The following is a 138,061-nucleotide window of genomic DNA, read 5'->3' as shown; positions in this document are numbered from 1 at the left end:
TGAACAAATGAACTTTGGTATCAGTCAAACTTATCTAGATTGAGCTGCTCAGGAAGTTGCAAGTTATCTCCCATATTGTGCTCCAACCATTCTAAACCCACTTTCTCCAAACACACAGGCTGTTTTATAATTCTATGAGTAGATACAAACAAAGTCTTTTTAATATGAGAATTTCCTCAAGGTACAATCAGACTACACTGGAGATAGCGATTTCTCACCAAATACAACCTTTTGTCCCTGTTGCCTACTGTAATGCCTGACAGAGAGAGCTCAAACATCATCGATAACTCTGTGGATGGAAAGAAAAGAGGACTCCTAAGGCATTCTCCGACTCTGACGTTCTTGGAATTCCAATTTACTGAGCAGAGCCTTACTCAAGACCTGATGAATAAATTAATGAGTATTAGGAAGGGGCAAGGGATGAAATAGGGATCAGAGGAGATCATCTGAAAATAGCTAGTGTTTTTAATCTATCAGTTATTTATAGTTTGTGTTTGCAGACCTGTTTGGGTTCAGAGATTTGCAAAGAAGGTCCCTTATTTTTCTTTGTAGTTTTTACTAAGGAAGGGGATGGAGAAAAGGGACCGCCTCACCAGGATTGTGAGTGTCAAATGGCATGTCTGTCTATAAGTGTCAAACGGCATGTCTACATGTACCCTCTCCTCTCCTCCCCTATCCCCGGGGATCATTCATCTTGAATTCCCAGAATCTTTAGCACTCAGCATTCAGTGGCCCACCTCCAGTTTCTACCTACTGTCAATCCTGTTACCCTCTAGGTGGTCCTCTTTGAGAAGCTAAACCACACAAATAGCTATAAAGAACACAAAAAGCCCACACCTATCCTGGAGGAAGAAGCATTCTGCACCCTGACAAAGTTTGAAAATGCAGTTACTCCCTGTATTAGGCCATTCTCACATTGTTATAAAGAAATACCTGAGCCTGGGTTATTTATAAAGAACAGAAGTTTAGTATGGTGGCAGTGGCTCACACCTGTAGTCCCAGCACTTTGGGAGGCCAAGGGAGGCAGATAACCTGAGGTCGGGAGTTCGAGACCAGCCTAGCCAGCCTAGCCTGTCTCCACTAAAAATACAAAAAGTTAGCCAGGCATGGTGGTGCCTGCCTGTGGTCCCAGCTACCCGGGAGGCTGAGGCAGGAGAATCGCTTGAAACTGGGAGACGGAGGTTGCAGTGAGCTGAGATAACACCACTGTACTCCAGCCTGGGTGACAGAGCGAGACTCCATCTCAAAAACAAAACAAAACCCAGAAATTTAATTGGCTCATGGTTCTATGGACTGTGCAGGAAGCATAGTGACAGCTACTTCTGGGGAGGCTTCAGGAAGCTTGTAATCATGGAGGAAGGCGAAGAGGAAGCAGCCACATCATGTGGTGAAAGCAGGAGCAAGAGAGCAAGAGGGGAGGTGTCACACACTTTGCAACAACCAGATCTGGGGAGAATCACTATTGCGAGGACAGTATCAAGAGTATGGTACTAAATCATTCATGAGAAATCCACCCCCATGATCTGGTCACCTCCCACCAGACTTCCCCTCCAACACTGAGGAATACAATTCAATATGAGATTTGAGTGGAAATGCAGATCCCAAACCACATTACTTCCCCTAGTCACAGCCCCTGTATTTTGCTCCCACAGGCCATGTGACTGGCCTCTTGGCAAGCTCTCACAGTGGTCCAGCTGATGCCCCTCATATAAGCCTGAATTAAGGCATAGGCGCTTCCTACCCTCTCCCCACTCTGAGGAGAGATGGTGGTTTTCGGCACTTAACACATCAGTGATTCTCTAAAATCGATCCAAAAATTGATGAAATTGGCTGGGCACAGTGGCTCACACCTGTAATCTAGCACTTTGGGAGGCCGAGGAGGGTGGATCACCTGAGGTCAGGAGTTTGAGACCAACCTGGCCAACGTGGTGAAACCCTGTCTCTACTAAAAATACACAAAATTAGCCAGGCGTGGTGGTGGGCACCTGTAATCCCAGCTACTTGGGAGGCTGAGGCAGGATAATTGCTTGAACCAGGAGGCAGAGATTGCAGTGAGCCGAGAGTGCCACTGCACTCCAGCCCAGGTGACAGTGCAAGACTCCATCTTAAAATATACAAAAAAATTGATAAAATCTTTCTCAGATTTTTGTTTTCCCAGTGATTTTATACCATCTATCTACATGAGAATTTCAGGTGCCATCTAACCATTTTTTACCACCTACTTTGAAGTTTCTGCCTGATACTATCACTTCAGAATGTAGCATATTGTAAAGTAGAAAAACAATGCAAGAGATATATGTGATTTACAATTTTCTGGTAACCATATTTTAAAAGGTAGAAAATTATGAGTTGAGAAAATTTTAATATATCTAAAATAGTATTTTAGCATATAATCAATACATTATTAATTATATATATTTGACATTTGTTTTTGCCACTGTAACTCTTCAAATACGGTGTATATTGACAAGACTTTCAATTTGAACTAAGTACTTTTCAAGTGCTCAGGTGACTAGTAACTACCATATTGGACAGTCCACCTGTTATCTACGTCAGCTTAAATGAGCAACATTTAAACATGTTAACTAGTGTTATACAATTACGGAAGTGAAAGTGTTTGTTTTGTTTGTTTGTTTGTTTTGAGACGGAGTTTCGCTGTTGTCACCCAGGCTTGAATGCAATAGCGAGATGTCGGATCACTGCAACCTTCGCTTCCTGGGTTCAAGCGATTCTCCTGCCTCAGCCTCCTGAGTAACTGGGATTACAGGCGTGTGCCACCACACCCGGCTAATTTTTTTTTTTTTTTTTTTTTTTGTAGTTTTAGTAGAGACGGGGTTTCAGCATGTTGGCCAGACGGGTCACAAACTCCTGACCTCAGATAATCCGCCCACCTTGACCTTCCAAAGTAATGGCATTTTATAAACTTCCCAGTAATTGGTAAGTATGAAGTGGTGTCACCTTCACCAGACTGAACTGTTTCTTTACATGTTGTACTCTCATTTTGCCAGCAGAGGGCACCCGGAGATGGCAAGACAGTATTAACCTTGAAGCACTCCCAGACTGAGTCTACTGGATTGGCTAAATGTGAAAACCAAGGCACTAATTCAGTTAGAAGAAAAAAAAAAAAATCCTACCTTTACAAAAGCAATACTTTATCAATGAGTACGCATATCTCATTGTGTTTCAAAGATACTAGTAGTAGATGCTAACTGTAGAAAACCTGAGAATATTGACAAGTAGGCTTTAAGAGAAGAGTTTGAAGAAAACAGAAAAGAAAGTGCGTTATTGCAAAAAGTAGCCGCTCGTGGTGGTGCGTGCCTGCAGTCCCAGCTACTTGACTGGCTGAGGTGGGAGGATCGCTTGAGCCTGGGAGGTTGAGGCTGCAGTGAACTGTGGTCACATCACTGCACTCCAGCCTGGGTTACAGAGCCAGACTCTGCCTCAAAAAAAAAAGAAAAATAATCAAAGTACGTTATTGACAATAAAATTCCTGATAGAGGAGCCAGAGACATATAGTCATATACGTTTTATATATACATAAAACACAGACCTAAATATGTATCTATAAGAAATTGCCCTTACATATATGAGAAATTTGCCTAATATACACCTATATGTGCATATATAAGAAACTGGCCTTTTATAGGCATAGCTCATTGCGTTTCAAAGATACTGTTTTTTTTTTAAACTGAAGGTTTGTGGAAATCCTGCGTTGAGCAAGTCTCAGCACCATTTTCCTAACAGTATTTCAGACTTCTTCATTATTGTTGTATCTGTTATGGTGATTTGCAATCAGTGATCCTGAATGTCACCATTGTAATTGTTTTGGGGCATCATCAACTATGCCCAAATAAGATGGTTAATTTAATAGATAAATATTGTGTGTGTTCTGATGGCTGTACCAATAGCCATTCCCCTCTCTCTCTCCCTCTCCTCAGGCCTCAGTATTCCGTGAGATACAACAATATTGAAATTAGGCTATTTAATAACCCTACAATGGCCTGCAAGTGCCCAAGTGAAAGGTAGAGTTGTGCATCTCACACTTTCAATCTAATGCTAGAAATGATTGAAGTTCAGTGAGGAACGTATGTCAAAAGCTGAGACAGGCTGAAAGCTAGGCTTCTTGCACCAAACAGCCAAGCTGTGAATGTAAAAGGTTTTGAAGGAAATTAAAAGTGCTACTCCAGTGAATACATGAGGGATAAAGTGAAAGAGCCTTATTGCTTATAGGGAGAAGGGTTTAGTTCTCTGGATAGAAGATCAAACCAGCCACAATGTCTCCTTTAGCCAAGCCTAATCTAGAAGAAGGCCCTAATGCTCTTCAATTCTGTGAACTATGAGAGAGGTGAGAAAGCTGCACAAGGAAAGTTTGAAGCTAGCAGAGGTTGGTTCATGAAGTTTAACGAAGAAAGCCACCTCCATAACATGAAAGTGCAAGATGGAGCAGCAAGTCAGCTGCCTCAGAAGCAAATTGTCCAGAAGATCTAGCAAAGATAATTGATGAAAGTGGCTACACCAAACAACAGATTTTCAATGTGGATGAATTAGCCTTGTATTGGAAGAAGATGCCATTTAGGACTCTCAAAGCTGGAGTGAAGTTAATGCATGGCTTAAAGCTTCAAAGGACTGGCTGACTCTCTTGTTAGAAGCTAATGCAGCTGGTGACTTTCAATCGAAGTCAGTGCGCACTTACCCTTCCAAAAACCCGAGAATCCTTAAGACTTATGCTAATCTACTCTGCCTGTGCTCTATAAATGGAAAAATGAAACCTGGATGACAGCACATCTACTTACAGCATGGTTTGCTGAATATTTTAAGCCCACTGTTGAGACCAACTGTTCAGAAAAAAAATTCCTTTTAAAATATTATTGCTCATTGATGATGAACCTAGCCACCCTAGAGCTTTGATAGAGATGTACCAGGATATTAATGTTGTTTTCATGCCTGCTAACACAACATCCATTCTGCAGCCCGTAGACCAAGGAATGATTTGAGCTTTCAAGTCTGATTATTTAAAAAATACATATTGTGAGGCCATAACTGCCATAGATTGTCATTCCTCTGTTGGATCTGGGCAAAATAAATTGAAAAACTTCTGGAAGGGATTCAACATTTGCAATGCCATTAAGAACATTCATGATTCATGGGAAGAGGTTAAAATATCAACATTAACAGGAATTCAGAAGTTGATTCTAATGCTCATGGATGACTTGGAGGGGTTCCAGACTCCTGTGGAGAAAATAAATGCCAAGGTGATAGAAATAGCAAGATAACTATAATTGGAGATGGTGCCTGAATATGTGACTGAATTGCTGCAATCTGATGATCAAACTTGAGTGGATAAGAAGTTGCTTCTTCTGGATGAGCAAAGAAAGTGGTTTCTTGAGATGGAATCTATTCCTGGTGAAGATGCTGTGAACACTATTAAAATCAAAACAAAATATTGAAAACATTATATAAACTTAGTGGGTAAAGCAACAGCGTGGTTTGAGACCACTAACTCCAATTTTTAAAGTTATATTGTGGATAAAACTCAAATAGCATCATATGCTACAGAGAAATCTTTCATGAAAATAAGTCAGTTGATGCAGCAAATTTCATTGTCGTCTAATTTTAAGAAATTGCCACAACCACCCCAACCCTTTAGCAACCACCACTCTAATCTGTCAGCAGCCATCAACATCAAGGCAAGACCATCCACCTGCAAAAAGTTTGCAGTGTGCCGAAGGATCTTTAGCAGTTTTTAGCAATAAAATATTTTTAAATTAAGGTATGTATATTGTTTTTCTAGACATAATGCTATTGCACATTTAAATTATATTAAGGTGTAAACACAACTTTTATGTGCACTGGGAAACTGGAATATTTGTGATTTTTTTTTTATTGCAGTGGTCTGAAACTCCATGTGCAATCTCTCAGTGGTATGCCTGTGCAACATTAAATTAGAGTATACATAGGTCATATATAATATGAAGATGAGGGAAAAAAGAATGCAGATGCACATAGATGCGCTAGTAGAAAACAAATAGAATTTCTATTTTTGATTTCTTTGTTTTTTGCCTTCCGTGCGGTAGAAGGGGATTTCCTGTATTGAGAACGAGGAGGCAAGGTTGGAAGTTTGAGGAACGTGAAATACGACGACAAGTTATGTTCTACAATAGAACAGTGAGATTTAGAAGCTTGTGCAGAATGGTGACAGTTTAGAGGAAGGGCTGAGGCAAACAGTAAAAGGGACTGACTAGGAATTGCTGAGCACTGTCGATTGAGAAAACAGCTGTGATTGGATTGTGCTCATTTATTGTGGCATCAATCTTCACAGCTGCTTGGTTTCAGCAGCCACATGGGCAACCCTTATGTAGAAGCAGAAGATGTGAATGGTTGAGAGTGATACATTGTTGGGGTTTAGATGGGCATGTGTAACAGGGAGGTCTAGAGCCAGAGGAGAGAAAGAGGTTAAGGTAAAGCACTATGAGATCTTTGGATGAGGCCAGGGGGCAAGAAGTAACGTTCTTGGAGAGTAGGGAACAGTTTTCCATCAGATCACCACAAGATCAGAGTTCAGGGATCACGAAATAAGGGAGTTAGTGTAAAGGATAAATTGTTATAGTCAGAAAGAAAATATTTTAGATATGGTATAGGTCTTAGCCCATATAGTAAATAACTGAGGTGGAGTGCAAAGAGAGGCAACTATGGTTGAGGGGCCAAAGACACGTCATCCTACGTTGTTGGAAGTATCATTTTTATGGGCAGTGAGTCCCAGGACATGAAAAGAGGAATTATCACGGAGGCTTGTATTAATATCAAAGAAAACAGATCAGGGAAGGGCAACAGTTTCATGGTGCTGATCTCCAAGTTAATCCTTGGATAATCAGGAATTTGTGTAACTTTATAGGCATATGATTTGGCAACGAAACAAATACTGCTAGGACAAAATGAGAATCCTTTCAAGATAATAAATTTTAAATGTTTTCAGTCCATGCACCATGTGGTTTAAGAGCTTCAGACAGATTTGGGTTTAGAATTATGTCCTTGACTTGCCAGCTGTGTGGCTTTGGCAAATTATGTATGGGCTCTGAAAGTTAGCTTCTCTATCTTTCAAATGGGAATAATAATATAACATACTTCAATATTTTACAGTGCCCTTTTCAAGGAAAATAGTCAATACATGATAGCTGCAGAATCAAAGGTAAGAGAAAAAACCCAGATATGGTTATTGATAAAAGCCAGAGCATGCTCAAACTGCAAAGATGCTCTGAGTTTATTATATATAATAGCCTCACTTGTGGGCAAAGCAAGACTGAAAAAGTAGCTGGGAGATGTTCAAGATTATATGGTAGAATTATCAGATTTCCAGCTGTTAGCTGGAATCTATAGAACCATCTTTTTTCTTTTTGTTAGATTTTTCTGGTATAACTCCTCAGTGTGGATATTCCTTACTTCCCAGTGTAAGGAACTCAACACTGCTCAAGAAAATCACTCCATTTTGGCGGGGCTGGAGAGAGGGAAGCAACTGTAAGAGTTAGACTTTTTCTTTATGCTGCATAAGTCTATTTTACTTGGTTTCCAATCATTTTGACCTTCATGTGCCTCTGGCAGTTCTATTTTCTCTTCTACATGACAGCTCTTCAGCCATCTGAAAACAGTGACTGTTGCTCCTGAAATTTTACTACTCTGACATAGACATCCCTGGGGTCATCAGTATCTTTTAACGATACAGCCCAGGGCCTTTGCACTTCTGATTGTCTCCTCTTGCCTTTTTTAGTCTGTCTTTATCCCTGTTGAAATCTCACCTCCAGGCATGGTCTGAATGCCACAAAACTGAGTTCAAGCTATTGCTTCCTAAAGTTGAACACCGTTCATGCAGTCACAGCTCACATTGATCTTTTATTAAGCTTTCAGTCTGTTTTCTCATACACCATTTTTATGAACATCACCAGAAGTACAGGTGAGTTTTACAATAAGGGGCAAAGCTTGCTGTTTTTCCAGCGTTCATTTTGTTAGATTTGCTTGTTGTCTGTGTTTGATGATTTTTTTTTTTTTTTTTTGGATACTGACTTTGGCAAATCAAATTTATGTGCAGATTTGATGAACACTGGATAAGTCTTCGGTGACTGACAGCTGCTTCATTTAGAGTCCTGGAAAAATGTCATCTCAGTCAAAGCCCCTGAGCTTTGCCTCTTTCTGGCACATATGGGAAGATGGGAAGAAGGAGGGCTGCACACAGTCTCTGGCAATATGCCTCTTTCTTATTATAGATGAGATAAAAACACAGGGCTTTCAAACTCTAGTGCTTGTTACACTGGTCCATGACAGCATTTTCTCATCAGAATCAAAAGTATTATTTGTTTTGGGGAAGGATTATTTTTGGTTTTCAAATTATGCCCTTTATTCTACTTAGAATTTAAGTATTTTTTTTTTTTTAGTTTATAAAACAAAAGTGGCAGTAAGTGAGAATTTTAGAAACTTGTTTACTTGGGAAAACAACATTTTTTTAATCTGTTGATCCACCAAAAAAAAAAAAAAATCACGAAAACCTCAATTTTGGGAGATCGTTGGTCTCTAACTTATTGAGATGCATTAAATAAGTTGAGTAAACCATAAATGTTTTACTTCTTCTGAATACTAATTTCTACTTAATAAATAGTTGATACAAAAACAAACAATGGGGAAAGGATTCCGTATTCAATAAATGGTGCTGAGATAACTGGCTAGCCATATGCAGAAGATTGAAACTGGATCTCTTCTTTATGCCACATACAAAAACTAACTCAAGATGTATTAAAGACTTAAATATAAAACAGCAAACTATAAAAACCGTGGAAGACAGCCTAGGTAATACCATTCAGGGCATAGGAACAGGCAAAGATTTCATGACAAAGATGCCACAAGCAATTGCAACAAAAGCAAAAATTGACAAATAGAATTTAAGCACTTCTGCACAGCTAAGGAAACTATAAACTATAGAGTGAGCAGACATCCTACAGAATGGGAGAAAATGTTTGCAAACTATGCATCCAATAAAGGTCTAATATCCAGCATCTATAAGGAACTGACATTTACAAGGAAAAAATAACTACCGCATTAAAAAGCAGGCAAAGGACATGAACAGATACTTTTCAAAAGAAGACATACATACAGCTAACAATCATATAAAAAAAGCTCAAAATCACTGAACATTAGAGAAATGCAAATCAAAACCATAATGAGATGCCATCTCATACTAGCCAGAATGACGACTATGAAAAAGTCAAAAAGTAACAGATGCTGGTGAGGTTGTGGAGAAAAAGGAATGCTTATACACTACTGGTGGGAGTGTAAATTAGTTGAACCATTGTGGAAGACAGTGTGGCAATTCCTAAAAGACCTAAAAACAGAAATGCCATTTGACCCAAGAATCCCATAACTGGGTATATACTCAAAGGAATATACAATTTGTTCTATTCTAAAGACACATGCACACATATGTTTATTGCAGTACTATTTACAATAGCAAATGGAATCAGCTTAAATGGCCATCAGTGATAGACAGGATAAAGAAAATGTGGTACATACACACCATGGAATACTATGCAGTCATAAAAGAGAATGAGATCATATCATTTACAGGAATATGGATGGAACTGGAGGCCATATCCTTAGAAAACTAACGCAGGAACAGAAAACCAGATATTGCATGTGTGAGCTAAATGATGAGAACACATGGGCACATAGAGGGGAAAAACATACACTGAGCCTTTCAGAGGGTAGAGGGTGGGAGGAGGGACTGGATCAGGACAGATAACTAATGGGTACTAGATTTAATACCTGAGCAATGAAATAATCTGTTCAACAAACCCCCATGACACGAATTTGTCTACATAATAAACCTGCGCGTGTTCCCCTGAACTTAACATGAAAGTTAAAAAAAGAAAAAAAGAAAAAAAAGTAGTCGATAAATTAGAACTCACTGTGTTTGGACTGAATAGCATTACCAAGACAGTAGTTGCAATGCTCACAACTCCTCTGCGAGGTAGGGAAGGCTGCACGTTCTCACTGTACAGAGAAGGAAGCTATTGAGTGGCAGGGCCAATGTGGCACAGTGGGCTTGGTTTCACACCAGCACTGTGATTGCCTCTGGAGCGTTTAGATCAGGCTATTGAAATACAGCTAGCATAGTCATGAAATAGAAGCGTACATTAAATAGAAAGTGGGGTAGTAGGTAAAACTTCTGTGTAGCCTTGCATCAGTCAGATCAATTCTCTTGGCCTTAGTTTACTCAACTGTTAGACTCTGTTTAGTGAAGCCCACTTCCAGCTGTGAAAATCACGTTTTTTGCCACGTCGAAGGAATGCAATAGGAAGGAACAAAGGAATAACAAGTATGTAAAATTAAAAAAAGAAATGCGGTTAAGGGCTCTCTCTCTTTCTCTCTTGTAGGTGTGGGTGTGTGTTGGCGGGTGTCTCCTAATGGAAATATGAGGTAGCTGTAGGGACAAATTATAGGAAAGAGAAAATACGTGAGAGTAAGGGTCAATGTACGGACATTGAAATTGGTTGCTTTTTGTTTATGGTATTGGTGGGAAAATGACCAGCCCATTAATCAGGTAGGACCAGGTGGCATAAAGAAAGCCTGGGTTACCTTGGTAAATGCCCAGTCTTTCCTCTCTTCCTCTATCCTGTTCTATCTATTTTGATTGACATGTTCAGCACTTTTTGATCTATAGCAATTAAAAGGGAGCTTCTGCTGATGGAAGCTTGTCAGGGCTTTGAATATGACACCAGGACCAGAGGGAGAGCTGCATCTGCCATGGGAGTCTGGGCTGTCAGGAGATGACAGGGGCTTGCCCTTCCAAGGGGAGATCGCCTTTGGCAGGAGTAAGTGCTTTCACCCAGAGGCAGCCCTGCTAGTGAGATGAGAGCAGTGTGTACTGAGTTAGCAGACTCAAAGGAGCGAGCTGGCAAATAGAATCCCGTCACATCTGCCAGAGAAAGTGATCAAAAGCAGCAGGACCCAGGCAGCTGGCAAAAGGTGACCCCTGGATACTGGGCTGCTTCAAAAACACAGCTGATCCCAAAGATTGTGAGAAAGTGAATGAATGTGCTCACTGTGTCTCTGCCAAGTTAAATAATACATCCCTCTCCTTCCTTCTCTCTCTTTTTCTCTTTCTTTACTTTTAAAAAATCCATTCTATCTAGTTTACTACTGATACGGTTTGGCTGTGTCCCCACCCAAATCGCATTTTGCATTGTAACTCCCACAATTCCCACATGTTGCAGGAGGAACCTGGTGGGAGGTGATTGAATCGGGCGGGTCCCGTGCTGTTCTAGTGATAGTGAATAAGTCTCACGAGATCTGACGGTTTTAAAAATGGGAGCTGCCCTGCAGAAGCTTGCTTCTCTTGTCTGTCGCCATGTGAGACGTACTTTTCACTTTCCGCCATGATTGTGAGGCCTCCTTAGCCACGTGGAACTGTAAGTTCAATAAACCTGTTTCTTTTGTAAACTGCCCAGTCTCGGGTAGGTCTTTATCAGCAGTGTGAAAACAGACTAATACGACTACTTACAAATTATGAGGAAATAATGTTTTGTACAAGGTATATACTTAAAAAAATTTTTTTTTAATTTTTAAATTTGTTTATTTTTTATTTTTTAATTATACTTTAAGTTCTAGGGTACATGTGCACAACGTGCAGGTTTGTTATGTATGTATACATGTGCCATGTTGGTGTGCTGCACCCATTAACTCGTCATTTACATTAGTTATATCTCCTAATGCTATCCCTCCCCCGTCTCCCCACACCACGACAGGCCCTGGTGTGTGATGTTCCCCTTCCTGTGTCCAAGTGTTCTCATTGTTCAGTTCCCACCTATGAGTGAGAACATGTGGTGTTTTTTTTTTTTTTTTTTTTTTTGTCCTGGTGATAGTTTGCTGAGGATAATGGTTTCCAGCTTCCAAAGGACATGAACTTATCCTTTTTTATGGCTGCATAGTATTGCATGGTGTATATATGTCACATTTTCTTAATCCAGTCTATCATTGATAGAATTTGGGTTGGTTCCAAGTCTTTGCTATTGTGAATAGTGCCACAGTAAACATACATGTGCATGTGTCTTTATAGCAGCATGATTTATAATCCTTTGGGTATATACCCAGTAATGGGATGGCTGAGTCAAATGGTATTTCTAGTTCTAGATCCTTGAGGAATCGCCACACTGTTTTCCATAATGTGAACTAGTTTACAGTCCCACCAACAGTGTAAAAGTGTTCCTATTTCTCCACATCCTCTCCAGCACCTGTTGTTTCCTGACTTTTTAATGATTGCCATTCTAACTGGTGTGAGATGGTATCTCATTGTGGTTTTGATTTGCATTTCTCTGATGGCCAGTGATGATGAGCATTTTTCATGTGTCTGTTGGCTGCATAAATGTCTTCTTTTGAGAAGTGTCTGTTCATGTCCTTTGCCCACTTTTTGATGGGGTTGTTTGTTTGTTTCTTGTAAATTTGTTGGAGTTCTTTGTAGTTTCTGTATATTAGCCCTTTGTCAGATGAGTAGATTGCAAAAATTTTCTCCCATTCTGTAGGTTGCCTGTTCACTCTGATGGTAGTTTCTTTTGCTGTGCAGAAGCTCTTTAGTTTAATTAGATTCCATTTGTCAATTTTGGCTTTTGTTGCTATTGCTTTTGGTGTTTTAGACATGAAGTCCTTGCCCATGCCTATGTCCCAAATGGAATTACCTAGGTTTTCTTCTAGGGTTTTTATGGTTTTAGGCCTAACATTTAAGTCTTTAATCCATCTTGAATTAATTTTTGTATAAGGTGTAAGGAAGGGATCCGGTTTCAGCTTTCTAAATATGGCTAGCCAGTTTTCCCAGCACCATTTATTAAATAGGGAATCCTTTCCCCATTTCTTGTTTTTGTCAGGTTTGTCAAAGATCAATGGTTGTAGATGTGTGGTATTATTTCTGAGGGCTCTGTTCTGTTCTATTGCTCTATATCTCTGTTTTGGTACCAGTACCGTGCTGTTTTGATTACTGTAGCCTTGTAGTGTAGTTTGAAGTCAGGTAGTGTGATGCCTCCAGCTTTGTTCTTTTGGCTTAGGATTGTCTTGGCAATGTGGGCTCTTTTTTGGTTCCATATGAACTTTAAAGTAGTTTTTTCCAAATCTGTGAAGAAAGTCGTTGGTAGCTTGATGGGGATGGCATTGAATCTATAAATTACGTTGGGCAGTATGGCCATTTTCACGATATTGATTCTTCCTATCCATGAGCATAGAATGTTCTTCCATTTGTTTGTGTCCTCTTTTATTTGACTGAGCAGTAGTTTGTAGTTCTCCTTGAAGAGTTCCTTCACATCCCTTGTAAGTTGGATTCCTAGGTATTTTATTCTCTTTGAAGCAATTGTGGTTGGGAGTTCACTCATGATTTGGCTCTCTGTTTGTCTGTTATTGGTGTATAAGAATGCTTGTGATTTTTGCACATTGATTTTGTATTCTGAGACTTTGCTGAAGTTTCTTATCAGCTTAAGGAGATTTTGGGCTGAGATGATGGGGTTTTATAAATATACAATCATGTCATCAGCAAACAGGGACAATTTAACTTCTTCTTTTCCTAATTGAATACCCTTTATTTCTTTCTCCTGCCTGATTGCCCTGGCCAGGACTTCCAACTGGTACCATTCCTTCTGAAACTATTCCAATCGATAGAAAAAGAGGGAATCCTCCCTAACTCATTTTATGAGGCCAGCATCATCCTGATACCAAAGCCTGGTAGAGATGCAACAAGAAAAGAGAATTTTAGACCCATATCCCTGATGAACATCGATGTACAAGGTATATACTTTTGGATTTGGGTATTCTGATTAGACTCCATTGATTTCTTGAGAACACTCTGCCCCTATTAATCTGAATGCTTCTGCAATAGACTACACTTAATTGTCTTTTGCGTCCCATCAGTTGAGAGCCACATGTTTAAATGAAATGAAAAACTGCTTCATTTCAAATTCAAAAACAGTGTATTTAGCTAAAAGCCATGCCTAAGGAAGAAAAGTAGGGTATATATTTCTGGATATGAGAAGGAATATTTTAATCACCTGATTTATGGTTCTTTGGCTACAATCTTTGTTTGTTCTTTCATTTAGCCTTCAACTTTATGAAGAGAAGAGGTCATTTTCTCTTGAAGGTAATTTAGTTTTCCATTTTCTTTATAATCAGATGGTAATTATTTCAGATGCACTCTCAGCAGGAAAACATTGAATATTTTTAAATAAATACACTTACTGCAATTAAACCAGCCATAGCATGTCTGCTCATTAAGGTTTGAATTTTGTTAAATGTTTGCTAAAAACATCCTTATGTCCTAGAAAACCAATTCACTCTTCCATTACAGATATACACATCGAGGAAACTGAGGCCCAAAATGATCATAGGATCTGCCTCATGTCACCTAGTTTATTCATGGCAGAGATAGTTCTTGAATTACTTATCCTTGACTCCCACCCTTGTACTCTTTCCAGCCTGCTGTGCCACCTCCCTCTCCAAGTAAAAATGTGTTATCCAGTGAGACTCAATCAATGATTACTACATTCTTGTTATTCAGAGTGTGGTCTGGGAACTAGCATCATGGACAATCCCTGGCAGGATGTTAAAATAACAAATCTTAGACCCCACCCCAGACCCATGGAATCAAAATCTGCATTTTTAACTCAATTCCCGGAAGATGTACAGATTGAATTGTATGATGAACCTAAGAACCTACGTTCTCACATGAGACTTTTTAATTGAATGTATTTCGTTAGGTTTTATAGGATTGTAAAACACATTGTGCAGTTTTCATTTTAACTCATAAGGCTGTTAATTATTCTTTAATTTAGCTTGTTAAGTGACAGAAGTTTAGCACTATCCATTTATTTAAGTGCAAAACTAAGAATGATCTTTAACATTAGGCTGGCTATTGGATAAAGTAAGACCTTTTGGGACTGATATTCAAGGCCTTTCATAATTTGACGTACAATAGGGGGCTGTGATGGTATAACAGATTTTTAGATGTGAAATGGACAGTTGTTAAACTGGACTATCCTTTTTCACTGAGAAATACACAATGTGTTACAAACTCAATCTTAAAACACTCTTTGCAAACATAAGTTGAAGGCAGGAAATTTTCTTGTCGTCTTCCTTATAAGTGAATACCAGTGGTAGGAAAAGGTCTGCCATCACAAACTTAAACTATTTAATTCCTACTTTGGAATGGAGGAGCAGATGCTGCCTTTGCACACGTCATTTTGATCCATCTCTTATTTTCCCCTCCTCTCCATCTGTATAGTCGGTGCCTTGTCCTCTTGTGTCATACTGCTCCAGAAATGTATTAAACAGTCTTGTTCTTCCAAATCGTTTTCTGTAATGCCAACAGAAATGCCTTTAAAAAAAAACAAAACAAAACTTGATAATCTGAGCTTAAAACTTCCAATGTCTTCTATTCTTATAAGATTAAGTAGAAACTTCTTAATAGACCTACATCTCAATGTCCACCATGATTTGGCTCTGACCCGATTTACTAATGCAATGTGTTATCCTTGCTTGTGCTCTGGATAAGAAAAAGAACATTCCTGCTCTATAAAAGGCATTATGGAAAAAATGGGAGTAATTTGAATTTATTCTGTAACTTTGATCTGTGTATCACAAGAAGTATTGCATCAATGTTAAGTAATTTTACTAATTTTATTAATTGTAATGTTTATGTAAAAGAGCATCCTTCATTTTAGAAAATTACACTCAGGTGTTTAGAGTGTAATGCTGTTTGCAGCTTTCTCTTTAGAAAGTATTATACACACACACACACATATACGTACACATGTATACATACGTCTGTGGAGAGAAGGAGTCAGATGAGAGGGAAAGAGAGAAAGTATGCATGGGAATGCTGAACACATGCAGTAAAATGTTAACATTCAGGAATTTAAGACTTTTAGGATTTCTTTGTGCTATTGCCGCAACTATTCTGAGTCTAAAATTTCAAAATAAAAAGTGGAAAAGAAAATAAATTTTTATCAGCTTGTCATGTGGATCATCCTGCTGCCATTACATTTCTGTTATAAGATAGTAATCCACAAAATAGCTTCATGACTTATTTTTTAATGGAATGAATCTTATGAAGCAACAGGCTTACTATGATTCAAGTTATATATGTTATATACACCTATCTATTTTAGTATAGAAAATAGACTACAACAGTAAATATACAAATGTTAAGGATAGTGTCCTATGGCAGTGGGATCACGGATGATTTTAACTTATATTTTCTTTTGCTTATCTGTTTTTTCATAATTTATTCAAATGACTTTTTAAAAGTTAGAAAATATTATGCAAATTATTTGTTACACTTTATTACATTTTGTTTTGAAATTAAGATGAGAAGTAATGTATTTGCATCTTACTTTGCAAAGTATTAGTGTCTATTTTAACATTGCTTAATCAGCAAGTCAGTAATTTCCCTAGTATTTTGTTTTTCTTAGTTGCTGACAGAGAAAAACAATTGAAAAAAAATTGCTTTTTCCTCAACCATTAATCAATAGTTGTCATCTGCTTTAACACTGGAATTTTTACTGTAGCTGCTAGAAATGGACAGACTGAGTGGTTTGGATAAATATATATACCTTTGTCATGAAGCCACTGGAAAAAGTATTATTAACTGCGAAAGAGAACAGAAGTCAGGTATAGAGAAAACCTGAAGAGACAAACACCCTATATGTTCTTTCTATTTAAGGGACAAAAGTAGTTATACGTTTGTTCAATGACTAATTAATTGCCTCAATAATTGCATTTTGGCCACACCAGGACACTCATTGCTTATCAAAAGGTGATTTGCTAATTAGGAGTTTTCATCTAAAAACAGTGAAGAACCGAAAATTGAAAAAGGAAAGCTGAACTCTTTCTTAGGGTTTTACTTTTTCCTCTTCCGTCATCAGTCTTGGGAGAAAGACTCTGTACTTTTGAAATTTAACAATACTTTTTTTTCTTATTTCTTTCCCTACTGAAAAAAACCACGGCCGGGCGCGGTGGCTCAAGCCTGTAATCCCAGCACTTTGGGAGGCCGAGATGGGTGGATCATGAGGTCAGGAGATCGAGACCATCCTGGCTAACACGGTGAAACCCCATCTCTACTAAAAAATACAAAAAACTAGCCAGGCATAGTGGCGGGCGCCTGTAGTCCCAGCTACTCGGGAGGCTGAGGCAGGAGAATGGCGGGAACCCGGAAGGCGGAGCTGCAGTGAGCTGAGATCCGGCCACTGGACTCCAGCTTGGGCGACAGAGTGAGACTCCGTCTCAAAAAAAAAAAAAAAAACAAAAACAAACAAACAAAAAAAAAACCCACAAATACTGAATCTAAATTAGAAACTTTGTAATTCCAATGCAAAAAATAACTCATTTATGTTTTTCTCAAGCAACACACACAAACACACACACAGGCAGACGTACATGGACACTCACATATACATATTTATTTTACTAAAATAGGATTCATATTATTTTGAAACACATCTTTTAAAATTGATATATTGTAAATACCATTCCCTCTAAGCATTGTTCCACTACAATTTTACCATAAACAGCTGAAGTTAATTTACATTTGTTTGATACTTATGGCATTTCAAATTCTTTTTACTCCCCTAATAAAGACAGCACTTTGATAACTATCCCTCCAGCTAAATATTTGTTTACATTCTTAAATGTTTCCTTATGATAAACTCCTAGAAATATGATGAAAAGATTAAAGACTGTATTTAAAAATAATTGTGAAATGTATTTCTTTTTTCAGAGTGTGAATAATGTTGTATACTCAAACTCTGAGAAACACAGGTATGTTGCATAATCCATGTCAACTTGATAGCTTAAAAATCTTATCTTGTTTTAAGACACATTTTCTTGATTACTAGAAAGATTAATCTTTTAAATATACTTGTCGGCTATTTATATTTTTTCTTTTGTAATTTATCTTTTATTTTATAACTAATACTAAAATATGAAAATGTTAGAGATGAAAAATTTCTTGTTTTGTTTTTTTAAAGCCAGAGAACTTATTTTCAGATAAAGTCTTAGAAGAAAACCTTATTTGGAATAGATGATGTGTACCTGAACAGGTTGAAGGGAAAGCAAGACTCGGAGAAGATGTTTGAGCAGGGTAGTAGTTGTTTTCAGAATTAATGGAATAGAGAAAAAATGAGAGGAAAAACAAAAAAACAAAAACACAACAAAAAAGAAAAAACAAACAAAAAAAAAGAAACAAGCCCCAAACAGGTAGAAAACAAATATAATTATGTATTAAAGAAAAAATTATTCTAATGCTTATTAAAGACAGTAAGAAAGACTTTGTTAAAGCCTGGTGGGGGGTGACTATCAAGATAAATGTAAAGACCACTGAGATTGGGTCTTGCATTGGAAAGAGAGATTGAGCTTGACCCCAAATGTAAAAAGGAAATGTAGGAATTCATAGCCAAGGAGCACAGTGAGGGTCGCTCGGTGAAAAACTGCTAAGAGGAAACATCAAGGACCCGGGTGGTATTCCGGCTAAGTCTACTTAGTAGGATCCTTGCTGAAGGCAAGCCAGTGTGATAAGACATCCAGGATGGGAAATGAGGGATTTGATTAGATATCGAGGGTGCAGGACTTTCACTAAACTGACTTAGCCGGATTTGTGCTAAAATTGGACCATGCAGAGATGAACTCAGAAGTCCAAAAGTCAGGCCTTGTTGGAAAATTGCTCATAGGAACCTGAGTAGAGTTTGGCCAAGGAAAGAATCTTTGTCACATACAAGTGAAGAGAGAAAAAGACCTCCGTATTTATCACAGGCCAGGACAATTGCAAGAACACCTTTTTACTGCTTTTTTCCTCACCCTCTTTCAAATTCTTTAGGGAATTCTTAAAGCTTGGAGAATGTTTCCAATTTAATTCAGTCTGATACTTAGAAAAAAGGAAAACCAGAATTATGATAACTTAATCATTGGTTTCTCCTATAGTGCCAAAGCTGCAGGAATATAAGGGAACACTGCCTACTTCAGTGTTGAATGGACACGTAAATCACCTGTAGGTCTGGGAGGAGGGCCTGGGTTCTAAATTTCTATTAATCTCCCAAGTGATACCCTTGTCACTGCTCTAGCAAAGACAATAAGGGGCAAAAAAATCAGCTGAACCCTCTTATTTTATACACAAATTACTTCAGACATGTGGGGACATCTACATCTACCTGTATGGCAAAGTACATGACCATAAACCTTTACACGCACACACACACACACACACACACACACGCACACACCCGTACCTACCCGGGAATCTGGATGAAATGTAATAGAGCTTGAATTAAAGTGAGAGTAATCTCCAGGAACACCGAGGAAAGTGAAAACTAGAGTCTACCTAGCTGAACTGCCGTGAGACAACTGAAAACTATTGACCTGATTTTCCAAATGAGTCCTAGAGAGGGGAAGGTGACTTGCTCAAAATTATATCTTTGTAAGCCCAGTGTAAGCACTTGTACGATTATTCAATAGAACCTGAAGAAAATATTGATAAATAACAATGGGAGAATTCCTGCATTACCATATAGTAAAACTTACTCTAATGCTACTATGTTGAAAACAACAGTAACAAGTGGGGAGAGGGGGCAGTGGAGATCAGACATGGTAAGTTTGAGAGACCTGTTAGACCTCCAAGTGGAGGTTTGATGTGGGCAAATAGACTCATTCCTCTGAAGTTTAGGAAAGAGGTTCCATATGGAGACTTGGAAGCATCAGTGTAGATATGGCATTGAAACCCACAGACCTGGATCAGATCACTAGAGATTGACTGTCTCTTGAGAAAATAAGAGGTCTAAGGATGAATCCTGGGAAACTCTACAGTTCAGAGCTTGGGAATATGAAGTGGAACCAGAATCAAGACTGAGAATGAGTGACCACTGTAAAGGAAGAAAACCAGGAGAAGGCAGTGTCCTGGCAACCATAGGAACAGGAGAGAAGCCAGAGAATCTGAACATAGTAGTTGGTAGGAGGGTTGTTGTGAAAGTTCCCTCATGATTATCTAACTTATGGATGAAAGGAAAGTTATTAACTAAGAGCGATGGTGGAGAAAGATAAGGTGAAAAATGTCTACTGATGCATTGATTTAAAAAGACAAAGTGAAACAAATGAACCTGGAAAAACTTCAATATGTGTGTGTGTTTATGACATAATTTATGTTAAAAACATAATATCCTATATATTATTTATATTAGATATATAGAGATACATATTGTATCTATCTATCTATATTTTTATATATTAGATATATATATCATAGAAAAGAGTATAAAAAATTCATATAAGATTTCCCCAGAGAAAGTGGAGAAGGGAGAAACCTAGTTTTGCTTTATAAACAACTATGTTTCCTTTTGAATTGTTATAGCAAACATATTTTGCTTTTGAGTAAAGGTAAGAAAAAATAGTTGGTCTTGTGGACCTTTGTTAAGGAAGTAACAAATCTGATGCAAAGGTAGCAGTAACCTTTGTGAGACTGACTGCAGGATGGCTCAGTAGGTTCCAGGTCCTTGAAAGACATTTGGGGCTTAATGAAGGCCCTTTGTCCCGTGAGGGATGGTCTGTGTTATCTTAGTTAGCTCGTGCTGCTATAACCATGGACTGGGTAGCTTATAACAACAGAAATTGATTTTGCACAGTTCCGGAGGCTAGAAGGCCAAGATCAAGGTGCCAGCATTGTTGAGTTCTGGCCCTCCTGGAGGGCCCTCCTCCCGTTTGTAGACTGTTGACTTCTCATCGTAGGCTCCCATGGCAGAAAGAAGGTGAGAGGGTCCCTTTTGTAAGGGCACTAATCCTACTTAAGAGGGCTCCACCCTCATGGCCTGATTATTCTTAAAGGCCCCACCTGTAAATATATCACGTTGGAACTAGGATTTTAACACATGAATTTTGAGGGACACAAACATTCAGCCCTCTGTGTACGCCTTGCAGAGCCATTTCTTCTTTGGATGTCTCACTGTGGGGATAATAGGGTTTTGGGGAAACTGTATGACTTTGTTGTCCTTGTTTGTTTTTGTAGTAAAAACCTCTGACATCAGGTACCTGATACTGAGATAGATATTCAGACATATGGTGTTTCTTCACATTAAGTCAACATTTCCCAAGAAGCTGGCCAAGTTCACCTAGAAGCCTTCTGTTTCACTATTATTAATTTCTCAAGCCTAAGAGCTGGTAGATACAGGGCTTTTTTCCCTATCCTAGAGAAGTACTAGGACAAGTTTCTAGAGATCTCAGAATTGAGGGTCTCTGAATGTGGCCAGATTGCAATCTATAATTGCAGGTTTGGAGCTAATTCTTGATAGCATTAACCTCATCCAGAGTTGATCTGTGAATCCTTGTGCCAACCTTGAGATCTTCACAGTCATCTATAAACTCAATAGGAATATTGGCTAATGACTGCTGGCTTTTGTTCTAAGCTGAGGCCATGTGACAGCCCCTACTTACTCCAGAAAAGCTAAAGAAATCTTTGGGATCTCTATCTTGGATTCCAATGCTTCCAGTGGCAGTTAGGACTATGGTGTTCCTGGGATTTTTTTCCCAGGAGAAGATAAGGTAAAAGATTTCTGGGGGCAATCAGGGCACAACCAATCAGTTCCTGGAGGCAGCCTGGACACCATCACTGACCTGGAAGTAGCTCAGGTGCTGATTCTGCCTCCAGGGTGCACACATCCTTATGTGATGAAGGAGGAAACTCATGGGGTTTCTGGACAACCTGGCCTTCAAAGAAGGACCTAGGGTTAGACACTGGGTGTTCCTACACCTACTATGAGCTACAGAAACAATTCTGGGCTCCATCAGAATTCACAAATGATTGGGAATTTCTTAACTTTGGAGCCTTTCAGAGATGCCTGATGTGCTGCAAAATAGCTGAACAGATTCTGGGGACATTGGGGATACCATAGCTAATTCCATAGCCCTAAGTCTTTTCATTTTTTTAGGCAGAGTCTGGTTCTCTTACACTGGCTGGAGTGTAGTGGCGTGATCTCAGCTCACTGCAACCTCCACCTCCCGGTTCCCAGTACAAGTGATTCTCCTGCCTCAGCCTCCCAAGTAGCTGGGATTACAGACACCTGCCACCAGACTGGCTTTTTTTTTTTTTTTTTTTTTTTTTGTATTTTTAGTAGGGTTGGGGTTTCACCATGCTGGTCAAGCTGGTCTCGAACTCCTAGCCTCAGGTGATCTGCCGGCCTCGGCCTCCCAAAATGCTGGGATTACAGGTGTGAACTACTACTGCACCTGGCCTGGCCCCTAAATCCTCTTAATGCCAGGAATCACCTTAGGGTTTGGGGGCTTCAAGCGAAGGAAAGTGCTCACAATTAAAAACACTGGAGTTTTCTTAAAGAAAAGGAGGCTCCTTCTGACAGTCACTGGACATTTTGGGGGAACCATCAATTCTGGAGATCCTATCTCTGAGAAGAGTGTCTGTGTCCCTTCCTTCCACTGTGGTAGGAAGAAAGCGTTAAATCAAACCCTCTGAGGTCAGAAAAAACAGTTGGAATTGTGTGAATGAGGTTCTGGAAAACTAGATTTCTGAAGCTAGACACTAGTGAGATTAAATCTGTTCTAGAAGCCATTAGGAAGACCCAAGGTGAGGTTCTGAGGCCCTCTAGACTCTGTGGGAAGAGCATGAGAAAATCCCACTTCCAGGAATGAGATTAATCCTGGAATGCTATTGCAATTCCATTGCTGGCTGGCTTTTGCTTCTGGGCATGGCTGACTGTCTCTGGCAAATTTTCACAGGTTTTGGCCTATTTAAAAGAACAGCTCTACTACTTAGAAGATCCGTGGGTGTTTAGATAAATTATTTATGGCCTGAAATCTTGTGCATTCACTCTCCAAAGGAGTAATGCAAAATGGATGAGGCCTGAGTTCCACCTCAATGCATAAACCATGCTCAGTCTTCTTACAGAATGGTCCTCTCTGTGTGGAGTCTTTTGGCAACCTCTGTGGTTTTTAAACTTTTATGGCCCAGACTTTGCTCAAGGTGAAGCAGGTGTCCCTGTAATTTTATTTTAGCAGTAACATTCTCGTGGAATGGTTGTTTGAGTCTCTTCTCTCATTGGGGTACTTCTGGGCTGAGCTTTTAGCAGGGGAACACTGGCTGTTATGATTATTTAAAATTTTAAAATAATACAGAGAGGAAATATTATTTTCATTTTGCTGAAGAAGAAATTCACAGTATGATAAATTATTGTGCCCAATATTACACAGCAGATAGTTGAGTCCATTTACTAATGCAAATTTGACTTTGAGATATTTTTTCCATTAGCCCAGAGGTTCTGAATCTTTAGCATTCATCACAATTACCTAGAGGCATTTGTAAAATACCAATTTCTGGGTTCCTCCTCAAAATTAATGACTCAGTAGGTCTCTGAAATTTGCTTTACTAACAAGTTTCCAATTGATGCTGAACATTATAGATGAAATATTTGTGTTTTTCCAAAATCCATTGAAGTCCTAACCCCCATTGTGATGGTTTCTGGGAGATGACTAGATTATAAGGGTGAATCTCTCATGAATGTGGTTGTGACTTTATGATAAAGAGGTTCTAGAGAGTTCCCTGCCTCTTTCCTCCATGTGAAGTTATGCTGAGAAGCTGTCTGTGAACCAGGAAGCAGACCCTCACTAGACACCGAATTTTCCAGCTCCTTAATTTTGAACTTCTCATCCTGGAGAACTGAATGAAATAAATTTCTGTTGTTTACAGGCCACTTTGTTTAGGTATTTTGTTACAACAGCCTAAACAAACTGATGATGCTGGTACAGGAACCATATTTTGAAAACCACTGGCCTAAACTATGCTGAGATCTTGAAAATGCTTTTCTCCTGTAATTCTGCTTTAGTTTATATTGCTTTTTAGCTTATAGAATGTCATCAACATCTGTTATATATGGGTAATCTAATGATAGTATCAGGTCATGTCAAATCATAATTCTCATTCTTTGGACTTTCTACTTTGCGAGAAAGACTTTAGCTCCAAAGGAGTGTAGGTAACTTAGTAACTTGGTTTTATTTCCTTGTGAATATAGGACAAAAATCTTGCTTGGGTCTGGCTGAAATTATTTATCCTCTGACATCTGTAGTAAAACTTATTTTTCCCTTGAAATATTAGAACTTAAGCCCTGAGTATACCATTTTTGTTTGAGATATTGATGACCACATTTCCCAGCTTTCTGATGATTCTGACTGCTTAGTACTGACTCCCTGTTGAACATCTGTGTGATCGTGTCTGATGCTTCACCTCCGTGAGCATGTATGTATGCATGTATTTGCTTGTCAACTCAGAGTATTGCTTCTGTGTGGATCAAGTTAGGTAAGAGACGTGAAAAAGATTTGTACATTCTTCTAAAAATATGAAGTGATATTATTGTATTTGAAAACAAAAAACAGAATGAGCAGGGGCCAAACTGTTTTCCTGTGATAATCTGCCTCTAAATATATCAATATAATGAACCATTTGGTCTGTCTGCACACTTACAGATGAGTAGGAACGCTCAGCTGGTTTCTAACATCTGTAGGATATACATGTCTCCCTGTTTCCAAGATCCTGTTGGTCCTTGGCTACTTTTAATTGGTTATCTGTTACTTGTGTCCGCAGAACTCAGTGAGGTTTCAGTGTGACTGTGATTATTGGAATCTGGAGGACAACTGTGTTACAATTCACTTGTCAATGGCTTATGCTGGGAGTTGCCATAAAATTGTGGCCCAAGTATACCTTAATGGGTGGCCACGTAGAGATATTTATTTCCTTTATTCCAAAAGATATGTAAGTGCCATGATGGTTTCTGAAACTAAAATATTTAACTTTTAAAATAACATGGTCTTTATCCCCACGGGTACATTAAAATGATGGTGCTCAGTTTTCATTTAGTTACTCGCTTGAATGAGAATGTGAGTAGCTGAAAGCGACCGAAATGTGTGAGTTGCCTTTTTGAGAGGAATCAGAAATTGGTTTTTGCTAATGGAGAAAACTTCTGAACTCAGAAACTCATTATAGATTCTGTATTTTTTTGCAGAAAATGCCTAAATTACCTATGAAACTTTCATGAACAAGGCAATTTTTGAAGCTGAAAAGCATAAAATAATGTCAAAGCTCTCAAAGTGAAGAAGATAAAATTGTTCTTCACCTCCTTGCCAACCCCACCCCTGCGTTTCTGGCCTAGTTTTTTAGTGGAAAGTTCTCTTTTAAAATTGCTCTTCTTTCACTTCCTCTTTTCTGAGTGATTGATGTCTAGAGAATTTTGTTTTGCCTTGGATAACTTCAGAGAATACATTTTTCTTCACTGGATTCGGTACATATTTGTGTCTGCACTATTTTTTTTTTTTTGGTTCCAAAGGGTGGGACACCATCTTTGGTTTTTTCTGAATCTTCTCTTCATCCTTATTTTGTGGTTATTATAGAAGATGTCAAAGCATCAGACTAGCATTCATTTGGAAATAGTCTATAGTGTAAGTCAGGGTCCTAATGGGAAAATGGAAACCATATTAGTTATTTACAATAGAGTAGATTTGCTTTGGGATACCATTACACAGATATTGATGAGCTGGAAGAGCAGAAAGGGAATACTGCTGACCTAGAATCATAGGCACAGGAAGAGCCTGGGACAAAGAGGAAACGGTGAAGACAAAGGACCTATGTGGCTGGTTTAGTGAATGCAGAAAGAAGTTGCAGGTTTGACCAGGAGTCACTGCCAGCACAGCTGCAGGGGAAAGGAGTAAGGCGGGAAGGAGCTCCCATCTCCCACTATTGTTCTATTATGGGAGAGTGTAATTGTGACTTTATGATAAAGAGGTCCTAGAGAGCTCCCTCCCTCTTGCCTCCATGTGAAGTTATGCTGAGAAGCTGTCTACGAACCAGGAAGCAGACCCTCACTAGACACGGAATTTGCCAGACACTAGTGAGATTAGATCTGTTCTAGAAGCCATTAGGAAGACCCAAGGTGAGGTTCTGAGGCCCTCCAGACTCTGTGGGAAGAGCATGAGAAAATCCCATTTCCAGGAATGAGATTAATGCTGGAATCCTCCCATCTCCCACTATTACTCTATTATGCTGCCTACTGGCAGAAATTCGGTTCCCAAACTGGGAATTATTGTTTGCTGTATTTTGAGCCCCAACATTACAGAGTGTAGAATGAGTTTAGAAGTAAGGGAAACTGGATAATAAATCAGCACAATCTCCATAATTTTTGACACAAAGAATAAAATTTGTTAGTATACTTTCTATTTATATACTATCATCAGTGCAGGTTCCTGCAATTAAATATATAATAAAGTTTCATCAAGTGGCACTTTGAATTAGTAATTTTCAACTCAATGCATTTTTATTCTATAATTCATGAGTTTCTATTTGTTTCTCCGTATCTTTGGTAGCAAATATTTTAAATTAGCATTTGGTAATTCATAATGTGGGATTTTCACCTTCTGTGCTGATTGTAGAACTTAATCTCCATGTAAGTTGCAACTACAAACTGTCTAATAATCTAGCAAACATATTAAAACAATTTATAAAGAGCCAAAGTATGTAACAAATTATTTTCCTCTAAAGAGAAAATAATTTGAGAACATATATAGCGAATTTTTAGAGAAGAAATTTAGAGGTCATGTAATCAATGAACCTTGTTTCTAAAGTTACTTCCACATAATAGTCAATTCCTTCTTTATAGATTTTAGTGCTGGACTGAGATAGTAATAAAAAAATTAATTTAGAGATAAAATAAATTGACTCTTAACACACATGTTTTATTAACCCAGTTTTCTTGAATTCTATGAATTGGAAATATTTCAGGTGGATGAATAAGTAAAACACATGCAAAGAGAAACAAGAATAGGCTAGACTGGGATGTTAAGTCAGCTTGTTAAAAGGCTTATATTTAGAGTCTACAATAACAAAAAGGCAAGCATTATCCTTTTTTGCATAATATTATTTGAGGAATGCTCTTCCTATATACTTACAGGAAAATAATTTGATTTTTTTCTTTCTTTTTTTTTTTTTGAGACAGAGTCTTGCTCTGTCGCCCAGGCTGGAGTGCAGTGGCGCGATCTGGCTCAGGGTAACTTCTGCCTCCCGGGTTCACGCCATTCTCCTGCCTCAGTCTACGGAGTAGCTGGGACCACAGGTGCCCGCCACCTCGCCCGGGTAATTTTTTATATTTTTAGTAGAGACGGGGTTTCACCATGTTAGCCAGGATGGCCTCGATATTCTGACCTTGTGATCCGCCCACCTTGGCCTCCCGAAGTGCTGGGATTACTGGCGAGAGCGACCGCGCCCGGCCAATTTGATTTCTTTAGTAGAAGAAATTACCAAATAGTGCCAATTTGATTTCTTTAGTGGAAGAAATTACCAAATAGTTTATTTCAGTGAGGCAGGAAGTGTGCATAGATTAATTTAGCAAGCAGTTATGGAGGTCCTTCTGTAATGGAATAGAACTACGGCCTATCCTTTATATATAAGAACCAAGAGAAACTACGAAGCGGGAAGCCAGGAATGGGGTCGAAAATTGACTTGCTTTCTGATCAGTGCCCCTTGTTAAGCACTCCCACTCCCCTGAACCGTTCAACAGACGTTGAAACGTCTCCTTTCCAAAATATTCATTTTTCTTTTGTGCATTTGTTCCTGCCTTTCTGTTAGCATGAAATGCCCTCTTTCCCCCCTTCCTATTGAAATTCAGTCTGTCTTTCAAGACCCAGTTCAAATTCCATGAGTTTCATAACCCCCTCCTCCAGATTCTGTTAGTTTTAATCAGTTGCTTCTTCTTTACTCCTAAAAGAATTTGCTCTATTATTTTCTACATCTCCTGCACAAATAATTCCTTATTTCAGATAGTGTTCTCCTTTGATAATAGTACCATGGACTATTATGGATGAAAGCTTTGTATTCTTTGCCCCAGAAAACCATACATATTTTTTACATTCAAATGCATTTTCATAGGGTTTGCTAAGAGGTAGAGAGTTTGAAAGGTGGACTGTTTAAATATCTAATCCACAATTGTTCTTGGCAATGAAATGCCTGATGTTTCCCTTCCCCTCTCTTCTTTTTCTTTCCTTTCTTTCCTTTTCCTTCTACCATCTTTCCTCTTTATTCCCTTCCCTTCTCTTCCCTCCCCCCGTCCCCTGCCTTCCGGTTTCCTTCCTTCCTTCCTTCCTTCCTTCCTTCCTTCCTTCCTTCCTTCCTTCCTTCCTTCCTTCCTTCCTTCCTTCCTTCCTCCTTCCTTCCTTCCCTCCCTCCCTCCCTCCCTCCCTCCCTCCCTCCCTCTTTCCTTTTTTTTCCCTCCTTTGTTCCTTCATTCCTTCCTTTCATCTCTTTTCTTTCTTTTCAGTTTATTTATCCTTTATTTAATGCTGTTTTTTATTTTTATTTTTTAGTGACTCCAAAATTTGGAAACTTTTTTCTTAGAATAGAAATGTATTTTAATAAAGAAAATTCACTTAGAAGCCAAAATTGATATACTTTGAATAACTTTGTTGGCAAAAAAAAAAAAACAAAAAAAAAAAAAACAAAAAAAAAACTGCATTACTCCATTTCTAATATTATGTCCTCACCAACATCACAGAATTAAGTAGTGGAAAGAACACTGAACTTGGTGTCCAAAAATATGAGATCAACTTCAGGATCTACCAGATAATAATATTGTGAACTTCAAAATTAATGTAATATCCCTGAGCTTACTGCAACTCTGTGAAATAAAAAAATAAAAATACTATAGGATTGTGGAGATTGTGTGAAATCCATATGAAAGCACTTTGTGAACTGTGTACCACATTATTTAAGTTGTAGAAGTTGTTTTCATTATCATTATGAATAAGAATACGTAGATTATAAGATCATATTTAAACATGAACATCAAATATTTTCTAGAATATAAAACATTTCAGGGAAATGAGGAAGAGTACGTAGTGACCCAAATCAGTAAACTTTATCTAAAATGCCTCAATTATTGTTCATTATATAATACCTCATTTTAAAAAATCAAACATGAGATCTAAAGTTAATTTGCATTGTATGTATTGAATTAGCACCAATGAAAAGAACTATAATGCAGTAGGAGTGGAAATGATATTACTACAGACAATCCTGTCATTTAAAAAATCATTTCTTGACCCAGATTCTGTGTGTCAGATGTAGTATCTCTATATTACTAGGAGTAAAGAGCCCGAGAGGGTAGAATTGGAAAAAAGGTTTGTTTTTTCAGATATTACTTTTTGTGGTTTAGTTCTCCTCAGAGTGATTAAGTGCTGGTTGGCCTTATCTACCTTTGGGTTTGTACTTTATTAAGAGACCCTGATGGTTTAATGGCACATAAGTTGTATTCGTGGGATTCTGCTTGTTAGGAGCTTAATGCTGAAAGCAGATGACATGTAAACTGTCCCTGCAGCACCCATTACACTCAAATAAAATAGTCAATCATGAGTGGGTACTACGTAGAGTCACTACTCTTCATTTTGGTTTTAAAATGTGAGGCTTTAAAACCACAGAGAAAAAACCTAGAGGTCACAATATTTTAAATTAAATCTATCATTTACAATAAAGGAATGAACCATACTTAATTTTTAATGTTCCAACATCTTTTGACTTTTCCATTTACAAGCCGTACAATTTTATGCAAGCTGTTTTTTTTTCCCTCTGAGTCTCAATTTCCTTTCCTGTAATATATGAAGACGTTGAACTATGTTATTTTTAATAATCTTTGAAGTCTCAGAGATGCATTTGATTACTTAAAATAATGGTTTACTACAAAATCCCTGGAAAATAACCTAGGAAATATCATTCTGGATGTGGGACCCGGCAAAGACGTCATGACAGAGATGCCAAAAGCAATTGCAACAAAACCGAAAATTGACAAATGGGACCTAATTATAGTAAAGAGCTTCTGCCCAGCAAAAGAAACTATAAACAGAGTAAACAGACAATCTACAGAATGGGGGAAATTTTTTGCAAACTATGTAACTGACAAAGGTCTAATATCTAGAATCTATAAGGAACTTAAACACATTTACAAGGAAAAAAAAGACAACCGCATTAAAAAGTGGGCAAAGGACATGAGCAGACACTTTTCAAAAGAAGACATACCAGCAGCCAACAATCATATGAAAAAAAGGTCAATGTCACTGATAATTACAGAAATGCCAATCAAAACCGCAATGAGATACCATCTCACACCAGTCAGAATGGCTATTACTAAAAAGTTAAAACAATAACTGATGCTGGAGAGGCTGTGAAAGGAGGGAAGACTTAGGTGGTGCTGGTGGGAACATAAACTAGTTCAGCCATTGTAGAAAGCAGTTTAACAATTTCTCAAAGAACTTAAAACATTACCATTCAACTCTGCAATCCCATTACTGGATATATGCCCAAAGGAATATAAATTATTCTATCATAAAGACACGTGCGTGTGTATGTTCAGTGCAGCACTATTCACAATAGCAAAGACAAGGAATCAATCTACATGCCCATCCATGGTAAACAGGATAAAGAAAATGTAGTACATATACACCATGGAATACTATGCAGCCGTAAAAAAATGAGATCATGTCCTTTGCAGGAAAATGGATACAGCTGGAGGACATTATCCATAGCAAACTAATTCAGGAACAGAAAACCAAATATTGCACGTTCCCAATCATAAGTGGAAGCTACACATTGAGCACATATGGACACAAAGAAGGGAACAACAGACACTGGGGCCTACTTGAGTGTGGCGGGTGGGAAGAGGACGAGGATCAAAAAACTACCTATTGAGTACTATGCTTATTACCTGAGTGACAAAGTAATTTGTACACTGAACCCCTGTGACATGCAATTTACCTATAGAGCAAACCTGCCTGTGTACCCATGAACCTAAAATAAAAGTTTAAAAAAATAATATTTTAATGAACCATCTATATATTGTTTCTCTTTAAAAGAATAGTATTTAAAGAAATTATAATCTCAGAAATATCAGTGGAATACCTTTTTCTTAAATAAGACTTTTTTGGTCTAGCATATCTGGTTACATGTGCCTAATTATAATAACAGTCTTTCTCATTCATGGAAGTATTTTAAATAATTTAACTTGCCTGATGCTCCCTAAGGGAGTATTTTGTATTTCTGCAGAATGAGAAACATTGTGTGTTTGTGTGGGCACACATGTAAAATTATGGACAAGGATGTTAGTGTGTACAGTAAAAAGACCAACTTAGAAAGTCGTGATTTGCTTTCTGTTTCTACATCTCTCTATGCATCTATACAAAGTGAAACACTTAATTTTAAATTAGGTAATGTACATGCTTTATCACATTACTAACTGCAAAAGAATACTAGTAAGTAGTGCTTGAATTCATTCATTCAACATTGATAGAATACAAATATGTGCCAGACATTGCAAAAGACAGTGGGGGTGGGAAGAAGAAAATATGCTACACGACCTCATGGAACACTGAACTTAGCTGCCTAGGAAACACATATTTGACTACATAGAATAATAAAATGACCTTGTAACTGAGATTAGTTCAATGAGATTGTATGAGAATACACAAAAGGAGAATATTCTCAGTCCCTTAAGAGAGAACAGGCACCACTTCCTGGGTGATGTTCAAGCTGAGTCAAATGAGGAGGATGTGCAGAAGTGCAAATGTTTCAAGAGCATTTTTCCCAGAAATTCATTCAAAGCACTCATTTCAATATGACTGAAATGTCAGTATTCAGCATATGCATTTCAGTATGACTAAAATGTGGCCTACAAGGCAGATTTGGTAAGACGAGGCTGCAGAAATTGGCAATGACAGACTGTGGAGGGTCAAGTTGATATTTTATTTTGAAGACTGTGGGAATTCAATGACCTGTTTTAAGCATGGGAGGAAACGGGAAATAGCTTGATTGACTCTGCATTTTAGAAGGATCATCCTGTTAGTTTTGTGGTGAAAATATTGAAGGCAAACAATGTGGGGGAAGGGAGGAGAGCTAAGCTATTAATATAAGAGGCAAGTTTCGGGAGCATCAGGAGTTGCAGGTAAAGGGCATCTGGTAGAACCAAGAGACTTCTCGTGGCTAGCCTCATCAGGGCTCAGTGATTTGTGAAAAGCGAATGAGAAGAGTCAAGTGTAATTTCTGTGTTCTGGGTTAGGAAAGGCAATGGTTCCATTCATTGAAAAGGGAGGAGAGTTGGTGGTAAAGTATTGAGTGATTTTGTGACCCTGAAATAAGTAGACAAGAGAAGCATAAAGGGCATTTAGCCATCGAGGTTGGAAACATAGATTTGTGCTTTATCAGTACAGTTTATTTGAAATTGTAGGAGTGGATGGTGCCACCCAGGGGAAACAGAATACAATGAAATCAAAAGAAGAACAAAGATGAAACTCTGAGAAATGCCATCACTTAAGGTGTAACCGAAAGAAATTGAATCTGTGAAGGAGGTTGAAAAATTACCACAGACATTGAAGGAAAAACAGGCAAGAATTATTATGGAAGCCCTACAGGAGACAATTTCAAGAAAACTTGATCCAGACATCTACATATTTAATAGATTTCAAGTAAAATCAAGGCTGACATGTGTTCATTTTATTAGAAATAATGGAGTAACTGCTTAACCTTGTGAGAAAAATTTCCCTGAAAAGATAGGGATAGAAATTTTACAGCTGTAGGGTGAGAGCAGAAAGGGAAGGAGGAAGTGTAGATTGCCTATAATAAATTAGTTAAGGGGAAATCAGGACAATTAGATGAAGGCTGGGAGACCCTGAAATTAAAGTGTTTTTTTTTAATAATGAGAGAGAAATTTATGTTTATTTATATATGAAGGGAAAGAAAGCAGTAAGGGAGCCGTTGAAGGTACCAAAGGAAGAGGATGTTGTGAGGTCTCTAAGGAAGAAAAGAGTAAGATTTAAAGCACAGGTTAAAGGATTATGTTGAGACTCGATATAAGATAAACCTTCCTGTGAGACTGGAGAGAGATGATAATAATGAGTGGAAATATAGCTATATTTATTGATGGACAGAGATGGCTAAAAATCAGAGAACTGAGTGATGACTTAATCCTTTTGAAATGAGAGAAATTTTCTTTGCAAATTAATAAACTGATGAGATATCAGTATTTCTGTGGATTTTTAAACTCTAATTTATTTGCACATAATTCCTCAAGGTCTGTGTGGAATTAAAATGCTACCCTTAACATAGAAAATGATTTTCCCTATCAAAAGTTGTATAGCACGATATTCTGACACATTTTTTTCAATTTTTTTTTATTGCTGTGGGTGTCAATGTTTGGTACTTCACCATGGCACGTGTTTACATACAAACGTGACAAGAGAACTACAACAAATAGTTTCCACAAGGTGAAGATTATAGAGGTATCAAAACTCTATGTATTTAATGAAGTGAATGTATGATTAACACAGCTTATAAGAGACTGGAAGTTGGAGCCTAGGGTGTTTCATAATGTTGGGCTTCAAAAATATATTTTTGAAATTGTCTCCAAGATAGGTCACATGTACCATGATTGAATTTTCTAGAGCACAATAATTTGTTAAATGTACACCTATAACATGTATTGGTTTTGTAGCTGTATTTTGGCATTTTTTAAATTCTGCAACTGCAAGCCTGAAAAAATAGAAATGGCCTTGACCTGGCTTGTTCACTGAGATGCCTCATGCTTAGGCAGTGATAGTGATTCTTAGACGCATAATCTAGAAAGCTTCTATGTCAAGATCACATTTTTGAATTTTTTTTTCCCATTTAATAGTCTAGTAGAAACAGAAGAAAGGAGAGATGTTTGTTAACAGAGCTTGTTATTTTATTATATTTAATAACATGTCAGTTGTGTGGAAATTAAGACTTTTCCATTGTGAAACTGGTGAAGTAAATCTACATAATGGAGCTGTCATACTAAATCAATGATCAGCCGGTATTGCATGCTTCGGGATTAATTTATTGTTCATAGCAGCTGAAAAAGGAATATATTTTTTTCTTTCTTGATTTTATTTTTAATTTACAAATAATAATTGCATACAGTTATGGGGTTCAATGTGATGTTTTGATATATGTTTACAAGGTGAAATAATTAAGTTGGGCTAATTAACAAAATTATCACCTCAGATGCTTATCATTCTTTTGTAAAAAAATTTTATAAGCAGTAAAACTTTACTCATATACAACTCTACTCTTTAGACGTCTTACAGAAAGCCCTACATAGAACTAGAAGCAAAAAAAAAAAAAAATAAAATTCATTCTGAAAAATTTAAAATAGAAACATACAGCTCACTTTTAGCTAGGGTTGCCAGAGAATTTCAATTAAACATTATTGTACTTTATATTAGGTATGATATTGTATAGTTTTTAAACTCCGTTTTTTTCTCCCAAAAAATCTCATTTTATTTTGCTCTAAGATAAATGAGAAGCATAATAAGAATATGCAGTGTTCACTTCCTACTATCTGGAGCACTCAATTTGTTTTGTTTCTTAGTCTATACACTACCCACAAGTCTATACATTCTTTTCACACCAGCACTGAAACATTTTATATAATAATGGAACAGCAAGTTCTTTTTTGAAGAGGAATATTTTTATTCATCAAGAGATGCTGTTCTTTCCAGAGATATGAACATTATGTTCAAAGCACCAACTTCAATCTAAAGGAAATGTGGAGGGAGCTATTTTCAAAGTGGCACAGGAAGATTTGGATATTTCATCAAAATAAGGAGGTTACTCAAAATTAACCAAACCCCTAACACTCAGAGAATAGCATACTGAACTTTAAAAAGGCAACCTGTGTTCAGGTCTCCAGGACCTCTACTGTACATAAGTACATTACCCCAGAGAGGAATTTAGTTAGTGCGTTAAGAACAACCTGGTCCTGCTGCAAACCGAAGTTGTTTAAAAATGGCCTTTTATTTAATTTTACCTCAAGAAGATTAAAAAACTCAGTAAAAGAAAATACAGATGCCAAATTACAGTAGAGTTTTTTTTTTTTTTTTTAAAGGCTGCTAAATATTCCTTACCTTAAATAAGTTCCATACGATAAAAAACAAGATGAAACAAAATGGCTTAAAAGATTCGGGGGGATGGGTAAAATAAATTTGTCCCTACTGAGTAGGTAATACCCAGTGCTCATAATAAGAACTATTTTAGCCAAATACAGTGCATGAGAATTGATTGAATATTGGTTTAAACATATAAAAGACATTTTTGGACAACTGGAGACATTTGAATATGGACTGGATGTTGGATGACATTGTGCAAGTACTGCTCAGCTTTTGAGTGTGATAATGGTACCACAATGTTATAGGAGAACGCCTTTATTTTTAGGAGAGTATGCTGAAGTATTCAGGCTAACATGATCTTAAAAAAAGAAAACAAAACAGACAAAACCAACTAGACATTTAGCTATTTCATTGTTTCTAAGACGCCACTGATTGTCAGATACATCATTATTGTTTATACAAACAATTAAGAGAGAAAAATGCTGCCAATAAAAAGATAATGTTTTCACATAAATTTGCATTTTTTAATACATACTGGCAGAGCTTTATAAGTCATTTTTGACAGTTTGTAGAATTATATGTCCATTTTATGGATACCTTAAAAACGAACACCAACAAAATAATTGTCTACACTTTCTGGAAGCTCCTCCCCATTCAGAGTCTGACTCTTTGGGATCATGTTTGGACACACTGCCATCCATTTCCATGCCATTTCTCACAATATCATCCTTTGTGCCATTAGGAAAATGGATGTTACAGCATTATTTCAAATAATGCTGCACTCATTAGTCTGGGACTTTCTTCCAAGCTGCAAATACCTATTTTGCAAGTTTTGAGGATGATGTTTTTGATATTTGCATTTGGGCAGGCAATGACATTACAACTGCCACCAGGCCACAGCAATTTTAAGATCCCACCAGTTTTAGATACATCTCAGCTTTATTTTATTATACTCTTTAATTGATATATCATATTTTCAACAGGGCATATATGATATTTTGATATATGAATTTATAATATGTAATGATAAAATCAGAGTAATTTTGATATATATCTCCTCAAACATTTATCTTTTTCTCTTTGTGTTGGTAAAATTACAGTTCTTCTCTTGTAGCTGTTTTGAAATATACAATAAGTTATTGTTAACTATAATTTTCCTATTGTACTATCAAATACTAGAACTTATTATTATTTTTACCTAATGATATTTTTATACATACTAAGCAACTTCTCTTCATTTTACTCTTTTCTTCTCAGTCTCTGGTAGCCACCATTGTACTCTCTACCTCCAAGAATTACACTTTTTTAGCTCCTGCATATGAATGGGACCACGTGATATTTGTCTTTCTGTGCCTGGCTTATTTCCCTTTATATAATGAGCTAGAACTCCATCCACGTGGTAAACGACAGGATTTTATTTTTTTTATGATTGAATAGTATTTTATTGTGTATATGTACCAAAGTTTCTTTATCCACTCATCTGTTGATGGACACTTAAGTTGATCCCACAGCTTTGCTGTTACGAATAGTGCTGCAATAAACATGGGAGTGCAGACACCTCTTCAATATAGTCTTTCCTTTCTTTTGGATATATACGCAGCAATGGGATTGCTGGATCAAGGATATTTTTGATCTTTGAGGAACTTCTATATTGTTTTCTGTAATGACTATATTACTTTATATTCCTACCAACAGTGTACAAACATTTCCCTTTCTCCGTATCATCACCAGCATTTGTATTTTTTTGTCTTTTTGATGACAGCTATTCTAACTGGGGTGAAATAATATATCACTGTGACTTTGATTTTCATTCCCCGGATGATGAATGATGTTGTGCATTTTGCATATACTTATTGGCTGTTTGTATGTTTTCTTTTGAGAAATGCCTATTCAGGTCTTTGGTCCATTTTTAATCAGACGATTATTATTTTGCTATTGCATTAAATTTCTTATGTATTTTGCTTATTGATTCCCTATCAGATGGATAGTGTGCAAAAAATTTCTTCCATTCCATATTCTTTGTTTTGCAGAAGCTTTTTAGCTTAACGTAATATCATTTGTCTATTTTTGCTTTTCTTACCTGTGCTTTTGAGGTCTTACCCAAAAAATCTTTGCCCAGACCAATGTGCTATGTTGTTTCCCCCAATGTTTTCTTCTAGTAGTTGCAAGTTTCAAGGCTTAAATTTAGGACTTTAATCTATTTTGAGTTGATTTTTCTATATAGTGAAAGTTGGGAATCTAGTTTCATTATTTTGCATATGGATATGTAGTTTTCCCAGTAGCAAGAGACTGTCTTTTCTCAAATATATGTTCTTGTCAACTTTGCCAAAAAGAGTTGGCTGTAAGTGTGTGGATTTACTTCTGCGTTCTCTATTTTGTTCCATTGATCTATGTGTCTGTTTTTATGTCAATACCATAAATAGTACCATATTGTTTTGGTTAGTATAGCTTTGTGGTACAGTTTGAAATCTGGTAGTGTGATGCCTCCAGCTTTGTTCTTTTTGCTTAGGATTGCTTTAGCTATTCAGTGTCTTTTGTGGTTCCATATGAATTTTAGGATTTTTTTTTTATATCTGTGAAGAACATCATTGGTATTTTATTAGGGAATGCATTGAATCTGTAGATTGCTTTGGGCAGTATAGACATTTTTAACAATATTAATTCTTTTAATCTATGAGCATGTAATATTTTTCCATTTCTTGAGATTTTTTTAAATCATAAAGTGATGTTTGAATTTTATTGAATGCCTTTTCAGCATCTATTGAAATGATCTTTTTTTTTGTCCTTCATTCTGTTGATGCAATGTAACTCATTGATTGATTTGCATATGTTGAACCACTCTTACATTTCTGGGAAAAATCCCACTTGACTGTGGTGAATGATATTTTTAATGTGTTGTTAAATTTTCTTTACTAGTATTTTGTTGAGGATTTTTGTATCTATGCTAATCAGGGATACTGGTCTGTTGTTTTCTTTTTTGTTGTTGTGTCTTTGTCTGGTTTTGGTGTCAAGATGATGATGGCCTCATATAATGAGTTTAGAAGTATTCTGTCTTCTACAATGTTGGGAGATAGTTTGAATGGAATTGATATTAGTTCTTCTTCAAATGTTACCAAGATTCAGCAGTGAATTCATCAGGTCCTGTGCCTTTCTTTGATGGGGTCATTTTTATTACTTCTTTAATCTTATTAATTATTGGCCTGTCCAGGTTCTCTATTTCTTCCTGGTTCAATCTTGGTAGGTTGTATGTATTCGGGAATTTGTCAGTTTCTTCGAGGGTTTCCAATTTGTTGGTGTAAAGTTGTTCATAGTAGTCTGTAATGATCCTTTGTATTTCTGTGGTAACAGTTTTAATGTTTTCTTTTTCACTTCTGATTTCATTTATTTGTGTTTTCTAACTGTTTGCTGGTCTAACTAAAATTTTATCAATTTTGTTTATCATCTCAAAAAACAATGTTTTGTTTTGTTGATCTTTTGTATATTTTTTAGCCTCTTTTATTCACTTCTTTTCCGATTTGTTTTGTTTTGTTTTGTTTTGTTTTGGGGACGGAGTCTCACTTTGTTACCTAAGCTGGAGTGCAGTGGCATGTTCTCAGCTCACTGCTGCCTCCTAGGTTCAAGCAATTCTCCTACCTCAGCCTCCTGAGTAGCTGGAATTACAGACATGTGCCACCCCACCCAGCTAATTTTTGTATTTTTCGGTAGACAGGGGGTTTCACCATGTTGGCCAGGCTGGTCTTGAACTCCTGGCCTCAAGTGATCTGCCTGCTTTGGCCTCCCAAAGTGCTGAGATTACAGGCATGAGTCACTGTGGTCAACCCTGCTCTGATCTTTATTATTGCTTTTCTTCAATGAATTTTGGGTTCGGTTTGTTCTTGCTTTTATAGTTCCTTGAAGTTTACCAGTTGGTTGTTTATTTAAAATTTTTCCATTTTTTTGATATAAGCATCTATCGCTAAAAACTTCCCTGTTAGTACTACTTTTATTTTATACCACAGGTTTTAGTATGTTGTGTTTCCATTTTCACTTTTTTCAAAAACTGTTTTTTTAATCGAAAGTAAGTTTATTAATAAGGTAAAGGAATAAAGAATGACTATTCCATAGGCTGAGCAGCCCTGAGGACTGCTGGCTGGCCCCTTTTATGATCATTTCTTGATTATATGCTAAATAAGGGATGGATTATTCATGAGTTTTCCGGGAAACGAGTGGGCAATTCCTGGCAGTGAGGGTTCCTTCCCTTTTTAGACCATATAGGGTAACTTTCTGATGTTGCCATGGCATTTGTAAACTGTCATGCTGCTGGTGGGAGTGTCTTTTAACATGCTAATACATTAAAATTAGCATATGACAAGCAGTGAGGACCACCAGAGGTCACTCTTATCACCATCTTGGTTTTGGTGGATTTTGGCCACCTTCTTTACCACAACCTGTTTTATCAGCAAGGTCTTCGTGACCTGTACCTTATGCTGACCTCCCATGTCATCCTGTGACTTGGAATGCCTAACCTCCTGGGAATGCAGCCCAGTAGGTCTCAGCTTTATTTTACACGGCCTGTATTCAAGACGAAGTTGCTCTGGTTCCAACGCCTCTGACATTTCCCGCCTCCCTTTTACAAGGGAACCCTTAATCCTAAGAGTTGTAGAAGTGTAGCAGGACAAGCTTCAGACAAAACTCCTCAGACACCGAGTTAAAGAAGGAAGGCGTTTATTAGGCGGGGGCATCAGCAAGACTTCTGTCTCAAGAGCCGAGCCCCCCAAGTGGGCAATTCCTGTCCCTTTTAAGGGCTCACAACTCTAAGGGGGTGCACGTGAGAGGGTGGTGATTGATTGAGCAAGCAGGGAGTACGTGACTGGGGGCTGCATGCATCAGTAATTAGATCAGAACAAAACAAGATAGGGATTTTCACAGTGCATTTCTATACAATGTCTGTAATCTATAGATAACAGAACCAACTAGGTCAGGGGTCGATCTTTAACTACCAGGCCCAGGGTGTGGTGCCAGGCTGTCTGCTTGTGGATATCATTTCTGTCTTTTAGTTTTTACTTCTTCTTTCTTTGGAGGCAGAAATTGGGCATAAATTGATATGAGGGGTGGCCTCCTCCCTTAGAAGGACAAAGATCCCTCTTCTGTAACTTCTTTAGGGTGAACAGGGGTGATGTTCCTGCCTAACTACTGGGATCTCTTGTATTCAGGGTAGAGAGGAGCTCAGTCAGAAAGCATCAGTATGTCGAGGGCCACTCATACTTCTTGAGTTCTGACAAAAGATGGTATCTAGAAGATTAATAACTGTTTAAGAAAACATTGAGGCCAGGCACAGTGGCTCACACATGTAATCCCAGCACTTTAGGAGGCCAAGGTAGGTGGATCACGAGGTCAAGAGATTGAGACCATCCTGGCCAACATGGTGAAACCCCATTTCTACTAAATGTACAAATATTAGGTGGGCATGGTGGCATGTGCCTGTAGTCCCAGCTATTCAGGAGGCTGAGGCAGGAGAATCGCTTGAACCCGGGAGGTGGAGGTTGCAGTGAGCTGAGATCACGCCACTGCACTCCAGCCTGGCCACAGAGCAAGACTCCATCTCAAAAAAAAAAAAAAAAAAAAAAGAAAAGAAAAGAAACATTTAGTAAGCATTTCCTGCATTTGTACGCAAAGAGTACAACAGCGATATATTCCACAACATTAAAGCAAAATAATTAAAATTATCCCAGGTAAACTAAATAAGAAGGCTTTCTATGAACAGGGTAATTATTGGAACCAAGCTAATATAGAGTTGCTAGCCAATTCCAATATGTGCCCAGAATTATAATATTGATCCAGATTTTTCACATTACCCATCTCTCTTGTTTCTTCTGAGCTGCAATCAGAGATCACTGGTTGATTCACAAAAATAAGTAGTGCCAGTCTAATTTACGGAAAAAAACTCAAAAACAACTGATGAGACTAGAATTTAATAACAGGCATACCATAGTTTTTGAAACAATTTTTCTCTCTCAAATCTTCTATTTTTACTGAAGACAAATTATGGTAAGACCGATTCAATTCATTATGCTTGGTCTGATTATTTTTATAAAGTACAGAAAGAATAATTATTTTTCTAACAGGTTTTCTTTTTTTTTTTTTTGTCTCACTCTGTCACCCAGGCTACAGTGCAGTGGCATGATCACAGCTTACCGTAGCCTTAACCTCCCTGACTCAAGCTGTCTTCCCTCCTCAGCCTCCTGAGTACTATTATTTTTTTTCTCTTCTGGTTGTATATTTTCAATAGTCCATCTTGGAGCATGCTGATTCTTTCTTCTATTTGATCAATTCTGCTGTTGATATCTATTGCATTTTTCATTTCATTTATTATACTTTTAAGCACCAATATTTGTTCAACTTTTAAAATTACTATTTCAATTTCTATTAAATTCCTCTGATAGATTTCTTAATTGATCCTGTGTTTTCCTGAAGTTTGCTGAGCTTCCTGAAACAGCTATTTTGAATTATTTGCCTGAATAATCACATATCTCCATCACTTTAGGGTTATTCTCTGGTACCTTATTTTGTCCACTTTGTACTGTTATATTTTCCTTGAATGTTCCTGATGCTTGCTGATGTCTGACAGTGTCTTTACGTTGAAGGATTAGGTATTTATTTTAGTCTTCACAGTCTGGCTTTGTTTGTACCTGCGCTTCTTCAGAAGGCCTGCCAGTAATTCTAGGCTGACTAACTTTGTGTGCCTTCAGACTGTGATCACTACAGTCATCACGGCACTAGAGGACGGTCTAAGCCCAGGCTTGCTGTGAGTCTTGCAAAAAGGTCTAAGATTAATGTGGCTTTTTGGTCCAGATAGACTTGGGGAAGATCTAAGGAGGCTACTAAGGCTGTCTGGGAATGTTGGCCAGGAATTTGAGTTCAGAAGATTGTCCCCAGTGGCCCAGGTGAATGTTCTTCACAGCAGGCATATGTACAAGTGGATGAGTCCCTGACTGCAGTGAAAGTGTCTAGAGTTGAGCTTGGGGTCCTTCAGGATCTGCAGGTGAGCCTGTCTCATTGGCCTAGACAGGTGAGTGTCACTCAGCAGGTCCTTGCCCAAGTAGGGGTAGTTCCTTGACTGCAGCAGGAGGGACGGGAGATGAGACGGGGCCCCCTCAGGATCTGCTGTGGAATGAAGGGTAATATGCATGTTACATTGACTCAGATGGGCATGCATCTCCCAGCAGATCTCTGTACAGATGACATAGTTTCCTGAATGCAACAAGAGAGACTGAAGCTTACAGTGAGTCCCCTTGGTATTTGTTGTGGGACAGATGCTGAAGAGCCTAGTCTTGGCTCGGAGGAATGTGTGTCACTCAGCAAGTTCTTGAATAGATAAGATAGTTCGTTGACTTCTGCAAGAGGTGCTGGATCTGAGACTGGACCCGCTTGGGATCTGCTGTGGGAAGGATGCTTAAAATCGTGGTCTCACTGGCTCAGTCAGGTTTCTCCCAGCAGGTCTTAGCACAGATGGGATAATTCCCCAACTACAGTGAGAGATGCCAAAGCTGAGACTGGGTCCCCTTGGGACCTGCTGTGGGATAGAGGCTGGCATGCCCATCTGTGAGGCTTAGACTCCCAGGCTGGAGGATATGGGTGAGTCTCCCTCTGGGTCCTTGTGTGAGTATCTCTGAGCTGTAAGGTCAGCTGAGGAAGGATGGAGCAGCACCACAGGATAACTTTCAGGTTCACTGCTGAGACCAGTGTCAGTAGGCAGGTGAGAGCCTTTTTACCAAGGCACTAGTGTGCGAGATTCCTTCTGGACGTCTTGGCAGATCGTTTTGGTTCCAGGCTCAAGAACAAATGGAGCTTTAGCCAAACTCCTTGAGAGACTTGGCAATGAACCCAGAAACAAGCTTGGTGGGGCAGATCAGCCACCTGGGTGTTGGTCTGCATACTCAAAAACAACCCTAATAAGTCTTAGGCTTCAATAAGATTTCGCAAATTCCTACTTGGCTCCTGAGGCTCCTGAAGAGAGACTGTTGACTGTAAATAGGTACAGAATTCTTGTTGCTTGTATTTTTCAGTAGACACGGGGTTTCACCATGTTGGCCAGGCTGGTCTTGAACTTGCTGTGGAGGCATATGAGTGGGTTACCTTCTACTCTGCCATCTTGGTGACATCACCTCAACATGTCCCAATTTTAGGAATGTTAAAGCTGTGGAGAAATACATATCTTTGACTAGATGAAACTTCCTATTTTTGGTTCCATTCAGACCCCTGACAACATTTAAATCTCATTTATTGTATTTTATTTTTACTCCTAATTATACTGCTTAATATACTTACCTGGTTCTTAAAGCCATAACTCATCAAAAGGAAGAACTTTAGAAGTGCAAAGATTTAAAATTATTTGTGTATTGCTTTACAATTTGAAAACTGCTTTCGCATGTCCAAACTAATTCAACAACCATTTTTTATTTTACCATAAATAGTACCATTTTGGGTACTATTATTATCTCCATACCCACTTTACAGATAAGGAAACCGAGATTCTAAGTGAGGTTAAATGATAAGATGCTGAACATTAATACCTGCATAAATCTTAATTCGAATGTAGCCTTCGTGATGCCAAAATGTCTGCTCTTTCCACTCACTTTTCTATCAATAAGGAGGGAGTGAACGCAAGAGAAGGCATTGCCAGCGTTAGAGAATGAAGATCAAAGCTACACAACCTCATAGAAATGCAAATGAACAGACAATATGTATATAGAAGAGCTCAAAAGCCTACTTTATTAAAAATAAAGCAGCCTAAGGTCATTAAGTGTTGAAGTAAACAATGTTAGGCCCCTAGGTATCTATAGTAGATGTTCATGATGTTGATTTGAGTAACTGAGATGAAGTTAACCAGTACTTATTTTTCCTGCTATTTCTTTTTCAATAAGGAAGGAGTTCGGTTTAGAAAGTTCAACATCCCAAGTGGTTAATTTAATAATTATTATTTAGAAAATAATTTTCTTTGGATTTTTTTATATTCAAGATATGAATAAGTTATCACACATGTTACATTGCACTGCAGTAATTGTGATTTTGACAATCTAATGTCTTCATTATTATTTTTCTGATTATAAATGCTTTGTATTTATACGCTTTATAGATTATTTAAAGCATGGAGAAAGGTATAAATGAACAGAAAGTAAATGTTGAATTAAAAACTAAAACCAAAATAAAATCTAAACACCTAAAGCTCACCATTGTTAAAATTTGGCATATCCTTCCAGATTCTTTTTTCATGCATTCAGAAATATAACTGATATCATATTAAAAGTATTTAGTATCATGCATTTCTCTACAGACGTAATCATAACCTACATAGTATTCCACTGTAAATAATAATACCTGGTAGTATTTTTAATGGAATAAATTTTATAAAATAATTGTATAGATGATGTTTGACATCTAGAAAGCAGGAGTAAAGACTATTTTCCTATTGTCTTTCTTAAATGAAAATGGAAAAAGTTTAGAACACACTGGGAGCTGCCTGGGTGAACAGTCCCCTGGACGTTTGTTATTTCCTTGTGAAGGCACAGACTGGAGTATGTGAGTGCTGCCCAGGGATTGTGTCCTATGGCATGGTGTCATATACCTCCCTGGTGGACATTCTAATTAGGGAACGTGATCCTCCTTTGGTAGAAGGATGCTCTGCTTGTCATACGTTTAAAGCAGGAATAAAAGACTTCCTTTAGAACCAGCTTTATGCCAGCTCAGGGTTATAATTATTCAGCACTTTGGGCGAATCTCTTCAAAAGGTTGAATTTGAACAGGTATCACTTGCCTCATCATTTTTAGATGTTCATCTTACATTTTTGAAGTTTTGTTCTGTATATTTGAAATGATTTCAGTATAATTGGATTCAGTTGAGAGATGGATGTCTGTGAGTTTGATGTTTGAGGCCATGGTAGAACAATTTAGTATTTTACTATTACTTTTTTCTATAAAATTGACTTGAAAGGTTCTAAAATCATATTTACTGCATAATTATAACAGTTAATCTGCGCTACCCATGAAGTAGAGAGCTGAGGGAAGTGTGAGCCTATTGTGAGGGATTAGAATAACGGGGAGCTTGGAGTATGCCTTTTCTGCCTGATGTCTGCTTAAAATAGTCTTTCTCAAAAGCCATTATCTCCAACTCTCTCTGCTGCTGCTTCCATCAGAACACTCTTCACTATTTAAAAAAGTAATATTCCTAATAAAAACCTTCATACTCCTTTGTATTTCCTCTAATGCATCTGGTAAACATGTGTAAGCTTAGACAATGTCAGAAGCTTTTTAATGTCTTTTCTATGTTTGAAGATTTCCCTCAATTTTATTGTGTCCCTATTCTCAATGCAGAATCCAGAAATTTGTCCTCCCAGACTTTTTTGGAGCAGGGGTAGAGGCATGCGACCTGGATATTCCCAACCAGAAACATCCTTAGAAAACTTTGATTCACAAGAGAGAATTTGAGGAAGTAATCACCCTCGTGCAAACTAGATCAGGTAAGCCTGATGGCTGAGGAATATGGCTTTTGGGGAGAGTGATGTTAGAAATTTTGGCATCCAGCTCGCAGTGCAGCTTCAGTACATGTCTCCATTGGCAGAAACAGTGTGGTCTGCATGAGTAGTCCCTGAATCTTGCTGTTGGTTGGACATCTTCCAACCCTGACTCCCAGCTCAGATATGTTTTCAGCAAAGCTGATTTTTTTCTGTAAAAAAAAAAATGTGTGGTTTGCAATCCTAAATCCCGAGAAATACACCATATCCCCCTACCCACTATGCGATCCCCCTTTTCCTCTCCAGTGTAAGGCTCTGCTTTATTCTTGTTTATAACTTTCCTCATCTTTATCCAGCATAGTCTTGCATAATTTTTCAGGGCTTACAAGTATATCAACACTGCAATTCTTTTTAGTCAAATCAAATTAAATTATTAAGCACCTCAGGCACCTCTGTAAGGGTTGTTTACTTATTTTTTATGAACAAAAAGTTTTCTCTTGTACTCTTTATAAATAATACTTTTTGAAAATTATGTTTTTAAATTCGTGAGCAAAATCATCATCTCTGTATAATGTGAGCACAGATTTTTCTGGACGGGACTGGTAGAGGGAAAGTGGAACAGAAAGATTAATGTAAAAGGGGAAATCCATATGATTTCATAAACCTAAGTGAAAATAAAAAGTTACAATTTAGATTAAATGCTTCAGTTTAACAGTCACATTTTGTTTGTTCTTATCTAAGTCAATGTGGCATAATGGAAGCACACAAAAAAACGTGAGATGATTGTATTCAATTCCTTCTTTCCTTAGCTCTGTGATTTTTGATAAATTATGGTTTTTGAAACTTTGCTTTGTTCATTTTCGAAATGAAATTATAACACACTGTCCACCTGAGAAGCTTGTTATGGGGGCAAGAGGGTGAAGGTAGCATTACTATAGTGCTTTATAACTTGTAGGAAGGATTATAAGCATTGTTATTTCCAGTGCTTACTTTTTTTTCCTGTAGAATACTATTCATCTCTTGAAAACCTTCTAAGTGCTTCAGAGAATTTAGGATTAAAGTAGGGAACATACCATGCTACACATCTGCTTACTTAATATAAACTTGCAATTTTCATGGATATATATAATTGGGAGAGCATTATAGATAAGAAAATATACCAACATCTCATAATTAGTAATAACTCAAATCTAACCTAAATAGCCACCAAAAAGAGAACACTACTATTTTTTTTTTTTTTCTTAGAACTGGGAACCAGGGGATGAAATTTTAGGTATAACTAGATTCAGGGACTTAAACACTGTCTTTGACAGCCTTTCTCCTGGACTTTGATTTCTGTTGATTTTCATTTGGTCTCTTTGGGTGTGGGAGCAGAGTTGACTACTGGAAGCTCTAGACTTAACACTCATTCAGTTTAGTAAACCAAACAGAAAGTGAGGCTTTTCCTGATAGTGCCAGCAAAGTTCCACGCGTTTTCATTGTCCCAGCCTGAGTTGTGTGCCTATCTCTGATCCAAACAGATCAGGGGGGTAGAATATTCTCTTTGGTCACATCTGAATCACATGCCCAAATACAATAGCTGGTGGAGTCAGCAAGTAATTTTTGAAACTTGGTGACTGAGAATGGGTGGGAGGGGAGATTCACAAAGAGAGACTAGGCATAAAAATTATGCCCATGTAATACATTTTGGGAAGGATCTATGGCCAATGTATTAAGAAACTTATGTAAAAAGTACTTTAACTTGCCTGAATGAAGTCTTGTTCTCTATAGTTACCTCTGATTTAGTAATCAGTAACTTAGACACCATCCCTATTATCTCTAGGGCAATAGGCTATTTTTACAGAGTTACTGACCATATAAATCACATTATAGTGCTCATGGTACCATCAATGTGGACAGATGCATAGAGAGTATTTCTAAAGAAATGCTCATAGAAGAGAGAAAAACATTAAAGTGATTGCAAGAAGAAAACATTGCAGAATGTGGACATGTGTGGCCTACTTTTGTGAATTTTTAATAAAAGGTTTCTGGCATGTAGAACTGCCATGTCTTCATTAGGATAATGTAGAGGCTGCTACCAAGTAGGACACATATTCCATATGACCCAGGGCACCACTGGGAAGAAAGGACTCTGAGTGTATTAGTTTTAAGCATGATGCTCCCTTCCCATAATACACAGTAAAAGCCAAATGCAGGATTTCCTAACATGAAAAGCAGATATGCAGAACTGGGCAGAGACCTGATTTTGAATTGGAGCATGTGAATGTTTATCTCAATTTTGCCAAGAACTTGCCATGTATCCTGGGGCACATCCTCTTTCCTGACTTGACCTTTGTTTCTCAATTCAAAGATTCAATTCAAAGATTTGAACTTGGCCAAGCACGGTGGCCCATGCCTGTAATCCCAGGACTTTGGGAGGCTGTGATGGGTGGATCACCTGAGGTCAGGAGTTTGAGACCAGTTTAATAACATGGTTAAACCCTGTCTCTACTAAAAATGCAAAAAAATTAGCCAGGTGAGGTGGCAGGTGCCTGTAATCCCAGATACTTGGGAGGCCAAAGCAGGAGAATCGCTTGAATCTAGGAGGCGGAGTTTGCAGTGAGCTGAGATCGAGCCACTGCACTATAGCCTGGGCAACAGAGTGAGACTTGCTCATCCACCAAAAAAAGGTTTGAACTTGATAATACCAAGAGCTACTTCCTGCCCAATGATTTTATCTTAGTAAAAATTCTATGTTTTGATTCTTTTTGAAATATGAATTAATGCAAGTAATACATTTGTGTGGTTCAAAATGTATAACTATCAAAGAAGCACTGTGAATACCTCCGTTCCATTCCCATCTATATCTACCATGTTCTGTACTAATTTCTACTTTTGCTGATTTTTAAAATATCTTTCCAGAGTTTCCTTATGAAAATTCAAACAAATATAATTTATATCCCACCTCCCATTTCTCTCACAGGAGTTACATGTGCCTTGTATTTTTTTTTTTTTTCTTGAAATGGAGTTTTGCTCTTGTTGCCCAGGCTGGAGTGCAATGGTGCGATCTTGGCTCACCGCTACCTCCATCTCCCGTGTTCAAACGATTCTCCTGCCTCAGTCTCCCAATTAGCAGGGATTACAGGCATGCGCCATATGCCCGGCTAATTTTGTATTTTTAGTAGAGATGGGGTTTCTGCATGTTGGTCAGGCTGGTCTCGAACTCCCGACCTCAGGTGATGTGCCCACCTTGGCCTCCCAAAGTGCTGGGATTACAGGCGTGAGCCACCGCGCCTGGCCAGCATGTGCCTTTTTTTTTTTTTAACTGAATATATCATGGACGTTTTTACATATCACTATGTAAGCCACCCTTCATCCTCTATTTAGCCTCTTGCTAAATACAACAGATACAACAGATCCTCAAATAACATTTTTTTCAACATCATTTTGTTTAGCATTGGTGAGAAAAAAAAATGTTCCAAACAGTGGCCACTGTCTGTCTGGAGTTTGCATGCTGGCATGCTCTACTTATGTCTGCATGGATTTTCTCTGTACTCTACTTTCCTCCCACATCCCAAAGATGTTAGGTTAATTAGTGTGTCTAAATACTCGCAGTCTGGGTGAGTGTACCCTGTGATAGGATGACGTCCGGTCCAAGATTTGTTTCCACCTGGCACCCTGAGCTGCCACATAATAAGCTCAGGCCACTCACAACCCTGAATTGGAATAAATGGATAAAAAATTATCTTACTTGTTTTTATTAATCTCTTAAAAATACATGTAGAGCTCACATTTATTTCTATGTTTAATATTAGAAGTGTTTGGGTTTTTGTTTAGAACTTTGGTGATGTTTTTGTGACCAGCATGCCATAGGAATTTAACTCTTGCTTGTATGAGTTAGCCTATGAAAAAATTGTTTTTGTTATATCATTTCATTCAAAGTTGCAGTTTCCAAGAATCTATTGAGGACATTAAGTGAGTATTTTGTTCTTAGAAATAATGCTATGCAAGCAGACATACCTGTAAGACAAATACTAGAGGTGGAAAAGCCAGGTCAAAGACCAAATGCTCTTGTAGTTTACATTTTTCAGGACTGCCTTCTCTAGGGTTCATGCAAATTTATACTCAACCTGAAACATGCACTCCAAAAAATACAAGCAAATTGAATACAGTGACCTATAGAAAGAATTGTACACAGTGACCAAGTGGGATTTATCCCAGGATGGCAAGGTTGGTTTGAACATATGAAAATCAATTAATATAATTCATCATATCAATAGAATAAAAACAAAAATTAAATGATTATCTCAATAAACACAGATAAAGCATTTGACAAAACCCAACTTCCTTTCATGATAAAAATACTACCAACTGGAAAATAGAAGGGAGCTTCCTCAATCTGATAAAAGTCATCTATGAAAACTCATAGCCAAAATTATATTTAATGGCAAAATGAATGCTTTGTCCTAAAATCAGGACCACCTCAATGCTATCTGCTCTTAGCATGACCATACAGCATTACATTAGTGGTGCTAGCCTTAGCAACTAGACAAGACAAGAAAGGCAACTGGATTATAATGGAAGTGAAACTATCTGTATTAGCAGATAACATAATTTTGTATATAGGAAATCCTAAAAAAATCACTTGAAACCTGTTAGAACTACTAAATTAATTCATCCAGGTTTCAGGATACAAGATCATATATAAAAATCAATTTTACTTCTACACACTTGTAATGAACAATCCAAAACTGAAATTAAAACAATTCCTTTTAGAATCATATCAAATAGAATAAAATACCTAGAAATAAATTTTAACAAAGAGGTAAACCTTAGACTCTGAAAATTACAAGACATTATTGAGAGAAATTAAAGATCTAAACAAGTGGAAAGCATCTCATGTTTATAGATTGGAAGACTTAATTTACGTTGTTAAGATGGCACTACTCCCCAAACTGATCTACATATTCAATACAATCCCTGTCAGAATCTCAGCTTACTTTATGTAGAAATGGGCAAACTAGTTAGAAAATTCAAGTAGTATCGCATAGACCCAGTACAGCCAAGATGATCTTGAAAACTAAGAGCAAACAATGACAATTCACCTTTCCTTATTTCATGACTTAATACAAAGCAATGGTAATTAAGATAGTGTGGTACTGGCACAAGGACAGACATATCGCTCAATAAAACAGAAATGAGAGTCCAAAAATAAGCCCGTATATCTGTGGTCAACTGACTTTCAACAAGGGTTTCAAGACCATGCAATGGGATAAGAATAGACTTTTCAACAAGTGGTGCTTAGACAAGTAGATTTCTACATGCAGAAGAATAAATTTGGACCTCTACTTCATGCCATACACAAAAATTAACTCAAAATCTATCAAAGACCCAAATATAAGAGTTAAAGTTGTAATATTCTTACAGTAAATGATAGGGGTAATCTTTATGACCTGAGACTTGGCGAAAGATTCTTAGACATGATATCAAAAGCATAAGCAACAAGAGAAAAATGGATAAATTTGGTTTCATCAAAATGAAAAACATTTGTGCCTTAAAGGACACTATCATTAAACTGATAAGACAACTCACAGAATGGGAGCAATGATTTGCATATTGCATATCTGATGAAGGACCTGTCCCTAGACTATATAAAGAACTCTTACAACTCAGGAATAAAAAGACAATTAACTCAATTTTAAAATGAGCAAAAATCTGAATTACTATTTCTCCTAAAAAGATATAAAAATATATGCTTATTAGTATATGAAAAGATGTAAGAACCAGCGGGTAGGGCCAGGCATTGGGAGAGCTCCCCACGCAGGACAAGATGGCATCTTCTGCACAGCTGGACTTCAACCTTCAGGCTCTTCTGGAGCAACTCAGCCAGGATGAGTTGAGCAAGTTCAAGTCTCTGATCAGAACAATCTCCCTGGGAAAGGAGCTACAGACAGTCCCCCAGATGGAGGTAGACAAGGCTAATGGGAAGCAACTGGTAGAAATCTTCACCAGCCACTCCTACAGCTACTGGGCAGGGATGGCAGCCATCCAGGGCTTTGAAAAGATGAACGAAACCCATCTGTCTGAGAGAGCTGATGAATGTCGTGTGATGCCCCTACTTTCACCCCTCCGGTATAGTGAGTTGATGGCTGAGCTAGATGTTGCTTTAGCCTTGGTTCTGCCTCTGTTTTACATGCACATGTCACTTAACCTTGTTATATATGAAATATCTATATCACCAGTATATTGAGAGAAATAAAGGTGAACTAATTCACATCCCCCCACTCAAAGGACTTTGATCCAAAAGGGCAGAGAAGAGTGGTAGATAAACAATAAGAGCACATGTGATAAGTGTCTTGAATGAGATATGGAAATAAGGCTAGGGGATTCCAGGGGATGGAAACATTCAAGCCTTCAAGAACGTCAAGCAATTCTGTATCAGTAGTTGGCATTTCAATAGACTTTGAAGGATGGAGAATTTGCCACTCTCGACTAGGGGAAAGGATGCCCAAGCGGAGGAACAGCATGAGCAGAAGTAGGAATGTAAAGGGCAAGACAGTGAATAGTGACAAATTCAGTTTGATAAGGGTAGCAGTAGAGATTGTAGGGAAGGATTTTGTGCAGCTAAAGGAATGACAGGGGAGATATCTTCACAAAGAATAGTCAGTCTAGAAGTCCTTTTAGGTAGTCCCAAATTTATAACCATAAACAATGGAAGGAGGACAGTACAAAGAAGAGCTCTACATAAGAAAGCATGAAACTGCTTCAGAATTGCTGTGAGGCTTCTTTCCTCTGGAGATGAAATGTCACCGCATTTCTCAGACGACAATAGTATGATACTGCTCCAAAGGGAAAAGAAAAAGTACTGACTCTGACGACCATAATTGTATCTGGCCATTTTCCCTTTATATCATTGGCTGTACTGCAGGCTTTCAATATAGACTTAGAGGATGACTGGTCCAAAGACTCACCTATTAAAAGGTAAGATGTCCATAGAGTGAATAAATAAGAAATAGCCCAACCAATTCAAACATATTAGGGTATAGCCAAATTTCTTAATTTATTACTTGGTTAGCATAAAATGATAAATATTTCAGAAAAATAGAGGCAATAATCTTTCCCAATATATTATTGTTTTGAAATATATGAATAAATAAAACTAACATCTTAAATTGGTAGCTTTTTATTTTCAAAGTGGGTTCACATCTATATTCTCACAGCTTAAGAGATTATCAGAGCATGAAATTTTTGCCCTATTTTACAAATGGGGAGACTGAGAATAAGGTATTCATGATTTTCTGAGAAATAAAAGGCTTTTGAAGTGACCAAAGAGCTAGTGTTAACTTTCCTTTTACAGATGTTAGAACAGAGGCCTGTGGGAGTAGTTGACTTGTCCAAAGACTCAGAACTAGTGACTGATGAAGTTGGGACTCAAATCCTACATTCTACCTCTTAAACCAGGAAACTTCCCTCTACACCCCACTGTTTCTGAAGAGTAAGTAAGAGCTTTCCTTTTGATCATTGCCTCTATATGATTCAGCAAATACCCAATTTCTATTTCACAAGAATGTGGTCGAGTCTATTAAACGTCCCGTAGACGTGAGCATCCGCACAGTTTCTTCCCTCCTGCACTCTCTTAAATGATACATTCCTTACCTGCACAGGGGTGACATTTAAAATAAAGCCAAATAATTTTCTGTTTTTGAAAATGTCAAAGATGATCAGGGATCACATCCAGGCTTGGAGCTACGGTACCTTTTTTTTTTTTTTTAAATGACTGCGCAGTTTAAACACATATGGGTAGATATAATCTCTGGGTTTCTCCTGGTGAGCTGAGGTTTTGAAATTCACTTAATCCCTTGCTATCTTAGAATCAGTATCATGCACGATATAGGCCAACCAAAATTTAGTGTTTATGGTTATATAAAAAAAATCATGGCAGGCTGTAAGTCAACGAAGGACAAGAACAGTTTGCCACTTCATAAGCTTTAGATGATCCAGATAATTTAGAAAATTCTTTCCTCAAGGAAAAATAACATTCATTACAGACTGAAAAAAAACAGCTGATGACAGTATTTGTGATACACAAAATATCCTATTTTTAATAGTCATCACATATGGATTGTTATTTGGATACAGAAAAAATATTTTTGTAGTTCTACCTTCAAAGAGGATGGTAAAAGTTTTATGCGCAAGTGACTCATAGCTTTTCTTTCCATCCTCATTTTGTGTGATCTTAGGAAAAAAACCCTTCATCTCTATGGTGATTCAGTTGACCATTTTTGATCATGTATTTATAGTTTCTCTGTCAACAAATGCTTTTTTTTAGGGCTTCCTAGATGTTATGATATAAAAATTGTATGGCTACTGGCTAGTTAACAAACACTTCCCTTATAATTTTGGAAGAGAGCAAATTTTCTTTTGTATACTTTTTATTAACATGAATATAGTGGCTCCAAAGGGCTGGACTGGTGCATGGAGTTCCCCCAAGTGATGAAGCAGTGCATGGGTAAGTTGTCAGACAGCGCAGTCACCAGTCACCAGTCACCAGAAAATGACTGAAGGCAGCACTCTTTCTTCATATGGGGATTTCCATGTTTCTTCATCAAGCTTGTGTCATGTTTCTACTTAGCTGCATTACAAAATTTTCTTTTGTGGAGAGCATGGGATTTAGCTATGCATTTTGTGAAAGCATGTTTATAATTAATTGAGTAACTATACTGCTTAGGAATCACAAGAGGCCATCACTGGACCTGGTTTTGGGCTCTGGCAAATAGCATGGGTAATGAGGCAGAGGAGGTGACGGTAGAGAAGTCAGGGTAAGATAAGGGTTTAGCCTGGGCACAGTGGCTCAATGCCTGTAATCCCAGCACTTTGAGAGATAGTGGATCACCTGAGGTCAGGAGTTCAAGACCAGCCTGACCAATATGGTGAAACCCTGTCTCTACTAAAAATACAAAAATTAGCTGGATGTGGTGGTGGGTGCCTATGGTCCCAGCTACTCAGGAGGCTAAGGCAGGAGAATTGCTTGAACCCGGGAGGTAGAGGTTGCAGTGAGGAGAGATTGCGCCACTGCACTCCAGCCTGGGCGAGAGACTGAGATTCAGTCTCAAAAAAAAAAAAAAAAAAGAAAGAAAAAAGAAAGGTTTAGTTTCTGATCTTTAGGCATCATCATGGCAACAAGTGACTGATCTTTCTTGCTTTCTTGCCTGTCAGAGACACGGAGTGAGAGAAACTTCTGGGGATCCCTGCTGTGTGTTACAACAGGCTGTTGCTCCTTAACCTGTAGTTCAAGGGTATCACTAGAATAGGTGAATTCCATAAGAAAATGAAAAAGAAGTTTATTAAAGTCTATTAAAGCAAAGCCAAGGACTTAATCCCTAAAATGTTCTCATGAGATGGCAGGCAGAGCATAAAATCAAAAGTAAGTCTCCTATTCCACCTCCTCATTGCAGATTCACTGCCAGAAGTGACTTAGTTTACCTTTTCTGATTTGCGTTTTTCTGGTGGGCACCTACAGCTACTCACTCCATTGCCCATAAATTTGAGAAATAAACATAATTTTTTCAATTTCTTGATCCATCAGTGTTCAGCAGTAGTAGGTGATTCCAAAAACAAAAGATGTAGTGTTTGCTCTTGCATAATACAACCTTACTCCCATCTCTCCTTCTCTCCTGTCTCCTAGTTCATAAAGAGTTTTATCATTTTAAACATTTTAACATTTCCATGGTTTATAGATTTGAGACCTTTTTTTTGAAAGGTGGAGTCTCGCTCTGTTGCTTAGGCTGGAGTGCAATGGCGTGATCTAGGCTCACTGCCACCTCTGCCTCCTGGGTTCAGGCGATTCTCCTGTCTCAGCTTCCCAAGTAGCTGGGACTACAGGCATGTGCCACCATGCCCAGCTAATTTTTGTACTTTTTAGTAAAGACAGGGTTTCACTATGTGTTTGCCAGGCTAGACCCAAACTCCTGACCTCAGGTGATCCACCCGCCTCGGCCTCCTAAAGTGCTGGGATTACAGGCATGAGCCACTGTGCCCGGCCCAGATTTGATACTTTTGTGCTTTGCTTACAACTTGAAATAATAAAATTCAGCAGTGTTTACATTATTAGGATAAGGCAAATATTATTCACTGCAGAACCAAGTAGTGAAATTTGATCTGTAGAAAAAAGGAAATGTAATCTTAAAACCTTACGTTTGAGTCACATTAAAGAGAATTTTCTGCAAGTCAAGAACAAGTGAATTCTCTTTTATTACAGCCTGTTAATTGTTCATTGTAATGCCACATTTTATATCAATTCATATGTCAACCATGAGGGGGCAAGGCTTTCAGGTATTTGCCTGGGAAACTGAGGCGTTTGGAGAAAATGTCTAAGAGAAGAGATAAGGAATGAGTGAGGACTGTTTGATCAATGAGGTTTTAATTGTCACAGCAAAGAGGTCTTTCGTAAACTTGTTCCTGGCTCCGAGACAGGAAGCAAACAGGTAATAAATAAGACAATTATTTTCAGTGAAACTTCTGTAGGTTAGTTAAGGCATAGGGTATTATTGCTTTGATGATTTGATATACTGCTAACTGAATAAAATATAAAAAGGGTAAGAGAAATAATTACATAACTCTATCCAGTGAATTTTCCAGGACTTGAACAAAAACATTCAATGATACTGGCTTACAGGGCCTAGTGGAGATGGTGGAGTTAGTGAACATAGTGTACAAGGGTGGCTGGAACATGGCAGAATGTAGTAGAAACAGCTACTTTATGCAATGGACATGGGGCTCTCAAGAAGCAGATGTGGACCAAGCAAAAGTGGCAGTACCTAGAAAGAGCTATAGCTCTCACTGAAAGCAATTCACACCTGGAAGAAAGTATAGCACCCACTGTACGTTGTTGTGCCCAACAGATTTTACTGTCCCTAGAAAAAGAAAATTGGTTTAGAAGATGGGAAGAAGGGGTGGATGTCATATGAAAAATGAGATGGGAAGAAGGGGTGGATGTCATATGAAAGATGAGATGGGAAGAAGGGGTGAATGTTACATGAAAAAGATGAGCAGCTTTTTCATGAGATTTCCCTGAGGACATAATTAGGAGAGAGAGAGTAGAGGGAAAAAACACTAGTCAAAATTTTGTGTGTAAATATATATATATATATGTAGTATTTTGTATAGATCCTTGATAAATGTAAACACTTTAATTTGCAGTTGTATGAAGACATTTTTCTAGAGCAATATTACATTGTGGGAAAAAGTATGAGATTTTGGTCAGAGGAAGAACTATGTTTGAAAAGCTCTTGCACAAGTCTCTCTAAGATGATCTGAGCCTCATTTTTTCTAACCTGTAAATAGGGAATAAGAAACCCCCTCTTTCTTACCAGGTGTAAGAATGAACTGGAGAGATGTGAAAATCACATGTGAAACCCAATGGGTTATAGGACTATTGGCTTTTCTTCTACAGAATAATCTAATTTTAGAAATACTCTTCTTCGGATACCTGCTCCCCAAAATCTGGAGCTCAGATAAACCTTTTTATCCCTTGTTTACTAAGCAGCAGTGATAAATGTAATATTTACCCACCTCATTAATACAGTTATCTGGCTTGGTCTACTCTAGGGTCAAATGTATCGTCGGTGTTTTGACTTCTTTCAAGAACACTCAGAGAAGGGTATAGGTTATGGTCCTGAAAAATAATAACTTTATTGCCCAGACTGTCCTAGGCAGAATTTTCTCCTGAGATGACAGTTCAAATTCCCTATTCCTGACTACCAGATGAATCAACACAACTTATGAAAGCAAATAAGTAATAAATACATGACAGTTCAAATTCCCTTTTCCTGACTACCAGGTGAATCAACACAACTTATGGATTTATTAACAAACCTATTGGTATTGTTGAGGATTTTAAAAATAAATTAATTTTTGTTATTATAAGTCGTTATCTAGATTTTTTCAATACTTATTGATTGTACTTATGTGAGGGTAGTAATCAGTATGGTAGAAGAGGAAGAGCACTAGAATACAATTTCAAAAAATGGGGAACTTAAACTTGGTTTATTCTCTTCCTTCCTTTCTCTTATTTCCTTGTTTTTCTTTTTCTTTTTTTTTTCTTTTTGAGACAGAGTCTCTCTCTGTTGCCCGGGCTGGAGTGCGATGGTGCGATCTTGGCTCACTGCAACCTCAGCCTCCTGGGTTCAAGTGAATCTCCTGCCTCAGCCTCCTGAGAAGCTGGAATTTCAGGCGCCCACCACCACGCCTGGCTAATTTTTGTATTTTTAGTAGAGACGAGGTTTCGCCATGTTGGCCAGGCTGGGTGATTCACCTGCCTCGGCCTCCCAAAGTGCTGGGATTACAGGCATGAGCCACTGCCCCCAGCCCCTCTTATTTCTAATTAATAAATAATATTTGTATTTATTTACGGGGTATAAAAAAGGCCATCAGGAAAACATTCACTGGAAGTCTTACTTGTAGAACTTAAACTTGAAAAATGAGTAGAATGTGGACATGTGGAGATAGACCTAGATTGTGAGACTTAGAAACTACACATGCAAAGGTTCTGAGGTCAAAAATCATGGCCCGTATACAAGAAATGGTGAAAGAGTATCATTTGGCTTGAGTTTGAGCGTGAGAAACGGAATGTTAAGCTACCATTTCACACTAATGACTATGAGGCAGAATTAAAAAGTGTTTCCTAATATGCAATGTAGAAAAGCCAAATGTAAAATTACATCTCTATGCTGACTTCAGCTTCATAAATTATGTCTGCTCATGAGCAAAGGCTGAAAGGAAATGCTACCCACAACAAAATTTATAAACAGATGGTATTAGACTAGAAATTTCTCATTTTTAATTTTTTTATTGTTGTTATACATTAAATAGTTGGAAATGCATGAAAGTAGTTTGTGGATGGGTACATTTTATGAATGTGAGACTTTCAGACATTTATACATACCTTAAAAATATAACTAAATTGCACATGAAACTCAGTGGCCATTATTCACACTCTAATTTCTAGGAATCCAGCACGATGAAAATTCTAGAAATTCTCCTTTCCTTTCTCATTTGAAAGGCGGCATAAAGTACATATGCAAGGTGTTCCTGTTTATAGCAAAGACACATCTAATATGTAACCATCTGAGAGGAAGGGCTGATTTTTTAGCAGGGCATTATGATGACAAAGCTTGGCAATCTGTCAAAAAAGTAAAACATGGAGAATTATTTAAATTAAAGTGATAAAATTCAAAGATTACATAACATTTCATAGAGGCTGAGTTATGCTCAAGGGACTCACTTATTAGGCAGTCTTACGATAGAAGGTGAAATATATCCATCTATTCAAAAAGCAGTTTATTGCTCACCTGATTGTCATGCTAACCTCAGCATTCTCTCAAGGTAGCTCGAAGCAGAATTAGTTGCAACAGTGTTCATAGGTCTATCCACATCCATCTTATCGCCAAGATGAACTACATTTGTTTGCAGGAAAAAAGGGAGAAGATGTCATTGATTGCTATAACTTATTGTAAAGCTGCATACTTATTTGGTGCTTTTATTAAATTCGTTTTTTCTAATCATCAAAATATATACGTATGTATTGCTATCTTCTGCAATGCGTTTGACTTCTCAGAAGCTATAGTCAGACATTAAGCAGAATAACTTACTTGACTAAATCACTAAATTTTGTGCTGTTAAGACTGGAAAAAATTACACATCAAACCACCTCATTTTATACAGGGAAACTGAGGATCAGAGAAAGCAATATTTCCATGCAATTTCACAGTAAAATTCAGTGGTAGTGAAAGGCTAAAAAAAAAGTCTCTTCCTTCCCCATTTAGTACTCTCTTTCTAAGTAACATACCACGTTTTTATCGGAAATACAGAGTAGGTTAAAGGAAAACAATTATAAGCATGTCTTAGAACATTAAAGTAGGAAATTAAATTTGATTTATGGAAGAAAAAAAGAAATTAAATTTACCTCCCTTTTAGAAGAGTAGTAATTATCACATTGCTCAATGATGGAAATGGGCATTGTTAGAGAGTGACTTGGGGCTGATATGTGTCATCTTTATCTTTCTTATGTGTCCTTCACTATGATTACTCACTAATATAAACTAAAATGATGCTCTTTGAAAACGGCAATAGAAGGAAACAGTCAATAGTTAATACTGAAATATTTATTTACTTTCTAACTACAGTGAGCCCAGTAAAAGGCTCTAGAGGGCTACTACAGCATGATAGGTTCTTATTCTTGAGGAAATTAAAATCTAGTTAGAAAAGGAAGTATAAAATATACAATAAATCAACAAAAATACCAAAAGAATGCACTTATTTGCAAATTTATTGCATATAATCACTAAGAAGACATACAAGTGACCAACAGACATATGAAAAAGTGCTCAACATCACTAATCATCAGAGAAATGCAAGTTCAAACCTCAATGAAGTACCATCTCACACCAGTCAGAATGGCTATTATTAAAAAGTCAAAAAACAAAAAACAGCTGTTGGTGAGGATATGGAGAAAAGGAAATGCTTATATACTGTTGGTGGGAATGTAAATTGGTACAACCTCTATGGAAAACAGGATGGAGACTTCCCAAAGAACTAAAAATAGAACTATCATGGAATCATCAATCCCACTATTGGGTACCCACCCAAAGGAAAATAAATCATTATATAAAAAAGACACCTGCAGAAAGAGGAGGCAGAGCAAGATGTCCAAATAGAAGCCTTCACTAATCATCCTGACTGCAGGAATATTAAACTGAACAACTATTCTCTCTCTTTCACACACACACACACACAAACACACACATACACACAAACACACACACACACAATCACCTTCATAAGAACCATAAATCAGGTGAGTAATCACAGTACCTGGTTTTAATGTGATATCACTGAAGGAGACACTAAAGATAGGAGAGGCAATCTTGAGTTGCCAGTGTCACCCCTCTTCCATCCCCCAGCAGCAGCCACATGTCACAGAGAGAGAATCTGTGCACTTGGGGAAGGAAGAGCACAGTGATAAAGGGATTTTGCTCTAGAAATCAGTGCTGCCCTGTCACAGTGGAAAGCAACACCAGGCAGAACTCAGCTGGAGCCCGTGAAGGGATTATTTAGCCCTAACCAGAAGAGAAGTACCCATCCTCCCGTCAGAACCTGAATTCTGGCAAGCCTCACCACTGTTGCCCAAAGTGCTCTGGGATTCTAAATAAACTTTAAAAGCAGTCTAGGGCACAAGGACTGCAATTCCTGGGCATGTCCTGGTGCTGTCCTGGGCTCAGAGCCAGCAGACTTGGGGGACAAGTGACCTAGTGAGATACCAGCTTTGTCTGCCGAGTGATTGCTTGCACCACACCTCCCAAACTCCAGGCAGCACAACTTGCAGCTCCAGGAAAGACTCCTTCCCTCCTCATGAGTAGAGGAGGGGGAAGAGTAAAGAGGTCTTTGTTTTACAACTTGGATACCGGCTTAGCCAGAGTAGGACAGAACACCAGCAGAGTTGTGAGGGTCTGATTTCAGGACCCCACTCCTAGACGACATTTCTAGACATAGCCTAGGCCAGAAGGGAACCTGCTGCCTTGAAGGGAAGGACTGACTCCTGGCAGGAGTCATCATCTGCTGACTAAAGAGCCTTTGGGCCCTGAGTAATCAGCAGTGGTAGCCAGGCAGTGCTCACTGTGGGCCTTGGGTGAGCCTCGGTAGCCAGTTCGCCATGGGCCTTGGGTGAGACTCAGAGACGTGCTGGCTTCAGGTGTGACCTAGTGCATTCCCAGCTATGCTGGCTATGGGAAGAGACTCCCTCTGCTTGAGAAAATGTGATAGAAGAGTAAAAGGGACTTTATCTTGCAGCTTAGGTATCAGCTTGGCCACAGTGGGATAGAGCACCAAATGGGCTCTTGGGGTTCACAATTCTATACATTGCCTCTTGGATGGCATTTCTGAACCTGTGTTATGTCACAGGGGAGCCCACTGCCCTGTAGATAAAGCCCCAGGCATTTACAAGAAGTTAACTGAAGACCACTTGGGCCTTGAGTGAATGTTGGTGGTAGACTGGCTGATATGGTTCAACTCTGTGTCCTCACCAAAATCTCATCTTGAATTGTATTCCCGTAATTCTCACGTGTTATAGGAGGGACCCAGTGGGAGAGAACTTGAATCTTGGAGGTGGTTTCCTCCATCCTGTTCTCACAGGAGTGAGTAAGTCTCACGTGATCTGATGGGTTTGTCAGGGGTTTCCACTTTTGCATCTTTATTTTCTCTTGCCGCTGAGATGTAAGAAATGCCTTTTGCCTCCTGCCATGATTCTGAGGTCTCCCCAGCCATGTGGAACTGTAAGTCCAATTAAACCTCTTTCTCCCCAGTCTCAGGTTTGTCTTTATCAGCAGCTTGAAAACAGACTAATATAGTAAATTGGTACCAGTAGAGTGGGGCACTGCTGAAAAGATACCTGAATACATGGAAGCCACTTTGGAACTGGGTATTAGACAGAGGTTGAAGCAGTTTGGAGGGCTCAGAAGACAGAAGAATGTGGGAAAGTTTGGAACCTCCTAGAGACTTGTTGAATGGCTTTGACAAAAATTCTGAGAGTGATAAGAAAAATAAGGTCCAGGCTGAGGTGGTCTCAGATGGAGATGAGGAACTTGTTGGGAATCAGAGCAAAGGTGACTCTTGTTATGTTTCAGCAAAGAGACTGGTTGCATTTTGCCCCCACCCTAGAGATTTGTGGAACTTTGAACTTGAGAGAGATAATTTAGGGTATCTGGCAGAAGAAATTTCTAAGTGGCAAAGCATTCAAAAGGTGATTTGGGTGATGTTAAAAGCATTACGTTTTAAAAAGGAAACAGCATAAAAGTTTGGAAAATTTGTAGCCTGACAATATGATAGAAGAGAAAATCCCATTTTCTGAGGAGAAATTCAAGCCAGCTGCAGAAATTTGCATAAGTAACAAGGAGTCGAATGTTAATACCCAAAGCAATTGGAAAAATGTCTTCAGGGCATGCCATAGGTCTTCGTGACAGCCCCTCACATCACAGACCTGGAAGCTTAGGAGGAAAAAATGATTTTGTGGGCTCGACCCAGGGTCCCCATGCTGTGTGTAGCCTAGGGACTTTGTGCCCTGCATCCCAGTGCCCCAGCCATTGCTAAAAGGGGCCGAGGTACAGCTCCACCCATGGTTTCCGGGGGTGCAAGCTCCAAACCTTGGCAGCTTCCACATGGTGTTGAGCCTGAGGGTGCACAGAAGTCAAGAATTGAGGTTTGGGAGCTTCCACCTAGATTTCGGAGGATATATGGAAACAACTGGATGCCCAGGCAGAAGTTTGCTGCAGGGGTGGGGCTTTCATGGAGAACCTCTGCTAGGGCAGTTTGGGAGGGAAATGTGGGGTTAGAGCCCCCACACAGAGTCCCTACTGAGGCACTGCCTAGTGGAGCTGTAAGAAGAGGGCCACTGGCCTCCAGAGACCAGAATGGTATATCCACTGACAGCTTGCACTGTGTGCCTGGAAAAGCCACAGACACTCAATGCCAGCTTGTGAAAGCAGCCAAGAGGGAAGCTATACCCTGCAAAGCCACAGGGGTGGAGCTGCCCAAGATTATGGGAACCTACCTTTCTTGCATCAGTGTGATCTGGATATGAGACATGGAGTCAAAGGAGATCATGTTGTAGCTGTAGAATTTAACTACCCTGCTGGATTTCAGACTTGCATGGGCCCTGTAACCTCTGTTTCGGCCAATTTCTCCTATTTGGAATGACTATATTTATGCAATACCTGTAACCCCATTGTATCTAGGAAGTAACTAGCTTGCTTTTGATGTTACAGGCTTGTGGGTGGAAGGGACCTGCCTTGTCTCAGATGACACTTTGGACTTTTGGGTTAATGCTGAAATGAGTTAAGACTTTGGAGGATTGTTGGGAAGGCATGATTTGTTTTGAAATGTGGGGACATGAAATTTGGAGGGGCCAGGGGCGGAATGATATGGTTTGGCTCAGTGTTCCTACCCAAATCTCATCTTGAACTGTACTCCTATAATTCCCACATGTTGTGGGAGGGACCTGGTGGGAGACAATTTGAATCATGGGGGCAGTTTCCCCCATACTGTTCTTATGGTAGTGAATCAGTCTCACAAGATCTGATGGTTTTATCAGGGGTTTCTGCTTTTGCCGCTTCCTCATTTTCTCTTGCCCCTGCCATGTAAGAAGTGCCTTTCACCTCCCGCCATGATTATGAGGCCTCCCCAGCCATGTGGAACTGTAAGTCCAATGAAACCTCTTTCTCTTCCTGGTCTCGGATATGTCTTTGTCAGCAGTGTGAAAATGGACTGATACACTGGTGGTATTTGCTGTGGGCCTGAGGCAGTGTTGACCGTGGGGAGAGACTCCTCTGCTTGTGCAAAGGGGAAAGGAGAATAATAAGGACTTTGTTTTGTTGCTTATGTGCCAGATCAGCCAGAGTAGAAGAGAGCACCAGGTAGATTCCTAAAGTTTCTCACTCCAGCCTTGGATCCCAAGTGGACTCTCTGGACTTACCCAGGGCTGGAGAAAACTTTCTGTCTCGAAGGAAAGAACACAAATAGCAGAAGTAAGTCCTTAAGTATAAATAACAACATTTAATGTCAATAGACTAAACTATCTATTCAGAAGACATAGAGTGGCTGAATGGATTTAAAAAAATCACCAACACTCTGTAGCCTAAAAGAAACACACCTCACCTATCAAGACAGACTGAAAATAAAGGGAAGACACAAAGAGGTTATTATATAATAATGAAGGGTTCAATTCAGCAAGAAGGTATAAGAATTGTAAATACAAATGCACGTAACCCTGGAGCACCCTGATTTATAAAGCAACTATCATTAGAGCTAAAGGGAGAGCTTGATCCCAATACAAGAATAGCTGGAGAGTTCAACATCAAACTTTCAGGACTGAAAAGATAATTCAGACAAAATAAAGATACATTAGACTGAAAAGGCACTGTACACCAAATGTCCCTAATAGAACATTTCATTCAATGGCTGCAGAATACACATTTTACTCCTAAGCACATGAATCATTCTCAAGAATAGACCATATAGGCTACAAAATAAGTCTTCAAAAACTCAAAAAAAAATTGAAATTATATTAAATATCTTCTCTCTAGAATGGAATAAAATGAAAATTAATTACAAGAGGGATTTTGGAAACCATAAAAAAACAGAAATTGTACAGTATACTCCTCAATGACCAGTGGATAAATGAAGAAATTAAGAAGGAAATTAGGGCCGGGCGCGGTGGCTCACGCCTGTAATCCCAGCACTTTGGGAGGCCGAGGCGGGCGGATCACAAGGTCAGGAGATCGAGACCACAGTGAAACCTCGTCTCTACTAAAAATACAAAAAATTAGCCGGGCGCGGTTGTGGGCGCCTGTAGTCCCAGCTACTCGGGAGGCTGAGGCAGGAGAATGGCGTGAACCTGGGAGGCGGAGCTTGCAGTGAGCCGAGATCGCGCCACTGCACTCCAGCCTGGGCTGGGCGACAGAGCGAGACTCCATCTCAAAAAAAAAAAAAAAAAAAAAAAAAAAAAAAAGGAAATTAAATATTTCTTGAAACAAGTGATAACGAAAATACAACATACCAAAACCTATGGGATACCGTAGAAGCAGTACTGGGGGAAAGTTTATGGCTATAAGCACTTACATCAGTAAAGTAGAGAAAGTGCAGCAAATACACAACTAATAATACTTCTTAAAGAACTAAAAAAACAAGAAAAAAACAGAACCGAAATTGGTAGAAGAAAAGAAATAATAAAAACCCAAGGATATATAAACAAAATTGAAACAAAATTCAAAAAATCAGAAAAATGAAAAGTTGTTTTTTCCTGAAAAGACAAATAAAATTTTCAAACCTTTAGTCAGACTAAGAAAAAAAAAAGAGGTAAGACCCAAATAAATAATATCAGAGATGAGAAAGGAGACATTACAACTGATACCACAAACATTCAAAGAATTGTTAGAGGCTACTCTGAACAAGTCTATGCCAATAACTTGCAAAATCTAGAAGAAATGGATAAAGTTCTAGACACATATACCCTACCAAGATTGAATAATAAAGACATAGAAAAAATCAACAGAGAAATAACTAGTAACGAGAATTAAGCAGTAATAAAAAGTATTCCAGCAAAGAAAAGTCAAAGGCCTGATGGCTTCACAGCTGAATTTTACCAAACACTTAATGAAGATTTAATACCAATCCTACTGAAACTATTCAAAAAACTAGAGGAGAAATAAATGCCTCCAAACTCATTCTACCAGGCCATAATTACCCTGATACCAAACCATGCAAAGACACATTACAATAACAGTAATGACAACAAATAAACAAACAAAAAACTTAAGGCCAATATCCCAGTGAATATTTATGCAAAAATTCTCAGCAAAATATTAGCAAACTGAATGGAACATCACATTAAAAAGGTCATTTGTTATAACGAAGTGGGATTTATCCTAGGGAAGCAACACATACAAATCAATCAATGTGATACATCATGTCAACAGAATAAAGGACAAAAACATGGTTATTTGAATTGATGCTGAAAAAGCATTTAAAAAAATTCACAATCCCTTCATGATAAAAACACTCTAAAAACTGTGTATAAAAGGACCGTTACTCAACAAATAAAAGCCATATACAACGGACTCACAGATACTATCATACTGAATGCAGAAAAACTGCAAATCTTTCCTCTGAGATTTGGAACATGAGGTGGAACAGTGGTAAAAGGATGTCCACTTTTACCACTGTTATTCAACATATTATTGGAAGCCCTAGCTAGAGCAATCAGACAGGAGAAAGAAATAAAAGGCATCAAAATTGGAAAAGAAGAAGTCAAGTTATCCTTGCTTGCAGGTGCCATAATCTTTTATATTTGAAAGAAACCTAAAGACCCCACCAAAAAACCATTGGAACTGATAAACAGTAAAGTTTCAGGATACAAAATAACATAAGAAAATCAGTAGTATTTATATATGCCAGCAGCAAACAATCTAAAATAGAAATCAAGAAAATAACCCCATTTATAATACCTATCAAAAAAATAAAATACCTAGGAATTAACATAACCAAAGGAGTGAAAGATCTCTGCAATGAAAACTATAAAATGTTGATGAAAAACATTGAAGAGGAAACAAAAATGGAAGGATATTCAATGTTCATGGATTGGAAGAATCAATATTTTTAAATGTCCACACTTCTAAAGGAATCTACAGATTCAATGCAATCCTTATCAAAATAACAAAGACATTCTTCACAGAAATAGAAAAAACAATCCTAAAATATACATGGAACTAGAAAAGATGCTGAATAACCAAAGCTCTCCTGAACACAAAGAGCAAAACTGGAGGAATCACATTACCTCACTTCAAATTATACTACAGAACTATAGTAACCCAAACAGCATGGTACTGGCATAAAAACAGACACACATAGACCAATGGAACAGAACAGAGAAACCAAAAACAAATACAAACACCTACAGTGAACTCATTTTTGACAAAAGTATGAAGAATATAAACTGGGGAAAAGACAGTCTCTTCAATAAATGGTGTTAGGAAAACTGAATATCCATATGCTGAAGAATGAAACTAGACCCCTATCTCTCACCATATACAAAAATCAAATAAAAATGTTCATATACTTAAATCTAAGACTTCAAACTATGAAACTACTACAAGAAAACATTGGGGGAAACTCTCTAGGACATTGATCTGAGCAAAAATTTCTTGAGTCATATACCACAAGCACAGGCAACCAAAGCAAAAATGGACAAATAGGAAAACCTTAAGTTAAAAAGTTTCTGCACAGTAAAAGAAACAATAAACAAAACGAAGAGGGAACTCACAGAATGGGAGAAAATATCTGCAAACTATTCATCTTACAAGGAATTAATAAACAGAATATATATGAGGAGCTTAAACAGCTCTATGGGAAGAAATCTAATAATCTGATTTAAAAATGTACAAAAGATCTGAATAGACATTGTTCAAAAGAAGACATACAAATAACAAACTGGTATATTAAAAAGTGCTCACCATCGTTGATCATCAGAGACACGCATATTAAAACTACAATGAGATAGTGTCTCACCGCAGTTAAAACAGCTTTTATCTAAAAGACAGGCAATAACAAATGCTGGCAAAGATGTAGAGGAAAGGGAACCCTTGTACACTGCTGGTGGGAATGTAAACTAGTACAGCCACTGTGGAATACAGTTTGGAGGTTCGTCAGGAAAATGAAAATAGAACTACCATGTGATCCAGCAATTCCACTCCTAGGTATATACCGAAAAAAAAAAGAGAGAGAGAGAGAAGTCAGTGTATTGAAGAAATAGCTGCACTCTAATGTTTATTGTGGCACTATTCACGGTACTCAAGATTTGCAATCAACCTAAGTATCCATCAACAGACGGATGAATAAAGAAAATGTGCTAATATAGACAATAGAGTACTATTCAGCCATTAAAAAGCATGAGATCCTCTCATTTGCAAATGAGATGTTATCTATTTACAACATTGATAACTGGAGGTTATTATGTTAAGTGAAATAAGCAAGGCACTGAAAGAAAATCTTCACATGTTCTCACTTATTTGGGAGGTAAAAATTAAAAAAAATTGAACTCAGATTCAGAGTAGAACAACAGTTATCAGGGGCTGAGAACAGTAGTGAGGTGTTGGGTGATAATTAGAGATGGTTAATGCATACAAAAATGTAGTTAGGTATAATGAGTAAGATCTAGTATTTGATAGCACAGCATGGTGACTGCAATCAACAATAATTTATTGCATATTTTAAAATAAAAGAGTATAATTGGATTATTTGTAACACAAAGGAAGGATAAATGCTTGAGGTGATTGCTATGGCATTTATCCTGATGTGATTATTACACATTGAATGCTTGTATCAAAATACCTCATGTACCTCATAAATATATATGCCTACTATGTATTGACAAAAGTTAAAAGTAGAAATTAAAAAGATACCTGCAATCTTATATTTATTGCAGAACTATTCACAGTTGCAAAGTCATGGAATCAACCTGCGTCCATCAGTGGGTGGCTGGATAAAGAAAATGTGGTATACATACACCATGGAATACTGTGTAGCCATACAAAAGAATGAAATCATGTCATTTGCAACAACATGAATGGAGCTAGTAAGTGAAAGACTTGGAAACAGAAAACAAAATGCTGGACGGTCTCTCTTATAAGTGGGAGCTAAAGAATGGGTTCACATGGACATATAGAGCAAAGTAATACATTCTGAGGCCTCCAAAAGAGGAGAAGGTGGGAATGGGGGATGAGGGCTTAAATAGTGTACAATGTTCATTCTTTGGGCTATGGGCAAACTACAATGACAAACATCATCATTATGCAATATATCCATGTAAAAAATCTGCACATATACCCCCCGAATCTATAAAAATAGAAGAAGAAAGATAAGCGTCAGAAGACACTATACCAACTGAATTTATATGATACTTTCTGAATCTTGACAATAAAAAAAAATGCTTCCATTTGCCTTTTATTGTTGAATTTCTCTACTTGACCTTGTGAGGCCCAATATGGAAGGAAACATGTTCTAATAACATATTGTTAATATGTGCTTGCAAAGGTGTTTTTCTATCAAACTCTTCCATTCACTGAAATAAAGCAGCTTATTATGAATTTTTAAGAAAGCCTCCTTACATTTGTCTTTTATAAGTGCATATGTAAACCCATGTAATATGAACCAATAGAGAAAAAATATTGTAATGACATATTCTCCATGTTTACTAACAAAGGTGTTTTTCTATCAAATTCTTCCATTCACTGAAAGAAAACAGTTTATGATGCATCTTAGAGAAAGTATGCTTGGCCAGCCGCGGTGGCTCACGCCTGTAATCCCAGCACTTTGGGAGGTCAAGAAGAGCAGATTACCTAAGGTTGGAATTTCGAGACCAGCCTGGCCAATGTGGTGAAACCCCGTCACTACTAAAAATACAAAAATTAGCCGGGCGTGGTGGTGCACACCTGTAATCCTAGCTACTGGGGAAGCTGGGGAAAGAGAATTGCCCGAACCTGGGAGGTGGAGGTTGCAGTGTTGCAGTGAGCCAAGATCACACCATTGCACCCTAGCCTGGGCGACAAAAGCAAAACTCCATCTCAAAAAAAAAGAAAGAAAAAAGAATGTATTGTTACATTTTACTGCCTTTTCTCGCTAGATTTCTTTTGGCCTTATAGGGCCCAATGGAAAAATAAACATGTTTTAAAAACATATTCTCAATCTGCACTTACAAAAATGCATGTGTCTAACTTTCATTCATTCAAAGAAAATTTCTTATGATGAATCTTTGAGAAAACATACTTATATTTACCTCTTATAGCTGCATATGTAAACCCATGTGATATGAATAAATAGATTCTAATAAAAAAATTACAAAGCAGCAACAAATGATATTAAAAGAATACTCTTCATTGCAAGTTTATCTGGCATAATCTCTAAGAAAAGGAACCAGAGACAGGAATGCTAGTAATGGCTGAAGACTTAGTAATGATTTTAAAGGAAACAAGAGTATTGAACTGAGTCTTAGAAGACTAGGAGGCTCAGGGTAAGAGTAGGGTAGAGAAAATAAAGAATTTCTTGTCTTTTGTTACACTATTTTTTTCAGGGCTTCTGTCTCCCTTTAATGACAGTCCTTTCATCTTCATGGGCTCAAAACTTTTTTTTTTTCTTTTTAAATGTTACTCAGGATCTCGTTTCTTGAGGTCCAATAAATTATCTTATTTCTTTACTTTCAGTTGGGTAACTGTTATTTATAATAGAAGGAGTTCTACCTTATCCACTCATTTCGGATTCTTAATTTTTTTCTACTTTATACATGTTTCCTGGGAGATCTTCACCCTTATTTAGACACCATTAAAAAGGCTTTAGCAATTACTAAAAAACATGATTTCCAAACCTGTTTCTTGAGTTCATAACTTCTTTCTGTACTGTTGATTGGGTGATTCTAAACCTGGAGCAATTTTGCCTCCTAGGAAATGTTTGGCAATGTTGAAAATCACCTTTGATGGGCCCACTGGGGTTGGGGGTGGCTACTGGCTTCAAGCGGGTAGGGACCAGTGATAGGCTAAGAATCCTACAGGCACAGGCTACTCTCCACCTCCTAATCTCTCTCTCTCGCTCTCTCTCACACACACACACACATACACACACACACACGCACGCACATCTCAAAGAATCAAAGAGTGATCCCATCCCAAATGTCAAAAGTGCTGAGATTAGAAATCCTATTGCAACCCTCTATGTCAAACTGCTAATCGGTTTTTGTAATTTTAATATATCTGAAATGTCTCAAATTATACTTAATCAAAATGGAATATTTCATTTTTATCACCCAAGCTGTAAAGAATGTTCTGACAGGGCTTAATATGGTTTAGCCTTCATAATATTTTTTTAAACTATTAGCAGTTTCTTTAAGAAGTTAGATCATACAAGTAAGAATTGACTCAACATTTCATTTTTCGCAAAGCCACAGCAACAAGTTGACACAGAAGAACTTAAAGCAGCCGGCCAGTGGGAGTGAAAACTACTGTTACCAGGTTGAAGCTTCTTTGGGAATCTGTTCCCTTTATATTACTTTCCTTTGGATTCTTACCACCTCCCACCCTATTCATGCTCTTCTCCAGGTTGTGCCTATTATTTTTTTGATCCGGTTAACTAATCATCATATCCTTGTAAGATTACCATAAAAATCACTCTGCTGTTGCGAAATAGCTATGCCTATTTCTGATTTGGTAAGGACAAGTTCCTGTACTGTGGACTGACATTCTCTGTCAGACTTACATATAAATTTCACATACGTTCACATCTTTAGAAATATAGAATATTATTTCTAAGTTTTTCCCAAATGAGTACAATATACCATTTTTTCTAGAAATGCTAAGTATAAACTTAAAAATATCAACATTCCAATCTTTAGTATAAAGTTTATTTTTACATGACACTGGCAACTACTGTATATAATTGCACCTTGAGGGCTGGGACCAGTGGTGTGTTGGGAAAACAAATCTCTGAAGAAAAAAAAAGGGAGAAAAGAAGAAAGAAAGAAAGGAATAAAGAAAGAAAATCCATATATGAAGTATTTGCCTATTTCTGTGGAATAAATACTCCCACTGTTGCCAATTTCAAGTTGCCAGTGGTTTAATACCTGACTCATAGCCTTCCTGAATATTTAAAAATTGGCTCCCATGAGCCAGGATGAGTCTGCTCCAGCACACCACTGACTACTGTGTTTTGTTCTATAGGTAAAGCAGCAATGAAGTGGGAATCTCATGGTATGGAATTATTGTCCTGGTTAGCTAGTTCATGTTTCAGCCTCTCAGTTGCAAAATATAATGGTTGCACTGATGATCCCCAAGATCTATTTTGGTTGCAGCAGTCAGAAGTACAAAGTGTTCTGTCAGCAATTACAATGACTCTTACCATGAAAACATCAAATGTCACAAAATTTGGAAAGAAAATTGCTATAAATGGGGTTTCGTTTTCTTTTTTTGTTCATTTTGTTTATTATAGATTAAATTCTGAATAGGCATCCTACTTCTCTAAAATAACTGGATATGCATTGAAATAATGATTTGTATTATTGAAATATTTTTGTTAGTTTATATATTCCTTGATTAATGATGCTTTCTACACTAAGTAAAACATCCCTGTACCATTAACTTTGGTGTCATTATTTTTATCTAAAAGTAGCCAATTTTTAAAATTGGGTATCTTTTTATGGGATTTTGGCAATGCAACATGAGTTTGATGATGTCACATCTGAGAGATTTCATGAAGAGGCAATCAGTAGTAGGAAGCAGAGACTGTACTTTTTATGTGCTTTATCTAAATAGACATATGCTTCTATTCTTCTCTGCTATAAATAATTGCTGGCATCTGTGACATACAGATATTATTATGCTAAGAGTCTGTTTTTGTGAAATGTAACCAAGCCAAAGGAATAAGCCAAGTTTTTATTCCCTCTTTCTGGTCAAATGCAAATTTTCTATTTAAAAGGCAAAGTTTTCATTATCAAAAGATGAATGAGATGTCACTAAATTTCATTTGGTTCCTTTATTTTTTATGTAGACAATAATGTGTCATAGAAAAATATGCAATAGGCAATTTTCCTTGACTATGAATTTGACACTTATGAAAGTAAAAATGAACTAATTTAACTAAAACTTTCTGCTTCTTTGTTAATCTGCCAGTTAGCCCACGCTAAAACCATATTGATGGCATCATAGAAGGTCAGAACTGAATGACCCTGTTGAAGTAATAATTCAATTTATTTACTAAGTGTATGGGAAAACAACCCATAGCTAGCAAATAACTGCAGTTCAGTAAAGAAAAAACAGTTCTTTCAACAAATAATGGTGGAACAATTGGATATATACAAATGCAAAGAGAGAGACAGAACCTAGACTCGGAGCTGTGTATATCTTCTTTGGTGAGGTGTCTGTTCAGAGCTTCTGCTTATTTCTTTGCGTTGTTTGCTATCTCACTGTTGAGTTCTAAGAGTTCTTTGTATGTTCTGGATACGAGGCCTTTATCAGATACGTGTTTTGTAAATATTTCGTCCAAGTCTGTGGCATATATTTTCAGTATCAATAGATACTGCTAAATGCCAAGATGCTCTGGGATAGAGTAGAAAAAAGCAGAATGATCCTTTCTGTATTATTTAGGTCAAGTCATTTGCTATGCTCAATATCTTTCACAAAGCAGAGTTTTTAAATTGTAATAAAATTAAATTGATATGTTTTTCTTTTATGGATCACAATGTTTAGTTGGTATTGTACCTAAAATCTCATCATTAAACTCAAGGTCATCTACATTTTTCCTATTAAAAGATCTATTGTGTTACATTTTCTATTTTGGCCTGTGATCTATATTGAGTTAATTTTAGTGTGATGTATTAGCTCTGTGTCTATGTTGTCTCACTCTCTCTCTTTGCATATGTATATATCCAAGTGTTCCACTGCTATTTGTTGAAAGGACTATTTTTTCTTTATTGAATTTCATTTGTACCTTTTTCAAAATCAGTTGATTATATATGCGTGGGTCTATTTTTAGTTCCTCTATTCAGTTCCATCAAACTAAATGTCTATTCTTTTGCCAGCATACTATGTTGGCTTCACTACTGTAGCTTTGTGGGAAGTCTTTAAATCAATTGTTCACTCTCAGTTCTCTGATAAGTCCAAGCAAAGTAATTGTTTAGGTTTGTCCAGCTTTTTCTCATTGATGACTTCTAAGCTCTTAACATATCAAAGCTGATTCCAGAAGCTTTTCTTCAGGTATTTTTTGAACTTTTGGGCCCGGGTTGGTGGAGTTGCTGTTTGATGGTGGGTATGGACTTCAGGTTGTACTGATGATTCAGGTTACCGGCTTATTCATGTTTAAACTGTTATCAGAGGGAAAACAATTTCTCTGTGTCTCAATTTTCCCAAGTTAAAATGAAAGAATTCCAATATACTGTCTTTAAGGTCCATAAAGTCATGTAGTAATCTACCATTTCTCTCTGGTGTCTGGTTCCACCCCGAACTTTTGGGTCTGGGAATGTCCTATTCTGGTGCCTCACCATATTTCCATCAGGCTTTCTTCTGGCCTGAAATAGCCTCTAACTCACGTTGCATTTTATATCTTTCTATAGTTTTGGAGACAAACTATGGTATTATATCATGTCAAAGACAAGCAAGCATGAATAATCTGCCAGTCTGCATACCTGTGGAACAGATAGTTGCTTTATTCCAACCTATACTTCTTGTAGATGTTTTGTGACTTTACTGCTACCACAGTTACTAGCTATTATATCTTGAGCTCTATGTGCAAAACAGCATTATATACCTGATACACATTATCTCATTTATTCTATATATCATTATGTTAAGCTAGATATTTCTCCATTTTATTTATATGCCAATTGTCATTTTGAGTTTATAAATTATCTCATGTATTCTGTGTACCATTTTTTCTAAATTAGATATTTCTCCATTTTATTTATATGCCAATTGTCATTTTGAGAGAATAAGTGGTTTACCTGTGTACTGTTTAGATGTGAATGACCTGGAATTTGAACTCAGCTCTATAAGGCTTGAGCTCAGTTTCTGGTTGGCTTAAATGCGTATGTTCAATTATCAGCTACCTTTAATCAGAGAATGTCTTTTTATGTGATTTACACTTACATTTTATAGCTCTAAAGGTTTGTAGGGTAGAAATGCCATCCTTCATAACTAAGTAAATAGAATGTTCTTCTGCCAGGTATTGCTTCATGATCCTGAACTAAAATGTTAAAAGATATGAATGGTGATTACTGAACTACAATGTTAAAAAATATAAATTGCCCAGATCTCTAAATAGCTATGTGACCATAAGTAAGTCATATTTCTGTATTCTCACTTTCCAGATACTATTCTAAGAGCTTTATTCATATTAGCTCATTTCCCTCCCTCACAGCAACCTATAAGACATTATACTATCAGTAATGCAATTTTATAGTTGAGAAAACTGAGGTACAGAGCAGCTAAATAACTTGCCCAAGGCACACAATTTGTTGATGTCATTGTCAGAATGGGAACCTAGGGAGAATGGCTCCGGGGTCCATGTTTCCAGCCACAATGCAATGCTGCCTCTTAGGTGTACTAAGTAATTATTTGACAAACGTTTATTAAATACCTACTGGATTGATGTTGTCAGGTGCAGGGAACACAGTAAAAAATAACTGGCTTCGCCTCAGTGGGGCTTATGATTTTCTAGCTACTTGATACTAAAAATATGCTTCATGGAACGCCACCGTCAGTAGGACTTGGGGCTTCTTAGAAATGGACACTCTGTAGGGTCTCACCTGAGACCCACTGAATCTTATGCCCATTAAAAATGGAGAAGAGCCGATTCAGAATACTAGGACCCTAGACTGTAGACTGCAGCTCTTTGTTTCTTTCTCCGGATTTTAGTTTCTTCACCTGTAAAAAGCAGGGGGAGTACCTGGATAATATCTGCAGTTAAGTTCACCTCTGATACTCCTTAAGGGTATCCTCTAGGTCACATTGCAGAAAACGGCAAAGTGGAAGTGACTGAGAAGATGGATGTCCATAGACTTTTGCCCAGGTGTGTGGGCTCTTGTGTGCATGATAGAGTGAGTGCCTTTTGCAATAAAGATCAAACACATTGGTGCTGGGTTTCTTTGCTTTTCCTTGTTTCTGTAGGCGGCTGAAAAGATTAGATTGTGTCCCAGCAAGCTAGATATTGCCTCCAGACCATTTAGATGGCTTTTATATGTATTTAGAGAGCAGGAAGCCTAGCCCAGCTTCTGCTGTATGAGGCAGTGACAGGAGAATTTAAAAGGGCTGTTTCATTAATTTTGGAGGGAATGTATTGCTGACAAAACACTGCATTATTGACGGCTGGAAGGCAGCACTTGTCTTGTCTCTGAGGAGCTGCGTGGGAGTGCCGCCCCCGCTTGCCTGCAGCCTCCTTGGAACTGCTGCTGCTGCGGCCGAGGGAAACCCTTCCCAGGCGAGGAGGGAGTCATTCTGGCACAGCGCCCGCCTGCCTGCCCGCCCGGGGTGCCGGGCTGTGATGGCAGAGCCTCTTTCTGACTGTACCACTGCAATCTCTGAACAGGAAGGACACTTAGAGGTCACACAGCTCCATCTCGGCACTTCACAGATGGGCTCCTGGACATCCACAAAGGGCAAGAGATGTACTCACATGCGATGTCAGAAATCAGGTAGAAATCAGGTCCAGCAGCATAGCTTCCTCGCTCCTGTTTATTTATATATATATATATATATATATATATATATATATATATATATATTTTTTTTTTTTTTTTTTGGAATTAAAACTCTTTTCTAAATGATAGTGGCAGGATGTGCGTGGGCAGTTTTCTATGTGTTCTTTGCACAGCGCTGAACTTTGTTTCTCAAATAACGACAATAACATAGTTTTACAGACTTTAAATGATGTAAAAAGGAATTAATCTCTCACACATTCCTTGGAAATATGAGGCGTTAATGGTTTCCAGTCATTTGCAATGAGCCAGGTCTGGGACAGTCTTTGCACCTCATCATCTTCGATGCCAACACAAATTTTGTGAGGTGGGTGTTGTAATCCTCAACTACAGAGGCCCAATACAATTAAAAAGCTTGTTCAAGGTCCCAGAGAATGTAAGTAGCAGAGCTGAATTTTTTTTTAGCCATCCTATTAACTTTTGGAAGTTCAGTTCTAGGTTTACACAATATGCTTTTGTGAAAGGTTCCAAGCTGGGTTTTTGAAGGTGGGAGAAAGGACCTTTCTGTTAGGAAGGGAGGAGAGAGTGGTGACTACTATGAAACCAAGAGATGACAATAATGTCTATGAACTAGATTAGCTTTGGAAACACACAAGTTCAGTGACCTTGAAACTCAGGCTAGAATGAAGAGTGTGGGAGATGAAAGGAATAGGCTTAGCCATTGTGAGTATTAAGATAAGTAATTGCCTCAGTTCCCACTTTCCTGTGCCAGAACAGAAGCTGTCAATGCAGACTAGAAATGGGCTGAAAGTGGAATTATGGTACAATCTCTCCTATGGACAGATCACTTTCTAGCTTTAAAACGGTGCCTATTTGATCATTTAGAAAGCGCGCAACTTGACCTCTCTGTGACCTTACGATTCCCATGACACTTGGTCTGGAAGGAATCTCAGACCCCTCTAAACTATCAAATTCAAACCCAATTTGGAATATGAGGACTGAGCCTAAGGAAGGAAAGGAATGTTGCAAAAGCTAATGGCAGAATCAAGGTGTTGCTCAACAGCGGCTGTAAAGAGTTCTCTCTACCACACCATGTGGCTTTCTATTATTTATATGCATATGTGTGTTATAGGTTTACATACATTTATAATGTGTACACTATATATACAATGTATACCTATATATTATGTGTTTGTGTATATGTGTGTGTATGCATATATATATATATGTGTATATATATATATAAAATGCTTTTTCCCTACCTATTTTTTCTTCAAATTGTGGAGGCTAGTGACCTACCTTCAGTGTGGTGAAAACAAAATTACTGCAAATACTCTATAAATGCCTAACTGTAGAAACTTTAATTAGAAAAGTTAAAACCATTGTAGTAAATAGAGCTATGCTTAGAGTACAGCTGTGCCTGTTCTTTCTGCTTAAAGATTTTACTCAGGCAGATTTTGAAGTTGGAGATAATTAGATTTAGGAGGCTGGCGGTCACAGAATAGGACTGGAGAGGTATCAGCACTCAGAAATCCTCAGTGTTTTAGGAAAGTCAGCCTGAACAGAATTGCACATTAGTTCAAAACAACAATGAGTAAATTGCCGTAAGGTTATTTAGTTTTAAAACACCTAGATTGTCTGCTATATAGTGGAGGAACACACACACACACACACACACACACACACACACACACACACACACACACACTTTGCCAAGGGAGCTTCCGTGTTGCTGAACATGTCCGTGTGCCGGGAGAGTGGTGTACCCAGAGAAGGCGCAGAAGCTCTGTATGCTCCCTCTCCCCCACACACCTCTTCCATTTGACTGTTCCTGAATTGTTTCCTTTATAATAAAACAGTAATTTTAAGTATCATGATTTCCTGAGTTCTATAAGTCATTCTAGTAAATTATGCAGCCTGAAGGGGGATTGTGAAGAACCTCCAAATTTATAGTTGTTAGGCCGAAGTGCAGGTAGCCTGAAGACCTCATTGTGACTGGCATCTGAAGTGGGGGCAGGCTTGCAGGACTGAACCCTTAACCTGTGGGATCTGTGTTAATTCTGGGTAGTTGGTATCGGAATTGAATTGATGTTAATTCTGGGTAGTTGGTATCGGAATTGAATTCGAGCACCAATTAATGTTGGAGAACAAGAGAATTGGATGTTGTGGGAAATCCAAACACCCTTTTTCTAGTCTTCTCAATATGATAGAAAGTTTAGACAGAAGATATGGTAAGTGATATGCCTAATTCATGCTGCAAACTATATTAGAAGGTGATAAAACCAAAAAGAGATTTCAGGCCTCTGACTGTAAGTGCTGTGGTCTTTTCTTTACACCACACTGCCTTTATTCCACACATTTATTTATGTGTCAGCTTTTGATTCATGAATAGAACCCAGTCTTCTGCATGAGAGAAGAATTAGGGTGGTTGGAAAATTTATAAGGAGTAGGAATTATCTGTGATTTCTAAACCACCACCACCTACAGAAGGTTGGGAGGAGTAAAGGATCATTCTGCACTCCCAAATCGCCAGGACATTTCCTAAGATTTTCAGAGAGACATCTGGTGAGTTCTAATTTGAGGAAAAAAAAATCTTTCTTTCTAATATAAAGAGATAATATTTAAGAAGAGGAAACAGAACTGATAATAATGCTTTGCAATCAATGGGACTTTGCAACGTAATTTTACGAGGCCCTTTCTCATTCATTTCTAGTTTGCTATTAATAGGACTGTGAGCTTGACAGGTGAATAAACTGAGGTTAGGGGAATGTTGTGGTCAAATAATCCACCCCAGATGAAGAGCTATAAGTCGTGGACTAAGGTTGGTATCATAGGTTCTTGACTGATACATCAATGGTACTTTTCAGGATCACGGGAAAAGACCATTCTACTATGATCTATGCTACAAGCATTTTTTAAGGGTCAGCTCTGCATTGCACCCCGAACGATGGGGGCTAGGAAGATGAATAAAATACAGCCTCAATCTTCAAGTTGTTCATTGTCCAGCACAGGCGGCAGGCACATATAAATTAGAATATCCTTCAGTGTGATAATTCTATAGTATATGTTCACTCAGTACTAGAGGAGGAGGATGAAGGTAACATTGCTTCTGTTCTGACTCAAAGCCACCAGCAGCTCACACCTGAACTATTACACTTTCCGTCTTCTTTCTCTTCTTTGGTCTTGCTTTACACTGTCCATTTACCTCACAGAAGTAGTTTCTTTTAAAATGCAGATCAGAACATATCAATCCTCTGTGTAAAGTCTTCAAAAGTAATCCTTTCTATCACTGAACTTAGAATCAAATTCAGTCCCCCTTTCAGGACCAACTACACCTTTCAGCCGCTGACCTCTGCCAACTATTCCACCTTTCCATATTTAGCACTTTTCACTTTGTTCACTGTGCTCCAACTACCGTGGCTTTCTTTGTGGTTGGCAAATAACGCAAGCTTATTCCAATTAATTTCCACTTTAGGGCCTGTATTAGTCTGTTCTCATGCTGCTAATAAAGGCATACCTGAGACTGGATAGTTTATAAAGGAAAAAGGTTTAATTGGCTCACAGTTCCACATGGCGGGGAGGCCTCGCAATCATGGTGGAAAACAAAGGAAGAGGAAAGAGAGTTCTCATATGGTGGTGAGCAAGAGAGAGTGCTTGTGCAGGGAAACTCTCATCTCTAAAACCATCAGATCTTTTGAGACTTATTCAATACCACGAGAACAGCACGGGAAAGCACCACCCCCATGATTCAGTTAGCTCCCACTGGGTCCCTCCCATGACGTGTGGGAATTATGGGAGCTGCAATTCATGATGAGATTTGGGTGGGGTCACAGCCAAACCATATTAGGGCCTCTGTACCTTAGTACACTTGGACCAGAAATATTCTAGCATTATGGACCATTCACTTAGAATGCTCTGGGTTCAAGGTTTCTCTCTTCTCTTCCTCTCTTTTCCCCTTATCTCTCTCCCTCTTATTTGACTAGTTTTGCCTTTAGATCATAATTCAAATATCTCTTTTTCAGAGAACCCTTCCCTGATGACCTTAATTACAGCACCCCATCCACAGCTGGCAGTTCTTCTCTATCACATCACTTTATACTCTTTAGGTCGTTTCACATTCTCCAAAACATCGGGCTTATTTATGTTTATCTATGTATTCCTTTCCTCTCCTCATTTTACTCACTGGCCACTGCTCCCGTTACTAAAATACATGTTCGATGAGGTCACAGACTGTGCATCTTTCATCGACAGTTGTATCCACAGTGTTTAAAATATTGCCTGGTATATAGTAAGCTCTTGATGTTTATTTTATAAATAAATACATTTTTCCTAGGAGGATTGGGTGAAGGTGTTAAGTAGGAGATTACATTCTGAAGACTGAAGCTCCAGCTACAGAAATTTTCAAGAACAGAGAAAGTCCAGGTTTATATATTAACCTAGAATTACACATAAATAATTATTCACCCAATCCCCAAATCTGGCACAGAAACCCTTTGTTTTTCTGGTGAATATGCTACATATGTATAAAATATGTTCTGCATTAAATGTCTCATTATTTTACTTTCTCCTGATTGAAATGTAAACTATAACATCTACTCAAATAGGACTAAATTTTGAAGGAGTTTTGCCCATTTTACAAATACGACTCTTTTGCAGAGGAGTGAGCCTGTGGTGTTCCATTTCACCACTGAGTTGCTCTGTCTTATATTTCTGACTTCTCCATCCTTTCATCCCAGTCTTCGTATTTTTTTTTTTTTCCTATCTATGCTCAGGCTGGCCAGTGACACCTATAGGCCATCACTGTCGGCAGCTCCCAAGGACTATGCCTTTGTTGCTGTTATTCAAGGAGGCCACACACTGCAATTGTACCTGCCAGGCACCTAAGTTAAAGCTAAACAGAGGATAGAAGCAATTCTAGGTAATTCAAGTGAAATAAAGCATTTTAATATTGGGCAATTTTGCTTCTTTCACTGCTTTGTTCTGGCTGTGGGGACAGTTTGAACTGAGCTTCTGAGAGAGCCAAAGGTACCTTTGTGAAACTCCCAGCTGTTCTTCCATTTTCTCTTTTATGCCATCTGTGACTTGGAAAAAAACAAAGTTCCCTTGGTGTATGGTGGAGTGGGAATGATGATTATGTGAAAGTACTTTTCGCATCAAGCTCGCCTCTACTTCTGACCTTACATTAAATGAAGTCAGGCAGTTTTATGATTATAGAAAAGTACTGTAGTACTCACTCCTAAGTATACTGGTATGCAAACATTGGGACATCTTTTCAATCTCTTACAAAGGGTGCTTTATGTTACTTTATTTCAAGTAACACTTACAAGGTACTTGTTGTTATTAAAACCCCATACTATGAATGAAAGATGAGTAATTGAATCTAGAAGGGATATGCAGGGCAAGTCTGTGTGTGTGTGTGTGTGTGTGTGTGAGAGAGAGAGAGAGAGAGAGAGAGACAGAGAGAGAGAGATACATACTATAATAAGAATATTTTAAGTGACATCTTAGAAGGAACTTAAAGGTGGTCAAAATCTCAATATGGTGATATTGCAAAACAAGAACAGGCTTTAGGACTGCAGATTCATTGGTGGTCGGTCTTCAATGATCAGCTGAAGTAAAATAGGATAACCCTGTATTAGGAAAGTCATCGTCTTAAGGTAATAGTCTAGAGCTAAGAAAATTCAGCATATGTTTGGAAAATAAAATAGGTCAGTTTGGCTGCCATGTGTGGTATAAATGTGGGATTATGTGAAATGAAACTAGAAAAATAGAAATGAGAAATACTGTACAGCTCTTTAAATGACAAGCAAATGACTATCTTATAGGTAATGGGGGGATCCAGAAGCTTAGGCGTAGGTAGTAGACATGTTTGGAGGCACATTCTAAACAGATTAACTTAGTAAACTAGGCAGCATATCCTGGAAATGCAGCATCCAGAAAAGACAGAGTGACACCAGATGGAATGTTTTCTTGGGTTAACACCATGGAGCTGAATGAGGCATGTGAAGGAGAGTGGCTCAGGTGGAGCAATGGCCATTCGGAGGCCATGAATCCAGCTTCCTCATTTTTTCATATTTAGAATGGAAGGGGAATGATGGTGATATCCACAGAAATAGAGAATTTATAAGATGGTGCTAATTTGAGGGTAAAATAATAGGTCCACAAAAATAAAGTCCCCTGGTAACTTCCTGGTGTCCCATTCTGTCCTGAAACACTCTGCTTAGTGAATAATTGAGAATAGACTTTGATCAGTCTTTATGATATGTCTTCATGCCCCAGATTACAGGGCTAGTTGATAACTTAACTCAAATGGTAAATAGAATGAGAAAATTCCTTGGCTGGCAGTAGAATTCATTGCCTTTTATCCCTTTTCGGGAGGTCTTGCTATTAAGGAAGCTGGGTATAATGAAAAGTGCACAGGCTTTAACCACAGCCTTGAGTTTGATTCCTGAGTGTTCCTCAGTTAGGGTGTGATCATGAGAAGATTTATAGAAATAATGATATAAACCAAGGCTCTTAGGAGGGTTCACAACATATTGTGTCTCCTTCATCACTATAGGCCTGACAGTTTACAGTTTTAAGTACCATTGCTTTTCAGTAAGGATTTTTTTTTTTTTTTTTAGATAGACTCTATTTCATGTGGCGTGGTTTTTTTTTTTCCTCCTGAATTTTATCTCAAAAGGACACTTTCTTGAAATGTCAAGATGGTATTGCCATAAGACTATCTTCCCATGAGCAGTCTTTTAGCTGATAATTAGTTTTCCACCAAAAGTTGACCATGTCAGAAAGCATTGCCTAATCCTTAAAAGAAATAGAGCTAATAAAAGTCAGACTGATGGTTTGATAAGACATTTAGCAAAATGCCAAACCATTTCATCTTAGTTCCTATTCTTGGAATTTGGGGAGAATAAATGTGTGGGAGGGTCTGGGATATAGTGCAAAGTTATGAAAGTATAGACTGCTTCTACCATATATGAACACTAGATTCCTAATTTAAGGAAGAAATTTAATTTAAGAAAGAAACGGACACATAGAGGCAGTCAGTTTAGAAGGGTGTGCAATAATATGAATATTATTCAAGTACCTAGGATTGACTTGTCAACAAAAGAATAGTTTTGGCTGGGTGTAGTGGCTCATGCCTGTAATCCCAGCACTTTGTGAGGCCAAGGTGGGTGGATCACGAGGTCAGGAGATCGAGACCATCCTGGCCAACATGGTGAAACCCTTTCTCTACTAAAAATACAAAAGTTAGCTGGGTATGGTGGCATGCACCTGTAGTCCCAGCTACTCAGGGGGCTGAGGCAGGAGAATCGCTTGAACCCAGGAGGCTGAGGTTACAGTGAGCCAACATCTCGCCACTGCACTCCAGTCTGGAGGCAGAGCAAGACTCCATCTGAAAAAGCAAACAAACAAACAAACAAACAAAGTTTTATGAGGGACCCGAGAGCTGTCTTAAATGCTTAAAGATCTAGCATATAGACCTTCAGGTCAGGTTCGCGTTGGCCCACATTGCGTCAAGGTGGCTGAGTACAACCATTTACTGGTTTGGCTGTAGAGGGAAGTTCCACATTTATTGGAAGGACTAAAAGAGCTCTAAGCTTTAGAGCTTAGAAAAGCTTATGAAACAGTAAAGCTGCTATAAATTGCTTAAGGAAATTGGGATATTTGTAATTTTAATTGTAGGAAAGAGCCAGTCCTTGAATCATCTTAATCTGTTAATGCTTCCATTTACCTTTAACTTCAACTAGAAAAGGGGTTTAGTGATGATGGTTTAACTTCAGAAGGTGATCATACTATTACCTACTGGTAGATTAATAAACACCAATATATCTATTTTAAGTTAATCAATTCACATTAACTTTACCTTCTCCTGTCTCATTAAATATAAATTAAATGCATAGTTCGGAAGCTTAACTGAAAATATTTTCCAGAATTTACACAGAGCATGAATACAAAGAATTTCCTTGTGCTATGCCTACCATTATTCTCCTTTCTTCCTTCACTGTGTTTTTTTCAGGATTCTCAAAGGAGGAGGATCAAATTGATAGCAGTGGGTCCCTCCTGCTTTCCTCATAGACATGCACATTACCTACAGATAGAAAAGGAACACTTTCTGAAAAATGTTGAGACTTCTTGATTTAAAGAATTGAAAAAAATACACAGGATTAGATTCACTGTTGACCTCCATGTTGAACACATTATTCAGTAGGTTTTAGAAACATGTGCTGATGGAACAGGTGCTATAGACTAAATGTGGGTCCCCCATGCCAGTTAATGGCAGCTGGAGGCAGAGGAACTCCAATACTATAATGTTTAACAAAAAGCATGTTACTACACTGGTGAGCAAAGCCCAGAATGAAAGACAATCAGACATACTTATTAAATGCATATTTTATCATTCCATGAAAAAAAAATCAAAGGCATCATGGCACTGTCATGGCAACGATGCAATATTTCCATCTATAATCACTGCATGCAGATTTAGTAACATTGATTTCATTTCAACTATTTCTGGGGCTACAGTTCAGTGTATTTCTGCCTGGTTAGTTTGAAAATTGTTAATATAGTATAAATGGAAGTAAATTGAAGATGCAATATAGAGAATTGAACTGTAGCTTAAAACATGTTGCGCCTAAAAATAATAGGAGGGATGATGTTCAGAAAAGTGATGAACAGTCAACACATTTATTCAAATTATTTCTAAAGCTTGAAGTTTAAATGAGAGGTTCTGTTTTGGATATGGCATTTAGTGATCATAAATAAGTATAATCTGTTAGAAATTATTAGGATTCTAATTTTATACTAAGGACCCAGTGTCAGCCTAATAGTCAAATATTAACTTCTCTAAGATATACAAATATTTTCTTATAGGAAGAAATAATTCGGGGAAGCAGTCTCACATTGATTTCTCTGTACATCTTACACAGAATTTCCTTGTGCTGTCCCTACCATTATTCTCCTTTCTTCTTTCACTGTTTTTTTTTTTTTTCAGGATTCCTAAAGGAAGAGGATCAAATTGATAGCAGTGGGTGCCTCCTTCTTTCCTCATAGACATGCACATTATCTACAGACAGAAAAGGAACCCTTTCTCAAAAATGTTGGACTTCTTGATTTAAAGAATTGAAAAAAAATACACAGGACCTCCCATGTTGAACACATTATTCAGTAGGTTTTAGAAACATGTGCTGATGGAACAGGTGCTATAGACGGAATGTTTGTCCCCATAAAATTCCTATGTTGAAACCTAACCCCCAGTGTGATGGAATTTGGAGGTGGGCTCCTTGGGAGGTGATTAGGTCATGAGGGTGGCGCCCTCAAGGATGGAATCAATGCCCTTATGAAAGAGGCCTCAGAGAGTTCTCTGCATTTCCCCATGTAAGAACATACAGAGAAGATGGGCATGCATGAAGCAGAGAATGATTGGCCCTCACCAGATGCTGAATCTGCCAGTGCCCTGACCTGGGACTTTCCAGTTTCCAGAACTGTGAGTAATTAATTTCTATTGTTGATAAGCACCCAACTTATGGTACTTAGTTATTGCAGCCTGAATGAACTAAGAAAACAGTTGACAACAGCATAATTTTTACATTGAGGGAATATAGTTTTATTTTGCGTTGTTACAATATTGAGAATATTATAGTCATGCATAGGCTACAGAGTCATCAGGAGGTAATTGAATCTCAGGGATTAAAAATAGATGTCCCAATCTATTTTCCTTAGCATATAAATATTACAAGCATTCTGCATTTTAGATCAACTAGAATTGTCAGGTGATAATGACCACACTAGTGTTTCAATGATTAAATGACATGCCCTTGGTCTATGGCGTGAAAGGATTGTTCCACATTTATTTTCTAAATTAAAGTTAATACCTGAATATCAAAAGAATAACCAAACAAGGAAACAGGAAAGAATAGTAATATAATTCAGAAACAGGACTTATCTTCTGAAGGTGCAGTCATGTTTTTATAATTTTATTTTTCTATAGATAGAATTGCTGTGGATGTTGGTATTAACTTTTTGAATAATTGAAGAGGTAATAGATAAGAAATGGCTGTATTCTGCAACATTAAAATGATATTTTCCTCCACTTTTTTCTTATCTAGCTATTCCACTTTAGAAGTTATTTGAAAGTACAGAGGAAGATGAACCAACATTAGTAAGTGACCACAATGAAGGTTAAGATAGGCAACTTGAAAAAAGAGTGTTTTGTCAGTAAGTTAGGAATTTGATTTTATCTAAGGTAGAACATTTTTACAAGAGGAAAGACAGAAAAGATTATCTTTTAGCATCAACCTCTCTAACAGTAAGAATGAGGAAATACAGAACAAAACCAGTCACAGGGATGATACAAGAACCATCTCCAAAACTCCTATGTAGAAATCCAAACATCTGAGTTTTTGTTCCAAGTCCGTTCAAGTTGAGTTGTGTGACCTTGGATAAATCCTTTTCTGTTGTGATTCTTGGGGTCCATATGTGTCAAATAACTTGGTTGGAAATAAGGAACTTAAATTCCTTGAATCTCTGGATTCGATAGCCTGGCTTTTCAGTCTGGAAACACAAGTGATGATGCAGTTTTTGATATGTTTTTGTTTTCTTTCCTTTTGTTTTGTGGGAATTCATTATTTCACTGTAGATCCTTTGAGAAGCACTATTTTAGGAGATGGTACCAATGGACGAAAGTCATTTTGAGTTTATGTAAATTTGTAATTTTTGTAATTTGGTCTTTGATGTACCCATTAACCTCTCTTACTGGATTTAAGGGTAAGATAATCTTTGAACACCCCCACCGCCTTTTATCAACGTGTATTTCATCGTCAAAGATAACAAACTTGGTACAATTGTCTTTTGTGATGGATTATTAGACATTCCCCTTACCTAGAAAAGGGGGAAATGATGGAGTAGAAATATGTCGTGCTAGACTATTAGGCAAAGACGATGAGTCTTCTAAATTCCCTTGTGGAGAGAGAGCAACACACTTTCATATCCACTTAACAGATGCTCAATTGCTCTCCTTTGCACTCTGATTTTGATGAGAGCTGTATAACATCTCAATTTAGACTTCCAATGCGTCAGTTATTTAACTTTCAAGGCAGAGGTATGATGCCCATCACAGATGTGTTTTGAGGATCAGCTCTTAGAGTGCAAGGCTCTAAAATATTTTGCATGAAGATACTATTTTTAAGATTTTACTGCTTATTGTTTACTCAGCAGGTCGGCACTTTTCTTTCTATCTTTCTGATAAGAGGAGAAGAGATAAATAAGAGGGAACTGAAAGGGACAATAGCGCAGATGAAGGTGAGAAGGCTCAGAGAAAGCAACTAATGTGCCTGAAGTCACACACAGTTAGTAAAAGGACTGACACTGAGGATGAGGTGCCCTCATCCCAGTTGCTGCCCTGTTAACCTTTGGGTAGCTCAAATCAGTTTGAAGCCTCTACTTGGAATCCTGTGTCTAGTACTCACATTGTTCTTTCCTTAGAAATACGTAGATCGACATTGACAATTGAAAACATAATTTCATCTATTAGCAAAACTGGAGAGGTTTGTTTTGATCCAGGGTCTGAGGTGCACCATAGAGCTGACATTACTGCCACACGCTGTAAACAAACAGCATTGTTATTGAAAATGTGCTTTAAAAATAATTATTTCCATTTATAAAGCGCTCACTTTATGCCAGCATTATTTTAATTGCTTTACTTATTTTAACTTATTGAATCCTCATGTCAACCTTGTGTAAGGTAGTTTCTTATTGTCATCATCTCTGCTTTGTGAATGAAAAACCTGCTGCCCACTGAGGATAAATCACTTGCCTAAGGTCACACGGCTAGTAAGTGCTTACACAGAAAAATTAGAACTGGGTGGTCTGGCTCTGCTGTCTGCACTCCTCCCCACTACATGCTATAGTCCATCAAAATAATAATTGTCTCATCTCTTTTTTTGTTCTAGAGAACTTTAAAATACAAAAAAAAAAAAAAAAAGTACAAAGAGGAAAATAAAGTTTATCTGTGTTCCTACCACGTAGAGATAATCACTGTTGACAATACAGAGTTGTGTTGTTAGTTGCAGATCAAATTACACAAAAAATATCCATGCATTTTAGCAGCCATGTAATTCAGTGAAGTTTCTTTCATTGGATGTCATCAGATGTTACAACATGTCCAGGGTGGAGATTTCTCAGAATATTTTGGGCCTTGTAAAATAAAAGGCCACTGTTTGAAAGCTTACTCCCTATGTTTTTTTTTTTTTTTTAAGAAAGAAGGGTTTTATTGAAAATGAAAGTACACGCCACAGTGGTGTGGGAGCAGGCCTGAGCATAGGGGCTCAAAGGCCCTGTTACCGAATTTTTGGGAGTTTTCCCCCAGAGGATTCCATCGGTTACTTGGGGTACACCCTGTGTAAATGGAGAGGATGTTCACACATCCCTCTCCAAAGGGCCAGTGTGTTGCTGGCCCTTTGGACATGCTGACAAAATATCGATTAATATGGGCTTTCTTAAATGAAGTGATCACCTGTGTACTGACTGAAGTTTCCTGTGTATCTGGCCCACTTCCAACCATTATGGAGGATAGAGGGAGGAGAGTTGCTGCCTCGAGAACTTATGACATTTCCAGACGAATGTGTCTTATGTTTATAATCATACAGTTATTTAGAATTCTGGATAAAAGTAGCTTTCTGTATGTAAGCAATAATTCTGTGGTTACCAATAACATGAAGATAGAGTACATCCAAAGGCAAACATTTAAAAAAAGGACAGCCTTCTAGATACACACAAAACAAGCAGCTTAAACACCTTGGGCTCACTCTTCTGACTTTAGTTCAATAAAGAAACTGTTCATAGGAATTTGCTACTTAAGACATTTTCTTGGGTTGTCCATGATTAATTCCTTCAAAGGAGGCCAGTTACGTATGCAGGGAATGGATGTCTTTTGGGATTTGACTTGAGTGTCTGAGTGCTAAGCAGGGGCTTCATTATATATTTAGCAGCATGATTTCACTAGGGAAATAGCTGTAGGGCACACAAATGAGGGGAATTCGTATATTCTTTAATTTCCTTTTCTTTAACTTAAAAACAATTTAATGCAACCATGCATAATCTCATAAGCAGGTGAAAAGAGAGAAGTGGTGACTTTAAATGCCAAAATCCTTTGGTGTCCTGGAAAACACACGTGGCCTAAACATTACACATCAATTTTATTTGCTGTTCTTGTAATATTTCAGGTTAACTCATTGCCTTTCACTGGTTTATTATACAACCTGTTTTCAAGGAGACATTATTTAATTGTAAGGAATAAATTGCTTGTGTGTGTGTGTGTGTGACTGTGTGTGTAGAGTCCTAATATAATTATTTTCACTTTAGATTCTAGTGAATTTCTAAATAATCTTGGGAATGCAATCTTTTGTTTATGAATTATTTGCAAGCAGACAAAATTTCTGACATTTATTCTATAATTAAATCGTGATTCTTATAGCCAAGTAATGATGCAATCATTGTGAATTACATAAAAAAAGAAAATGCATATAAAATACAAATTTAATAAAAGCTTTCTAAATGGCCATTCTGGCAAGATAAAATGCAAAAAATGTAATTTATTAATTGTTTTTAGCGAGGAGAGACCAAAACTTGTGTGGAAAGCTGGGAGGAGACAGGCTTCTGTGAGCTGTGGATTCACCCTCATGGAATTTAGATTCCAGTTAGGCAATGAAAAGTAAGCAAAGAGTGAGAATTAAACCCATAAAATGTGATTCACATAAAATGGCAGAATTTTATATGTATAAATTATAGTTTGTTGCTATACAACTTTTATTTTTGTTATTGCCTTAAGGTATGGAAGCATCTCAAAGAATTTTATAATATGAAACTAGCCTTTCCATTTTGGGGACTGGGAAAACTCATGCACTAATAAATTGAATACTTGCCCTACCTTCATAAAAAGAAGAAAATTTCTTGAGATTTAGGCCTCAAGTTCTCGTTCACTCTTCCTATCTAATACCACTCCAAATAACGTGCTTTATTTGTCACAGAATCACAAGGTTGCCATCCATCCTTCTTGACATCCTTGGTGTCACTTGACATTTCTTGGTAGAGGGAAGCACTAATGCATGACTCCAAATTGGGGCAATAGGAGCATTTTCATACTTGAAAACAAAGAAACATATGACCTAGAGATGCCTTCAATACTTTTCCTCTGGAGAGATATAACAATAGATTAGGTAGTCATTTAGTTCAGACACAGAAAGAATTCCTGGAAGACGAGGAAAAGGAACTTGCTGGAAGACATTCAAACTACCTTTCTACCTTGAATGTCTATGATTCTTGAAGTCTCCCCTATTTTTATAAGTCTGTGGGTCTAAGAGAAAATACAGTACATGGATGAGTGTAGAATCTTTTTTCCTTGTTAATAATTCAGAAAACAATACAATTTCTGACAACATGCTTTGTCAATGGACATGACACATAATTCTTGGACAAAGATAACATCTGAATTCTGGATATGGTACAATTAGAATTAGAAATTCAGCTGACACTGTTTAGTATTTCTGCCTGAAGAGAAATGATCACCAGTAAAGTTCTGCATAAGGGAAGGGGGAGAAAAATAAAAGCTGGATGTCCTAGCTACCTTTGTAAAGCCTTACCATCCACTAACTTTGGCACAGACGCGGTGTCCTTGACCTATTCTGCACTTTTGCCTGACTGTGACTTATGCCATCTTCATTCCTCACCCTCATAATATTTCTTCTAATGAAAATATTACTATCTTCTTATCAAAATCTTATCTGTCATCAAGACTCTTCTCAAATGTCATCCTCTCTATGGAGTCTCTTATGGTAAGACTGTTGTCTGTCCTTTATTCGAATCTTCAAAGCACTGAGTGCTTTCTTCACAGCCCTTAATCTCTCTGACTTGTAATAAGGTTATTTGTGTTCAATCTTATATTTTCTTCTAAACTCGGAACTATGTATGCAGAAATTGCCTTCTACTTCTGTCTGTGCCTTCGGAATTGCGGAGCAAAATAGCTGTCTTCTGACAGGTGCTCAAAATTATTTTTTGTATTAAATTGAATGACATTCTAATGAGATCTAGACCCATTTCAATGTAAATGATAGTACACTTAATAGGCTAATAAGTATAAGTAACTACATCCTAACTACTATAAAATACTATAAAATATAGTGTTGTAGGCTTTAGACTCAGGCAAAATAAGAATTTTTTCTCTATCACTTAAATTACTTGAATAAATTATTCAGCCTCTCTTGTTTTTGATTATCTCATCTCTTAAATTGGGATAATATTTGTGTCTTTCTTAAAAGGTGATCGTTAGATAACCCTATTTACAATACCATCTTAAATAAGATAATACATGTAAGCAGCTCAGGATCATGCCACAAAACTAGTATTTTTTTTATTATATCAGGTATAGGGAGATATATATATATATGCTATATATATATATATAGCAACTACTGTCTTAGCAACTACTATCTTCAGGAACCTTTCAGTCTACTTGAGACGTCAGAGAAAAAACCAGATAATTAGAATTCATTGTGATAGAGGTGTGCTTAAGTGGTTTCTCTATAACAAGCATTTTCCTTTTAGTCACCAGTTTCGTGTATTCTTGCCAATATCAACTGATCATTAGTATCAGAAAACGTCTGCTTTTATGCCCGCCAGTTTAATAGCAGCTTAAACTTTCAAGCTGGGGAGCTATGTAGAGGTTCTGAATTTATATTAGCATCAAATGAGTGTGACATATAATCCCATGGTCAGAGAAAGCCATTTCTCCCAGCAATTTAATATACTTTATGGGCATGAAAAATCATAAAAGTGTTTCAGTCAGCAGTTCAAGAGTCAGACTTCTGTTACATATACATATATATATATATATATATATATATAAAACTGAAGGAAAGTGATAGAAATACATTCATTAAGAATTTTAAAGCTTAGGCATAATTTGATCCATATCTAGTTTTACAGATGATGAAGCTGTAGCCCTTACAAGGAAAGTGGCTTACCCAGAGTCCTACAGCTTTTAGGTGGGAAAGCTGAGGCTCTGAGGATCCATTATATAGCTTTATAAAATGTCTTACTATAACACTTACATATTTAGACCATTCACCTTAAGAATTTAAGTAGCCTTGTCACACTTAGTACACAAAAAGAAATTGCTTCAGACATCCCTAGTAGATAATACTCTATTCTATGATTTGCCATGTATAGTAAGGGGAACTCATTACTATTCTAGATTTGTTTCACTATTAGACAGCTTTCAATGTTAAAAAGTTATCTTTCACTTATTTAACGCCTTCCCACCTCTGGCTACTTATGAGCAATACAAATCAAATGTGATGCTTCTGTTCAAACTAACACTGTGAGCCAAGAAAGGAAGGGAAATTTTCAAGTGTCGAAGATGAATGCATAGCTCCATAGTGAGTAGGAGTAGTCATCTTATTTCAGATACAACAGAAGAACAAAGCCATCATGGCTCCTAGCATGTTGAAGTCCACGAAGAGGTCAGGATCATTACTGGCTTTCTAAGTAGGCTTCCTTCATAAACTAGGAATCTGCAAGATCATCACCACCATCACCATCATCATCCTAGAAGAACTTAGCCAAATGGCTAAGGATATAGTTACCGGCCCCGTCTTTGGGTATAAAAATAATTATTTGGGGCGAGGAGCATGTTCAAAACCTTCCGTTTTTGCTGAATGAAGATATAGAGTATAAATTTCACTCACTATTCAATGTTGATAACAAAGAAACATAAACATTGAAAACTTAAAATTGCTATGCAACCAGTGAGCCCCATAGTCATGAGTAAATATCACTAGAAAACTATGTTTCAGGGTGGAAGAGAATGACTACTAAAAATATTATTAAAGGCACAAATTCCACCATGTACACAGTTGTGAGAAACAGCCAGTGGATATAACACATAGGTAAACTTCTCTCTAGGTAGCAGAGAATATGGACTTACCTGATAGAAACTTTAAGTATGTTTAAATTTTGACAAAGAAGAGAATTTTAAAAAAAGATAATCTAGAAATTAAGATTAAGATTTCAAAGAGAATAGACTTAAGAAATACATCTGCGGATGGGCCAAATAGAAATCTTAGGAGTGATACATAGAATTGTCAAAATGAAAACTGTATGGAGCAAAATAAACACTGTATTTGGTGACAGCTTTGGAAACAAAGTTACCAAAAAGTATACATGGACAAACAATAAAACACCTTCCTAAATAATTTCTGGATTGTGTAAAAATCATGGTATCTTTGGGTCAAAAGGTACAGTAAGTTCATATATTGTAAGCCCCCTTGGTTCCAAATATTTAGCAACCAATTTTTATATACCAGATGGATAGATCAAGATAAAGAAAATAAGGCAATAAGACAGAGCCAGAGTAATAAAAACAACATGAATATCTCAGTGGGTGAGACACAGAGAGGCATACAAAGTGGTTAGCAGCAAAAGAGCTATAATGAATTCTGTGGTCTGGGTTGACAAGCAAATAGTAACTGAAGGCTTGGCTCTTGCAGGGTTACAAGTAATAAGAGAGTTCCATGTAAGTTGGGTGCTTGGAGCTAGTCTTGTTACTTGGTATCAGGAATAGATTGTGACATTCTTTTTTATCTGAGGAGGCTGAATGTAACGATTACATATTGCAGCCAGGGCCACAGTTTCTATGGAGTCTTGAACTCGAGAGGTGAAATAATAATAAGAGAGAGTCTTGAGAATGAGAACTGAATCAAATCACTTGCTGGCTGAATGACTGGATCTGCAGGGTTCCTATATTGTTGCATGGTTAGACTTGGGGAGTCTTATTATAAATGTGGTTCTAGATTGACGGGTTAGAAGATGGCAGTGGGCACTCCTAGACAGTGAGAGGTGAGGACAAATGGAAAGTAGAAAATTCTCCCTTAAAAGGAACCTGACATTCCTAATTCTCATGGCATGAAGGTATTTAATGGTAAGAAATACAGCCAAGAAAATCAACAATTAGATCATTAATTCACTCTACAAGGTATTCGTTTTGTTTAGCAGTTTTAAAAAGGCTTTCTTTTTCTTTTTTGAGACAGGGTCTCACTCTGTCACCCAGACGGGTGCAATAATGGCTCACTACAGCCCCGACCTCCTGTGCTCATGGCATCCTGCCACCTCAACCTCCCGAGTAGCTGAGACTATAGGCATGTGCCACCACACCCAGCTAATTTTTTATTTTTTGTAGAGATGAATTTTCACCATGTTGCCCAGGTTGGTCTTGAACTGCTGGGCTAAAGAGATCCTGTAGCCTTGGCCGCCCAAAGTGCTGGGATTACAGGCATGAGCCACCACACTTGGCCAATTTTACAAAGACTTTAAACTAAGCATATTATTTAGTTCTAATTATTTATTATGACACTAATAAGTTCATTCAAAATAAAGCGTGAACCTGGGAGGCAGAGCTTGCAGTGAGCAGAGATCGCGCCACTGCACTCCAGCCTGGGCGACAAAGCGAGACTCTGCCTCAAAAAGAATAAATAAATAAATAAATAAATAAATAAATAAAACTAAATACAAATAAATAAAAAGACGTTAAAAAAGTGACAGATGACAGATTGAGAGGATTCAGTTTATGTCTAATAAAAGTTCTAGAAGAAGAAAATAGAAGGAATGCCAATGAAGCAATATTTGAAGAGAGAGTGTGATATTGGCGGATCATTATTTAGAATTGAAGAAAGGCACGAGTCACAAAGTTTCAATATATATCAACAGCCAAAAAACATAAGTAAAAATACAAATAAGATAAATAAAACTGCAAATACAAACCGGGTTCCCTGCTCAGCGTTTTCACAAAGTTGCAGTTAAAATGCTGGCCAGAGCTGGGGTTTTATCTGAGGATCAAAGTTCTCTTTCAAGGTCAACAGTCATTGTCAGAATTCAGTGCCTAGCTATTCCAGGGCTCTCCTCTCTTTTGTGCTGGTTGTCAGCTGCAGGTTGTTCTCAGCTCTTGTAGGGCACACTTTACCTTGCCACACTGCCTGCTCTGCAACAGGAACAGTGTGCTCCTTCCAAGTCGGCGGTAGAGTCTGGCATCCTTACAACCACTTTTTACGGAAGGGTCCTCTTCCTTTTAAGGGTTTACCTGATTAGGTCAAGCTTAGGCAGGATAATGTCCCCTTTAGCTAATTCAGAGTTAACTGATTTAGGACCGTACTGACATGTGTAGAATCTCTTGACCTTTGTCATATAACAGAATCCAATGCTAGGAGTTAAGTCATCATATTCATAGTCCCACTAATACTCAGGTCATGCTGGTAGTGCTGGAGTTACAGAGGGCATCTACTCCAGCGGGTGAGAATCTCTGGGGCCGTCCTAGAATTCTGCCTACCACAGCTGGGAGGACTCCCACATCTGTGCGCTGGAAGAGCTGGACCTCCTCAAGCATCAGTCTTTAGGTCGTCTCTTCGTGGTGACCTCAAACTTACTGTTTCTTTTTGAACAGCAGCTCAAAAGTTTCTGAGTGAGGGTCCCAAGAGAAATATGCAGAAACTACATGGGCTGTTTTTACCTTATCTGTAAAATTACTTCTAGAGAAAATAATTTAAACATTGACTCAAGAAAAGTTGAAAAAGGGAATAAGTCAAGAAAATATTAAAAGCTCCATTGGTAATCAAAATTATACTATTATAACATCCCAGAAAAAAAGATACTAAGTTTAGATAATTTTATAATTGACTTTCTTTTAAATTTCAAGAAATAGATCTTATAGACATAGTTTCAGAGAGCAAAGAGGGAAAACTGGTGATTTATTTTCTTGAGATAATATAAAATAAAAACAGAAGAAAACTTTTTTTAACTTGATAAAATATATCTGTGAAATCCTTACAAAAATTACATTGAAGGATAAGTATTAGAAGGATTATTATTAAAGTCAGGAAAAAGACAAGGTATCTATGATAGCTACTTAAACTCAACATTATAATGGAAGTACCAGGTCATACAATATTAAAGATAATAATCTGATTGAGAATTGGAAGGGACTAAATACAATGTTTATTACTTTTTTAAGAACATATTTATGCAGTTTTCAAACTATAAAAACTTATCAAGGAGACCAATAAGGTGGTTGGTACAAAGGCATCATCATTGTTCATAAGAAATTACCGAGCACTGGCTAGGCACTGGATGCTACTGAAGTTGATCTCCATAAATTAATCCATTTTATCCTCTGAGGAACTGAGAGCTGTTTCTAGCCAACAATTGACAGGAAAATGAGAACTTCAATCCTATAATTCCAAGGAAATGAATTCTGTAAACAACCTAAATAGTGTCCAGAAAACTTGTAGGTGATTTGACTTAAGGAATTAGAGCTAGAATGGCCTTCGAAAACTTAACACAATCTGCTTATTTAACAGAGGACAAAACCACCAGAGACATGTAAAGCCACTGACATGTAAAGCTGGGGGAACGGAGAGCCAGGCAACACATGCCACATTGTGGGGCTCTCATTGTTTTGTACTTTGGCATTATTGTGGCATAGAATCCGATTTTCATAGTTATAAAACAAAAGGAAAGAGATATACAATCTCTCAGCGTACCTCTAGTTTAACATTTGAGGATTTTAAAAAAATACAAGCTGTATTTTATTTTTCTCAACCCACTAAAGCAGTTTCCTTTTATATATTTGGAGCATTTATGTATCAGTATCCTTTTATGTGTCTACTGAGCAGTATGTAGGCTAGGTAGAGGACAAGTAGTGATGTTTTGAAGTAAACAAATAAGATTTGCCCTTGTGTAAACAATTCCAGATGGATCTCAGAAGAACAGCTTGAAAGGGTAGCCTTATAGAATCACACCACTGCAGCAAGAACAAGCGCTCGGTAGTGGGGCAGGGTTTATTTGCCTGCACACTTTGCATTTGCTTTCGGTTGGATGCAAAGGCGAAGCTTCTGTCAGACCAGCAGAAAGAGACTGTTTCTGTTTATGTCTTAGTCCCCTAGGTAGTAGGTTAACTTTGGGGATGACAGATGAAATGCTTTGGTTTGTCATTTATACCACTGTGCACAGATGGTTCTTAGGCATCTTTATGATCTTTTCCAGTATTATTTACTGCACTTCCATCCTGTCCCAGGAGACCAGGTGTGAAATCCAGCACTAAGCAGTTTTTGCTAGCTGTGAATTGCATTGAGCCAAAGGGGCCATGTGGCTGGACTTTGGAATTTGAAATAACGTCATTACTTATACCATGAAATTCAACTGCCTGTTAACTGAAGTTCTAAAATATGCCCCCAAAGAGAAATTTTCTCATTTTAAAAGATACTATTTATTTGGGTTATCACTTAAGAAATATGACAATTTATTTTTCCTGGTATAAACATGGGCATTTTTAAAATGTACTTTATTTGCTAATATAATTTATTATTTTTCTGAGACAGGGTCTTGTTCTGTCCCCCAGGCTGGAGTGCAGTGGTGCAACATGGCTCACTGCAGCCTTGCTAAATAGAAGCTATGAAATAGAATCAGTGGGGCAGGCATCATGGCTCACAGCTGTAATCCCAGCACTTTGGGAGGCCAAGGCGGGTGGATCACCTGAGGTCAGGACTTTGAGACAAGCCTGGCCAACATGGCAAAACCCCGTCTCTACCAAAAATACAAAAATTAGATGGGCATGGTGGTGGAAGATTGTAATCCCAGCTACTTGGGAGGCTGAGGCAGGAGAATCGCTTGAACCTGGGAGGCGAAGGTTGCAGTGAGCCAAGATTGTGCCACTACACTCCAGCCTGGGCGACAAGTGTGAAACTCCATCAAAAAAAAAAAAAAAAAAAAAAAAAAAAAAAAGAACCAGTGGAAATTCTAGGACTAAATAGGGTAAATGTGTACTTCATCTTGTGATGGGGATGGGCCCACATTGTAGTGGGACCTCCTGGGCTCAAGTAATCCTCCAGAAAGCTTCAGCCTCCTGAGTAGCTAGGACAACAGGTGCACACCACCATGCCTGACTAATTTTTAAATTTTTGCTAGAGACAGAGTCTCACTTTGTTGTCCAGGCTAGTCTTGAACTCCTAAACTCAAACGATTCTCCTGCCTCAGCCTCCCAGTGCTCATGTAATTTTTGAGTACTGTGTTTTAGTTCAATTCAACAGATATTTATTGACATTATGTATAGGTATAGCTACAGATGCAATGATAGATAAATTGCAGTGACTATTGTCAAGTAGTCCACAGTCCAGAGTAAAGAATATGGCATGAATTGAAAATCTACATAAGAAACGTAAGATGTGCCTCTTTGGAAGGTTAGAGGAAGAAGAGATCATTAGTTGGATGAGATCATACATGATTTTAGGGTGGGTTGGTGTTATGTTTGCTTAGCCATAAAGAAAGGCAAGAATTTCAACAGAAATGTAAGATGGTCTTTTCACACATGAAAATCATCTTAATGTGGGAAGTTATAAACTGCATATTATACAGAGCAAGAAGTGACAGGTAGGTCTGTACGGCTAAAGCTGAGTTCTATGCCTTCACATTGGAACAGTGTTTTCAGTTTTTTAACATTCATTGCATGCGAACCATTAATCTTTCAAATAGAATTATGTCCCATATTTTATGGAGAATGCAACCAAGACACAGATAATGATACTAGCTAACAGTTACTGGGGCATCAGGTGCCAGGCACTATCTTAAGATGCCTTCAAGTGTTCTCTTAGTTAATCTGTAAAACAACCCCATGAAGTTGCATTATATTAAACCCACTTTACTGGTAGGGAACTGAGCTACCGAGGTTAAAATACGTATCCATACTTACACAATTACCAAGCATAAAGCTTAGACTCGAACCAGCTTAGATGACTTCGCTGCTTCCTTATAGAAATTACTTCTCTGAGCTCACATATATTATAGAATGTGGAATTATGCACTGATTTTCTCAGTCCATGTTGTGTATATTTTTTAAAACTTACCAGTTATAAAGTGAAAAGTGAAAAAAGGATCAGATACAGAAGCTTAGAATTAATTAGGTAAATAATAGCCAATTAAAATGTTTGAACAGAGAGATGCTCAAAACTAATGTTCAGCCTAGATTGAAAGGAGAGATAAGCTGTAAGGGAGAATTTAGAAAGCAACTGCAAAGTCCAGGCTTGTGTGTATGAGGTCTGTATTTGTATTGTTCTAGAACTCTTGGCATTGTCAGGCTACAGGTAGGTGCCTCCTGAAAGGTCATAAGGTTTACTTGAAGGAGTTTGCTCTTCATTCATAAAGAAATTTCTCAGGCCCAAGTTGAGCATAAATTGAGGGATCTTCATGTGATTGGTTCAGTTTGGACTCTTTTGGGGTATTCAAATTTATTTCCTTTGTCTATATAGAGATTTATAAAGAGATTTATAAGTCAAGATTCTGCCTCTTCTAATGGCCAAATGAGCTCATACCAGACTTCCTTTCCCATAGATAACAACTATAAACTCTGGGCAAAATATGAAAAGTAACTATGTAAGAGATCCGGAGAGTGAACATGAGGGGAACTGAAAGTTGGAGAAAGGGCGTTCACAGAGTGAGTGTTCTAGTATTTCAGCCTGAAGGCAGTGCCACACGTAAAGACTACAACCCCAATAACTTCAGACTTTCTGACCTGAACAATCAGAGGATAGAGTTTAGCGTATTTACAAATCTGGAGAGTGAGGGTAGAATCCCAGAAAATAGAAAGACAGAGAGGAGGACCTCTAACTCAGTGTAGAAACTTTGCTCACATTTCTGGTTAACTTCTGAATCACACATGTGTGGGCAGACTATAAGCCCTGTTGAGACAAAACAAAACAAAACAAAAAACAAAAACTGGGTTAAGTTGAGCTACTGTTTAGGAGACAAAATTTGCAGTTTATGACCAACCAAGTAATCACCTACCATAGAAGAATATTATCATTCTTTTGAAGAATAAATCTGACCTATTCTTAAGAGAATAAACAAACAATGGAGGCTAAACCTGAGATGGCCCAAATATTAGACGAAGCAGATAAATACTTCGAGGCAGTTAATACACTATGCTTAATGAGATATAGGAAAATGCGCTCATAATAAATGAAAGATAGGACATAATAGTGGAGAAATAAAAGCTATAATATAGAACCAATGGAAATTCTAGGACTCAATAGGGTAAACATGTACTTCATCTTGTGGTGGGAATGGGTCCTCAATGTGATGGAACCCACAGCAGAATAGACCCGAGAATTGTAGTTTGAGAAATGCCTGGAAGACGTCATGACGAGGAAAACTTTCCCAACCCACTCCAAAATGCCAGAAAAGTAACTGGGACAAAGTTGTAACCGCATTTCAGTGGTTGAAGAAAGTCCTTAAAAGTATTTCTCTGTGAAGTAAACTTGATGGAAATTTCATGATTAGAAAATAACCCTTTTAAAAGCTGTTGTCGGCCAGGCGTGGTGGCTCAAGCCTGTAATCCCAGCACTTTGGGAGGCCGAGGCGGGCGGATCACGAGGTCAGGAGACCGAGACCATCCTGGCTAACACGGTGAAACCCCGTCTCTACTAAAAAATACAAAAATCTAGCCGGGCGAGGTGGCGGCGCCTGTAGTCCCAGCTACTCGGGAGGCTGAGGCAGGAGAATGGCGGGAACCCGGGGGGCGGAGCTTGCAGTGAGCTGAGATCACGCCACTGCACTCCAGCCTGGGCGACAGAGCGAGACTCCGTCTCAAAAAAAAAAAAAAAAAACCTGTTGTCCTTTGCACTATATTCTGAAAGCCAAGACTTGTCACCAGGATAAAATGAGAGTGAGAGATCTAACACCAGCGAGATGAAGACTTCAGAGTGAAAATACTGATCCCCTCTCCATTTTTGCCTGCTTCCTCCCTCATCCCTCACCTAGAACGAAATCCAAGCGTGTGATCTTTAGGATATGTTCATTTGCTTATCTCATCTCATTAGGTACATTTCTCATACTTTCAGGAATAATTTGAGAATACTTAAAATAGGGCATATAAATAACATAAATAGATAGCAATACAGATTTAGAAATCATACAGAGAAAAACACACAACAATAATTACTCAAAAATCCTGGGATACAATGGTTATAAAATTGAATATTCTATTTCACTTTGACAAAAAAAAAATTCATGTGCAACAAGTGACTCAATAATTATTTCTTAGTAATTAAAATGTTAATTATGAAGAATATGTATTGACATGAAAAATGCTTCTGCTATTATTGACAAAATCCAAGTAATAAAATTATGGTAGGTTTTTCCTCATGTAATTATTATGTTTATGTGATAAATAGACTTTAAAATGGCTTTGCCCTCTGGGAACTAAGAATGAAAGGAAAACAGGATTGGGTTTTACTTTGATCATTAAATGAATAGTAATCTCTGTTTAAAAGAAAACTGTTAAAAACATAAGAGTTTTTGAATTCCTTCAGGCTTGGAGAAGCTCTAAGATTCTTGGTGTGGATCTGAGGCTACCCAGGTGCCCTAATAAAGAATGCAGGTTTGGGAGCTCTATCTATCCCTATTCCATCAACCCACAGCAAACCAGATTATAGTCTGAAGATGGGCGAAGCCACATTAACTGTCTTGTGATTTGATCATGCTAATGAGACATGGACATTATGGCCGTTTTCCAAGACATTCTTTAAAAAAAAATTTCAACTCACAAGCTACCTTAGAACAGAGGCAATTTAAATTACAGTTCAATCAATAATGCAAATATAGTGTTCCTTCAAGCCCTGGAGTAGGAAAATAACTCGTTATAAATGATTTCCTGAGTTTCAGATAACATTTGCAGATTTTTGCAGTTCTTGGAGAAAATGAGGGGATAGCAAGTCCTCCATTAAGTTTGTAACTTCTCTGTAAATAAGTCCCAAAGGCAGTGCCATATTCATAATTCAGTTGGTAACTTGCCTGGCTCAAGGGAGAGGCCAAAGGGATTGAACAAAATCCCTTAAGACACAAGGATTGAATTATGCCTTTAGGCTAGTTTGATTCTCCTCTGTGATGGTTCATTTTGCTAACTGGACTGGTCAATGGGGTTCCCAAATATTTGGTTAAATATTACTTCTGGGTGTGTCTCTGAGGGTGTTTCAGATGAGATCAGCATCTGAATCAGAAGACTATGTACAGCAGCTCCCCCTCACCAACATGGGTGGTGTCATCAATCCTTTGAAGGCCTAGATAGAACAGAAAGATGGAGGAAGGAATGATTTCCTCTCTCAGTCTAACTACTGAACTGGGATATCTCCTCTTGCCCTCAGTCTGAGACTTACACCGTCAGCAGTCATGGTCCTCAGGCCTCTGGACTCAGCCTGGCTTTCCTGGGTATCCAACTTGCAGATGGCAGATGGTGGAACTTTTCAGCCACTATGATCACATAAATCAGTTCCTTCTAAGAAATCAATTAATCTCTCTCTCTCTCTGTCTCTCTGTGTGTGTGTGTGTGTGTGTGTGTATGTGTGTATAGACAGACAAGCAGATAGACAGACAGACAGATAGATAGATAGATGATAGATAGATAATCTCCTATTTGTTCTGTTTCTCTAGAGAATCATGACTAATACAGTTGACCCTTGAACAATATGAGTTTTGTATTACTCAGGGTTCTCTAGAGGAACAGGACTAATAGGTCAGATGTATATATAAAAGGGAGTTTTTTAAGGAGTATTGACTCACACCATCCCAGAGTGAAGCCCCACAATAGGCCATCTGCAAGCTGAGGGGCAAGGAAGCCAGTCTGAGTCCCAGAACCTCAAAAGTAGGGAAGTCAACAGTGCAGCCTTGTCTGTGGCCAAAGGCCTGAAAGCCCCTATCAAACCACTGGTGTAAGTCCAAGAGTCCAAAAGTTGAAGAACTAGGAGTCTGATGTTTGAGGGCAGGAAGCATCGAGCACAGGAGAAAGATGGAGGCTTATCCAGTCTAGTCCTTCCGCGTTCTTCGCCTGCTTTTATCCTAGCTGCACTGGCAGCTGATTAGATGGTGCCCACCCAGATTGAGGGTGGGTTTGCATCTCCCAGTTCACCGACTCAAATATTAATCTCCTTTGGTGACACCCTCACAGACACACCCCGGAATGATACTTTGCATCCTTCAATTCAATCAAGTTGACACTCAATATTAACCATCACAAGTTTGAACTGCATGGTTCCACTTATTGGCAGAAGTTTTTCCAATCAAATGTGGATCCAAAATACTATATTCTAGGGATGCAAAATCCATGCCCGTAGAAGGCCAACTTTTCATTCACACAGGATCCGGAGGGCCGACTGTGGGGCTTTGAGTGTGTGCAGATTTGAGTCTATGTAGGTGGTCCTGGAACCAATTCCCTGAGTATACTGAGGGACTTTACAATTTTCTTATATACTACCTGAATTTTAAAGCTTTTTCTATGTCTCTATCTCAGAGAATTCTCTCTCTCTCTCTTTTCCCAATCCAACAGTTCTTAATTTACTGTCTTCTCATGGCACCTGTCATCTTCTGACTTCCATTATTGTTATTTGAGGCAATATAAAATAATAATCGTTGACTTTGATATTAGATTGATTTGGTATGAAATTCCAATTCTCTGACCAATATTTACATAACAGATTAGTTTTCTTAAATTCTTAAAGCCTCATATTTTTCATTAATAAAATAGAGACAATCATACCAAACTCATGTTCTTATGAGGCTTATGTGAGATAATATATGTAAAGTGTTTAGCACAAATCTGAAAAAGAATAAATGCTCAGTAAATTGTAGCAGCGTAAACTTTCATCATCTCTTTTATTAAATTTCAGCCTCTGGAGAGTGAACTTCTCTGTATTAATCTATTTCTGCACTATAAAGCCGGAGAAGTTAAGAAATAATACCAACATGGTTTCCGTAGAGGGTAGATTCCTGAATTGTAAGCACATGTTATATAGATAGAGCACTTGTTAATTACCCTCTACCAAGGCCAGTCTCTGTCTGAGTGAATATCGATTATGGAGAAGTTCTCGACCTTTCCTGTTGGTTCATTGGTTTGTTTGCTTCTTGTGTTTTGCTCTGGCACAACTGATAGATGAGGTTGTGCAACACCTAAGGAGTTGCTCTAACTTTGTCTCCCTTATAAGATAGTAAACGGAAAGGCAAGAAAGTGTGACTGAAGTTATTAAAAGGGAAGCTTTTATCTGTTCCAATTTATAAAGGAAAAACACAGCATTAAAAAAAAAAGACTTCTCACACTTTAGCTATTACTGTACCCCAATTATTTGTAATATACTCCACAACTGATGCAAATCATGAACATGTGCCATGACTCAGTAGTTGAAAGAGGTTTTAATAATTTCTATTTTTCAGAGATCAACTTTATTTGACCTAAGCGAGGAGGATTTTCAGTTCCTTAATTTCTTTCTATTATCTTTTTAGTGTTTCGATTATCCAATAACATTTCTTTCCTTTTACAATTTTTATTCTTATAATCATATCTGAGGTTGTTTTCTGTATAGTTAACACACTTCAGATAATTCCAAATTTTTACAATACCTATTTTCATTTTTATGTATTTTCTACATGTCATTATAATTGCTTAAATCAATAAACTCTTGTTCATATTCATTTTCCCAGAAGAAAAACCTATTTAGCTTATACATTTGTCTCTCACGGTCTCTTACACAATACCCTTTATATTTACAGTATTTAAGTCAACAGATGGAAGAGTGTCATGGAAGTTAAATCAGACAGTGCGAGAATTCACCAGAGACTCACATCCAGGCGTATGTATTGTTCCCTCTATAAAACTGAGCTGTAGTATTTCTATTTAGTTCAGAGCAATAATAAAGAAACTTCAGAAAGATTCAGAATTTTAGCAAAATTTGTTAACTTCTTTAGCCTTGATGATGTCTATTTACTTAGTCACAGTGGAAACTCTGCCTCGTTCTACTTTCAAGGACACATCTGGTAACTCTAATTGCGAGGTGCTTGGAAAGATAGAACAATACAAGAACTGAGCCAGAAAATGATATTTCTTACTGTTTTTGGTGCATGCTTCTTTGGGGACAACTAAACAATGTACATCTCCAGAGAAGGTGACTTTGAAATTCAGCTCTGAAAAAAATGGCTCCAATTTCTTGGATGCGGTGAGTGCATCTGGAGACCGCAGTAGCTGCAGCATTAGGAACTAGGGCCTTCATTCTCTAGTGTAATAATCCTGGCCCGCAGATACGCTCTGATGATCACGGAGAAGAATTTAATGATCTACTCATTGTACCCATCTATATTGTTTCTGAGGAACAGGCTCTCTGCTGAGAGGAAGATCTGCCAAGTTCAGATTATGGATAAAACCATGGGAGATACAATTAGCCTCACAAATTGTCAGGGGCTTTTAAGAGTTACTCACTCTTAAAGTACTTTAATGCTTAGGTATCTCAAAACTCAGCCATTATAGAAGCAAAAATAAATGTCAGTTTGAATCTCCCAGTCCGTGATTTCTCAAAATGAATCTGGCAAACTGTCTAACATCTATCTTCCAGCGTGCCTGTGAGGCAGAAACTGGAGCAAAAAAGATGGAAACCCCAGCAAGGTAGATGAGTAATGATTATTGCATCTTTCCAATTTATCTTCTCTCTCACAAAATAAATGCTGGAGTTCGAGATTACGGTGGGGCTGTTTGTTAGTGATGACAACTGTATGGGCTTGGTTTGGAAAATGTGTTTTCTCCTGAGATGTTGAGTCATGTGAGGCCACTTGTGGTTCTTTTTCTTCCCCTAAAAATGACAAAGAGTGATAATTTAATTTCTGAAGTCTAATGGCCACAAAGCTATTTTTTGCCTAGATTCCTTTCTTTTTCAAATAAAATAAGCAATTCTCTCTAGATACCCTTTGTTTCAGATACAAATCTCGAGACATGATTTCAAAGAATATAATGTGTTGAGAGGCAAAATGTTAAACATAGAACAAGAATTAGAAATTTCTAGAAAATAGTTTATTCAAAATACTTATTAAACATATTTTATGTGAAGTTTCATGCTAAAAACGTGGAGGTGGAGGTGACAAATATACAACATATTTCTGAATTCAAGGAATTTTTCATTCTGTAAGGGAAGCAGACATGTAAAAAATAATGAAGAAACAGAAAGGAAACAACTGCCAGAATAGAGTCAGAGCAGCTTTGTTATAACGAGTAGCCATTTAAAGACAATATGATTATATAGAGATAATATGTATTAGTTTGTTTATATATATAAACAGCAAATAAATATTTTCGTAATTAAGCAGCCCCCACTTACATCTCGAATCCTAATCAAGGACACACAAGGGATAGCAATCATTCTCATCAGTAAGCCTCTCCTCCATAGGCAGCTATATAGAACTTGGGCTACAACCAAAGCTTTGCTAGTTTTCATGCTGAATGCCAGAAATGGGTTTTCCTGGTGAATTTGGCGTACTCTTAGTTAATATGATTAGTAGATGAATATTAGAAGGAGTCCTGTATTGGTAAAATTATAGTTTTCTAAATGAAATTGATTGTCAAGTATATTTAAGAGACACTTCAGATCCACACATGACCCGTGTCTAAGAATCTAGCAAGACCACTGTTTTTTTTTTTTGAGACTAAGTCTCTGTTTTTGCCCAGACTGGAGTGCAATGGCACGATATTGGCTCAGTGCAACCTCCACCTTCTGGGTTCAAGCAATTCTCCTCCCTCAGTCTCCCAAGTAGCTGAGATTACAGGCACCCACCACCACACCCAGCTAATTTTTGTATTTTTAGTAGAGACAGGGTTTCACTGCCTGTTGGTCAGGCTGGTCTCAAACCCCTGAGCTCAGACGATCAACCCTCCTTGGTCTCCCAAAGTACTGCGATAACAGACGTGAGCCACTGCACCCAGCCCAAGGCCACCATTCTTAATCAAAGAAATCCCCAAAGATCTGTTAGTTAGCTGGAAACTCTGATTTCTGCAAGCCCTGTGAAAACTGTAGGGGTAATAACTCTAAGGGCAACAGAATCCTGCTTCTGGAATCTTGATATGGCTATATCCAGTGAATTGTTCTTGTCCTATGGCATTTTGATTGCTGGAAGAATGAGAAGTCTGTATTTTTTAAAGCCCTAATACAGATTGCATAATTTATATTGTGCTAACTTGCTAATAAATGTGTAATTAATAAATGTCACTATGTAGGCAAATTGGTCTGAGATTTGCTCTCTTTATGACTTGGTAACAAGGTTGTTGATGAGAGCTAACCAAACTCTAACTTCTTTAGCAGCTACTGTTCCCTACCAAAAGACCTTGGCTTGCGTATGACAAATAGGCTGACGACAGTTCAAAAGAACATCTCTACAGTTTGAAAGAGGGAATAATTAAGCATGTGAGTGGAGAATATATCTATGTACCAGTAAATACGATGGCTCATAATTATGTCCCCTTTTTGGTATTGAGCCTATCCAAGATAAATGGTTTTCTTTCACCTTTTGAGCTGTTTTTCAACAATTGAGAGTTATTTTCTGGCAGTTGTAACTATATCTTATAGGGCCATCCACCTTGGCTATTTTCCTTGTTGCATATAATATAGTCAGTGTTTCACTGGAGAGAACATGGAGTCCAGAAAGAGAAGCCACATGAATGTCACATTGAGCTAATTGATTTTTGCCTTAATTTTCATTTTTATACATTAGTTTTTATGCATTAGACTTCTAAACAGGTTTTATAATTTGATTTGCAAATTCATGCCTTTAGATAGCTATCACTTAGCTATCTAAAATTGTTTGTTATGACTTCCATAGAAATATAAAAAGCAAGAAAGTAGAAAACATGTATTCAATCTTAGTATATTATAAGAAGAGTTGGAGTGTCTAAAAATAATGAAGGAAAAGTGTAGCTATATTCATAGTGGATGGGAGCAAATGGTCAACATTTTAGATGGCTATGAGAGGTAATGGGACTAATATCTCTGGATGGTGGTAACTGGGCATTTCCGTTTCCTTCTCTTCCTGGAAAGGGCTTTTGCAGGTCATTTACTATTATTTATCAATGCCTCATTAAATAGGTCATCTGTGTCCAGATTTAAAGTCTCATTTTCAGAAGGATTTCATGAACTTGGAGAGTTTCCAACAAGAAAAATCTGAAATAAAATGGAAAAATGGAGACTAGGATTCATGCCATTAGTACATCTAAGTTTAAAAGGGTTATTAAAACCCATCGTTGAAAAATTTGGTCAAATATTTGTTTTTCAACCTTGTCTGCATCTTAGAATTATGTAGAAAGATTTAAAAAATGCTGATCCCCAGGCCACATACAAAATGAATTACATATGCGTCTCTGAAAGTGGGCCCCAGACATCAATATTTTTATGTGTCCAGGTAATTTCAGCATATAGCTACATTGAGAAATCACAGGTCTGAATGATAGCAAAAGTGTTGTCAAATTATCTGACAATTTAATTGGCAAAACATTTATGAACATTTAAAACAATTTAAATATAAAACTTACGGCTGGGGAAATTTGTGTTAAAGGTGAGATTGTTCAATCACTGTAACCAATATTTAAACAACATTTGAAAAACCATAAAGTAAGTCATTATGAAACTTTTCTGTTCCAAGGATCCTAAAATTCTAGTCCATATATTTCTGGAACCATTAATAAGAAATACTCTAGAAATATATGTTTGTCCTTTGGTAGGAAGCAGAAAATGAAAGATGTAGTCATAGAGATTGGAATATGGAGTCAACATGTCAGATAAATGTTGATAAATACATGTCAGGAATTCATGAAATAAATATACCTGCCATCTTCTTTTAAGTCTTTGGCCATAAAGATTACTTTTCTCCTCCATTCCATTCTAAAGTCATCCAGTAGGAAATAGAGGGATGCTTTATCATTGACTTTGACAGAAAACCAACATTGCTGGGATATAATAAGAAAATAGTGTCTATATGACCGTGTCTTATTCTTTTGAATTTCTCAACATTAATAAAGTGATATAAGATGTCCCAATATATTTATGGAAATAGTTTAAGAACAATCGGTCAGAAATATTTTCACAAATAGCCAATCAACTTTGACATAGTTTTCAATGAATTCTAACATGCTAATTAGAACCATCTGTTATAGTGGATTCTGTGGCTTTCTTTGTTGTTTCTCAAAATTATAAATGCTTCTAAGACTTCAAGAAATAATGAAAATACTTTTCTACTTGCTCACCCCATTTTATTTCATATTTTTCAAGGAAGTAGAATAGAATACACTACATCCAAGACCATCAATAAAGCAAGTTTTCCTAGACTAGTTTGAACTTAATAGGTGCTTCCTTATTTCTCAGACATAACTGACAGTATGTTAAAGATCCCTAGTTAGTCAACCTATAAAACAGGAGTTTCCTTAGCAATAACAGCACAGTGTTTTTTTGTTTTTGTTTTTTTTTCTTTTTATGATGCTGTTTGGTTCTAGATTGTCACCTATCCAGCCAGAGAATAATACCATTGTGGTGTTCTGTCTCTTTTGGCTAGGATTCTTGTGTCCCCATTGAAAAGGAAGAAATGTTGATGATTTATCTAGGTAGGCACTGAAAGCCTGAATTGTCCTAAATTTATCTTGAGTGACTTATCACTCCCTATTATTAAAAATATCCCGAAGTGTGACATGCAGAGCAAATGATACCTGTAAGAAGCTCTTTAAAAAAGCTACTTGGGCATGTAAAGTTTCCAAACTTCTCTATACAATATCTTCTTTAGAGATTCATAATTCACATTCTGCAAAGACTACTCTTTGTGAAAATCTGATCTAAAGCTATCGAAAGCAGACAGTATAAACATACTGACTATACTAAGAATACTGACTTGACCTGGTTAAGCATAAGAAATTGTGAGAAGAAAGACAAAAAAATTACATACTATACACACAGCTCTGATAAGGCTTGTGTGAATATTACAGAAGTGAATTGCACATGTATATTGGTCCATTCTTGCATTGCTATTAAGAAATACCTGAGACTGGGTAATTTACAAAGTAAAGAGGTTTAATTGGCTCATGAATCTGCGGGCTGTACAGGAATAATGGTGGGACATCTGCTCAACTTCTGTGAAGGCCTTAGGAAACTTACAATCATCATGGAAGGTGAAGCAGGGAGCTGGCATGTCATTTGGCCAGAGCAGGAGCAAGAGAGAGAGAGGGGAGATGCTACACACTTTTAAATGACCAGCTGTCAAGAGAACTCACTCACTCACTCACATGAGGACAGTTCTAAGGCGGATGGTGCTAAACCATTTATGGGAAATCCACCCCCATGATCCAATCACCTCCCACTAAGCCCCACCTCCAACACTGGGCATTAGATTTCAAAATGAGATTTGGGTGGGGACACACCTCCAAACTGCATCAGCATGAATCCTTTTCTAACATAACTTATCATCTGATAGAGGATAGAAAATAAGTTTAGAAAACATGAAGAAGATTGTTAAATGGGCCGGAAGAGAGATACAGATAGGATGCTATGAGTATTCTGTGCTGGGACAAATTATTACCAGCTGGATATGGGGTGGAATTAGAAATCTTCACAGTACAATAGCATTAACTGAACGTTAGCCGATATACTTGAACATGGAAGGAAAGCATGTTAGGGAGAGATGGATATATAGGTAAAGAGGCTAGAAGGTGTGGATCATACATGGAACAGAGCACTCTATATTTGGGTAGAGTGTAGGGTGGGAATAAATGGGAAAAGGCAAGAAATAAATCTGTTTAGATTCTGAAGGGTCTTGAATTCCAGGCTCAGCAGTTAGCTTAGTAGATAGCTAATTAGTGATAATTAGCTATAATTAATCATGTTTGTTCTGTGTGGCCATTAGGAATACATGGTAGCAATTTATCCCAATGGTCCCTATCAGTAGAACATACTCACCCAAACTTGAGAGAAGCATCAAATGAGAAGAAGAAATGGGAGAAGAAGAAATGGAAGTTAACACTGTCCTCAGGGCTTTAGAAAAGCAGTCGAGAACAGAGCTGCTCATACTTTATTGTGCATACTCAGTACCTGGAATCCTTGGTAAAAGGCAGATTCTGACTCAGTACCTCTGGAGGGGAGTCTGAAACTCTTCAATTCTAGCAAGTTTTCAGATTCTAGTTGTTTTTTGTTGTTGTTTGCTTGTTTGGTTTTGCTCATTTGTAGACGACATACTAAATTGTAATTGTTTTTAGATAAATGATTTCCAAACTTGACTGCACGTCAGAATCACTTATAGAGCTTTAAAAGTCACCAACACTGGAGCCTATTCAGATATTTAGATTCGGATTTAATCGGGTATTGGTATCAGTATTTTAAAAAGTTCCCCTCCCCGCCGCCCAAAATTCCAATGCATGGCCAGTGCTGAGAGCACCGCTCTGGGCTATGTCTTAAGTTGGTGTTTCCCAACCCTGAATGCATATTCGAATCACTCAGGGAGGTTTTAAAACTACACCTGCTCAGACAGCATGGCAGAGCCATTAAATAAGACTCTCTAGGGGAGGAACCTGGGTTAGGCATGTTTCAAAAACTCCCCAGGTGATTCTAATGTGCAGTAAAGTTTGGAATTCCTTACCTGGAGAGATTTTAGATATTTAAAAAAATTTCTTCTGTCCTGGCTGAAGAGATAATTTCAGAGGAAGTCTAAGCCTTTAAAGCTGTTTAAGAGCCAGGTGCACATACTATTCCATTGTCAAATTACTGAAATTTAACAACCTGTATGTAGCTCATCAGGCTACAAATCCTGCAGTATCAATGCAAACAAGGGCAGCTGTTTCATCTTTAGTTTAGAAGTGAAGAGATAAAATGGATTTATTTTGTTTTCTGAAATAAATGGTTTTCAAAAATAAATACCTGTGAAGAGAGGATCCTATTATTTTGTTGAAAGTCAGTGCACTTGAGTTCAGCGATCCCTTACAGGTCTGCATTGTGAATATGCGGCTACAGATAGTCTCACTGAAAACCCAGAAAATAAGTATAAAATCACTGTAGACTCATGTAAAGAAAGTGGTATTTGAATTAGGAGAACATGATCCAGCAGTGGGGATGGTGGTGAAGATGGGAGGGAACTCAGAAGTTTTGGCCCTTGTTCTATTATTGACACACTTTTGTGCATCTCAGTTTCATGGCATATCAAATGGGGGAAAAATGGCAACTATGTATAGGGTTGTGTGAGGACATAATATATATCATCACTTTGTTGTAAGCTTAAATGTGCAATACAAATGTCAAAAATTAAAGGAACATTATATTCAGTACCCTAGGAGTGATGATAAATAACACTGATGTTGTTCAATCATTTTTTCCCCTGTAATCACTGCTCTCAAGTGTGCAGGTGCTTGATACTGGTACTTAAAACTGTTTGAGATTTAATGAACAATCCTTAACATGAAACGATCATTTGAGAGTAAATCAGAGATGGGAGAAAAGTCGAAAAAAATTTCCATTCTGATCCAGCCTTACTTTATTTTTTTTTATTTATTTATTTATTTTGAGACAGAGTCTCGCTCTGTCGCCCAAGCTGGAGGGCAGTGGGGCGATCTCGGCTCACTGCAAGCTCCGCCTCCCAGGTTCACTCCATTCTCCTGCCTCAGCCTCCCGAGTAGCTGGGAGTACAGGTGCCCGCCACCATGCCTGGCTAATTTTTTTTTGTATTTTTAGTAGAGACTGGGTTTCACCATGTTAGCTAGGATGGTCTCCATCTCCTGACCTCGTGATCCGCCCGTCTGGGCCTCCCAAAGTGCTGGGATTACAGGCTTGAGCCACCGCCCCTGGCCTACTTTATTTTTTATACCACTCAAGATGGTTTTATTTGTAGGGGTGTAAATTATCATTGTGTCATTATTCGTAAAAAGTGAAAGTCATTATGCAGACATGGGTTAACAAGATTAAATTTGTGTTATTTGTGCTGAATAGATGGGTTAGAAATATGTCTTATTTATGAACTTGGACTAAATAGGAAATCCATCGGGAAACAGAATTATTAATAGCAAACATTAAAACCGTTTAACATTGAGATATCATTCTGGTCTCTCAGAGATACTAAGCGGAATAAAAGCATGTTCTTGATCTTCATAATATGATTGTGTACTGAGTTGTCATTTCAACTAGGTTAATTAGGCATGAAAAAGTCACCCATGGTATTGAATTTAGAGATAAACAAAACAAAACATGGCAAAAACCATACAGATTCGTGATGAACAGACTTCTTAATGTCTTTTGTTTTTAACCTGGTCCTTTTCTCATAGTATGAATCATAAGACTCATATGATACCCAGAATTGGGGTGATACCAAGTACAGTCCCACATACTCAGATGACTGGATTCACCAATATACTGAGACACTGAGATGTGAGGAAAGGCTTGACTCTTAGACTTCTGATCTATAGTTTTTGTAATAGCTGGAATCAAACAATATAATTTACATAAAAATGCCTGACATTTTGTGTGACATTTATTAGGCAACCATCTTGGTTTTCTTCCTCTTTAGTAATGTCAAGCAATTGTGGAACTTCCCCCGCATCACCCCCGCAGGTTCCAGCAATTCTGCCTCGGTCTCCGGAGTAGCTGGGACTACAGGGACACGCCACCACACCTGGCTAATTTTTGCTTTTTTCTTTTCAGTAGAGACGAGGTTTCACCATATTGGCCAGGCTGATCTCATACTCTTGACCTTGTGATCCACCTGCCTCGGCCTCCCAAAGTGCTGAGATTACAGGCATGAGCCACTGCGCCCGGCTGCAATTGTGGAACTTTTATTATGTCCCAGGTAACACTTGCCCTTCACAGGAATGTGTTTGTGTGATATTTATAAAAACTGCATGAGGAGGGTACTGTCATTCCCATTTATCTCATGAGGAAATTAGAGTACAGAAAGTTTAAGTACTTGCCTATAGCCACTTAACTAACAGATGACAGAGCTCAGACTCAAGTCCAGGCAGTTCATCTTCAGAGTCCGGTCTGATCTTCAGGGTCCACTGCTGTTCAGTAAAAAAACTATTCTTACTGTCTGATTCAAAGCTCTTTTATAATTTGATATTCAGTTAAAAATAAGAAATAATAGTTGTGCCTGGAATTGACTGAACAAAGAGAAATATGATATACCATTAATTAGACGGCCTGTTTACCATGACCCGTATGTCATCGTCTCTTTAATGAACTTCTTTGATAAGCATGTACTGTCTCAAAAACACACTTGTAGGCCATAGAGTCACCGCCTCTTAGAATTATCACTCATATGTATTTCCCTGTGTATTCAGACATCCCACTCTTTGTCCCCTGGCCCCCAGATTTCACTAATGGTGAAAATGAGGTCCACAGAAAGAAATGTGCTAAACCATGACTTAAACTGACCTATGGGTGCTTCTATCAGCTACAAGTATTATAGTTTTTTCCAGGGTCAAGAGTCATTTGCCGCAGGATCAAGTCCATATTCTGTGCTCTAATGAATTGTATCTGAAATCTCATACTCTTAGCTGTTTGGCCTGCTGAGAACATCAAATCTTGGGTAGCTCAAAAGGTTCTTAGAGTCATCCTTTTGATAGCATCTTTTCAATTCCTTACGCATTTGGGTTTTTCTAAATTTCTTGTATCTAAGAAACGATGCATCCTTGGCTTCTTTCTTGACTAGCATTTGGCATCACTTGTTGGCTTCTGACTTTACTATCTCTATTCTACAAATTTCGTCAAATATTTACTGAGCTACTACTTGGGCGGTTTTAGTGCTAGTTTACTGGGGATGAGTGAACAAGGATGTCATAGCCCATAATCTCATAGAACTTGTGGTATAAAAGGTTACATAGACATGTAAATAGGAGGTTACAGCCTATAGAGGTAAGCCTATGTCGGTAGACGTAGATCAAGGTGAGGTGAACTCAGGGAGGTCTTCACAAGGGAGTAGACCTCTGAGCTGAAACATAAAGAAGGAGTAGCAATTATCCAAGCTCCAAAAGTACAGGAACAGACCTGTATAACTGATCTCAGGATACTGAACACAGTGCTTGTCATATAATTAGAACTCAATAAATATTTTTAGGACATGAATGCAAAGTAAAGAGGGTAACAAAGGCTCCCTCCAAACTTTAGTCAAGCTTCTCTGAGCCATCTCTTTTTGACTATGCCTCATATTTGGGACCTGCTGTTGACCTGCTGTATCCAGTTTTAGCTAAGAGTCTTGTTATTAAGAATCCTCCCACTCTAGATATTTGATTACATTGTCCTGCCTTAACAAGAATACCCCCTGCCCTTGGTATTTGATCAAGTTTTTCTTAGTAACTTTTTATCCTTAACTTTTCATTATGCTTGTCTTGCCATCCTGGGATTTAGGTAAGGTAAATGGGGCCCACATACTTTCTGAAAATATGTACAAAATTATGTAAATGTCAGTATAAACATTTATTTTACTTTGGGAGAAGATTTATAATTTTTGTTGTATTCTCCAAATGTCTGCAACTTTAAAAGTATTACAAACCACCATTATATTTATTTTCAGACAGAATATATCTACTTTCATGGTTCCACATTGATAGTTTCCAAATACATTCATCATATCCAAATTTAGTTCTATACCCCATTTCTATATTTGCTGCATTAAGATTCAAACTTCCAGCTTATAATTCTTTAATTTCTTCTATCTCAACATCTATCCCAATTTGGTTCTTTTTCCTAAAGGCTTTATTTCCCTTTATAATGCTTCTTTTCCCTCAGTCATGAGGCATATGCCTTGGAACACAGGTATGTACCTTTGTATGTAAACTGCTCCTTTACTCCGTGTAGCAATTCTGCATTTAAATGCTATGTTTTGCCAATTTTCTCTAGACTCATTTTGGACCCTCTTCACTTTGTGCTGCATTTCTTTTAAGAGGCTCCTAACTGATCTCCTGGCCCCTACCTGTTTTTCGGGGTTAGATCATCTTTCATGGCATTACTATATTTTATCTTTAAAACTTTAGAAACAATTTTCCTGATGATTCCTCTCTTTCTAACTCCTTATGAGGGCTGGTCCCCAGATGGTCAAAGCATAGCCTCCTTGTATTTCCTGAGAATTTCCTTCCACTCTCTTTTCTGCCTTTCCAAATCCTAGCCATCTTTCATGTTCTAGTTCAAGTCCTACCAGTTTCAAAGGAGATTTCCTTGGCGACTATCTTTCAATATTTTCCTTTTCTAACTTCTTACTACATGGATAATTTCATACAGCTGAGCACTTTGTAGTTCTGTGTGTGTGTAAATGTGTATGTGTGTGACAGCTGAGCACTTTGTAGTTCTGTGTGTGTGTAAATGTGTATGTGTGTGACAGCTGAGCACTTTGTAGTTCTGTGTGTGTGTAAATGTGTATGTGTGTGACAGCTGAGCACTTTGTAGTTCTGTGTGTGTGTGTAAATGTGTATGTGTGTGAGTACACTTGCATGTGCAATGCTGTGTCTTCCCAGGCACGTGAAGGGGACGGGACTTGTCTTACATTTCGTACTCCTCCTCCTATCAGACTCTTTTAAAAAGGTAAAATATGTTCAATCAATCATTGTAGCTTATAAGCAATCTTAACCATCCCATAGGAAGGATTTTAAACTTAATTTCTTAACTATTTTTGAAAGGTATAGAACAATGTGGCTATAAATTTTAGTTTTATAGAGTAATAATGTATTATGAAGTTGTTTGACAAGCTGTCTATTCTCCTCCATATGGAAATACATACATAAACAAATGACATGGTTTTTTGTTTGTTTGTTTTGTTTTGTTTTCTTGAGACAAGAGTTTCGCTCTTGTCGTCCAGGCTGGAGTGCAGTGGCACGATGTCGGCTCACTGTGACCTCTGCCTCCTGGGTTCAAGTGATTCTCCGGCCTCAGTCTCCCAAAGTAGCTGGGATTACAGGTGGCCGTCACCGTGCCTAGCCCAAAGTGCTGGGATTACAGGCATGAGCCACTGTGCCTGGCTGGGTGTTTGTTCTTTTTAAATAATGCCTTCCTCTAAGACATTATTTATGAAGAAGTTCCACATTAAATAAAAAATCACATCACTTCAGTTGATTGTCATAAGCTATTACCTGACTCTGCAGTTTTTGGTATTGTTAAGCCAGTCCAAGTTTATCCATTTCTGTGTGGGCATTGCAAGGATCTTTGCCATGTACCTAACTCTGACACACACTTGATATCAACTTTTGTTCTTCAATTCCAAATGGAATTATTTAATAAACCACATAAATAGTAGGATGTTATAATTTGATAGAGACTTAGAGATCACCTAGTCTAACTTCCTAATTTTATAGATAAGGAAACTAAAGTGAGGAGTTAGATTGTCCAAGCTCACATGACAGTTTAAAGATAGTCTTAATGGAATTAAATATCCAGTTTTCTTGACATTCCCCAACTGGTAATTCCGTTTTAATCCTTGTTGTTGTGAAAGCATGAAATTTACAAATACAGAGGTCTGATCCTATATCAGTAATGGTTAGTTATACAGCTGTGGATAAAATTTTAAGTGTTATTATGGTGTCCCACCCAATGAATTGTGAGAGGTGGAGGGACAAGTTCCCATGACACCCAAGACTAATGGAGCTTTCTCTCTGTTGTGACTATATTCTGGAGATGGCCGACCATAGAGTTGACACCACTGAATAATGAGTATCATATAAATTCATGCTGAGTTTCTCCTTAAAGCTGTGCTTTTAGAAGGAGGTTATTCAACTAGGATAATTATGTAATATTGCATCACTGCAGGCTGTATTTTATGTTTAAGAATCCCACATAAAGGATAGCTGATTTGCAGGATGTTCTTTCGGAATCACGTAAGACAAAACTGTTCCAAGCTCCTATCAGTGAGTTCTTTTAGTTGCTTTCTTTCAGTAAGCAAATGATACTGATATATATTGCGAGTAAACACAGCCAGTTAACTTTCACATCGACAAGTTGGTAAGGTTAGGTTGTATAGCAATGTCCTGTCTGCTGTGGTTTGTTGCTATAAGGTTGATTAGTTTTGCCAGCTATTATAGGTCTTACATTTCCACTTTTTTCAAGAATAAATTATTTGAATAATAAAAGAGTGACTTTTCTAAATGTTGAGGCTTATTTAGAACATTATGATATTTGATGAAACACTTTAATCAGTACTATAACTGGATCCTTATTGCAGTAATGACTTAAAAAGTGAAATAACTTGGATTCCATGGTCGTTCAATGTGTAATTGTTACTCCATTATAGGCATTCTAACTTTTGATTCAATGCTCCTAATAACAGATACACTACACACACACATAAACACACATATATACACATGACTTAGTTCTATTATGAGCTTTAATGCTGGCTGTATTCGCACATAAATAATGATATAATTTATTTCTGTGTTCATATGTATAAAACCACTATGAACATCTTTCCACATATAGAAAAAGTCCTTCAAAATAAGTGTTATGAATTGACTTAATCTGATGCACCCAATTAATTGGACACAATTTTATCTGCCAGTCAGTCCAAGTGCTGGAATTTTTTCAAGAATTTTCCTGAGTTATCTTTATGTTAACCTGCACAGCTCATGTTAGCTGTCAGTTCACAGTTATGCAGAGCTTTGCAATTCAGTTGTTTTCATATGACTTTAACTCAGAAGTCAAAAACATAGTCAGATATGACCATCAGGTCCATTTCAATTTGGCTACCTAATATTTTAAATTGATTTGAATTAAATGTCAACATTATAAAAATTGGGAGTTTTTAAATAAACCTTAGTTTTGTGACTTCTTTCACCCTGTCTCTGAATGGAACCATCAGCTGAAGGTTTTGATGAGATATGTGTTCACCAGGCCACCCTCATGATACATGTGACCTTCCTGCTCCTAGTAGTACCTTCAGTTTCTGATGCTTTTTCTAAAACTTTTTATCTACATGTCCCCAAGGTTTTTCAGTCTTACTTTTTTCTTTTCCTTCATGTTTTCCTTTGTTCAGGGCTTTGGCATTTGTTTCTTGAACTAGTTAGAAACTGATTTCCCTCCTTCTTATAACATTTGATAGCTTTCAAGGCCCATAACTTGATCTCCTGCTTTCAGAAGTAACTTTTAGTGTAGGTACAGAGGTGATAGAGAAAAATTCTTCATTTTCCCATAAAATAAACACTTAAAATTATATTTCAACGTAATATGATGCCATGACGATTATTTTTTAATAAAAATAATTTACCCACTTTATTGAGGTATGATTGACAGGTAAAAAGCTGTACATCTTTAATGTATACAACTCAGTGAGCTTGGGGATGTGTATACATACATAAAACCATCATCACCCTCAAGGCCTTAGACATACCCAAAATCTCCCAAAGCTCCTTCTCACCCTTTCTATTATTATTTGTGTGTGTGTGTGTGTGTGTGTGTGTGTGTTAAGAACACTTAACATAAGATCTACCTTTTCAGAAACTTCTAAGTATATTATTAACATAACATTAGCTACAGGCATTATGCCGTAGAATAGATCTTCAGAACTTATCTTGCATTAAGTGAAACTTTGTACCCTTTAACTGTCACCTGCCCATATTTCTCTTTCCCCCAGCCCCTGGCAATCACTATTCCAGTCTCTGCTTCTATGAGTTTGACAATTTTAGATTCCTCATGTAAGTAAGATCATACAGTATTTTACTGTAGTTTTAAAAAGTTTAGCTTATTTTTCTTAGTGTAATGTCCTCAGGGTCTATCCATGTTGTTGCCCATAGCCGAATCTCCTTCTTTTGTGAGGCTGAGTAACATTACATCTTACATATACCATATTTTCCATTATCTACTTATGTATTTGTCTGTTTTCACACTACTGATAAACACATACCCAAGGTTGGGAAGAAAAAGAAGTTTAATGGACTTACAATTCCACATGACCGGGGAGGCCTCATAATCACGGCGGAAGGCAAGGAGGAGCAAGTCATGTCTTACATGGATGGCAGCAGGCAAAGGGAGAGCTTGTGCAGGGAAAACTCTCATTTTTAAAAACCTCAGATCTCATGAGACTCATTCACTATCACAAGAATAGCATGGAAAAGAACTGCCCCCATGATTCAATCACCTCCCACCAGGTTTCTCCTACAACATATGGGAATTGTGGGAGGTACAATTCAAGATGAAAAATGGGCGGGGACACAGCCAAATCATATCATCCTGGCCCTGGCCCCTCCCAAATCTCATGTCCTCAAATTTCAAAATCATTCATGCCTTCCCAAGTCCCCCAAAATCTTAACTCATGTCAGCATTAACTCAAAAGTCTACAGTTCAGTGTCTCATCTGAGATAAGGCAAGTCCCTTCTGCCTATGAGCCCATAAAATTAAAAGCAAGTTAGTTACTTCCTAGATACGATGGCAGTACAGGCATTGGGTAAATACAGCCATTCCAAATGGGAGATATTGGCCACAGAAAGGGACTACAGGCCCCATGCAAATCTGAAATCCAGCAGGGCAGTCAAATCTTAAAGCTCTAAAATGATCTCCTTTGACTTCATGTCTCACATCCAGGTCACACTAATGCAAGAGGTGGGATCCCATGGTCCTGGGCAGCTCCACCCCTGTTGCTTTGCAGGGTACAGGCTCCCTCCCAGCTGCTTTGATGGGATGGCATTGAGTGTCTGCGGCTTTTCCAGGTGCACGGTGTAAGCTGTTGGTGGATCCACCATTCTGGAGTCTGGAGGACGGTGGCCCTCTTCTCACAGCTCCACTAGACGGTGCCCCAGTAGGGATTCTGTGTGGGGGGCTCCAATCCCACATTTTCATTGCACACTGCCTAGCAGAGATTCTCCATGAGAGCCCCACCCCTGCAGGAAACTCCTGCCTGGACATCCAAGTGTTTCTATAGATCCTCTGAAATCTAGGAGAAGGTTCCCAAACCTCAATTCTTCACTTCTGTGCGCCGGCAGGCTTGGCACCACGTGGAAGCTGCCAAGGCTTGGGGCTTGCACTCTTTGAAGCCATAGCCTGAGCTGCACTTTGGTCTACTTTTCTCATAGCTGGAGTAGCTGAGATGCAGGCACCAAGTCCCTAGACTGCACACAGCACAGGGACAGTGGGCCTGGCCCACAAAACCATTTTTTCTTCCTAAGGCTCCAGGCCTATGATGGGAGGGGCTGCCATGCCCTGGAGACATTTTCCCCATTGTTTTGGGGTTTAACATTTAGCTCCTGGTTACTTCAGCGAATTTCTGCAGCCAGAAAAATGGCTGGAATTTCTTCTCAGAAAATAGGATTTTCTTTTCTACCACATTATCAGGCTGCAAGTTTTCCAAACTTTTATGCTGTTTCCCTTTTAAAACTGAATGCTTTTAACAGCACCCAAGTCATGTCTTGAATGCTTTGCAGATTAGAAATTTCTCCCACCACATACCCTAAATCATCTCTCTCAATTTCAAAGTTCCACAAATCTCTAGGGCAGGGGCAAAATGCCACCAGCCACTTTGCTAAAACATGGCAAGAGTCACATTTGCTCCAGTTCCCAACAAGTTCCTCATCTCCATCTGAGACCACCTCAGCCTGGACCTTATTGTTCATATCATTATCAGCATATTGGTCAAACCTCATTCAAGTCTCCGAGGAGTTCCAAACTGTCCCACATTTTCCTGTCTTTTTCTGAACCCTCCAAACTGTTCCACCCTCTGCCTGTTACCCAGTTCTAAAGTTGCTTCCACATTTTCGGGTATCTTCTCAGCAGTGCCCCACTGTGCTGGCACCAATTTACTGTATTAGTCTGTTTTCATGCTGCTGATAAAGACATACCTGAGACTGGGAAAAAAAAAAAAAAAAAAAAGAGGTTTAATGGATTTACAGTTCCACATGACTGGGGAGGACTAACAATCATGGCGGAAGGCAAGGAGGAGCAAATCATGTCTTATGTGGATGGCAGTAGGCAAAGAGAGAGCTTATGCAGGGAAAACGCTCATTTTTTAAAAACATCAGATCTCATGAGACTCATTCACTATCACAAGAATAGCATGGGAAAGACCCACCCCCGTGATTCAATCACCTCCCACCAGGTTTCTCCTACAACATATGGGAATTGTGGGAGGTACAATTCAAGATGTGATTTGGGCGGGGACACAGCCAAACCATATCAATTGATTTGACGGTGGCATTATTAAGTTGGTAAGACATACACAGAAGGCTCACAGCATTCAAAAGGACAGCAGCCCCTGCTGCCTGCCTCTTGTGCACTCTGGCCTCCTCACTCACTTCCTCTTCCCTTGAAGCTGAGCTGTGCCTGCCAGGACTCTCTTCTCACTGTCCTCTGTACTCACTGGGCATTCAGCAAGGTTTTCCCTCTGGCTCAAAATCTTTTTCCTTTCCTATCTCTCTTATTATTTATATCTGTATCTGGAGCCTAGGAAAGATCAATAAAAAGATGTTTCAAGCTTTTAAATGTTTTTCTTATCAATGCATTTGTCCTGGGTGTAATATTTCAATTTACAAATGGTCTAGAAGTCTTTCTCCATTGAAATGATCTCAGGCATTGAACTAAAAGAATAAAATAGATGCTAATATGAAATAAAGGACAAAAGAGACATTACAGGAGGAAATATTTTATGGCCAATATAATAGTGTATCAAACCACTTTTAGAATAACTAAGCATTTCTGTGAAAAACATAAAAGGTCAAACAGCATATCTTATAGTGCAGAAAGAAATCCATTCAATTTTAATCTTGTTCTTGCACTATCCAATGTTACTTAGAGGACAAAATAACTGAGGTTAATAGATTTTATTATGTCACTGACCTAAGTGGTTGATAAAAATATGAATTTAAAGGAATAAGATGGATATTTCAAGCTTGTAATGACATGTCATCAATCTCTGAAATGGTTTTGGTTCCAGTTTGTCCTAATATGGTGGCAGTTGTATTTTTTTTAAGTTGCAATTCTGCATATTTTTCCATTAAGCAAGCAACTTTGAATTTCTGCATTACTTTAACCTCACAGTCATCATCACAAACAATAAATCCTTTTTCAGCACTGACCCCTTTAGAATCAGCTGTTACAGATGAGGCTTGCCAGACTCTGGAGGCAGGCAGAGGGGCTTGATTCTGACGTATAACTCATAGTCTGACTTCCACTCACTGGTTTCACTTCTCATTTAAACACTTGCTCATTCAAAACTTTCAGTAATCAGTGCTTGGGGCCAACACTAACTTTTTCATCATATTGCATTTGATTCTTTCATACTTTGTTATGTCATTCTATTTACACATTTACTTTCGCCTGTTTTCTCATTGAAAATGATGCCAACTGACTTAAGTAAACAAGATGTCGAAAAAGAAGCATTTACTCTCTTCAAATCTCATACAATATAAAATTACTGATCTCAACAACCATCTCATTGGGGACTTTTAATTTAACAGAAACAGTAACAGCTACAACAAACTAGTAAAAAGCAGGAATTTCTTTCAGGAACATTGAGATTCTCACAAGTTGAGGAGGCTATCTGTATTGTCAACCACCTCTTGACGATTTTTGCCATTCAACTGAGTTGAGATATATTGCAGAGAATATTTGGTCCAGCATTGTAAAAGTGCCCTTTCCATTGCCAGGAAAGCCTGCCTCCCAGATGTTCCTCTTCTCCTGTGTTACCTCTTCAGGGAGATCTCTTTTTCTTCGCCAACAAATCTACAGCAGCACAACAGCTCACTCCATTCCCTTGCATTCATTTATTCTTTATCATATCATTGTTACATATCTATGACATGTTCATTGGTAGATTACCAACTTCACTAGACTATTAAACAGTTACTTTATTTTAACTGTTATTGCTAAAGTTATTTTATTTTAAAGCTATGTACACTGTGACTAAACCATTACGAATATCTAATCTACCACCATTCTTAAAGTCCCCATGCACATTTGTACAGGTATATACTGTTCAGTCCATCAAATACATTTGCACAAGGAACCAGTTATAAAAAACTAATAAAACCGAGTTAAGCCAAGTAGTCAGTTAAAAAAAATTGCACTTTATCTAACTTCAGTGTTCTATGTATTTCAATGCAAAGAAATTTAGTTTTTTTCCCCTCTCTTTTAGTGTCAAAAAGGTGAAGCCATGAGATTAGCAGGATGCAAGTGATTAAAGCAAGAGGCAGTCAGTTTAGATTTACACAAAATGACTCTAACAGATTTTTTTACCCTTTGTCTTTAGCATGTAGATCTATAATAGACTTGTTATATAGAATGCCTAAAGTTGATCTGTAGATGCCACTGAGAAAGACAGTTGGAAAAAAAAATCTTACTAATCCACATAACAAGAATAACCTTTTATTCACATTTTAAAGCATGCACATTTTCTTTCAGCAAAAGTATCAGTTACGATGGAAATGCTAATTCACTTGTTTAAAAGTACGAAGAAGTAGCTCTCAACAAGTTACTGTTTGCTTCTTTAACCAAACTCCAGTGAGCGCTTGTTGAATGCCATTTATTCTGCCACCTTCAGAAACATCAAAGGTCACCCCAAAGGCAATGGATGCCTCAAGGATTGAACAGGCCAGTAAGCGAGGAGAGATTATTGTTTTGTTTATTCACACATTTGTGCATTTATATATACCTCATCTTGCACCAAATATGACTTAGGTAATCTATGAAACCCCGTATACTATACAATAATATAAGCTAGAAGTAGGTAAGAAAGTTATGGGGAAGGATAATCAAGAACAGGGCAATAAAATACAGCTAGATATAGGTTATTGCATAAAATGCAGGCTATGGAACTGTATATACATGCTGAGGGATATACTATATATGAACTGATATAATTCAGTGTGTGATTAAATGTAACACTAGAGGCATGCACATGGTACAATTTTAACAGATAAGAGAGTGAATAACTAAATATTTCTCAAAACTTTTAGTGTTAGAGAGATAAAGTAATATTTTTTCTTGAATTTCTGAGTAAGAAAATATTCACCCTGTTCAGATAGGGTGAATGAAGGATTACAGTACTCGAGGCAAAGAGAAAAGCATGTGGCGTGTGCAAAATTATGGAAGCATGCATAATTAATATAGCATGGATGTTTGCAAAATTAAAAAGATAAACATGTGATGGAAGAAGCAAGTGATGGGGGTAAAATGGGAGCTGGCCTTTGGCCAGCTGTGCTGCATTCACCTGATGCTAGAAAAGTCGATGATGCGCATCAGTGAGTACATCTTTGTATGTTGTGTTTTGGGGAAGGAATGTGAATTATTCCACTTTCAATTAAGCCACCAGGTTTACTGTTGACTGTAGAGGTGAGCTGATGGCCCAGCTCGCCCATGGAGAATCTGAAGCCATTCCCTGAGCACAGCTGCATTCAATTATTACCTCTGTATCCCAAAGTGATCCTCCAAATCTTTTAGAGCTGAAATGATGGGGAGAAGGGTCATAGGGGAATTTGAAGAATCCTAATTCTCTCATGATTGTCTATAAGATTTTTTCCAGTAGTGTTATTTCAAAATATGTTGTTGTGTTAGATAATCCTGTCACCATAACTTTTTGTGTGTGAAGAAAGAATGTCTTACTTCAAAGGAGAGAAAGTAATAATTTTAAGTGACAGAGATTTGATACAACACAATGTCTTTATTTTTTTTTTTTTTTTTTGGTCTGCATTTCATATCCTTTCTTTTTTTCAACCAAATCTCTATCCTCATTGAATCTTTTCCCCATACAGGCACTAATACAAAAATAAGCCAAGTATTTTCCAAGACTTCGACTCTGGGTCCAGATTTATGTTTTTATAGGTGGAAAAACAGAGCAACCCTCTAAGCACTTCTCTGATTGTATCACGAGCCCATTCACACGGCTTACTTTTGCTCCTGGGGTAGGTTCTAACTGATTAGGTGGCCTTTGCTATCTGAGACATGGACAAATCATTTTCTTATGTTATTCAACTTTATACTCACCAGGCTCATGACAACTTTTTCTTACAGACGTAATCATTTCTCTCTAGTTTTCCTTCTGCCATACCTCCGAAAAGCACACACCCCTCTCTAAGTAAGGAAATCTGGAGTATTGTTTGAGGCCTGGTTCCAATGAATCTTCAAGATATTATTCTAATTGTCCTCAGTTGAAACAAACTCCTATTCTTTTGACTCCAATAGAAATTTCTCTCTCTCATCTTATTTGTGGTCTTTCTTTTAGAGTAGGCGGAGATTTTTATAGGTAGAAAAATGATTTGTGGCCAGGTGTGGTGGCGTGTGTAATCCCAGCACTTTGGGAGGCCAAGGCAGGTGGATCACCTGAGGTCAGGAGTTCAAGATCAGTGTGGCCAACATGGAGAAACCTCATCTCCACTAAAAAAAAAAAAAAAAAAAATACAAAAATTAGCCGAACATGGTGACATACACCTATAATCCCAGCTACTTGGGAGGCTGAGGCAGGAGAATTGCTTGAACCCAGGAGATGGAGGTTACAGTGAGCCGAGATCATGCCTTTGCACTCCCGCCCGGTAACAGAGTGAGACTCCGTCTCAAGAAAAAAAAAAAAAAAAAAAAAAAAAAAAAATCACCCCCTCCCCAAACTTCATCTCCAGTGCTTGGCCAAATATCCTGTATATAATAATGTGTTTGTCACTAAAGTAAAAAAGGATACTAATCCATAAAATAAAAGCAAATAGCATCTTTGAAAACAGCTGCTTTGATGACAAGTAACATGGAAGATTCGCACTGCATTGCACCAGGGAGATCATTAGGAAGATACTGAAGATCTAGCTAAATGACAATTCAAACAAATTAACCACCTACATGGGGCTGTGATGGATTTCATTTCCTGCTGCTGGCCACATGGAAGGAAAATGCCTCACACATAAAGCAGGCAGCTTGTTGAACTGCTGAAAAAACTGTCATAAGGACCTGGGCTGAGGCCACATAAGGAATCGAGATCAATTATATTCTCCGTAGTTGATGACATCATTTGTCTTTGTTGTTCACAAAAGCAAAAACAAATTTAATAATTCTGTTAGTAGTCTGTATATTACTTTTTGTAAGCTACAGAACATTTCAACATCCATTATTTCCTTTGTTTATGTCAACGAATAGGTGAATAAGAAGAGGCTGGGTTATTTGTTCCAATTATAGGTGGGGAGGCAAAGCTTTAGTTTAGAAAAGTAAATTCCTGAATGTCACAAACTTACTGAGTTACAAAACCAAGTCTGGAATGTAGAACATTAACTTCTAGGAGAGTGTTTCTCATTTTTAACGTAAGAACTTAATCTCTGATTTTGAAAAAAGCAAAACAAAACAAACAAAAGTACCACTGGGGATGAGTTCTAGAAGATTAGAAACCTCTTGCGTTTTGATACAGAGTGTTTGTTTGTTTGTTTGCTTGCCTGACTTGGAATATATTGTGGTACCCTGTTGCACCAATTTAGGTAGGCTAAAAGTGTGTTTTTCAGAATGCCTTCCATGCATAATTCCTAGTTAATGTAGCTCATCTGAAACCTCACTTGACTTATCTGACTTCCAGGGAGGCACATTTTTAGCTCTTTGTTGAAAGGCATCAGCGTGTCTTGCAGAACACTTGCAGCATCACAGTTGGAGGCTTAGAGGTGGTAAAGACTGATGGGGGTTCCTCTCTGTCCTCAGGGGTTCCACCGTGTGGTTGTGAGTTCCAGTCTGTCTTAGGTCTTACCAACTTCTTACCCATCTTCCCTTTTATACTTACTGGTCTGTGGAATTCAGGCTGTGTATAACAGCTTCACAGAGACTAAACAAACAGCTCACACAATGGCATTAGGTCAAACATCTATACTAAATACCCTGTTTGATATATATGTAAATATAAATACATATGTATGCATTTAATATAATACATATAGAAAATACAATACAAAATCATGGGAAAAATGTTTCTGTAATAATCTAGGGAGATCCCGTGGAATGCCTCCCACTACTCACATATCCCAATATTAAAATCAATTAAAAAAATTACAATGGCCTGAAGTAAGCAGACCTGATAATGGTCCAGATCCTTCAAGAATGATGATGTGGGACATTCTATACAACAAGAAACCATAACCAGCTGAGGTATTTGCTGAGGGTAAAGGGGTTATAGAATGGGCGGTGGAAAAAGGTAGTAATAAATCCTAATTAAGTTGACACAACCAGTTGTAGAAATGAACACTGCATTGATCATGCAAAACCTTCCTTACTTTGATCTGAATAGATTTGTGTATATAGTAGCATTTTTTTTATCATTACTTCTCCCAGTTCCTTACTGTCTACAATACAGTGTATTAATAGCAGTCAATTTCATATTTTAGTACTTACATTTCAGAATATCAAAAGGGGAATGTGACTCAACTAGAAGATAAATGAACATCAGTTTGAAATAGATGAAGAAAATTCATATAGTCTTTTGGGGAGAGGGCTAGCAAGTTTTTGGTTTTGTGAGGGATAATTGCCTTATGTTAGGTGAAAGTATGGGTTTGTTACTGTCTTTATTTAGAAATTCAGTATGGCTCAAAGAGGTGTAATTGGAAGCCAGCTAAAAAAGGGGTTGACTGTGATGGGTTTGTATTCTCTCAATAGCAAATCTGCAGCTACATTTCTAAGAAACCCCTTCACTGAAGAGTTCCAAGTTACTGGAAGAGACTTGGAACAAAAGGAGTTTGGCATGAATTTTGAAAGGTCTACTGAGTCAAAAGGCAGTCAGATATGTAAGTGGTGAGAGTGAGGACAAACCCATAATCAATGTCTGGATCCCTGATGAACTGAGACTCACAATGATCTTTCAATATGTTCAAGTCTCCAACTTGAATGATTTGGTTGTCCTGCAGGCAATGCTGGAGTCCTTCATCAGAGCTGTAAATGGCACTTGTGACAAAAATCAAAGTAACTAAAAAAGAATCTGGTTGGAACCTCAGTAACAACTGGCCTGTCTGCTGCCTCACACTAACAAGGTAAGTCAGCTACCAGTGACAATGTGAGCAAGTTGCAACAGTGCATAGGACCCCTGGCTAACCCCCGCCCCCCTGCATGTAACAAGCATATTATTGTTGCTTCATTTCCCTTTCTGAGCTCAGCCTCAGTACCAGACACAAGGACAGCAGCCTTACATGTATTTTTAATCAGCTCCCACACTTGTATACCGTCAAATACTTATAGTCAAAGAGTGAGTGTTGGTGTGTGACTCCCAGTGCTGCAGTTTCTTCTCTTAATACTCATTGATTCATAATTCAAAAACCATTAGACTCCTTATGAGCAGAATTTGATGTCCTAATGAGAAACAAACTTTGCTTTCAAGCTGTACTACTAATGATGATCATAACAATAGCTAAAATTTACTGTGCTCTTACCATGTGACAGAAACTGTTCTAAATGTTCTATATTAACTCTTAAAAAAAACACCCTTGGAGGTAGGTACTATTACTATCGTCATTTTTATTTTACAAGTCAGGCAACTAATGTGCATGGGATTTAAGTCACCTCTCCAAGGTCACATAGTTGATGTGGGGAGTCCGCATCAATTACCAGCTGTGATTTAAAGCCAGGGAGTCTGGCACCTTGAGAGCATATTCCAACCATCGTGTTTTTCCACTCCCAGACCAACTCTCTAAATGACGTTCATCCTGAACAATCTGATCTCAGATTTACTCCCGTGTCAGCTAGTCCTCTGGAGGAAGTGGAAATGAAATAATGGGAATATCCGTGTAGTTATCTGCGGCTTAGGAATTGTAAAATGGTAAATTGATGTTAAAAGGAAAGAGAAAGAATTAAAAGAAGAGAAAATGGGAATAATTTTTGCCCCTTGAACATGCAGCCATCAGAGAACGAATAAGTCAGTTTGATAAATCTCAGTGAAAGTCAAAAACATTTTCTGCAGTGTGCAAAATATTGTTTCAAGCAACACCTTGGCTTACTGTGCTAGACATCTGGCAAAGAGGATGTGTTCTAACTTTTCTTTGTCCTTCATATTGTCAGGAATTTAGAATCATAACTTTTTATTCCATATTTAGTACATTACAATAACCACATTCTATATTTAAATATATCAAATTGTTCTCTGTTTAATGATATAATTTAATTTAAGAGAACCATAATAACTTAATTTTAAGTTCTGTGATCAAATTAACAAGATTCCTTTTACCTAATGTCTTTGATTTTATTAAGGTGAAAGTTATATAACAAAAAATCGTTTTAAAGTTAACAGTTCAGTGGCATTTAGTACACTGACAATACTGTCCAACAACCACCTCTATCTAGTTCTAACATGTTTTTGTTACCCCAGAAGGAAATTAAACAGAGTAACTGCTTATCATCTTTGAATTTTAAAGAATATTGTATAATTTTGAGACAAGGTCTCACTCCGTTGCCCAGGCTGGAGTGCAGTGGCATGATCATGGCTTACTGCAGCCTCAATCTTCTGAGCTCAGGTGATTCTCTCACCTCAGCCTCCCAAGCAGCCGGGACTATGGGCGTGCACTACCATGCCTGGCTATTTTTTTTTTCTTGTAGAGATGTGGTTTCACCATGTTGCCCAGGCTGTTCTCAAACTCCTGCGCTCAAGTGATCCTCCTGCCTCAGCCTTCCAAAGTGCTAGGATTTGTAGGCATGAGCCAATGTGCCTGACCTGAAATAATTTTCATGTGGAAAATTCTAGTTGTCTTTTAAAGTCTACCAAAAATCTCCCATTCTGCATTCATTTTTTTTGTCTTTAACTTACTGATACTAGTATATTTATATTCTGCTCATCACAGACATTGTTTCCACTTTGTTGTGTATGTATCTATATAATTTATATATATGTTATGGATAACTATTAGTAAATTTATGTGTTAACATTTTATATATTTTAATTATACTTTAATGTTTATATATTGATATTTTAGTATTTCATAGATGTAATTTTAAGATCGTCAATTCTAATTCTATTTTTCTTTAAGTTTTATACTTTCCAATTCCTGTTTTTAAATTTATTTTTCTGTACTAAGGTAATACAAAATATTTTCCTCTAAAATTTTAAGACTTTATTTTTCAAGATTTTACTTTGAAATTTATGTTGTATACAGTGTAAAATAGCAAATATTATTTGTTTTCTCTTAGGGGTAGTCAGTTGATTCAGAATCAGTGTTTGATTAGAAAACTCTTTTCTTTCTGACTATTCTACCTCTTTCATTTATCAATTGCTATCTACATGTTGTTTTAGAAAGATCCATAAATTATCTACTTCATCCCCTTTATTTTACAGGGGAAGCTAATAAAACACAGGCCAGAGCACACTATGTGGAAATGAAAACCTTATTCTTGTCAATGGATGGAGGGTGGGTAAGTGCCTGGGTAACAGCCTGTTTCTTCCTATCTGCTCCTATTGTGGCAGGCAAGAGAGCTTGTGCAGGGGAACTCCCACTGATAAAACCATCAGATCTTGTGAGACTTATTCACTATCAGGAGAACATTATGGGGAAAACTGCCCCCATGATTCAATTATCTCCACCTGGCCCTGCCCTTGACCTGTGGGGATTATTACAATTCAAGTTGAGATTTGGGTGGGGACACAGCCAAACCATATCACTTGGATTTGCATTTTAGGTGGCTTGGCTCTAGTCTACTCTCTTTAATCACTATGCTATAGAGCTACTCTACCAATTTAAAAACAAATGTTATTACCAAAACTGATATGTTAATTGTGTTTCATTTAAAGGTAGGAATAGATAAAAATTTCTTAATATTCTTAATACCAGAGCTTCTATTAACATTATATCATGTTCTTAACGAGTCTGGAAGTAAAAGATAAAGAAATAAGAGGTACCAGGATTAGTGGAATGGTTAAACAAATAACAGCATAGAACGATACCCCTCAGTTTCAAACCTGACATTTTTCATTTCTGACTAGGTGAATTTGAGCCAGTTGATGGACTTTTCCAGGTCTAAGTCAATGAAATGTCATATTATTATTATTAACTTTTAGGGTTTTATGAAAATTGAATGATGCTTCTGCTCACTAAACAGGATATAATTTCTTTTAGATTAAGTAAAAGATAAAAATTTAATAGTAATATATGTAATCAGGAATAAACCCAAACAGACACTCATACCAAATACCAAGAAGATGGGTTTTATATCCTGGAACATTCTTTAGAATGAACAGTTTTTGACATGTTACTTGACTATTTAATTATCTTTCTCTGTGATGTGATTATTCATATCCTTAACTAAAACATCTTTAAGATTTAAAAACAATCTCAAATAAAATGGGTAAGGTTCATATCAGAGGATAAATAAATGGTGCTATGGTTTGAATGTGTCCCCCAAAGTTTATGTGCTAGAAGCTTGATCCCCAATGTAGCACTGTTGGGAGATGGGACATTTAAGCAGTGATAAGGCTATGAAGGCTCTTGTGTATTAGTCTGTTTTCACACTGTTATAAAGAAATACCCAAAACTGGATAATTTATAAAGAAAAGAGATTTAATTGACTCACAGCTCCGCATGGCTGGGTGGGGAGGCCTCAGGAAACTTACAATCGTGGTGCAAGGGGAAGCAGGAATATTGTTAGGAAAGAGAGAAGAGTGTGTATAAGAGGAACTGTCAAACACTTATAAAGCCATCAAATCTTATGAGAACTCACTCACTATCATGAGAACTGCCTATCATGAGAACTACACTCACTATCATGGAAACTGCCCCCATGATCCAATCACCTCCCACTGGGTCTCTCCCTTCACACAAGGGGATTATGGGGATTACAATTCAAGATGAGATTTGGGTGGGGACACAGCCAAACCCTATCAGCTCTGCCCTTATAGTTATCTTGGTATTGGGTTTTTCTTTTTTTTTTCTTTTTTTTTTTTTTTTTTTTTTGAGACGGAGTCTCGCTGTGTCTCCCAGGCTGGAGTGCAGTGGCGTGATCTCGGCTCACTGCAAGCTCCGCCTCCCGGGTTCACGCCATTCTCCCGCCTCAGCCTCCCAAGTAGCTGGGACTACAGGCGCCCACCACCGTGCCTGGCTAATTTTTTGTATTTTTAGTAGAGACGGGGTTTCACCATGTTAGCCAGGATAGTCTCGATCTTCTCACCTCGTGATCCACCCGCCTCGGCCTCCCAAAGTGCTGGGATTACAGGCTTGAGCCACCGCGCCCGGCCGGTATTGGGTTTTTCATAAAAAGACAGATTCGGCACCCTTTTGTCTCTCTCTCTCTCTCACTCTTGCCCTTTCTTTGCTCTTTTGCTATGGGATGATGCAGCAAGAAGACCCTCACCAAATTCCAGCCCCTTGATCTTTGACTTTTCAGCCTCCAAAAACATAAACCAGTAAATTTCTGTTTGTTTGTTATAAATTACCCAGTCTGTGGTGTTCTGTCATAGCAGCACAAAATGGAGATAAATGGTCAGGTAACACTGAAAGATGCTCATGCCTCCTAGGAAATAGGATCATTTATATTTTATAAAATAATACATCACCAATATGATACAAAAATTAAACCCCTGGCAATAATATGTATAGTTATGAATGAAACCACTAATGATTGCTCTTTGATGGAGCAGATAATAGTAAATACAATTAGATCAATTTGATAATATCTAGTAAAATTAAAGATGTGAAAATAATTTTCAGAGAAACATGCATGTGATTAAAAAGACATAGGCTGGGCGCAGTGGCTCATGCTTGTAATCCCAGCACTTTGGGAGGCTGAGGTGTGTGGATCACGAGGTCAGGAGTTCGAGACCAGTCTGGCCAACATAGTGAAACCCCGTCTCTACTAAAAATACAAAAAAATTAGCTGGGCGTGGTGGTGTACACCTGTAATCCCAGCTACTTGGGGGGCTGAAGCAGGAGAATCATGTGAACCTGGGAGGCGGAGGTTGCACTGAGCAGAGATCATGCCACTGCACTCCAGGCTGGGCTACAGACGTAAACAGAAGAGAACATCGCTATATTATGATAGAAGAAAATCTGAATGTTCATTAACAGGTGAATAGATGAATAAATTATAATATATCCATAATGTGATATACTACAGGGTACTTTAAATGAATCGGCTATATTTATACATATCAACAAAGATAAATATTAAAGAATGTAAGATCATGGCAAAAAGCAAGTTGCACAAAAATATGTATAGGACATAGCACTTATATAAAGCGTAAAGCATACAAAATAATAATGTTCCTACTCCATAAAGACAAATATAGGAGGTAAATATATACAACCATGAATGGTTTTGAAAAAATGCAAAATTAAGCATATTTAGTACCTTTTCAGATGGGTCATGGAATGCAAGATGAGCATGAGGGGCTTCAACCCCACCTATATATTTTGTAACACTTAAAAATTAGTTTTTGATAACATAATGATAAAGTGGCTGAATTTTAACAGAGACAGTGTCTACATAGGTGTTTGTTGTAATATTCCTTCTACAATTAAGATTAATTGGGATCAAACATCCCCAGGTTTCTAGCCAGTACCAATAATTACTAAGTTTTGAGTCATTTTTTAGTCTTTCTTCCGCAGGTAATTCTGATTTTCATTAAAAATAAGGAAGGCATGGTTTGTGCTTAAGCTGAGACAGGTTTAAGCGACATTATTTTTCAATCCAATTAGGTGCCCTGATTCCATTTATTCAGAAGGAGATTTACATCTATATATGCTACTTGGAAATATGACTGCCATTTTCTAATTAAGAAGACATTTTATCTTGACTTGCCTATTTCACCTATAGATGAATGCTTGATTTAACATTTACACAATTAATTGGGTGGGTCTGCTTGCTACTACATTCTCATGAACCTTTGCAGCTTCTCAACTATATCCAAACCTATTACCTTTTAAGAACCTAAATATTTTCCCAGTATAAATAGTTTTCCATTGTATGAGCTTTAAATAATATTTTAACATAAAATATACAGTTTACACAGGGCTATCTAAAGGGATGTCTATACAAATCCTAATGTGAATGTTTTTGTAATGTGAAGTATCTTTTTGTTGTGGGAATTAATCTTTGTAAATATAAATTATCTCTCTATTGTCTTTCTAAAACTTTTAATTCCTTAAATTCAGGTGACTGTTAACTCATTTTATCAGCAGAATATTTTTCAGAGTTATTTATTGTCTATAAAAAATATTTGCTTAAGGTTTAGTATTTTGGGGAAATTATATAACAGCTATCAAACGAGGGTTTTCTGTAAGTGCTTATAAAATAAATAATCTAATAAGTAGATCTATAGATTATAAAATTAAAGAACAATTACATTCTAACTAGTCTAACATTTTATGCCAATCAATCAGAACATATACCTATTTAAGATATTCAGAGTAGGCTTTATGCTTTATTATTCAACAGTATAAATAATATTTCAGAATATTTTAGAATACTGAGTATATTGTATATGAATATAGCATCAAATTTAGTTTCCTGGGAAACAATCTTTAGCTATAATTATATAGTACTGGTGCAATACATAATTTGTTTTAGTGTGACAGACCCCCAGGTCTTCAGTAAGCTCCAAACTGCCAGGGAAAACAGATGAGTAAGAAACTAGACAGAGATGCTCAATTTTTAAAATGAAGAACTTGATCTAAATATTTAGAGTGTTTCCCATTAAAAAAACAGAAATTGATTTATATATATATATATATATATATATATATATTTGGGTATAAATGAGCACGGAGTTTATGTCACTGAATTTATATATATAATAATCTTATATATATTAATATATACATATATGTATATAGCTTATATATCTTATATAATATATCTTATATATATCTTATCTATAATATATATCTTATCTATATAATATATATCTTATATAATATATAATTATATATAATTGTGTCAGTTCTCCCGATTGTTTCACATGGAATTTACATCTTTGCAACCCTGAAACCCTGTTTCAGTCCTTTCTTTTTCATTGAATGTTCCAAAATCTCTTTCCCATAGTTGCTACATAATTTCTTAAATAGCTTAGAAGCTTTGAAGGAGAAAGGAGCTAGATGAATAGATTAATGAGGGGCTGTTTGTGAAATTCTTAGAGTTCCGTCAATGGCAGGTGTGATAAATGACAACACATTGTTAGTATGATGATCATGCAGCAAACCATTATTAGTGCTTAAGGTAGACTATCTCATTATACAAACACTACTTGAGTTTGAACATATTTTAGCAGAAAATGTAAACTGTTCACACAATTCCAACCAAATAGGCATTTCTCTAGTTGAAATTAGGCTTGGAAGTATTGGCCATGTTTACTATTAAATTATTCAGTTATATTTTACTAGTGTACAGAAAAACCAAAGTCTCATGTACACTGAAAATTAACTCTTATACGTTTCTTTGCATAATTACCTATTTTTCTTGAAATTTTTGTATATGACAGGTTCCTTAAATAAAACCTCTGCTATAATAACATAATTCAACAAGTTTAAGAGCAGATAAATGACACAGTGAGATATTCAGAAGTTTTATAAAAAATAAATCATGTGAATAAACAATTGTGTTTGGTATAAATGGTATATTGTCAGTGTCCTTTTATGAATTAAAATGGCTTTATTCCAGCCTGGGCAACATGACAAAACCCTAACCCTACAAATAATATAAAAATTAGCTGGATGTGGTGGCACATGCCTGTAGTCCCAGCTACTTGGGGCTGAGGTGGGAGAATCACCTGAGCCTGGGAAGTCAAGGCTACAGTGAGCCGTGATTGTGCCACTGCACTCTAGCCTGGGTGACAGAGTAAGACCCTGTATCAAAAAATTAAATTAAATTAAATTAAATTAAATGGCTTAATAGCCTGATTCTAAAAACCATTGTGTACCAAATAGAGAAATTCCAATTTTTAGCTTTATTCATTTAATCATTGTTAAAAATATCACTGATTATTCTTTGTTATTTTAAAAATAAATTCTACACAACATAGACTAATTGAATATAAATTCAGTGACATAAACTCCGTGCTCATTTATACCCAAATCTGTTATTCTTCTACTCTGTATCCTAACTATGAACACTTCCTATCATCTCCAATGCTCCAGCCCAAGACTTCAATTATTTCTCATCTGGATTTGTTAAAGTTGCTTAACTGGTGTCCTTGCTTCAATCCCTGCACTCCCACTTTCATTATCTAGAGACATCAGTGTAAACTTTTTAAAATGTAAATTGGATCTGTTACTCTCTTAATTAAAACACTCCAATGAATTCCCATTGTAAATAGAAAGAATATTTTCTTCGTGGCCTCCAAAGCAAGCCTGATCTTTTTTCCGCCTTCTTTTCAAGCTCCTCTTTCGCTGTTTCTTTCATCTCCTCCGGCTTCAGACACACCGGACTTTTTTCTGTTCATTGAAAATTCCAGGCTTGTTTTGGTTTCAGAATCTTCTCCCTTATTGTTAACTTTGTCTGGAATAGGCTCTTCCCTATCTTAAGTACGGCTTGTCTCTTTTGTTTATTTCTCAAGTCAAATGTATCATCTTCTTTGCCAGACAGTACCCTGCTAAGATTCATTGTTGTGCTAGATTATAATTAATTCAGACGTGCTTAAGGTCATTGCAGTTCCAAAATAAAAGATGTCAGGAGTTTTAGCTGTATTCTAAGATAATGGAATGTATTCTCTATATATCCAAATCTTAGTAAATTAACACCATGAAATACCCAGAATAACCACATATCTGTAAAACCATATGAAAATAAGTGATGCACTAATGACATTAACAAATAAGGGAGTGCCAGGAATCCAAAGTATAATGGGGGAGATTCCCATATTCATACCTAATCAATCATGTGCAGTTTAGTTTTAAAGATATATTCTAAAAATCAAAAAACAAACAAACAAACAAACAAAAACTAAATAAACTAACAAAGAAGTTTTTTCTCTTCACCATATGTTGTTACTAGTTGGCCTTTTGTTTTTTTCTGGTCTCTATTTTATAGGAAAACAGATGTTTCTGAACAGGTGTAAGTGGGTGGATTTGAAAACCTAAAAATATTGAAAGCTTTTATTT

General features: G+C 37.6%; 1 protein-coding gene and 1 long non-coding RNA gene across 2 annotated transcripts; both read left to right on the top strand.

Annotated features, from left to right (window-relative positions):
- The first annotated feature begins 45,336 nt into the window (after nt 1-45,336).
- LOC106997180 (uncharacterized) lies at nt 45,337-85,688 on the top strand. Its single transcript, XR_001443312.3, has 3 exons — nt 45,337-45,482; nt 52,813-52,950; nt 85,223-85,688. It is a non-coding gene; the product is annotated as an uncharacterized LOC106997180 (long non-coding RNA).
- PYDC2 (pyrin domain containing 2) lies at nt 51,286-51,705 on the top strand. Its single transcript, NM_001193432.1, is given in 1 exon segment — nt 51,286-51,705. A coding segment is annotated over 1 exon segment (420 nt).
- Nucleotides 85,689-138,061: the final 52,373 nt, after the last annotated feature.

Source organism: Macaca mulatta, chromosome 2, assembly GCF_049350105.2.
Source record: "Macaca mulatta isolate MMU2019108-1 chromosome 2, T2T-MMU8v2.0, whole genome shotgun sequence".
Lineage (NCBI taxonomy): Eukaryota > Metazoa > Chordata > Mammalia > Primates > Cercopithecidae > Macaca > Macaca mulatta.
This window is presented reverse-complemented; position numbering and strand designations above follow the sequence as displayed.